Genomic DNA, 137,340 nt, shown 5'->3' on the forward strand with positions numbered 1-137,340 from the left:
AACTGTGTGAAATTAACGTTTATTTATTAATCAGCAATTACACAAGTCCGAGTCCAGAATATTGGCTAAGAAAGTTCATAGTTTCTCTTCTTCTTTGTGGTCGCTGAAATTAAACAATTCCATGTCCATGCCACAAATGGTGCACGCATCATGCAATAACACCAACAACAACAACAGCAACTATAACAACAACAACAACAACGATAGCATCGGCAGCAGCTCGAGTCCTTGTATGACAGAGGGGGTAGTAAATGTCGCTTCATTTTTGCAAAACCAAAAAAATCGATTTTCCATAATTCAATGTTAGAAATTTCAGATGCTAAAACTGCCAAGAATTTTTTATCCAATTTTTCACGGACCGACAAAAAAAAAGCAAAAAAAAAACTTGGGGGTGTCGTTTCAGTTTCGTTCGGTCAGGTCTTTCCAACATTTCCAATGTCCTACCACAGAACACTCGCTCACAGCCAGTGCCTGTCGTAGGGTATCCTTCAGCCCGGGCAGAGCAATTTGGCAAAAAAAAAAAGACACACACACACACACACAAGCATTGTGAGAGAGAGGGGGGAGAAAAAAAAAACGAAAAGAAAAAAAACCGAATGAAAAAAACTACCCCGACGAAATTATAATGAAGTTGGTGGTGGCGCAAAGGCAGAATGAATGTGCGTTTGAAAACGGGGAGCGGGCAATTTTTGCCACCTTTCTTCCTTCTGGCAGCGAGTCACCACCCTACACCATCAAAATTAAAAAAAAACGTGGGTTTATGTATACATAAAAAACCGAGATCATCCACGTTGATGAAAAATAGAAAAAAAGGACTTGGGGTGCAGCGTAGATGACTCGGCGATACCCTGTGAGTCGCAGGACTGAAACGAAAGGGCCCTTCAGCGTTGTATATCCTTTGTTGTCTAAGCAGTAGCTAAGCAGAGCTTCCAATAATACATCTAAGGACATTTTCCTGCATGAATTTTGTAAATATTCTAATATACTTTACGTCTGCAGTTTTACAGGGTATAATAACTTCCCCCACTCCTCCCCCATAGAGCCAGCACAAAGTTCGAGCTCAAGTAATATTTATGTCTGTATGTATACATATATACACATATATATGAATGTGTGTGTATGAAGGATGTATGGGTGCATATATGTATGTATGTATGTATGTAGATGCGGTGCGGAGGGGTTTGTTTTTGCCTGGTTTTTTGTTTTCCTTTTTTTTGAGTTTGTGTGTGTGTGTGTTATTTTTTTTTTGTTTTTAGGGTACAACATTAATTTTTATAGTAACTTTGAACTGAAGCGAGCCAAGGGCTCTAGGGCTCTAACATACTTACATACACACATGCATACAAACACACAAAGAGTGTTCGAATTCGCAAATTCTTTTTTAATTTCGTTTCAGTCTGTTCCTCCCCCTCCACCAATCCATAAAACGGTGACAAGACGGAAATATATAAATGAGATGATACATGTACCTATATACATACATACATTTGGTATATACATATGTACATCCATGTATATGTACATACACATGCCATATGTGTTTAAATGCCATCTTTGAGTTGTAAAGGTGTTCCGTCTGGCAAATTTTCGAATTTTAACGGGGTAGAGAAAAGTTTTCATCTTCAAGGCGGCTTCTAAATTATTGGTAAACCACAAAGAAAGCCAAAGTTTAATATAAAGAAAAATCTTGGGCAAAAGCACAATGTACAAACACGGAATCCTTGCTATACTTTACGATATTATTTTCATTCATTCTTTCGTTTTGGATTTGATCGCTGCTTGTCGTGGGAATAATGTTGAAATGTTAAAATATTTATTTGAACAAACACAGATAAACAGGTTGTCTGTCTGACGTTATTTTGAGACCTTCCAAGCTACCATAAGCCGAATTTACCAACGTAATGTCATACTTTAAAGTTCACCTAGAAATAGAAAACATATGTACATAAGTACTCAAATTTAACCTACATAGTTTTGTTTATATCTTTTGATAGTTCGATATAGATATGTATTGTATAGTAATTGTGATTAGTTGACAAGTAATCGCAGATGCTAAAATTTTTTTGCGTTTTTAATTAGTGGTTCATTGCCTTGAAAAAATTAGTTTACATCAAAGGCTTTGCAACATCCCTTTGGATTACTATATGTAGAACTAAAACACATTCAAATGTATCTAATTGTATGTATGTATGTACATATGTATGTAAGGAGGTTGTTGTGTTTGTATGTACGAGTGAATGTATGTTGATTTGAGGGGTGCTCGTTTTTTAGCACTATCAAGGGTGACGACTGCCCCTGCTGATACTGCTGCTGGATACATTTTTTTTATTGATTTCCATATTGATTCCGCCGACAGAGAGGTCTTCGACTCGCACCCTCAAAGAATTCAACTTGCAGACAATTTCAGCTCGCTGAGGCCAGGAATTTCAACGTTTTAACCCTTTTTCTATGAGATATTTCAAGCGTAAATCTATACGTGGTCAAACTTACGATTTTCCAACTTTCAATCGCGACACCCTCATTTCAAGAACGACTTTAAGGTGTATGTACAGTCTCGTTGTTTCTATTAATTCCGTTCATTTGAAATGTGTACATATATATTTTTTGATACGAAATCGAACAGTGAGCGAAATATCGTGGGCAATTTACTCCACCAAATAATGCATCAATTAATTGATGTGGTTAGCTTGATTCGATTAGCACTCAATATATAAGCATTGGTCTCAATGCGTTTAAGAGATATTGTAGTCAAAAAATCAGTCAGCTTACAAATGTCGTAAGATTGGATAACTGGCTCAAAAGCCTTGCAAAAAGGACTTATTTATCTCTGGTCAGATAAATTACATAGAATTAAGAAAAGTTTCCGGAAAACCGCAATGAAAATTAAAAACGTAAGTATAAGCGATAATTTAAGAAACATAAAAATACTTTGAAAATACATTCTTTCAAAATTCTTTCTTTCTTCTTTCTTTTCAAAAATTTATCCTTTTTTATATTTACCTAAGATCTAACATCAGACGTACTTGGACATTAATTGAAACCCCACTGCTGCAGCTTCAATTTGAGGGCTCATAGGAAAACTTGCCAGGGTCTTCATACTTCCGTTATTTATTATATTATTATTTCAGTTGCTTTTGTTATGTGCAACAAAAGGCATTGCGCCTATATTTGATCTAATAAATATCTTACTTAAAATGAAGGAAACATATCTTGATTTGTGCTCCGAGATAAAATTGGTCAACTTAAATTAATTTATTAATTATTAAACTTTATTTCTGTGCCAGAAAAACAATAAGATAAATATTACCAATCCAACCATAATCTGATTTATTAACATTAAAAAACCACAATGAATATTTTCAAATTTGGCGCGTTACTGGCGCTTCGAACCGATGTGTCGAACATTTGGTGCCAGCGTCGAACCACTGAGAGCCAACATCAAGCATTGTAGCGGTATAAGACTCGCCATATAATAGAGTATAAGAAAGGGCAGGCCGTATAAGAGCGTTAGTAAAAGTTACGGCGAGAGGCAGTGCTGCCAACATTTCGTTGCATCAAAACGCTAAATCAGCCTTTGAAAAAAGCTAGAAATAGCTAGAAATATTTCTTCGTAGCCCAAAAAAAAGCTGGCCGTAGCTTACTACCACCGGGCCCTGAAATCTTCTCGACGGCCCTGGTGGCAGCATTTTTCTTGTAATTAACAATTTTGTAAAATATTAGCTTTACAAAAGCTTTTCCTTATATGTAAAATGACGTTTAAAGTTGTATTAGCCGTACCTATTTCTTTGCTTCGTTTTGACAATATTCAATGTCAGTATTTGCAATAACATTTGCCCGCATCAGCTGCATTTAAAGTCAGCCAATCTTTAAATGCAGGGTCTTTACCACGCGGTTTTTGATTGTAAATTTTTCGCATTTTCAACTTTTGCTCGGTGTTTAAAAATTGGGAAACATTTAGAAAACTTCACAGAAAACGATAAGACTGAATACTCGTTTCGCTTATCGATGTTTTTTTTTTGCCATTCAAATGAAAAAAATACTATTCGTATGAAAATGTGGCATCATAGAGCATAAAAATACACGTAGTTACTAAATGTTTCAAAATATAAAGTTAAGTTTGTTTTTCTTGAAAAATAGCTATAATTCCCGCTAGCCGCTATTTCACAATTTATCCCGCATTTCCTTGTTGCAACCCACTAGATCTAGTGGGAAAATAGCTAAATTGGCAGCACTGGCGAAAGGGCCAATTTTTTATGGCGAATGGCCAATTTTTTATGGCGAATGGGCCAACTTTTTATGACTCGGCCGAATTTTGCACTGAGAGAAAACATATGTTTATATATTATTATTTATTAGAAATACCAATCAAACTAAATTTTTGGATTCTTAGCAATGCGACAAGGGCAAGGGCATACAAATGGTTAACCATGACATGAAAGTGGTCACATTCTCGCTATCTTTGGCTAAAGCTTGGAAAACTTGGAAATCTGCTGCTCCCACGGAGACCAATCTTTTTTGGGATCGTGTTTCCATTCGCCATCAACACAAAACTTATATTGATATAGAAGGTGAGGAATATATAGATCAAAGTTATTTCAAACATTTTCGCAAAGTTGTTGTAAATTTTATAAACTAAAGGTTCCATTCGGATCTTTGTTTATTTAAATTTGTAAATCCTAAATTTCCATAGTGTATTCCTAAATGTCCAAATCCACAAAACTAGAAGAAAGTTTGAACACTTTTTTCGGAATCGGAATTGATATCTGCTCTTTTAAAAGTGTTAAAAGAAATTTTTCCACTCAAATCGCTAAGAAATCGTTTGAAACATTTAGTACAACATTTTTTCCTCTTTGTTTTAGTTCGAATTCGAAGCAGGACTGGACGACGGCTCAAAATTAACTTCCTAACTGGTGAAGCTACTTAATTTAAACCTAAGCTAGATACTAAACCTTGACAATAAAACTTCGTTTGGGTCAGGGTGTTTTGTGATTCCCATATTTCTCATTAACGATTTCTCATCCAGCATTTTGAACTGTGGAACCAAAAGTCCTTGACTTTAAGTAAAGATCCTGGCGCTGCGATGTAGTAGTTCATAACTTTTGTATAAAATGTTTCTAAAAATGCTTGAGCTCAGCACCCCATTTTGTATTGAAGACGCACATCCCGAATTTCCTGAAAGAAACGCAAATCTGTGACCCCTGAGAGTAGAGGCAAAAGGGACACTTATTTAATGGCCCTTGGTGATCAATAGGCACAAAAATCTAAATAAAACCCATTTGACAGTCAGACAAACAACATTTATCGTATGATCGGACTTGTCACAAATTTCTCTGAGGTGTCGCAACGTTTCCTGTTTATATGGCCTCAAATCTTTTGCTCACCCATTAAAAAGGAGGTAACAATTAGAAAGTTTAGCATAAACTACTCGAAGTCGCTCTTTAACTTGACTAGACTACAAATTTTAATATTATTTCATCCACTCTAGGCAAAATTTCTTAATTGCAGTTTATGATTTTTAATTGATATCTACTTACATAGGCGTATCTTCAATTTAGATCGAGATTAACTATTTATCATAGTTTTTAACAAGATAACAGGGCGGATAATGCATGGATCCGTAATAGGTTTGGAAGCCGATCAAAAAACACTTAATGCAATTACAACATCTTTGAAAAATATAGAGTAAAAATATAACAAATATCCCAGTCTCAGAAGTGTTCTTATAATTTGTGTCTCGAATCCTGATAACACATACATATAATGAGTTAATTTTTAGTTGGTCACGATATGATACAAATGTAAGTTGAAACTAATTGTTTCATCGAATAAACTTTAGTTTCTTTATAATCAAGGACATTTAGCATAGGTGCAAAAAAAAAAAGGAATTGAATTTGAGTCAACCGCAGCCCTGTGCCTTTCCTAGCATCTATCAGCATTCCCACACAATCTTTTATGAAAATAAAGCTTCCTCCCACTCATAGGTAGCTTTTGCTTTTGTAGTTTCTTCGACACGATTCGAAACGAGCGTTCTAAAAGTTTTTCCGTGTATGAGAGCAATTTCCTCGGGCCGAGAGCAATTTTCCGACAATGTTGAAAGCGCTTCAGTATAGTACAGAGATTTCAGTGAAAAACCTCGCATGACGTGAAAGCTCCGCCCGGTCGATCGTACTATAGATTTAATCTACACCTTCCAAAAAGAAAATCGTCAGCGGCTGTCTTTTGTGTTTCAAATCCTAGATGTAGACATACATACATACATTCATACGTATTTTTATTATAATTAGAGCAGTTTACGTATCGCTCGTTCTTGCTCGTGTGTACACATGTGTGAAAAGGTCCCGATTCCGATCCCGATCGTGATTGCTAATGCTTTTTATTTTCATATCTGATCGATAAGGTATCAAAACAAATTTCGAACTTACATACAAACGAGCAAATGTCAAAATTGTGTCACGTGTCGGCTATCTCTCAAAGATGCTTGGTAAAAGTTTTCGGTGAACTCTTCTCTATAATTAAATCGACAAAAATATGTATATTTTAAAAATAGCTCACACACACAGAAGCTTTTCTAGTTAATACAAATAAAGGTGACGATGATGACTCCGGCTGATCGAAATCTAAATAAATAAATACATTACAAAACCCGTCCCACACTTACCTGAGAAAAAATAATAAAAGAAACAAACATATTTAAAATATATATATGCAATGGAATAACAATGAAATTCTTTGCAATGCTTCAACAATAATCTCAAAATCTTTAGTATATACAACAATGGCTATTATTAATTAGAGAAGGTGAAAGTGAAAGTCAACCAAACAAACCAAAAACATGCATTTACAGGATACCCACAAGTAAGTAACTTACATTATAACTGCCCCTGGGTAGCCAGGAAAAGAAGAAAATGATTTAAATTAACTGGTGATATACCAAAATAATGAGGACTATCGATAACTAGGGCGGCCATAGCGTTATCCTGTAAACACATAACACTGCCATTCCGATAACTCTGTAAAATTTGATAAATAAATGTAAGGCGAAAGGGGCAAAATTTTGAGGCAAATGCTAGAATATTTCATGGCGAAAGGCCAAAATTTTGAGGCGAAAGGTCAACATTTTAAATAAATAAATAAGAAAATAGTTCGACTAACTAATGTTAATACTCCTTTCAATTAGTTATATTTACAGTTTGGCACATTTTACACCGATAACAGATTACACCTGTGTAAATTAGCTTTGCGCAAGCGTCAGCTCGGGTTGGAAAGCTCAGGCTCAAAGAAGAGCTTTGCCTTTCCTTTCCTGGAAAGAAAAGCTTAGTAATCGATACGCCAAGATTTTTATATCCGTAGAAATTTGTAATAAAAAAAAAAGGGACAGCAACTCCCAGTTTTGTCAATAAAAATATAGTGTTAATAGTAAAATTGAGCCAACTGCTGAGTCGAGATAGTTAACACCTGTCCAAAGGACACACCGAAAGTGTTGAAGAAATCCGTTTTCGTTGGAATATTTTCCAAGTCTTGTTATACATAAGGTATTATTAGCGTTACGTGGACTCCAAATATTTCAATGGCCTTGTTTGTAGTAAAAGGGGAAACTATATGTAAAAATTGAACAAGAAGAATATTTCTAAAGAAAAGGAACCATTTCTGTATTGTATATAAATGTCTTTATACAAATGCATGAGATCATCAGGATATCTATACACACTTGTATCTATGTATATCTGTGTGTGCCAGTGTGAGAAAACCAAATTCGATCTCGTACCTAAAACCTACATACATAAAAAGAAAAATCAATGTTTTCATAGTTCTTTAAAGGAGTCTCACTTTAATTGTGATACAGCGAATGTGAAATATAAGTCACAACTCTATGATTGTCTCGGCGCTTACATACTCGTCCATAGTATGGACAACGTTGCAGTATAGAATACTCCTTTTGGAGCCATCGAGCGCCACTGCCATCATTGATAATATTTTGACAATATTGCCAACCCGCGCCTTTTTCGATGAGGTACCGGCTTCTTCCTCTCCGGGATTATTTTGAATCTGTAATTCGAAATAATGTTTATTTATAAATTTTTTGTTTTTTTGAAATGCCTCAAAACCTACCAATGGGGGCAAAAACAATTCATCAATACTTATAAAATAAGCCTTGTCCATAAATTTGGTCCATTGGTCACTTATCACAATGTCAAAATGCCATCACAGTGACTACTGCACTCGCGCTCATCTCTGACGAGATCGAGCAGCTGATCTTCGTTTTGTTTTGTTTTACTTTTATCTTTTTGAAACGATGTTCTACATATTGCGGTACTATTTCGTTTTAGAAATGATGAAAATGTGGCTGGTCCGCGGGATCGGAACACGAAACAGGAGCAGGAGCAGTATATAAACTCCAACGTTAATCTTCATCTTCTACGGCTGCATCCACCCCCTGCCGCCCCCGCACCTATATTGCAACAATTTCGTACTGGAACTGGTGCGGGTGAAGCTGAGACTTCGGAAGAGCATCGATATCCATTGAATGCACTACAGCGTTCAGCGACGTTGCCGGCGAAACACAATCGTTTAGGTGTGCGCAGTCGAGTGACATTTAAAGTGCCATCCACCGCAAGTCCAGGAGCAGGTGTTGTAGGATCTGTAGCAGGAGTCGGAACAGGAGTAGCAGCAGCAACATTAGGAACCAAAACGGCAGCCCCTGGACCGCTTATCACCATAGAAAAAAACAGCAACGTTGCTGCTGGGCAGAAGGACTCTGGCAAAATGACGTCAGAGGACCTGTTGCAGCCAGGACATGTGGTGAAGGAGCGCTGGAAGGTTCGTACACATCTCATCCACAGCTAGCATCCTAAAAATACCTGTGGACTTTACTCATTGGTTTCTCTTCTGGCTGTAGGTTGTCCGCAAAATTGGAGGCGGCGGCTTTGGCGAAATCTACGAGGGTCAGGATCTCATCACTCGCGAGCAAGTTGCACTCAAAGTGGAATCGGCTCGTCAACCGAAACAAGTCCTCAAAATGGAGGTAGCCGTCCTGAAAAAGCTTCAAGGCAAGGAGCATGTATGCCGATTCATTGGATGTGGCCGCAACGATCGATTTAACTATGTGGTGATGCAGCTCCAGGGAAAGAATTTGGCCGAACTCAGGAGAGCTCAGCCACGTGGTGCATTTTCTCTTAGTACAACACTTAGGTTAGGCTTACAGATACTCAAAGCAATCGAGTCAATACATTCGGTGGGTTTTCTCCATCGCGACATCAAGCCGGTAAGCCATCTATACTACATATACCATTTGCCATTGTTCTCTGTGTGTTATCCATTGCAATATTCTGTGCTTTGCAGAGCAACTTTTCCGTGGGACGCTTGCCCTATAACTGCCGGCGGGTTTATATGCTCGACTTCGGGCTGGCTCGTCAATATACGACGGGCACTGGCGAAGTGCGTTGTCCGAGGGCAGCGGCTGGATTCCGTGGCACTGTACGATATGCCTCGATCAATGCACATCGCAACCGGGAGATGGGTCGCCACGATGATCTCTGGTCGCTATTCTATATGCTAGTCGAATTTGTCAATGGCCAATTACCATGGCGTAAAATAAAAGACAAGGAGCAAGTGGGTCTGACCAAAGAGAAGTACGACCATAGAATACTGTTGAAACATTTGCCATCGGACCTCAAGCAATTTTTGGAGCACATACAGTCGCTCACGTATGCAGATCGACCGGACTATGCCGTAAATATAAACTAGGATTTTTTCGATTTCACAGAGTAAAGAGATTGTTACATTTTCTATGTTTGATGTAGATGCTAATCGGCCTGTTCGAACGTTGTATGAAGCGGCGCGGAGTTAAGGAATCTGATCCGTATGATTGGGAAAAGGTCGACACTTCAGCCATTAGCAACATCAATGCAGCTGTCAATGCCGCTGTTCCTGTTAAGAACGAGTATATGCATGGAAACATAACGCAAATGACAGTGGCAGCTTCTAATGCCAGCGGCACTGAATTCGTAAGTTTTTGCCATTTCGAATTCGTAAGATTGGGAGTAGCTATAAATTGCTACATATATTTAGGATTTCTTGTCGAATCAATATTTTTTCATGGTTCATGTTAATATCGTTGAAAATTGGTATAATACTTAGTAATATTACATTGTGTCAATAGATACGGAAACGCACGGACATGGATACCGCTCAGATGGCCTCAACTGAACCGCTTCATATTAAGGAAAAGGTAACAGTCCATTATTTGATTAATTAAAGAATAGATTTCACATTGGTTGTATTTTTGCCTTAGGTTGACAAAAACTGTAATGCAACCGCGCCATCCCCGCAAGGTCAGAGTCGAGGCCCTGTTGATAGTGTGCTACAGAACGTTAATTCGGGCATAAATCAAAATCCCCTACCAAAGACTTTGGCACAGCAGCAACTAGCCGCTGCCAACCCGAATCTGCCCAGTGCATTGATTAAATCAAATCACGAGAATCCTGCAGCCATTGTTGGCCAAATAAAATCCTTGCACGGACACACTGCGATCCATACCAAGAAATGCCAGCCTCACGTAGGCACTGGTTCACTGTCCATCTCTAATCAAAACAATTCGGCTCCAGTTTACGTAAGTCAGATTCACCGAAATCTCTGAATCCACACGGACTCATTTAAGTAATGATAACTTCCCAGCAGTATCCGCATGCGGAGGACAAGGTTATTTTGGCAACCCTTCCAACGAAATTACAAACAGACATCGACATTGCCCCACCAGTAAGTCTGGAAAATGATGCAAAGGCCAATGGGCCAGTGGACGGTAGCGGTGCTAGCAACGGGTCCCAGTTTGGCAATGATCAGCAGCAGCAGGCAAAACGGACGAATTCACCGGCAGCAGCTAATGTCGAGGGTAAGGCGCTACAGTCGGATGTAGAAAAGAGCGCTGACGGCAAGCGATCTGCAGATGAGCCAAAGTCAACATATGGCCGTCTTCGAGTTCTTACCGCTCCACCGATGAGTGTGCACGATCTGACCGTAGCTGGTGGCAGCATTGTAAACCAAGGCCAACATGCTCCCGAGTCGCAGGACCAGGAAACACGGACTCGAGTTTTTGAAGCGATTACAGGAGGAAATGCTGCAACTAGTGGTTCAACGCCAAAAGCAATTGGCATCGGTGGCCAGCGTAATCAGGGTGTTTACGGGATAGTTGGTGTGCCCCCCGCCAATCGTCGCTCGGCGACATCTACAAATTTGCGGCCCTCTTCTTCCGGTATGGGTTCAGGGTCGATTCAACGTATCAACACCACAGGAACTGGAACTGGAAGCAACACTGCGAGAAGCAGCGTTGCGGGAGACCACTCGGTCACCCAATTCGCGTTAATCGACGATGAGAACGTGTCGGCTCTTCAACAGGTAACAAAAGGCGGCGGGGCTCTCACACTAGCGTCTCAATGGAAAAGCCAGTTTGATGACTCTGAGGACACAACAGACAATGAATGGAACCGTGAGCCACAGGTAAATGGGGCTGGGTAAAATGATTTTCGGTTGAGCAGGGCTCAGGTAGTAGCTCTCAGAGCGAGCTTGAACTAACGATGTATGCTTAAAATGTCCACTTATAACAGTAATAACAGAAATAGTGCCCTAGTGCCTTAGCTAATCTCCACCATCTGCGTGCATCCCATTCCCGAGTGTAGAGATTGAACATTTTTACAATGAACACATGTAAAGTATACCCCACCTATATACCTCTCGCCACACAGTCGCAGCCCAATCTGGAGCATATGCATAAAACGGAAGGGGACGTGCAAGTAGCTGACTATAGCCACAGCCAGTCAAAAAAGTCACAGCCAGCCGCAGTTGAGAGGGATAGGGTAAAGAGGTAAGTGCTGCCGGGCCTGGTACTCGTGTCAAATCTTGAACATCTGATATCAGGGAATGCAAGCAATCACATTTTCGCACATTTTATAGCAATTAAAATAATGTTTAATTGTTGTCGAATACGGTTGTATTCCCTGTATCGGAATGTAATTTAGATTCGTTAGCCAAATAGTCATTACCGACGGTACAAGTACACTTTTGTATGTGAACCTAATGAATGAACTTTTATGTCTATTTAGTCTTAAGCCTACATAAGTCGGAGTCTGTATGCAATATGTGTATATATGTATATTATATATCCCTTACCATAGATACACCCTTAACATAGCCGGCATCGAAAACTACGACACCTTGCAAATCTCTATACCGCACTGTTGGTCTGAGCCTGCAATGGGTAATGTATTACGCAAAGATCTAGAGCCACCAGCTGTGCAACAAGCAGCATTCGACGAAACAGTAAGCATTTTGTAAATTATTCATAAAATTATCCAAACTAAGTTCTACATCTACATCCTATATGTATATCCTCTATTCCTATGTATTTTGAAAATACTTGCATGTGTACCAGCTAATTTACGTATTTGGGGACATTTTAAGCATTCAAATCATTAGTGCAACTGCTCTCAATACATCTGAGTGCATGTCCCTGTATCCACTAACGGCTCAGCTAGGTCAAAATGGATTCTTATGAATCGCAATAATTAATACACTTTTTGTAATTGACTCGTATCAGGAAAACTAAATTTAAACACATATTGTTAACTGTCTGGTTCATTTGCATTTGCATTTGCATTTCTTTTTTCAGGTTTATCGTATGGATATAGTCCGAAATGTTTGTGTTCGGGAATCTTACTCCGAAATCGCCCCACTGGCGGTAGCGAGTGCAAAGGTTGGTTCCGGCACTGCCGAGTCTGAAGTTGTTTTGACAACTGAGCCTCGAGTTCCATCATCGTTGTACAAGGAGGCCCCTAGTCATATGCAGGTGGAGTTCCCATCACATATGCCAAATGAAAGCCAGCAAATGTGCAAACATCGCAATAGCCTTCCAAACGTTTCCCTGACTGACCTCTTTGATGACCAACCTCAGCCACAGCCGCCGCGTCTGCAAGATACCGACGGAATAGCCAGGCCTTGGTGCGTTCAGACCACATCTTGTCAGCGAAGCCATTTGCCATCACAGGTCGGCGCTGGCGTAGAGAAAGAGAATGACGGCTGTGTTAGTGGGCGACTTGAAATTCGTGTCATTCCCAAAGGTAAGCAAACTACGCAAAGAGCATGCATCTCTTTTAATTAACACACTTATGGAATTATCTCATTTGACGCAGAAAACTCGCATCTTGAGGAATCAGACTACTATGATGCTGTTAAAACAACGCCCAGCGCTGTTCTCACTCTTACTAGCCAAGAAATAGCTGACAACGTTCATGGGCCGGAATTAGAGACAGGTCCTCTTAAAAGTGGTAAAGCGGTGCCAATTAACTGTGATGACAAAGCTTCCTCTCCAAACACAATTAAGAATTGTGCCACACCAACTAACAAGGACACTCCTACTCCAGACACGCCAAATGAGGCTAGCTGTTATGATGCCAACGTGAATGGCAGCAGGAATGGTGCCGATCCTGATCAGAGGACGGCACCCAGATCAGGTGATTCCAATGGAACTGTAGGTGGTAGTAACACATGTGGATGTGATTTATCGCTTGTGGCGCCTAGTAAGATCCCAGTACTTACTTCTAACACGCGGCAGTCCAAGTGTGCATCGTGGGCAGGTGTAGGTGTCGACCATACAAATGCAACAGCAGCATCAGCACCGCAACCTCAACCTCAACCTCTACCGCAACCTCAAACTAAAATCGATCAGCATGCCTCACACGATTCTCCCAGCTCTATAGTGGATCCTGTTACCAGCCCCATACGCAATGTCCTATGTTCTGGTGCTTTGCCGAATCCTCCAAATATGACGGACTTGACACCAGGTTTGTTTTAACTCATGCATCCAAGTTGAAATTTAACAATACAGTTCCATAAACTAAAACCGATCAGCTAATATAATAAAGATATTCATTTTGATCTCATGTCATCAAAGCTTTCGATGGTATGTTATAGAAATACATGTTGAATACCATCATGATATTTAATGATATTCCATCTTCAAAACGATCACATTTCTTTGTTATACATTTAAAAACAAAACTCCGTATAAGACTTTTGGATAATGCTGAAATGGTCAAAATACGCGTACTTTAATGAAGAGGTTTTTTTGAAAGACTTACAAAAACACTAAAAACTATTTTTAATTTTATATTATTATTTAATTTTTATTAAAAAGTTAATTATGATGAAAAACCATAATTAGAAACTAAAAACTCATGCTTTTGGTACAATCCATATACCTACATATCATTGTTAATTATTAACAAAAATTAATTTTTATTGTTTGAAAACATCTTTTCTTTTCTATAAACATATAAAATTGTAAATATTATTTATGTCTCCGTATATACTATAGAAATTATTGCATTCAAAGTTCAAAAACCTTAAAGGTTTTGACAATTATAATCTTTTGATTAACATTCAATTCGACGCCCTTATCCAAGTAAACGAGTTCTTTAGTGTCAACTGCCAAGCAATCGATGCATTTCCCAGAGAAAACACATTTAGACAGACAAACATAACATACGAGTAAATGTCGAAATATTCATATCATAATCATTAAGAATTTTTATGCTTTATGCCTTTTTGTCCAAATTAAATATATCCCTTTTGTACGGGACTTAAAACTGAAAATTTTAATATAATTCCTAACATAGGTTTACGCCGACGTCGGGAGTCTTCTGAAGGAAAGTACGTGACAGACCCAGCTCAATTGCAATTGAGATTTCAGCGCCCCCGATCACGCACTTCGAGTCGGTACGTTCGGATGATATTATTAAATTTGTAAAACTACTAATAAGATGTCTACTACACATTCTATATATAGGTCTCGCGGCATTCCTACAACAATGCTGGGACATTTCGAGGATCATTCGGTTGACATGAGCGAAGGTCATGGTGTCAAAGACTTGGGATTAGCGAAACAAGGCGAAGACACAAACTCTAACAATTTTCCATGGAATGAGAATGCAGCAGAGCCACAAGCTAGAAGCGATATCTCAATCTCACCTCCTCCTGGTGATCCGAAAATGGAAAATAGTGCACGCCTACGACGATATAGGCATAACATAGAATAATTAAATTTCAAGATTAACTTAAGCAAGTCATCATATAGTTATGATAGGTAAAAGCAATATTGGATGTGTAATATGAGAAGGGCGAGAGTAACTGATTAGTTTTCCATGTGAAGGAAGGAGGGAGGGATAATATCGCAATTTCGAGAATATCTCCGCATAAACTAGTTTATAAAAACAGTTTTCAAAGTTTCTAAAAGTTCGCAAAGCTAATGGAAACTTCAAGTGGTAACGCAAATTCCACCAAATCTAGAATTTTAGTGGACCGAAATTAAATAATAATTAGAGAGAACACTTACTTACATCCGATATGTCATTTACTTCGCTAATAGTCACATTCACACCTAATGACGGCGACTCCTGTCCTTATTACCCAAATAGTACTCTAATCTTAATCCCAATCAAGCACGTAACGGTGTCTTAACTAAAATAATATGGAGGCTTGCAAGGGCTTTAGGTAAATATGAATTATTAATTAATACAACTATAAAACAAAATCAAATACTAGCATATATGCAATTTTCAGTTAGCTAGTTGTATGTTTGTTCAAGGGTGCTATATTATCGGCAAACTTGTGGTTACATCAGGGAATGATGACGAAACGATTTTCGGTTCATCGAATGTCTTTGAACTCTATTCGGCACGATGGAATATAGCACAATCAGTTGAAAGATGGTTCGCAATTAGTTTGTGAAATCGAAAACCCTGGACACTGAATATGATACTCAACTTCCTGCCACGAGTTCCTGGTGGGCATTCTAGCATTAATCGACCTCATATACAGACTTTGAGTCGGCTTTCGAATTTTGAAACCTAAAATAAGGACGATTAAATGCCTAACACCGTTTTTCCTGAGCCAACAGAATCGACATGAGAACCAAAAATGGTTTCGGAAGCATTCCCTAGCTTAGGTTAAATTAAAACTGAATCTAAATTGATATATGAATTAATAAGTTGATTCTGTAATAGCCGTCAAGCGTGAAATGCTTACACATTATACAAAGTGCTTTCTAATGAAGTTAAGTTTCTGCAAATATTTTATTGCAACGAGATGTATATTCGCATATACACGGTGGCGGATTTTTGAGAGAACGTGTACGTTTGGAGCATAAGAAAGTGACCATCAAAAGACGTATATTACTGAGAATCTACGTAGATCGAAGTAACAAAACACGAAATAAATGCATCCGCCACTGCTCATATATAAGGATTATTTCATTTAATTTTCTGTATATATGTACGCTACTATCCCAATTGTAATAGAACAAATTAACCTCAATAAAGTGTAATAATAATTCTAACTTAATTGATTTGTCTAAGGGAAAAATAACGAAATAAGTCAGGCAAGTTATAAGCATGTGAATCGCAGTGGACAACCAATCCTCGGCAATAATTATAGCATTTATTAAAAACAAAGGCCGAGTAGCTCGACTAGGAATCGATGAATTCAACTTCCGGTTGACAAAACAAGCATAGCGCATGAGACTGTGTCATTTCCTGGAGTATCCTCTGCAATATACGGTTTTGGTTCAAATGGAAATTAAATACTTGTGTAACAGAAGCTTGCCTTCATTTTGCTGATTTCTGTGCGTAGCATTATGATTTTAGTCTCTCCATGCTCTATAATATGTCTTAAAGTATATACTTGCTCCTGAAGATTGGAAAGTATGTCAGGATCATCGCAGCTATTTCCATTTAATGGTGACTTTTCCGTCGCAACGGACAACTTTGAGCGCAAGCAAAGTGACGTTTTCCTAATCTGGGGAATGAAAAATTTTTTAAATTAGTCGACAGTAAATTTATTTCGATAACTAAAACTCACCTGTTCCCTAACCATTGGATCTGTGTGAATTCGGGATGTCTTTCTGATCAGGTCACTTGAATCTCTAAAGTTGGTTGGCCCTAGAATGCCACTCTGTGCAAAAAACTGTTGAGCTCTCTCAATCTTGTTATGTCCCTGGGATGACGATAGTTCGAAATCTGTTTTAAAAGTTTTCTTTTGCATATCGGATTGCGGCGAGAGTCGGTATATCAGTTCGCCATCCCAATCCTGGCTTGGCATTGCCTCGGGTCTTATAACAGACAGCTTTGTAAATACAAAATCAGTATCAGGATGCGAAAAGGAATTGTGTTCTCGTCGCGGTCGTGATCTAAACTGCAATTGATGCTTTGGGGACCGATTCGTGTTTGTGGACGTCCTTGTCAAAGCCATTGTTTCCGCATCACCAACGCTTACCCTTAATCTATTCCAATCGTAGCTGATTGTGTCCGAGGATTGATTTTGTTCAGAGTTGCAATTGCAATTGGCATACAGACTGCCGCAGGAGTTTGTACGCAGATCTTCAGACCTTTCAGAGATGCGACTATCACAGGGCTCCGAAGACATTATCTGGGTATCTGTAACACTATTTCGGAGACTTAGTTACTCCTTTCATAACATTTATCAAAAATCACTTACGTTTATTATTATTATTCCAAGCAGTCTTTAATGAGTTTATTAGACTTATAAAGTCAATGTGCTGATGCGATCGTTTGTATGGAAACTCTATGATTTACTCGTCCGATCTTGATTAAGTTTGGGTTAGATATTAATATCTTCATAAGACTAGCAAATTTGAAATTTTATGACAACTGTTAAATAAAATATCAAAACTATTGGTAAAAGTCTATATAATGATGAGCTATAGGACATAGTGGTCCAGACAGACAGACTGGCAGAGAGACGAACGGACAACGTGTGCAGAATAAGATTTGATGTGGCCTGACACTTCTGTCTTTTGGCTCCTCCAACGTCTTTATCTATTTGTGATTGACCACGAGAAATGTGTTCCACTTCTCATTCGTTGGAACCTACGAAAATTGTTGATTTGAAGCCGCTCATGGCGATTAATTTTGCGAAATGACAAAGGACGTTGGAATCAGCATAGTCTGAATATCTGAGGAAATAACTCCCAGCAACACAAGTAATAAAGACTACAATCTAGGGTTTTGACTGTTACTTACTTACTTCTTGATTTAGTAAAAGTTGCACAGCTGAAATAGATAAAAAAACAAAGTAGATTCAAATGTTTTATATAATTATAGTTTATTAAATATAATGTTCTTATACCAACTAGTTAAAAACTGGAAAAGTTGGCAAGCAATTAAGGAAGAAGTTCAGACGGTCTCATGACAATCACATAAATTCATTATAAAATTTATAAAGTTTGGAAAAAAATAAATCCGGAGACTACACTGGTATTCTGGCCACTGTCTCCGGAATAGATAAAATATTGCGTATAGTGTAAACACAAATAAATAAATAAACAGAAGGTAAAGCCAACATCTTTATGCAGAACTCTGTATACTCTAACAAGTTATTTATTTGACTGTGTAGGTGAAAAAAATTTACAGAAATTTAGATTCCTAAGGAATCTTGCAAGAATTTTCCAATTAACGCGAACTGAAAATGTGACCTTTTGAGAAAATTGTTTTTAATAAATTTGTATATTCATAAAGATATGAAAAATAAATCATAATGTTACTAGGGTATAGGGAAATACAAATATAGACGCATAACTACTGGTTGCTAAGTCTACTACGCCATTCTCAACTACATACTTGTGACTAAATTTAGTATACCTTTGTCGCAAGGGTATTATTAAATATATATTTATATATATAAATATATGTATGTATATATTTGTACCCATATTGAAGATAGCATGGAGATAAAATGAATTGTTGCCCTTGCATTAATTGAGTACATGTATTTATTTGAGCCAGAGACTCTCGAAAAGGGATCGACAAATAAAATAACAAATCGCTACGTAAGTTTGTTCGCGTTTATTTATTTTTCATTGAAAGGGTATGACATGGAAAGGTCTTCCATTTACCTTTACCACGTACGATAAAGCGTGGGCGCAATTTAACAAATTTTCAAATTAATTAGCAATACTTATCTAATAGTCATGTCTGTCTGTCTATATTTACAGACATGTGTATATTTGTATGACCAAAAGCTCGACAAAATTAGCAGCATTTTGTTTATGGAGGTTAAAACTGAAGTTTAGAATTAAATCTTTTTAAAACCTAAACTCAAGCTAGAAATATTTAATTCCAAATCGATCGAGAATGCGCATATGTACATACATATATTTAACAAATTACCGATAGAGTCACAAATTACAGGCAACAGACGAACAAAATTAATAATCACTTGTAGTTAACAACATAAGCACCGTTATTCTTATAAACATTTAGCTCACTGACCAAAACAAACGTTTTCTTCTTATTGGTCCAATTGCTCAACCTGTAGAACCCGAGTATGGGATATTTTTGTGAGTAAATCGCACCAACATGTTCGAGTTGTCATTGGTTTGACTCAGACCTTAGCACTGCACAAATTTAGGTAGGGTATCGCGGAGGAGTTTTGAGTTCTAAAGCCTTTTAGCACCTATTATTTTTATTCATTGTGCACGCCAAACGGAAAGGTATTTGGAAAAAAGTAAGTGAATAACTTGTTACATTTTGTTAATTTTGTATTTATTTTTATTTGCCATCTATCCTAAATGGACATTAATCAAATGTCAGAGGTAATCATGAAATGGGGGGCCACTTTATTGCATTTAAGACCTATGAACAACATTTGGATAAATTTGTAAATTATAAGGAATTTGATTATATCGAGTAGTAAAATAGTAAAATAAAATTAGGAGCAGCAATAATCTAGTATTATTTTGTTTTTGATTTTAGTTGACTATTTCTCTTATTTGTATAAATTTTCAATTTAAGTTTCATCTCTAACTTGTTGGTCGCTTCGTTTCTTTTGTTTCCGTTTTCTTTTGATTTGTCGGTCAGCCAGTCTTCTTTGTTCTCTTCTTCGCCAAAAAATTCATTCCAATTGAGATGGGAGTAAATTCGAAATCAATTTTTTGAAATTGATGAGAATTTTAAAAAGGAGAAAGCACAATCAAAACCAATCTACGATGGCAAACCTAAAATTTAATGTAGAGAGCACCAAAATTTCTACCTTAAGAAGATTTCATGCGACAACAATTACCGAAGGACTTTCACAGTTCCAGGACTACTGCGATTCGTTTAAAGATAAGGCCCAGCAAAGAATTCTTGGGAACTTGAATTCCCTGGAAGACTTTGCAAACCTGCATTTCTTCGTAAGCATCGAAGAACTGTTTTTTCCCCCAATGGTAGGTTTAAGGAAATAAAAATTTTTACAAAAATACATAAACAGTTTTTAAAATTACAGAGTCGAATAAATTCCGGAAAGGATACCGAGCGCTTGCTCGGCACCTCAAAAAAAATAGCAAGGACCGGGGATATTGTCAAAATGCTAACCATAATGGCTGTGGCGCTCGATAGCTCCAAGAGGATCAATTTATACTCCAACCTCCTATCAACGAAGGACGAGTTCAATAATACAAGTAAAAAGTAAATTACTTAAATTTGTTTCCAATACACACATATCCACTAATTTGGTTTGCTTTGTGATTAATGGCAATCCAATTAATGTGAGAGTGCGAAAACATTTCCTAGATCGTAAGGGAAAAGACCCATTTGTTTGGGATTACAATCATTTCCATGATGTAAGGCTCAAGCATGACGGGCACATAGATGACACATTGTGTCACATATATTTTAGGCCGCTGGACATCGAAAACCTCGCACCAATAGATGTTTGCGGTTTCGGTGTTCCAGCGGACCTAAAGCAGTATTATCGACAGGAGAATGAGTCATTAACAACTGTTGTCCAAAGGATCCATACTGCAAATAGGAAGTTTGGATCCTTGGGCAACATTTCAAATAATAAATTAGAAGGGTTTGGGAAATTAGTTTTAAGTGCTTTTAGGGAATATTTTAGTTTAGAAAAAATTATAAATGTAAGTGATTATAATTTAGTATTAGATGGGGTGTTAGAATTAGTATATATATTAGCATTTAAGAGCAATTGCCATTGTATGAAAAAATAAACAGAATGAAAATTGAACATTTGTGAAATTTTGAAATGAAACGAGCGAACGAGCAAAATAGTTTAATTTCAAACTTGCGGCGTATACTTGACTTCTGGGATTTGGACTTGCAATATTTTCAAATTGGCAAATTGGTGAAAGGTATGTACAAAAAAGTTTATATATTTATTTATTTATATTTTTTATATATTCTAGATCTTTATTAACAAAAACACAAACACAAAAAAAGGATGACTTCAAAAAAGGATGATACTCTCCAACTTTTCCGTGAGGCCAGCAAATCTGTAAATATCTGAAAAGTTTGTTTAACTTATCACTTTTTTTCTATATTTCAAACGGACAAATTGCTGATAATGAGGTGATTAAATAATATATTTAATTATGATTTCATATTTGTTGTTGTCATATTTCTTGTGGGCGCCACCCATTTTCCAAAAGGACATCCGCAGCAGTTATGCTTCGCGTCTATCAGAAATACTATATTACTTCTTCATCCCGGCATGACTTTCGGGTAAAAGATTCCTGGATTTAAATTTCCGGATATGATCCAGATCGATTGATTATTTAATAAAAAATTGCAAATAGTAATGTAGTCATAAATGTAATTTATAACCATAACATACATATATATAATACAGTAAATAGAATATATAAATATCATATATCATATAACATCTGTATTTGGATGAATGTTCACTGGGTTTAACGTCGTTCAACGCCAACGTGAAGTTAATATCGCTTGGATCAGCCGGTCACACTGCAAACAATATTTGATTTATCGAATCTGGTCACACACTTATGTTGTATATTTCTTCACTTTTGAGTTATTAAAAAAGAAGAAATTGCTGAAAATAAAAAACGGAGTTTTTTTTAATTGAAATTATGGCCCGAGCCTAAACGCGGACGCGGCGGCGCTCAACATGTGAGATAAAGCCTGGCGTTGAATAAACATTGAAGAAAAAGCAAATTTGTTCTAATGGCGAGTGGCAGTACGAAGGTGCTCCATAAATGCTGGCATATAGTTAAGAATATTTATAATGTGAATGCGGCGTATACGACATTTATGTGCAAGCGGAGTGCATTTTAAGGACTCGAACCAAGAGCAGGAGGAGAATATGTGATTGAAAAGAAAAGTAAAAGAAATGGTGTACATAAGAAACCCTGTTCTGTTCTTGAGTGTGTGTCAATCTCTGTGCGTGTGTATGTGCAAGTGTGTGTGTATTTTCATGTCTGTGACGAAAAATTACCATTGGCTGTGTGAAAATTAAAACTAGGCCTATCAAAATAGTTAATTCACGGATTACTATTTATGTAGTTATCCCCGATCCCCAATTCCTGTAAATTATTCATAAAGATTCAGCTAGGTTTGTCGTTCGTCAGTGATGGTTTTGTCGCTGTCACTGTGTATGTATACAGGAATCGTCTTCCATAAATAAATGAGAGCGAAAGAGAGACCAATAGTGGAGTGAGAGAGAATCGAATGGGGAAGGGAAGGAATAGAGTGAGCGCGAACAGGCTAGCTAGAACGAGAGACAGAGCCAGAGTAAAAACCCAAATCCAAATGCAAATTAAAAACAATCCTTAAACTTATAGTTGCCAGACAAATGCTGACGATGACCGAAATAAAGAGTAAGTGTGTTTTAACACGGGATTAAGACCCACAAGCCAACATTGGCCGAATCCCGTACACATTTCTATGATACTCGTTTTATGGGTCAAAGCAAACCAGCAAATATGCACATTTTTAAGAAATTTGGAAATTTGGTTTTGAGTTTGCATATTGGATGAAAGTTTTTGCTGCAGACTATTCGAACTGATCTAGAAGCAAGTTAATATATAATCTAATCCATTGATATATCATCAATGCACAAAAGCCGCATTCTAGAAATAATCTTCCTGTAAATATTTTTGAGGGCTTTATATATATAAGTATGTATGTAATAATTCTAATTAATGAATATTTCGAAATCGAAATGTGTTTAAAAAATTTTAATCAATTTCACGGTTTAGAATCCGCATTCCTGAAGCAATGTAATTATTTTAGTTAACGAGAAATGTTTAAAGCGCTTGCGCCGTTATGTCTGCATGATTTAGTCGGAGGGTGTAAAACGGAACATTCAGTGTGGATAGGGGGAGTAGGAGGTCTGACGGCGGCGAAGTGGAGTTGAGCAGTCGGCAGTCGGTCAATGCGCCCAAACCGATTCCAATCGAAATAATTGGTTATATCAAAAAATGCCTGCTCGGTCATCTAGGTGTTTGTCCTTGTGCCATCATTCCTTGGTGCACTTGCTGGTTTGGTTGTCAATAAACTTTATTGTATCCTCATCTCTGATTGCAGATAGCTAATAAAGTGACCGGAACAGAATATTCGGCATGTTGCCTGTAGCTACTGACGACGACTCGGCTTCAATTCTTTCTATGATATCAATTCAAGTACTGCAATCGGAATCAACGACAGCTTTAGTATTTGCAAACTAGACATAATACAAATACAATCCAAGTATTTGGCGGACTATACCAAGTGATGATCATAATGCATGCACTGCCAAAAAGCTTATCCGTTACTGCATCCTGGTCCCCAAAATCCGAATCCACCCTGAGTCCCTCTTCATCTGCAAATTTAACTCAAGCTGCCAACGAATCCAGCCAATCCGTGCCATGCTACAAATTCAAATCAAAGCTGGTACGCAACAAAAGATCGAGCTGCCCGCCGCGGACTGCTGTCAACAAACTTGACCCTAAGCCTGGAACGGGCTTGTGGATAATGATGGGCTCTGAAGCTGCTACATCAGTGGAAAGATCCCCGTCCAACAGCCCACCCGAAGAGCAGAGAGTCCAACAGCACTCTGCCTGTAAGGCCAGTGTCCGCTCGTCCACACCATCCACGACCATCGAAACTATGCCAAAAGCTCGAAATCGAAATCAAACAACGACGGCAATAATCGCCAAGCCAGCGATGCATCGCAAGTCCAAATGCAAAAGTAAGAACAAACCAGTTGGCGAGTTGAAAGCCGAAACAGTGACATTCTTGCCGTTCCCATCATCCGTTAAAGCGTCTCAGTCATCGACGGATTCAGTATTAAGCACAATAAACAACAACAACAACAACTCTGCAGACTTTGCAACGGGGAGGACTGTACCCGCTGTGTTGTCACTCGGTACTACGAGCACTAAACGACGACGTCGTGGTCGAACCACAAAGAGTCCTGTTTCGACGTCGTCAGGTCGGTGTAGGATGGTTATCCCGATACCCACGCTGGGCACTACGTCGTTCGTCACTCTGCTAACACTAATCTGTATAGAAACTGTGCTCCTATCGACGATGTCAAGCTGCGCAAAAACATTTTATATGCACTGGAACACATCGAATAGCATGTAAGTATTCTCAAATTTATAGTCAAATAGTAAATTTGCTTTTGCAAAAAGATCCATATTTGTTCGTATATGTTCCACATTATTATTTCTCTTGTTTGTGAATTTTCATCTGTAGACCGGAAAGTCCTGAGACTTTATGTAGACAGTTTTTTTTGGATTGCAGGATTGAGGTTTTTTTTGTTAAGTTGAGAAAACGGTGTGAAGTATATTCGATAGTCCTGAATTTTGCCAAAAGGATTAGTTTTACGGGCCACAGGCTAAGCAGAGAGCGCGAGGGGGGATGGGTCATGATGGCACAATGTCGTCAAAGGGGTGCGAGGGTTATGGTTATGCGACGCCGCATGTCGCAGAGGTGTTTCTACAGGAGACGTCGGCGGGTTTGGGTCGTTTGATAGCGAGGGTGGTGCTTGGGGACTTTGGCAAGACTACGTCAACTTTACTGTGGTGCATTGTCAAAGCGATGCAATGGATACGCAACGAAACGCTTGCTTTGCCTTTCCAAGACATGTGCATACATATATGTATGTATACCCCACATAGGGGGTACATTAATATCCACCCTCTCTCATGGTGAACGCAGGGCTGGAAGAATCCATCAGCGTCTTCAAACGCTCAAGGTGAGGTGAGTGCGTGCAACTTGTCGCTGGGGTCTGCAGCTGGTGTTGCTTCGCTTTTTGTTGTTGTTGTTGCTGGTGTGGTTATTGTTGGTGTTGTACTACCTTTTTGCTCTTTCTGGTGCTTTTGGGATTTCAGGAAGGAGGGGGGGTTGCGAATGCATATACTCCATGCGCCCAGCATGAACATGTAATGTAACCCTAGTCGCACATCCATATCCCTTGTCCCCTGTCCCGCACACCTTGCACTCCCTACATCGATGCGTGAGTGTGTGTAAAATATGCGTACTTCATCATTAGGGGTGATTTTTGATTTACAAAGCGCTTAAAAAATATAATAAAAAAAAATGAAGAAAAACAAAAGGAGAATAACCTGGAATGGCACAGGGAAACCAAGGAAACGACGTAAGTGCGTGCGTTGATGGGTTTTGGTGTGAGTTGGAGTTCGAGAACAACACTAACAGGCATTCAGACATAGAGCCAGTCGACAGTTAACATTTATATTTAACATGAACATATAACACAGTCGACTATATTGTAGTCTAGTTATCGCTTAAATTAATTAAATTAAATCATATACAAATGATGCATGCATGTGTCGATTCAATCGATAGTTTTGACAAGTTAATCATTGATGATCAATTGAATTATCAATTATTAAAAACCTAATATTACAGTGACGGTCACCTAAATAGGCTCACTTCATAGAAATCGTTTATCGAAAATATTTACATATAAATATGTATCCGTGTGTCCGTGTTAGCGGATCTGCTGTTTCCCTTCGAGAATAAAGTTTGAAAAGGATCAAGAAGTATACCCTTGTAAGGTTTTGTGCTTTTTGATCATTAGATAAAATATTTTATATCGGAATTGCTTATTTCTGTCTTTTGCAAATGTAATGTAAATGACATACTCAATATAAATGGCCTACTCCAAATGCATAATGAAAACTGCCGAATGTTTATTCTAGGATTTATCGGAATGTTTAATCTAATTCCGGTAGGAATCTGACGTATACAATTTTTGCAGAAAATCTACCTGCAAGCATTCACCTCGCAGCTTTATAGGTGCAATGCCCGTGCCTGAACCAACACGAAATACTGCCTGTCCTTGTCGTGGGGGTAGATTATAATTAATAAAAACCATGGGCGCCAAGTTAGAGCGTGTGTATTGATAAAAATTAAAAGGACAATAAAGCTTTAACAGATTACACAGGGTGACACAACTCACAATTAAATGCAAATTTAGATGCTTTTGGCTAGGATACCCTTTTTTTTTTGTAACAAAGTGAAATTGGGATAAGTTATGCTCATGGCTAGATGGCCTTGGGTTTTTGAAAATACACAAGCTAATCAAAGCAAAAAACATATTTGGATATTTTTCTTAAGCACCGTTTTAGAGAAGGTGTGAGAACTGTGTTACTTGAAAATTTCACATTTCGTTTTAATATTTTGCTTTTTAAACTGTGCTAAAAAACAGACGGATTCTATTACCGCATTCCTCGATTTCCAATTATTCATTTTGTGATTTTACTCGAGGACATTAATTTTTGTAAGCCAGTGTAATTGTTACATGGAAATTAATTTTATTTTATTTGCCATTCACAGATTTCGAATCGATAACACAGATCACATCATAGACGTAAATAAAGGCAATCTTGCCTTCGAGTTCGACCAAGTACACATAATATGTCCGGTTTATGAGCCAGGGACATTTGAAAATGAAACGGAGAAATACATAATATACAATGTGTCCAAAGTGGAGTACGAAACATGTCGCATAACAAACGCGGATCCGCGAGTAATAGCTATATGTGATAAACCTCAGAAATTAATGTTTTTTACAATAACTTTCCGGCCATTTACACCGCAGCCAGGTGGTTTGGAGTTCCTACCTGGAAACGACTACTACTTCATTTGTGAGTTGGTCTACATTAAGCGCGTGTCTTGAATGTTAGAATCTTTCAGAATAATGCAATCGCATCTTTTGTGCTCCTTACTTACTTCCAGCGACTTCATCGAAGGACGATTTGTATCGGCGCATAGGCGGTCGTTGTTCAACAAACAATATGAAAGTTGTGTTTAAGGTCTGTTGTGCAGCCGAGGAAAAAAACAAGACGATAGCTAGCACCACCACATCCGTGGCTGTGGCGGGTTCAGATGGAGGAGTTGGCGGAGGCGGTGGTGGTAACGTCATTAGCAATGCTGCGACCAATGATGATCATAATCCAAAGCACTCACATGGTCACCACAACATTGGCGGCAACACGATCGGTATAAGCGGTGTAAACACTGGCTTGATTTCTGGTGGCAGTGGAGGAAACGGAGCGGGAGGCGCCGGAATGCCAATAAATGCTAATAACGGCCTGGGCATGGGAATGGGCACGTCAATCAATACGAACATTGATCAGTTTAACCGCATTCCCATACAGCCCAACATAATGGGTAATAATATCGGTTCAAGCGGCGTTGGACCCGGGCCTGGACTCGGTGTTGGTGGTGGCATAATCCTGTCGCCAGGCCATGGACATGGCAGCATCAATATGTTGCCTCCTGGACGAGGTGGCGTGAATGTAGCCTATCCCGGACACCATCATACACAAACTGGCATCCGCATTAATAATGTGCCAACTCAACAGAATTATCCACCGCATAAGGGCAATGGCGGGAACAGCAATGCTAATGGAAATGGTAAGGACAATTCCGATAATCAATTCTACATTAAAGAAGTTGGTGGCATTCCCATTAACATTGGAAGTGATGTGCATTACTTGCCGCCGGTGGTTGACACGAATCACAGTAATATAGTACAGAGCACAATTAATTTGCCATCTTGGGGCAAGGGAACGGGTGCGGTATCGGGCACGGGCACAGCAGAATCGGCATCAACTGCAACAACTGCCTCTGATAACAAGAACAGACAAATGCTTCATCCCAAACACACCATTCTCAAAATTAACACTATCTCAGACACTCGTAAAATTGTTAGCAATCACACACGATCATTCCAAAGTCCGCCAGCACATAGTAATGAGACTATGAAACGTAAGTAGAACTAATAGACAACCTATGCAAATCCCACTCCCCAATGAGCACTCCACATTCGCTACATCCTTAACACCAGACATCGATTACACCATTTAAACAAGAAATATTGAGCATTGAATTTTAGCCCCCCAATCTGTTCGCGCTGTGCTTGCCTGTCCGAAATGATCCGTCCACCCGTTTAGAGTCGACCAATATCCTTCATAGAGCCTGGCACCAAAACAGTTACAATATTATTCAATTAATTGTATTCTATTCAAATAATTACAGATGATCAACATCATTATGACAAACATCCCAACGAGGTTGTGAAGAACGAGGAGTTGACATACAATAGTGGATCGTCACGAACATCAGGCCACTGTATTGGCCAGTCGGCAACCGCATTGCTTATCATTTTGGTGACACTTGCTATACAGCGCCTCATTATTATCCATCCAGCTAGCAATATTAGGCCAACGCATCGACCATATACCATAAGCCCACCACTGTTATTACCATCGCCGGCCGGGATTAACGCAAGTCGCTAGTACACTTGTTCCGCACCGTTTACATCACCATGAGTAAACATATATTTGCTTGGTGATTGGCAACAAATGAAGATAAAATTATATTTATTAATTTTCCAATATTCTAATTCGAATCATGTCGATTCGAAACTCGACATTAACGTTAGTAGAAAAGAAGGAGAAAGGTGAAATAGAATTTATAAGTAAACAAATGAACATTTTCAAACGCATTAAAACATAGTTTGTAGCGATTTCTAGATGTAACAACTCGAAAGTAATTTAAGTAAATAAGGAGGGGACAGGCATCATAATTATTTGTGCGCTTTTACAATATACATCAATATGTTATATTACGCGTGACAACATAAGGCACAGCATTGGCTAGTAAGCTACAATACCGTCATGTGCCTGGCCTTTTAATTTGCCTCTTTATTCTCCTTAACCCTGTGTCCTTTTGGCTCTGTAACAGCATAGAAATATGCCACCCAAAACGAATTCTATCTGTATAGGGATGCAGATATGTATATCGCATGATCCGCAACGAAGTCATAAATTATTCGACATCATACAAAATACTATACATATATAATTAAAATATTTTGATTTCCTACTAAAAATGCTTATGATTCGTCCAGAACTCAATCCTAATTATACAAATTATTTACAATTCGCTAATATTTCAAATTGGAAATATTCAACGATTTTGTTTTCGATGGTGACTTTCAAAATTTTCGCGATCTGCATCCCTTCTTATGAAACGAAATCTAGAACGATAGGTGGCACTGAATAAGTAAGCTAATAATATGATAAGTATGTAATTTTTTGAGGAGATGAAGGATTCAAAGTATAATGATTCCTTCCGATCTTCACATACATACACAGATGATTCACAGACACAAACACACACTCCTCGTGCAGCTGCCTTGCTCGACGACATTTTTGACTGAAATTAAAAATATGTATTAGCATACGTCTATATACGTGGGAAGTAGGAAACTAGACTATAAGTGATTTAAAGGCAGCTTGAGATAAAGATAATGATGACACGTACATAAATTACGAATATAAATCAGACCCATATGTATGTATGTTTCGTATGCATTTATGTGTATATTTATATTCGTATTAAGTATTTCGAATATGGGAAAGGTGAAAGAAATTCAAAGAACGTAACTATAAGTTTTAGGTTCTTTTTCGTTTTTGATTTATTGTTTTTTTTTATATATACTCTTTTCTTGTTTTATATTTTTGCATAAAATGAAGGCAGCAAGTTTTTGTAAATGAACCAAGCTGTAAACGTAAATTTATGTACACATACGACAAAACTATGTATGTATGTATATGTGTACCAACAAAATGTGCATGTGGATAAACACAAAAGAATGTTTAGGTGAAAACGTTATAACGATTGTATATTTAATAATATCATGTAAAAGAACTATAAATTATGAATTGATATTGATGAAGATACATTTACATATATGTATGTATGAATGCAAATGCATGTGGCAAGATATACGAGATGATTGATTGAAGATTTATATTTACATAATAATATATCACAGGCAAAAGCATCTCATAAATGCTTAAGTGCATTTATGGATTATTTATTTATATACATAGAAACACACACTCACATACTTACATGCAAGAAAACATGACCTTGACCCAAAAACGGTGAACAGCGAAAAAACACAATTTGACATAATCTAACTCGCTATTGTGCATTATGTGTAAACTAACTGTGTAGTTCTGTTTTATAATTTCTGCATTGCAATCGACCATCACCATTATACCACACACGCATTGCACACACACACAAACTCAAACCCACACTCCGACACACACATACGAGCGGGCCCAGATCCAAGCACACCCACCCGAAATTACGAATTCTACCTAGTTCTTCAACTCGAACTGCACCTGATTCAAAGTCCCCCCCCCCATTTCAAATAAACTGGCAACTAAACCGAATTTATATTATCCAACAAACGGCAGAGACCCACAAATCCATATACCCAGACCTAGCCCCAGAACGCATAGCCTACACTACGATTGCATCACTGCTTTCTCTCAATAGGCAAATATACATACAAATCCAACAACATACATACATATAGATACAGATACCATAGGATGCATCATTACCACATTAGGATAACTCATACAATACATAACATACAACCACATACACACACAAGACACGCAGATTTGCAATACAGCTTTGAATACCAAGGTAGAGAGGGAGGGTAGGGACAATCACGGGACAGACGACAGCTTAGAATCCATCCAGCAGAAGAAGCTCTTTGACCCAACCTAAAGACGTTTGGAGTTAGGGAATCGGAGGGTAGGAATGGGACAGATTTTATTTATGCAATCGGATAAATTGATTCAGTAATCGTTAGCTTCCTCACCCTCGGACGTCATGGTTTCATGGTTACGCAGACACTCCACTCAACTCCACTCACATTCCTAAATTGAGATTGAAACCACACCTGCCTCTTCATTTCATTTATTACAGGTTTTGTATGTATGCACTAATATTGCACACAATGATCCAAATCCAATCAAATCCGAACCGAACCAAAACACAACCTCATACACGCAACGCTGACCGATCTATATTTATAGATATATTTATATCTATAGTTAATATTGGAACGGGCAAGTGGAACGAGAATCTTTCGTTTACAATTGTAGGTAGGTGTAGGTTGGTGGAAAGAAGGAGCATAAAGTAGTTTGTAACAGTAGCACAGCATATTTATATATCTACAAAAACCAAACTATGTATGAAGAGAAGAAATCGAACCAGTGCAGAATGCAGAAATGAAATGAAATGTATCAATGCAAATAAAAAAAATTTAAATTTACAACTTGCATATCTGAAATCTTTTAAATTTTATATCGGAACAGTATTTTCCAATAATTTGACTTTATTTCAGTAAGATTATTAAAACGTAGCAAGGAAATTTCACTACAAACGTCGGAAATCAAACTTGGAACACGATTAAAACACGGCTAATTAGATGTCTGGATAACAAAAGCTATGATTTTGTTACTTTAAGCATTTCTAATAGAAATTTTCTAATTTATGCTAATTTAAAGATTTAAAAATCCAGATTATATTGTATTCGAAAAACTTTTAAACATTTAATTTTTTTTTAGCTCATCGTTTATGGCGTTGTGCAAAGTCAATTTCAGCTGCCGACGTAATCTTGATTTCTGGATTTAGAGAGTCGCTAAGAACTTGCAGAAATTTAGCCAGGTTGGATCCAAATGGGAGAAGTAGGCGGCGAGGAGGGTGCGGTTGAGGCGTTGAGTGTAGCTCGACAAGAAGAGCTAGATGATCTGAGTTGAGGTCATGTAGATCAAGGATTGAGAGGAGTTCGTCTGGAATACCACTATAAAGTGCAACATCAACATCGGACAGATTTCTGGTCGTGTCCCGGGCAAAGAACCCCCAGAAGCCAATACATTGAATCTTTTTGTGGACCAACCCAGAATGAGTGTCTGGCATTCCAATCATCTCCAACTAAGGTTTTAGGTGATTTGTCGTTAAGGATGCCCTCAAGATCCTGTTGGAAATTGATTGTGTTTGGTAGAAGGTAGATGGCGCCAATCTGAATTTAGCCCATGTTGGAGTTTACAGCAATGCTTGCAAGCTGCCCTTTTCGGCAAGAAAACGCCGTCGTTGAGGGTGTACGACGAAAGTCTGACCTAATCAGAATGGGAGCTGATTAGGCACATGGTAATTAGCTCCTCCATTATGAGCGTTGTAATACTCGTAGCCAAATATTTTGAGGTGAGTGCATTCAAAAGTCTCCGATATGAACATTATATGTACATATATCTCTTAGTTTGAGAAAAGCGGATAATTCTACGGCCTTGTGACGAACGTCGTTTGCTAAATTACGTCAAAGGCGCATTGAGAATGCAGCTGCTGCATTAGCAGCTCTCCATACCATTCACCGCCCTTCGATAAACAACCAAGGCAATCTACCTGACCACATCAAAGCACTCCTGGCATATAAGCGCTGGTTTCGCAAACGGTGGATAAGACTCAGGATTCCTATTTACAAGGAAATGCTCAATACTGTAGGCAGGCGGAACGAATCGCGTGGATAAATACACAAAAGAAAAAACAGACAAACAAATAGTACTATAGCTATCTATTAACAAAATGGGATAGGATAGATGTTTTAAGTATATTAATAGAAAACTCTGAGTCGATTACAGGGAATAGACGGTTGTAGTCAGAGCAGAGAACCCCGAAAGGTTCATGCATGGCATAGTTAGAAGAACACTAAGGGATAAAGGTATCAAAGGATGTCTACATGGTACCGACAGATTTACCTGAGCTAATAACTCAAACGAGTCGATATCACCAATTAGGAGCTTGTGCATAAAAATAACACCAAGCTTAATTCTACGGTTAGTTAGAGAAGGAAGGTTAATCAAGAGAAGTTGACATTGCGATCCCAGATTAAGCCACTAAGAGCATATAGCAAGAACTGCTTTTGAACGGATTCAAGTCTAATCTGGTGCGACTCATATTGAGGTGACCAAATGCAAGATCCATACTCTAAAATAGGACAGACAAGCGAAGTAAAAAGAACTTTAGTTGTATAGGGGTCGATCAGGGTACCTCTGGCGTTTCACCCGGAGATTACGCAGGCAGCCTCTGCGTCGCCAACCTATTCGAAACACTTCAGGTGCCTGACTTCTCGATGACACGGATCAGGTGGAAGCATTTGCAGGACACCTAAAACAAGAGTTTTCCCCAGCTCAGGCCTGGAAGCGTGCTGTAATTGTGATGATCCCTAAGCCTGGCAAACATGAGGGCGCAATTGGTTCTTTCCGGCCAAATAGCCGGCTGCCTGTGCTCTCCAAAGTACTCAAAATAATACTTCTTGGTAGAGCACTGGCACACTTAGGAATCCACGAAGTCATTCCTAATCACGAGTTTTAGGAAACAGCATGCGCGTTCAAAGAAAGGAAATATTGCACTGCCATCAGTTAAGCAAGCTTTTAACCGCGTCTGGCACTTTGGACTGCTTCAAAAAATACGAGAAGTCTTACCACCACGCATATACGATCTTTTTGGATGAAATCTCCGTGAAAGAAGGTTTAATGTGGTTATTAGGGATGCAGTCTCGTCTTGGGCTCGGTGATATGCAAACTCCCACTGAGTCCCCAACCAACGGCATGATGATTGCAGCGTTGCAGATGATACGGCATCCTCTCCAGTGCATATGATTCAGAAGATGCCGCAGATGCCATACTATCATACCTTCATAACTTCCAATCATGGACCAAGCGTTGGTGAATTTCCATAAACACTACAAAGTCTATTCAAACCACCTCTCATAAGCTTCTCTTCCTTGCCCTGTTCCGACATTCAATAGTGAATAATGAAATAATTACCACTGCCAGCAATGTTGCATATTTGGACGTTACGATAGACAGAATATTAAACTGGAAAAACACCTTTCAAAAATAGTAAACAAATGTTCCAGAAAACTCCAAGCAATGGACTGGATGCTCAGAGAATCAAGCACTCTGTCCCTCACAAGCAAAGTAAAAATTTACTCAGCGATCGTGGTGCCCACTTTTGTATTTGATTCAATCTATGGGGCTCAGCAGCTGCATCTACACATATGTATGTGTGTTAGAATCTACATATATCAAACTTACATGGGAACTTTCTTCGATATTTAAATCCACTGATGCGGCACTCCGCATTAGCCATCAGCAGGATTAGCAATTCCAAAATCACAAAAAGGTTAAGTCAATGTACATTTTTTCTCCAGAAATCTTATCAGGCCCCGAGCTGGCTTAATCCAGCACTAATCTAAATCCAACTTCCGTTTAAAGGGATTTCCACCGAATATGTTAAAATAATAGAGCATTTCGGTTTCATACTAGAAGTTCGAATTTTAAGGTATTTTAAAGTCCCTTAAATGTATGCTATAGCTAGAATTAATCTTTTACAACAAGAATTATAAATATTCTATATCACAAATATAGAGTTTAAAGGTGCAGCGAATCTTGTTCCTCTTTGGTTTGTTCGAGTTGAAAGTGCTGATAAGTGGTTTTCCAAACCGAATATGTATATGTTTTTGATCTTATTGCAAAATAAGTATGAGTTTAGTGGCTAAAGTATACATATTTCAATATTAATTAACATCAAATGAGTTTAATTATTGTTTGTGTTAAAAAGGCAATACATAAGTATTTTCCAATTGTTTTTCAAGTATCTTTCAGCGTTTCGATCTGCCAACTTGCAACATGCAGAATCAGTCTGAACACTCATTTGAAGAACTGCAGGGCAAACACTCAACCCAGAAACACCCCAGTTGGTTAACGACATATTAATAAGTATGCCGAGTAATAAAACACTCTTTGCACTACAATAACTAAAGGAACTTGCTAACTTAATTACAATATCGAATTTCTGCCAAAGAACGTCGTAGAAACTCAAGTACAGCTTTGGAATACTAAACTAATGAAGTAAGTGAGTCGTCTCGTCAACTTTGGTATACCATGCACCAACTGAAACAATTATTTTAAATTTATAGCTACAAATTACGTTTACATGTTGCTTAGCTAGCATATAACATTATAGATAGTGAGCGAATACTCACTCTTACAACCATATGAGCCGCCTAGGGCCGCCACCAGGATCGGGACTTATTTTGAGTTGTGGACTACAAAAAATGTTAATTTTTTGCTTCTTGAAAACCACTGCCTAGGACATTACAATAACCTGCAAAATTGAGATTAAAGATAAAAACACTTAAAATTCGAATTGGGCGCCCCTCCCGCTATTCACCATAGCCACTTTTCACCACAAATACGCAGCCCGCCAGTTTGAAAAGCTCTCACGCATCTATTCGAGGATTCTGTGCTGTTGAGAGAAAAATCAACCCCCAGTGCACTCTGAATCTTTGTCTTGGCCACAGCGTCGCGTTTTTTTCTTTTTGGCATTTCAGAAGCCATCCAACCACAGAAGTTTTAGGTAAAACTTTGTGTGTTCTTTTAAAGTTCCATATATCTAAGACTTTGTGTTTCAATGCAACTGTATTTCAATTGAATGACTAATTTTGAAGGAGTCTAGAACATCCGCATTTAATTAACTTTCATCCGCTAAATCATATGTTTTATGTTCATGAGGTTTGTGTGTGTGTGTGTGTGTACATGAAGGTCACGCAACACAGTGAAACAGGTCCTGGAGTAGATCAAGGTCCATGACCAAAATTGTGACGTGTATGCTGCGCCCATGCAAAGGAGTTGGTGTTGAAGGTGTTTACTTAATTTTTATCCGACTCTGTGTTTGATTTTCAGCGCATTGCGAAAACCCTGTTGAGCCATGTCATGGGAGAGCATTGCCTCAAAGGATCTGCTCAGGTATTGTGAGAGCCCACTACACAACACTCTACTCCTCAGACAATCCCATGCAATTTAATTCCTGTGCGTTCTAGTATTCCACCCAGTCACAACTTGTCGGCCACACATCTGTTAGCCTCGCCCGATGGCTCGCGTTATCTGTTGGAAAACTCAAATGGTATTTGATCCTACTGCTCTAATCTTTGCCGTAATTTCGAATCTCCGTGCATGTTTGCTTGCAGACTTGTGCCAGTTGGATGAAAGCTACTCGAGGATTGCGGGATATGGTTCCGATGGAGGAGCTCGTTCCCCTTGGGTGCGTCAAGGACTCTTGCGACCTGGGCATGGTAGCACGGTGATTAGCTGTTTCCTGGCTTGCCAACGAAGTCTGCGTCAGTACATAGCAAAGCGAAAGGTACATGCTCCTGGACCAAGCCACGGCAAAAAAGAGAAGTAACCACAGTTTCTGATTGACAGATCGAGCGCGGATTGCGACTGTATGAGCAGCATAATCAAACTGCGGCAGTCCGAACATGGCGAAGCGCGTTGAAGGGCGTGGCCATGTCTTGTCGGCGAGAGGACTGTTTCCAGCTGCTGGGCTACCTCTACCAAGCTCACATGGACTGGGGAAAATTTCGGGAAGCTATTGAATTTGGCCACCAGCAGCTAGGGTAAGAGCAAAGGCATGAGATAATGATAAATTCCTCCCAATCTTTTCGTTCCGTGCTAACACAGAATATCGGAGGAGGTTGATTCGCCAAATATGCGAGCGGAAACATACTTGAACTTAAGCCGCGCTCATGCCAGTCTTGGTGGTCTGGAGCGGGCTTTAAGCTACGCTCGACACTCGCTTTATAACGAGTGCGGCACCAAATGCCGTAGTGGGCTTGTTCATCTGACAGTAGCCCGTGTTTACCTCGAAATGGGCGGATTTTCTCGAGCATTGGAGGGACTACAAGGTGCTCATAAAATAGCAATAGCTATAGGGGACCCATCGCTTGAGTTGCAGGTCTATGTAGCTCTCTCTGAGCTTTTTGGTCGTCTCCAGGATAACGATAAGAGCGCCACCTATGCATCTAAGGCATATGATTTGTCAAGGTCCTTACAGCTGGGGGATTTAAATTCATGCCACCATCGTGCTGCCCTACTTCGGATGGCTGCATCCTTACGCAAGCAAGGTGAACTCGGAGATGCTCACGACTACTGCAAGGTGAGTTGACGGAACATTTGCCTTACTGTCAGAACTTGATAGACGGCACCTTACATAATAGGAGGCTACCCGACTCTCGCTCATATCCGGAGATCAAGCAACATATACGCGCAGCATTCGAATCATGGGTGATATATACCGCAAGAAGATGGACATAGATGTAAGTTAAGTATATATATTCCTTCACAGACAATCCTATTCATGTCTAAAATCTCCTTTTAAAGCGAGCGTTTCGGCAGTATGAGCAGGCTATGGGCACATCGGCTAGTCTGGGCGATCGCATGTCTCAGATGGAAGCTATGGATGGGGCCGCTCGCTGCCTGGAAACATTGCGTCTACAAAACAAGATTTGCAACTGTAGACCCTTGGAGTTCAACACTCGTCTCCTGGAAGTCGCCAGCTCCATTGGAGCCAAGCTTCTGGTTCGTAAAATACGTTGCCGATTGGCTTTGATCTACCGCGCACTGGGCGACGAGGATCAATACAACACGCACTCTCGCTTGGCCAAGCAAACAGATGCAGCATTGGGCCTCAACTGCGGGGGATGTGGTGAGTTGTTTGGCATGCAGCCTTCCAGCTTAGAAGCTCTGCCTTGTGCCCATATTTTACACGCCAGGTATGTCATCGGAATCGCTCGTTGCCCTCGATTCGCTTCTCAACATTAATTTTTCACCAGATGCGCTCACGAATTTCTCCGACGACGCGACAAAAACACACCTACCCGATCCTGCCCTGCCTGCAATAAGCTGCTAAACTCCCGGCTGCACCTGTGTGCAGGTGAAAACGAAAGTACTGATGGAGGCAGCGCCACTACAGTCACTCTCAATGCCTGTAATGGATTGTCTGTAGATGGACTCTTAGCACTAAATGGAGATACTCTGCTGCCGCTTCCAGTACAGGCGCGTGCCATCAAGGAGTCCATGGAACTGGGGTCTGTCTCGGGGGTGGGCGTGTTTTGTAACAAGTCCTTGCCCAATATTGAGAGCACAACACTCTTACTATCCGGCACTGCTCCTCCATCTCCAAAGGTGTACCACAGTAACTTGTCATTAGCATCGCTCAGCATGCGCGCTTCTAGTCTCCTGACAATCGACAGCGGCAGCGGACGGAATGCCACGTCTTCTGTATAAGTTGCCACATAATCATTCTTTTTAATTGTTTGCGCGTCAAATGCTTGGAACAATTGGACGCAGTAGCAGAGTTGTGATTTTTTGATCGAAGACATAGATAGCTGCATATTTATGGAGGTATTACAATTTGGAGCATTTAAAATGCTACCACCACATCCACACATGCAAAGTTAACAATAGCAGTAAAGGGGTAACGGCTGAGTGTAAGCCATTTTCGAGTAGTTACATACATATGTATGTATGTTACATACATATGTATGTATGTACATGCATATATAAATCTCTCGAAACTTTGAGCTCGTGGCTTGAATTTAAATCTGTAATCTATCTATTAATGACTAGAGTACCTTATCCGGCGAATAGTAGCGTATCTCAGATCCCAAAAATGTTTAGATATAAATTCGCAAAAAAAAATAGAAAAAGAAAGAAAACTATATATATGTATATGTTGCTATATGTATATTTACGTCTGAAATGGATATTTACAAAATGTTAGCAAAGCAAATATTCCCGTTATGCTGTTATCAAATTATAATAGTTAATACAATATACACTAAGTCTCATTATGTAAGATTAAAATCAAAAACAGTTTCCGAACAAAGCGAGGGTAAATTTCAAGTTTTACTTCAATATAGCACTCAAAATCTGTAATCGCAACCTATTTAAATGCTTTAATATTAGAACTAGAATATATGATATGGATCAATATATTAATGTTATAAAGTCCTGGTGCACTGGGAAATGCTGAGCACTTGTTGTCCACAGGATTGCTATGTGCATTGTGTCCCAAGGATCGCAAACATAAATAGTCGAAAACAGTATTCCAAAGCGTCATTTGTCATGCTGAAGTGAAAGTCAATCTGAGATTAAATCGAAAATATAACTGCTATAAATTTGTTGTTAATAAAATGCCGTTGAAAATTTTATTCTCAATCTAAGAAATGAACAAAATCATAAAATAAAAATACATATTTCAAAATTTATTTCAAAAAGCTTCAGTCTCTCAGTCCCAAAATCCGCTAGAACCTTGACGTTATTCCTCACGCGCGCATCCTTGCTAACTTGCTACTCTCCTAAAAGTATGCTACGCCAGCTGATAAATGAGAAGAGAACAGGAAACCCGGAAGCGCATGCGCTAAGGGAGAACCACAGCAACTTGAACCCAACAAGGGTGGGCTACCACTGCCTTTGGGGTTGGGTTAAGCACGAATAATGTTGACTGCTACAACTGACTAGCTCACTGTCTTGTTGGGTCGTTCGGCTCGGCCCGGTGTGTATATGTGGCTGTTCATTTCAGGTTCAGTTCGAATTGGATATATTCCGCGTGAGGCCGAAACTTCATGGAGCGCGGGCGGTCGTCGTCACATCACATAACAAAGTTTCAGATTCAGAAAGCACACATCTAGAACTACATATGTGTGTGTGTTTTCGTGTGTGTTTGTGTATGCCAACGTCCGTGTATGTGTGTGTACACTACATGCATAGAGAATTTTCCCAAATGAAGGTTTCGTTACTGGAAATGAATTAGGCATTTTCGTCGCTGATTCGGAAAAAACCTCGAAGCCACACTGGTTTTGAGTTTTGCTTTTGGTTTTCCGTATTCGGTTTTCGGTTCCATTGCGCAAAGTCAAACAAAAAAAAAAAAAACGGAAACGAATTAGCTAAAACTCGAATTGAAATTCATATATAGATAGATTGGTACCTCCAGTGTAGATATGGATACGCGATTGGGAAACGGGGCAAAGCTTGTCCTCGGCCTCACCATTGAGCTGTTTGCTGTAGTTGATGTATAATTTACAGTCCACATATATCTTCAGGTAATAATGACAAATGTTGTGAAAAAAACAAGAAAAACAAACACATTAAACAACTTTTAAACCCAAAAAAGATTGAAAAAAATACTAAAGTGCAAGATACAACCCCAACCCCACTCCCCTAACTATGTATGTACAATGTATTTTATACATACATATACACGGTTATATTTATGTGTGTGCGTGCAAGTGTGTGTATGTTTGTGTGCGTGCGTGAATGTTGGGTTGGTGTTGGTTTGTTTCAACCCTTAAGGGTCGGATCGGCTCGGCGACGATGGCAACGTCAAAGGCGACGAAAACAACAACGAACTCATGCGGCTGACAACAAATAAGAAAAAAACTGAAAATGAAAATACTGGCATAGGCATACCATATACACCCACACACTTGCACCAAAAGAACTAAATACATAATACTACATACACATGAATGTGGGTGTAAAACAAAAATATATCAAACAAAAATGCAAGTGAAATTTCGAATTCGAAAATGACTAAAGATATGAAAGGGCAGAAGCCTAAGCCCCTAGGCGAAACTTCCGGTTCCGAAATAGTCAATTCGCATCCGCTTAAACACACACAGTGTTAGGTAACTGGGAGCTCTGAAGGGGTTGAGCCAGGATCCCCGGTTACATACGAATAGGGGATACGATAAACCCCTAGGTGCTAGGTTAGTGCACATCACACATTACTGAAAGCTCTATCTTGTGCATTTTCATTGCAGCTCACCAGATTAGATGGTTGTCAGCTCTCGTTTTAGCTCCAAAGCTCACGCCATCGCCAAAGGAATGGAATCAATCAACGTCAACGAGATAATCGATGCCCAAACTTTTAGCCAGCAACTGGTGGACGAGACAAGTGAATTCATTACCGTTAGACATCAGAATCACGAAGTGGATTCTGAGTCCGAGTCACACGGAGCGGTGTCCATGCAAATGCGGACATTGATCGCGTCTAACAATGATAGTCGTTTGGCTGGAAACGGTGATATTGATGCAGACGTGGACGCGTCTGGAGTGGGAGTGTCGGAAGGGGAAGGAGTGGATGAGCCAAACTCATCGGTTGTTATGGTAATTGACGAGATGGGACATACAAATGCAGTGCAGACAACGTATCAAATTGTGCCTCAACAGCTTCATCTTCAGGGTAGAACGGTACCGTTGTCGTTGCTGCCCATACACCAGCAAACACATCAGCAACATCAGCAACAACAGCAGCAACAGCAACAACAACAACATCATCATCAACGGCACGAACGACTGGCAGCCAGCCCCGTAGATTTCGTAGGCTCTGATATTAGCCTGGATGGACTGACCGTAAGCTCCACCACTGCAGCCCAGAGTCAGCGCCTTGGCCATGTCGTTTCCGTTAAGCAAGAGCACAAGCTTCTTATTGTGCATCGCGATCAGGCACAGGGACACCATCCAGATTCTGATCAGGAGGCGATTAGGATCGGCAGGGCAACCATTCGAAATCGGCAGCAACTCGATATGGATATGGACATGGACGTATCTAACGTCACTGTCGGGGTAATAGACGAGCTGTCGTCAGACGGTGGTGGTTGCGTGGAAGAAGTTACGCTCAATCAGCATCACCAGCAGCTCCTTGAACAGCAATATGGCCATGGTAACGGGCAGAGACATGCGCCAACCTCGGAAATGCTCCATGAACATTCACACCACCATCATCACCACCATCATCACCATCATCAGCAGCATCAGCATCACACAAACCATCACCAGGGCCTTCAGCATCGACCAAGTCAAGCTCAACATCACGAAGAACTGTCCATTATTGTCCAATCGCAGCAGGATGATGATGATGTGGACACCGTGGATGCAGACGCCGATCCGGATGACGAAGAGGATGAAGGCGAGTCAGGTGGACGCAGCCACTTACTCAGCCCTGCGCTAGGCGTCGACAATCCATTGGAGCACAGTACTTATCAAACCCTAACATCAGCTTCGGTAAATGATCACGATAACGATCGCATATCTCCAACAGGCTTTAGTCCCACGTCATATGCTACACTGACGCCAATTCAACCGCTTCCGCCCATATCAACGATGTCCGATAAGTTTGCCTACGCTGGTCACATCTCTGGAGACACAGGCGGTGGAGGAAATGGTTCTGGGGAAGGTGGCCCATCAAATTCATCTGGAGGCGGTGGTAGCGCCATCTCTTCCGGTAATCTCAACAGTGGTGGTGGAGCTAGCAACGATTGCAGCTCGTTCACACATCATCAGAGCTCTTTGGGAAGCCTTGGACTAAGCGGTTTGGGCGGCGTGCAATCACCCTACTCGTCCTACGACAAGCTACCCTCCATGATATCTCCGCCTCCCCATAATTATGCCGGTTCGCCATCGCACTATGAATCCTCATATAGCGGACATCATCAAGATCACGAGCTGATCATGGCCACATCATCATCGACAAGCTCAACTGGCGGGCGTAACTCTCAGCTAGGACTACAGCACAGTCCGACGCTCAGCCCACACTCAGTTTCTGCCGGCTCCGTGGTGTCTATGTCCCTGCACTCACCCGCCTCGATTGTCACCTTGCCCCACATCAATGGATCCGGATCGGTGACAAGCCTCACGGTAGCGGGGGCTTCGGATCTCCCTGTCGTTGTCTCCCTTACCCCCACACCACCATCTGCGCAAATCATTAACAGTGAATGCAATTCCACTAATGGCCTTCATCCGTCTAATATAGCAAATAGCAATAGTTCCAACTTGTGCAATATAAGCCAGCAGCAACAACTACAATTGCAGCAGGTGCCACCACATCATCAGAGCCAGAATGGGTACTCTAGTGATCATCATCAACAGGATGCAAAAATAACATCGCCAAAGTCCACGACTGCGGTAACACCATCTGCCAACGCATCGCCAGGCACTGGCACTAGTTCAGGAGCGGGTGGGTCCAATCGGTCCAGCGATATGGAAGAGATTAATACCAAGGAACTAGCGCAACGCATATCGGCGGAGCTGAAGCGCTACAGCATACCACAGGCTATATTTGCCCAGCGTGTACTCTGTCGATCACAAGGGACGCTGTCCGATCTGTTACGCAACCCTAAGCCCTGGTCAAAGCTCAAGTCAGGACGAGAGACTTTCCGTCGGATGTTCAAGTGGCTACAGGAACCAGAGTTCCAGCGTATGTCCGCTCTACGCATGGCAGCGGCACAGATACCACAGCGTGCTCCAGTTACTCCTGGGCCAACAACCACATCATCATCGTCCACAATGCCAGTGGGAAGTGTGCCTTCGGAGGGTTCACCCCCAATGGTCGGTGGCGGCAGCAGTACAATATCAGCTAATAGTAAGTTTAGTACATTATAATGATAAGTTTTCAATTGCTTGCATACCTATTGTGGGACAAGAACTAAAATTTGACTTTCAATCTACATATTCTTTTATAATCTTCTTTCGTCATAAATTAGTACTCTGCAGTTTATTTTAATTCGATACCTCCTATCTATTATTTCTTCTTAGAAATATTGTAAAGACGTTCAGGATTTTTTTGACTAGAGCTTTAGTTTAGTTAGAAAGTTAAGATGACTGCTTTTTCTAATTGGAAGAACTTAAACTGAATTTCTTATTCTGTCCCTTGCAGCGCTGTTGAGTGGATGCGGAACTGCATCTGTCACTGGCGTAACGGCTACTTGTCGCAGGAAAGAAGAATCCCATATAGAGCAAATGCCGCATCCGAAGAAACCCCGGTTAGTCTTCACTGACTTACAAAGGCGGACGCTTCAAGCTATTTTCAAAGTAAGTATAGTCCGGTGGCATAATCGGCTTGTCGAATTAATATTCCAATGGCGTTCATTTGAATAGGAAACAAAGAGGCCTTCTAAGGAGATGCAGGTGACTATTGCGCGTCAACTAGGGCTGGAGCCAACCACAGTGGGCAATTTCTTTATGAACGCACGGCGACGCTCCATGGATAAATGGCGCGACGACGATTCCAAGAATTCGCTGCACTCACATAGCAGACAGCAGCATCAAGAACAGGATCAAAACCAGAGCAGTAGTATGGCGCATGGTAATTATGGGAATCTTCATACGACGGCCATGTCACCACTGGGAGCCTTTGACGATGATGGTGACATGGACTTGGAGCTGGATAACCATGACTTTGACTTAGTTGATGATCACGGCGACGATGGTGTGGAGCAGGATGACATGTTGTGACATGACAGCCATAGCCAGCGCGGACGACGATCACCAACTCCGGTTGAGACTCCGTCTCTTAGTCCTACTACAAATGCAAATCCAATTCAGGTCCAGACCTCTCGCACTTCTCGCACCCTCACCCGCACCGATCATCGGATCAATAAGTTTAAACACACGCACACGGGCCAAATTCCAGCTCCGGATGCCGGGGCGATCACGCGACAGCGTCTACGTCACAAGATGCCTGTAAAGCACGAAGACGCTTTAGAGCGAAACGATGGTAACAAAGATGAAATGGAAAGGCAAGGACGTTTAATTGAGATCGAGCCTAGTTCCGATTGGTCGCCCAGTTATACTGCAGATCAGTCAAACATCTGTGTTGATTATTTAGATGCAGAATATTTAGAAGATCTGAAGGTAATGATTGTGTGCTAGAAACCCAGAGTATCGAGTAGCCGAATCGGAACAAAAACCGCAACCGTTGCCTATGCCCAAATGTACTATATTTTCACTCAATTATAACAGATCAAGAGAGTGCACGACGCGTGGTAAATTTATTTAGATTAGGATATGGATTTGGATCTGGACCATTTCAATAATCAGAATTAGAGCAAACCAGAGTGAAGCAATCTAAAAATGAAAATCGCAATGAGAATATGAATATGTACTATGTCGAAAATGTACTATATCTAGTCAAATTTATATTAATAATAAACCTACAATTAGCGTTCCCCAATACCCTACCTTTGCCCGTAACCCTGCCCGAACTTAATTGCATTCAGATTAATAATTAATAACTTGAGTCACAGTCACTTGAAATTAAAGCAAAATGTAAATAATAATTCACGAATGCCCCACGCTTGCCTAAATTATTGATAGCATAGATCTACCTGTATCTGGAATGGAAACTTATATCCGAATCCGTTTGCTCACTGCAAGCAGAACACACAGATTATACATACATATATCTAAATATATTTGTTTACATTCCTAATATACATAAATATCAATACTCAGCAGTAGCAGCAAAAGCAGCGGATTAAACAGGTCCAGATGCAAAGAGGGCGCGGCTAGTCAATTTAGTTTAAATAAAAATAAAGATTAAATTAAAGCAAGCATGCAACTTATATTATACGCATATATAGATCATTCATAATATGTATGTATGTATGGTACGTATGTACAATAAAGTGAATGCAATAATGAATAAAGGCCCAAGTGCCGTACTAAAGAGTTTTTCAGTGATATCGCATGTAATCCCTCTCATTCGAATCCTGCCCAATGACCCTATCATATCGGATGTCTTAAGATAGGTGGTCCATACAATTGACTATCATCCTGCGTCGCAATTTCTTTCACAAAAACGTTGTTGATACTAAGGACTCATTTTGGCGCTTGTATAATTGATATTATTCGGATCAACTTTTGGGCAAGTACGAAGTAAAAAGCTTTTGTAGTCTACGACTAATCGCGTCGGTTGTTGATGCTGATCATGAATATACATACATAATGTAACATAATACTTCTATTTAATCAAACAAACAATGGCGACGAATCAAAAACTGCAAATTTTCTTCAGCAGAGTTCGCTACTCACTATAGAACACAATACAATTCTATACATGTACTCAAGACGCTTAAAGTACATGAGAATTACAACTAGGCAAAGCAAAAATAAAAAATTACTTTCCTTTCATGATTTCTAGTTTTGACAAGCTTGTATTAATATTAATATTAATATTATCAGTGTAGGTGCTTACATAAGCGCGTCTATTTGCATAACATCATACTTATAAGTATGATGATTCTTGCTTTATCTTAGTATATCTTTCTTTGGCCTCTAATTCTTACTTGCTCCCGTCAACTCAATTGCAAAAATACATATTCAAAAGCGTAACAACTGAATTAATGTCTGGTATTATGGTTTTTTATACCCTTGCAAAAAGGGTATATTAATTTTGTTCAAAATTGTGCAACGCATAGAAGGAAGCATCTCCGACCATATAAAGTATATATATTCTTGATCAGCATGACGAGACGAGTTCAAATTGCCATGTCCGTCCGTCCGTCCGTCTGGATCAACGCAAACTCCTCCTAGACCGAAAGAGCTACAGAGAAATTTTGCATGTAGGCTTGTATATACTGCAGGCGTTGTATATCTTGGATTCAGCCGGATCGGATCACTATATCATATAGCTCCCATACAAATGGCAAGGTAACGAACAGTGACTTTTCGTAATAACTTCGTTATTTTCTGAGCTATTATCATGAAATTTAATATTGTTAAGTTAATTACATATATAAACGACTATGCCAAATTCGATCAAGATCGGGTTACTATATCATATAGCTCCCATAGGAACGATCTTTCGAGAACAGTGACTTTTGTCAATAACTTCGTTACTTTTGACGCGATTGCTTTTAAATTAAACATTTGTTAGTTTAATATATCTGTTAATGACTGTGCCGAATTTGATAAAGATCGGTTAGCTATATCATATAGCTCCCATAGGAACGATCGGTGGAAAACAGTGACTTTGATCAATATCTTCGTTATTTCCTATGGTAAGATTGTAGGCCGTTCTTTCGGACGTTCTTTTAGCTTAAACGTTTTTCCACTTTGATGGCTATAGGTAAGGAAAAACTTACCAAAAAAGTTGCAAGGGTATACAAACTTTGACGCGGTCGAAGTTAGCCCCGGCCCTCTGGTTTTTAATTGCGTTTACGGAAGGAAATATGACACTAATTTCAAATAAAATGAACTCGCGCCTATTTACAAGGGTCAAAAACCTAAATATGTACAAATAAGATTTCGAGGACATAATTAAAATTAGAAGATGACTTCACAATGTTAAAGCTGGTACATACACAAATGAAAATAGGTAATGAACTTTTCGCAAACATTTTTATACTCATAATCAATAATTCATAACGGGTAATCTGCCATCTTGACGGGAAAATCGAAATTGACAGATTGTGAAACAAGATTATTGTTTTCAAACATATTCCTATGCACTTTCATAAAGTGAACTTATTTAAGTGTCAACATTGTCCCCAATAAAAATGTGGATGAATTTTAAGATAAACAAATAACGTGATCTCGATCGGTAAAATTAAATTCAGGAATTACTTAAGGTACAATACGTTTTGGGCCCAAACAGCTTATGTAAATATTTACCAAAGTTTCAAAAAAACCGCGTATTTGTGTATCCCAAATGTGGCATCTGGCAACAGTATTTCAAAATTTAATAGTTTCTTTGGTAAATATTTACTTAAGCTACTCGATATTTCAGTGTTGAAAAGTGAAAAAATCGGCTAAAGCTAGATTTCAGTGTTGGCAAATGCTATTTTGGTAAATATTTACTTAAGCTACTCGATATTTCAGTTTTGAAAAGTGAAAAAGCGCGATATTTGGCATCAGGCAGCGCTATCTCAAAATTTGACAGCTTCTTTTAGCCGGAAAAAGCCACTTTTAGCAATAATATAAAATAAATATTATCATATCTGGACGAATGTTCACTGGGTTCAACGTCTCCAGTTCGTGAGTAACGCGTGCGAACCACTCCCATCTCTATCTTTGTCTGTTCTGTACCATCACCATCATTTACGCATCAAGTGCATGAAAAATTTAATAAAAAAAAAATTTCCGCGTATATCCCACATCACATCACAAAATACATTCCAAGACTCGAATTTATTCGATTTATTTATACGTGGATGTATTATTCTATAAACTGATTTTCTAAATCTTTTTATCTGTAAGCTAGACATGGATCTTATGCGTATCATAATCGCTCAGATAGCACAGAATATTGGCTACAGTAGCACACAAAATGCCCCCCTGGAACTGTTGCAAGACATTTTGCAGAAATTTATGCAGGAATTCGCCCACGACCTTCATAGTCAAATGGAACATGGTGAGTGAACTTTTCTTCACCGTTTTTGTTGTTAAAGCATTACACACGTTTCCTTTCTTTTTCGTAAACAGCAAATCGAATAGAGCCTACATTAAAGGATGCACGTCTGACACTGAAAAGCCTCAATATTAATGTGCATGAGTTGTTAGACTACATTGGCAATGTTGAGCCTGTACCATTTGTACGCGACGTTCCAGCGTTCCCAGTGAAACGAGCTTCGAATTTGAACTTTTTAAAACCCGGAAGTGCAGAGACCCTTACCCGTCCCGTGTATATATTCGAGTACCTTCCACCGATGCAGCCAAATTCGGCAGCTGCTTCATCTTCCGCTTTGCAAGCACCCTATTCCGATCAAGAACAAGAAGGAGCGGATGGCGAGGCTACAAAGAAAGTTGGAAGCCAGGAGGGGTTGGGAAACTCCGGTAATCCTAATGAAACAGCTTCGTCCGCTAAGCTCCTAAATTTCCCTGCCAAAGACAATTGCTTGGACATGGAGGGTCACACAGTTCGGGAAATCAGAAGCGTGGTCATGACAAGTGGTGGCTTTATTTCGCCTGCAATTGAAGGCAAACTGCCCGAGTCTGTGATTCCTGATATTATTGGTAAGAAAAGAAAATTCTTTGTTGAAGATAAACGCTATATATGCTCCAAATTACAGTAAAACTAAAGGGCCTCGACGCACCACCTCCCCCTCCACCATCGCCGCCGCCATCACCACCCCCGCCGTTGCCACTAGTAGCAATGGAAACTAACACAAAGCCTTTGTTTGTTGGTGAAACCGATTTGGCACGGGAAAGAGATCAACAGCAACGTCAGAAAGTATTGCTCAGTAGCGAAAGGAAAGAGACTCACACGACACCATTTGCCCAAACTGAAACGGCTTCTACCTTGCCAGGGACTGCTGCCCTTACCCCCAAGGCCACCAAAAAAAATAAGAAACAAAAGCATTTGATTGGTGGTGCCGGCGGGACACCAGGTGATAAGGCCCATGACAAGGCGCAGCGAAAGGCTATGAAAATGTATCAAAAACTTTCGAAAAATCATAGTGACAGTGGCAACGCATTAATGCTGGTGAAGAAGTCGAAGAAGCATCTGAACCGTGGCGTCATACCAACCTTGCCGGATGGCTCTGCTGATCGTGCCCAATTAGAAAAACTGTTTAAAAAGCAGGCCAAGCAGAAGCAAAAGCGACAGCAGCAGCTTGGTGTAAAACCTTTTGGCTACGTAGATGGACTGGGTGGTAGCAATACTAGTCTGACTGAAGAATCGTCTGTATCCTTTGCTCCTCTCACAGTAGAAAAAGTTGTGCAACCTGTGCCTAATCCGGAAGGTGCTCCAATTGTAGGAGAGTGTGAAGCACCACATGGACTCAAGCTGGCTAGTGAACCCGACAAAAATAAACTGAATATTTTTAAAAAAATATCGAAGCAGAAGCTGTCAGCACCAACCGCTTCGGCGCCAGGACTAACACTTTTTGGACATACAGCGGCCGGCCCCCCATTAATTAGTTTGCCGTCTGGCACAACGATAACACCAGCGCCGCCTGCCTTAAATGTCACCATTGAGAGTCACATGAACAATGCCACACAACAACTACAACAATTCTCGCCTATGACGATATCAACATCAGGCCCCACTAACCAGGACTCTGCTCCCACGGCCCCTTCTTTCGGTGTTGAAATAGTTAACATTGATGCCAACAAACCCAAGAAGCGCGGCCGTAAACCCGGCGGAAAGAATCAAGCCAAACAACTGTTAAATCCGTTGGTTATGCAGCCATTGCCTAAAAAAATGAAGGCGAGCAAGACCATGCTGGGAGTTCTGGGACAACCATTGTCCCTTGGTCAGTCGTCAGATCCCTCTGCATTAGTAGATATGGAGCCGCTCAATCTGAGCCACGTTCCACAATTCCAAGACAATCTTATGCAGCCCAAGAACAAAGAGAAAAAAGAACGAAAGAAGTACAAGAGCACAAAGTATGATCCGCCATTGCCATTGCCATTGCAAGCGGGTGACAGCTTTACTCCGGACGACATGCACATGCGAATTTCGCCAACAAAACGAATTACTCAGGGTCCTGTTAATATATTGGGTGTAGGAATGGGTATGCCAGGCCTTCCTCCAGGTCCAGGTCTATATGCCAATAATCAACTACCCCTGTTGCCGCTTTTAAGCTTCCCCCCGCGCCCAGGCTTGATTCCTTCGGGCCCTGGCCTTTTTTCGGCAGCAACTGGAGGGCTTCCCAGCTTCGGCCAAAGTTCCGTACCTATTCCCCCCTTCATGCAATTTCCCGGGGGGACTGTATCTATCGATTCTATCCCTAATCGGCCTATGCCAATGAATCCCACAGGTGAGTACGATCTACGGTTGAATTCGAGCTTTAGTTTATAAAATTTCTTCCCTTGTAGACATAAAGCCCATTGGATATTGTCCTGTGGCTCCATTGGTTCCTGAGTCGATGAAATTGACATCACCCGAAGTCCAGAAAATAAGCCCGTTTAGTTCAAAGCTTAAGTCGTTGTCCGCAACTGGCAATTTAGGTGATCCAATTGAAGTATCTGATGACTCAGATGAGTCAGCCGCAGCCCCAGCAAGCATAAAAACATCTCAGCTCTCGCCAGCAGTAGGGGGCTTTGATGGACTCGTTGGCCGACCAAACATAATACAACCATCCCAACTTCCATATACTGTTGCCGGAACACCTAACTTAATATCCCCCGTACCAGCAGCTTCAACCAAATCTGATACCATCAACCAACTACCAATTACACCAATGCCTCGTAACACTCCTATTTTTGACCCTTCTCCTGCTGTTTCTAAAAAATTGAAGAAACAGACAAAGCCGTGTGATCTGCCCACTGCTCTGCCGAGTCCCAATCCAGCTGCTCCAACTGGTCCATCGATCTCCCCCTCTCCGTTCAATTTACACAGTCTGATGGGAAGCGATAAGTATAGTTTAGCGGGCGGCGCTGATCTCATTCCATTGTCGCGTGTGGAAAGCGGTTTGGCTTATTCTTCGCAGACAGTACCCGTCACCAGTTTGGCCGTTGGAGCCACGTCAGGCACATCTGCTGTCCCACCAGCTCAACTAAACCTAAATGTGTCTGAAGAGATACAAGCTCAAAGGCCGCATCAGCCATTCATGCCCAATTTCGGAAGCTTTGAGGACATTACTATTACCCCAGCAAACCCAGCCCTTAATATTGCTGGATCAGCAGATGAATTAAGATCGCGTAAATTACACAAGAAACTTAAGAAGCCTAAGGAAGGCAAGATAAAAAAGAAAAAGGATAAAAAAGATAAGTCGAAAAGCAAGGAACGATTGATAACCAGCGAATTTAGTTTAATTCCTAGCGAGAAACCAGCAAAGGGACAGGACAAAAAACCGAAAAAAGACAAGAAGAAAGATAAACTACAGCAACAGGTGAGTTGACGAGACTGATAGACATATAGCATGCCATAAGTCCAATCTATTAATATTTTTCTAGATTCCAAGTGTTACGGTCGCTGATTCTGATTCGATAGCAGTTCCGCCACAGAATTCTATAGAGTCGATTGCACCGACCAGTGCAGTGACATCGTCCTTAGCACCTGTGCAGACTGTGCATATCTCAAACTCACCACAGTTGGAGCTGTCGCCCAATCAGGTGCCAAAGTTAACCCTAAAACTCAGTGGAAAATCCACACCATTACCAATGGAGCCGGAACCAACACTTTTACCACAGATTGGCTCGGGTAAAAAGGAACGCGATCGCGGTCGGGAACCTTCGCCAGAACTAGCCAGATTCTCACCACTAGTCACAGGACCACCAAAGCCCAAACAATGTAAGAGCAAAAAAAAAGCTCCTTAAAGAATAAAAGAGGGAGACACATTGACGCAGAGAAATTTCAAAAATCGACCATTTAGAGTGACAATCACTCCAGGAAATGTTTTAAAAATTGGTTAAATTGCCACTTCCTCATTTACACGTAAAAAATATTTCATCGCAAAATTGTTCCAAATTATACCAAAAACCAGTAAGCACTTAAAAAAAAAAAAAGATATATGTATGTTTGCTGAATCCGAATCTCAGAATGACGCCTGCACGTCTAGTTTTCGAAATATTGTAACCTAAAAGTATTAGTTTTTTGATATGATCTATAGAATTTGTAGTTTTAAGAAAATTATTAAATAATTATAGACCAGGCGGCTGTGTCAAACATTCATTAGCCTTATAAATGCAACAAATTCGATTTTACTTTATAAATGTTCCGTAGAACAGATTTTATAAAAAAATCTTTCGAAAATACACGTGACTGATGATTATAAAATTTGGTTACAATATATTCGATAACAAAACTGATGGGTTAAAACTTAATACCATCTCATTTTCAAGTTTTTGGTCTCAAAAAATATAGACATAAAGGTGCGATGACGCGATCATTGAGCTTTGAACCTTATTTTTCCATCCCGAAGATTCGTATGCTCTTGTTAATTCTTTTTTTGCTTTACCAATTTATTCAAGAATTTATATTTGGGTTTTCCGATTTTAGCTGACTTGCAGTTATCATTACCTACATCTGCTTCCGCTTCTACTAGTGGACCCCCAATGGCGCTACCGCTTCAAATGAGTACAATTCCCAACACTCACACCCTTGTTCCATCTAGCACGGCTGTCAATTCAAGCGTCTGGATGACAACTGGCAGTGGAGCCCCTGCTGCTGCTACTTTATCGGCCAGCTCGGTTCTTCTACCGCAACAGCTGATGTTGGCGTCTACACCTACACCTATTCCTTCTTCAGGTGGCGCTGTCATAGCCCCAACGGCGACAGTTTCGCCTGCGAAATCGGAATGCCCTCCTCCTCAAACCGTGGAATCAAATCGTCCATCTTCATATGTGGATGCTGAGGGAAATCGGATCTGGATATGTCCAGCATGCGGTAAAGTGGACGATGGTTCCGCAATGATCGGGTGTGATGGATGCGATGCTTGGTATCATTGGTAAGAGCATTGGGGGTGAACCCCAGAGCCTAATCCTGAGACCCCAGCTAATATTCTTTGCTTTATGTATTCAACTTTAGGATATGTGTTGGCATCCAAGTTGCTCCAAAGGATAACGACGACTGGTTCTGCCGTGTTTGCATCACCAGGAAAAAAGTACACGGATCGGAAAAAAAGAAGAAGCGAAACAAGAAAAAATAAAGCAGATACATTAATATATTATTTATATTTAGGGTAGCTTATTGCATAAACTCCACTAACTTGAAATTTGGTAAACTCGTGGATTGTAACGGATTTTATGTTTTGTTTTATTATAACGTATATTTAGGTATGTATAATAAATTGTTTAGTACGGCAAAATCAAGCAATTGATAAACGTATCCTTAATTTATATACAAAGTAGATATATCAGTAGTCGAAAGACTGAAATTGATTATATTATGTACAAATTATAATTGAGCACCGAGCCCTGTGGCCACATGTGTTTTTCCTTTTTTTTTTTTGTGCGCTTAGGTATATATTTGAATTTAAATTTGCGAAAACCCAGTGAAGTGGATGCGTGAATTTTTGCATGGACTTCGGAGCTCTAAGAATGTAGAGAAATTTAAACAAATATGTAAATATTCTAGAAAACTTATTGTGGATTAGAATAGTCATAAGATATATGAAGAAATTTCCATATTTACTCTTAATGCAGATTCACCAGGATTTAGGATCGAATATCTATCTAAATGCTAAATTTGCTGGCCAAATTTTGTAATCAGTAATTGAATATAGTTTATTAGTAGGTGATTTTAATACATATATCTTCCATAAAGCAGCCATTCACAACTATTACTACCAGGGAAAAGTTCGAATTGCTTTCCTTAGTTTCGGTGAAAAAAAATATAATAGCGAATTAAGTATCTAATACATATACATATGTATACCGATATACAAAGCTACTTTCGAGAAAAAACGGCAACCAAAAAAGTTTTGATTACATACCATAGTTACCACATACGTAGTTGTAGAGATGGTAGAAACTTTGGTTGTGATTGATGCTGATTATGTGCTTTGTGTTGTAAGTACGAAAAATTATTGGATGCGAATGGACCATAACAGCTTCATTAATAAGCAAGAAGTACAGAAAGAGAGCGCAGTATAAGAAAATCTTTGATATGACATCAATTATTTCCTTTGATAGTTTTAATCTCGAAATATTTAGAGAGAACAAGAGATATGAAGATGACACAGCCGGTATATAATTTGATGGCACATTACTCTAATCTAAGCGGCATTCGTTTTGTTAGAAACGAATACCAGATTTAAGAAAGTGGCCAATTTCGAAAAGGGCAAAGCTTATTGTCGGCCGGGACATAGCTTTACGATGAAATGCGTCTGCCGTATGCAAGTGGTTCTGGATCTGTCGATCCGATAGCCAAGCTTCATGATAAAGTACTTTACATATATTTAACTAACTTATATGAATATTTTAGTTCGTTTGGCCACTGCCACTACAATTTGGCGAGATTCTTTGGTGGTTGTTGATATCGTGCGCTGGTTTCATATTTGCGGTCGTTGGACACAATGGTTGCTCCACAGTCGGCTCGCTCTGAAGTTGTGTGCTGAGGTGTGTTGATGGCTCGAAGGTTGATATAGGTGCACTTCCACCCGACATGGATGTGGCTCCGTCCATGGTTGTTGCCGCGTCAACACGTGTGCTGCCATTGCCGGCAGTTTCAGTTGAGGCTCCACTGTTGCTGCTAAGCGCCAAACGCTGCATTTGTCGAATCACAGTGGCTGCATAATATGCTTGCTATAAAAAAATGAAATCGGTTAAAAGGTGTATTCAGAGTAATTCAAATTATATATGTATGTATGAATGTTTACCTTCCAACGAGACTTTGCAAAGTTCTTCTTAAGCTGCTCTGACACAGTGCCGTGAATGTTCTTGCTGCTTGCCTCGTTTCCAGATATCCTGTAAAACAGCTATTTGAATGCATAAGTCGACAAAATATAATGCCAGTAGCTTACCAGGGATGCGCTAGTGCTTGTTTGCATGTAAAACGCTTCTCCACAGCCACACACATTAAATTCTTGATAAAATGTTTAGCCGAATCGCTAATCTCATCCCAATATGGAGAATCAAACTCGAATTCACCTATTATCATCAGCATAACAAAAGGGAAACAAAATGTACAAATGTAACTAGTAACATAAGAATATCAGGCTACAAGCCAACGTCGTAGTTATTTATTTTACTTAACACGTTTTAGTTACCTTTAAGAATCTGGGCAAACAGATTAGCATCATTCTCGTCGTAGAAAGGCGGATAACCGCAAAGCAGAATGTATGATATAACACCTATATATTCCATACAGTTATAAAACATAAACTTATAGCATTGTTCAAAGAAAAGAAGGTAACTTTGGCTGCGCCGAAGTTCATATATCCTTGTAGGGCGCACCATTTTAAAATCGTTCATTATACCCTTGTATTATAATTATACCCTGGTATTATAAATTTGGTCAGATGTTAGAACGCACAGAAGGAGTCGCTTCCGACCCCATTCTTGATCAGCATGAGAAGCTGAGTCGATATAGTCATGTCTGTCTGTCCGTCCGTCCGCCTGTGCAAATCAATTTGACGCCACGATCTTAAGAGCTTTCGGGATGAAAATTGATATTTGAACTACTTATAGCCCGGAGCAGATAAAGTATGAAAATTGTCAGGATCGTACCACTATATCATATAGCTCTAGAAGAAACATTTTCATAAAAATTGGAGTATCCCCATGAAATTTACTAATATGTATGATAGTTTTGGATATAATATATATCTCGAAATTTCAATCAGATCGGATAAATATAACACAAGTTACAGTCAATATAAATCTTATCTACTAGGTCATTGCTTGAAACTCACAGAGCAGCTGAACACACGCATACACACACAGACGCAACGCTACGTAAACTGTATGTGCATTGATGAATTGATGAGACAGAAAAAGAGTTTGGAACATGTAAAAATATTATGGCCAAGGACTGCAAGGGTATATAAACTTCGTTGATATTTTTTATGAATTTTGTATTTTTTGTTTTATAATTTTAAATCTTTATCTTATAGTGGTCCGATCCGACGAATTGTCAAACTTGATCTCAAATAGACAATATAAAGTTTAGGTACCAAATTTTATTCCAGTAGCCAAGTACAGGCAGACAAGGCTATACTAACTCGGCTGCTTCTACAATATTTATAGTTTACAAGGTCGGAAACGTCTACTTCTCTGGCTAATTTCATACTATACTCTAACAAGGCTATAATCAATTTAGATTTATTTTTGTTAAACAGTTTAAAAGTGTTGTAAATGAAAATTTATAATACCTATACTCCATACATCAACCGCCTTGCCGTATGGCTTTTGGGCTAAAACTTCGGGTGCCACATAGCCCGGAGTTCCGCAAGCAGTGGCCATTATGCCAGAGTCTTCCATTTTGGAGAGACCGAAATCGCTGATCATAATTTTGCTGTCATCGTCTGGACTGTAGTAGAGCAAGTTTTCTGGCTATGGAACAAAACAAATTGTAAATAAACATTATTAAAATGTGAATAAACAAAACAAATAATAGCTTTTAATTAATGGACGCTAATTAAGCGTTGGATTAGAACTATTCTCTATGTATGTGTAAGAAACATATTAAAGGATCTTATTTCTGTCCATCCACGCGTTCTGTTGGTATTATTTCCTAAACAAAATTTTACTACAAAGTAGTCAGAATAATTAAAATTGAAAAAATTTAGGTTTCCGGCTCTTTTATCTTATAATGTGATAATTTGAATAATTTGATTTACAGTTGCAGTTGATCCAGATTGACAACTGTCACATCATTTTATATTATGACAAGCTGCAACCTTTGGCGTCATCATATTGAGATGCTCAACGATCAAGAGTACTTTTATTTCGATTTACCTTTAAGTCTCTGTGAACAACGCCCTGTTCGTGCATGTAGTCAACGGCCTCAAGTATTTGTCGTATCAAATCGGTCGCATCCTTTTCAGTGTAATTTCCTTTTTCCACAATACGATCAAACAGCTCGCCACCAGTGACTCTATGGATACAACAAGTCGTTACGCAATGCGTTTAAATTGAATGCAAATATAAGAGACGTACAATTCCATTACTAGGTACACCTTCGATTTGTCCTCATAAGTTTCCAAAAGTTGCACAATATTTGGATGAGTGAGCCTGCAAATAAAGCAATAAACCATTACTGTATAACTATGGTCGTACTTTGGAAAAAAGTCGTCTGTGCGGAAGAGGAAGTTTGAAATATTAAAATTCCTTCCACACCGCTGATGAGTGAAGTGAGTGGGTCGAAGTCAATATGAATTGTTATACCCATCCCAGGAAATGCATTTTTACAATAAGATGGACCATACTCTAACTCAGTTATGCATCAGGAATGTTTTACTTCAAGTGTGATCGGGTTAAAAGTATCGGTATCAGGTTCGTGGGGTCATAACTCACCGCGCTCCGTTCGGGCAGTTGGCATCGAAATGATTTGCACTGAACCTACATAGAAAGAAAGCAAATTAAGCAAATAACAAGATTTTTAAATGAAATAAGGAAAACAACAAAACAGAAGCGTAAATAACCAAAAATAACTCGATAAATTTTAAAACATCTGTATTGTATTTTGCTAGAGCATGCTTAATACACTGGACAATGACGGAGATCAATCCTCAGGAGGAAAACAGAGAGCGTGAGTGCCAGGGCTGGGGTGAGGGATTTTCATATTTGTAACTGCAAGATTTCCATGTATTTATTACTGATTGTGAGAGAAATAGTGGCGCCATTGTCAAAGAAAATACGAAATTAAAAATGGAACACAAATTGGAACCGAAAATATAGTTCGAAAATAATTTAAATTCCAAAAGCATGTAAACCTTGATACCAACGACTCATAAAAAATATAATTTTCGATATGCTTTTTACTTTTCTTAAGCTATACTAAATATTAAATCTAACAAAAAAAAAGTTTATGGGGCAATTAGGATTGAAGTTCACTTCGCTATTTTGAGCATCCGGAAAATGTTCTAATACCGCGTGGGGAGGGATGACAGATGTGAATGGTTTTATTGTTACGCAAGTGCAATTATCTTTTATGTTTATTTAATTTTTTTATTTGTAAATTTGTGGATATTCCAACAGCTACTTGCCTTCGCAGCACTCGTATTTCATTTTCCAATGATTCCTCTTTACCCTTCAAGGCCTTCTTGTCGATAATTTTGACTGCAAAATGCTCACCGGGCGTATCCTTGCTCTCTGCCAAACGCACCTCCGAGAAGGCGCCGCTTTTGGTAAAAAAAAATGGTTCACGTTAAACGCGAACAGATCCGAATGCATTTTCCCAACTTACGTTCCAAGTAGGCCATGCAGATTATATTTTTCCTCGATTGACACTTGCTTGTTCAGCTCTTTCACATCCTTCGCCTTGGCCTTCTTTCCAGAGTCCTTCTTACCAAATAGTGGCATAGCCTGATCTCGATTTCGATTCTAGATTTGTGCGTGGAGAGATATTGAACGGCAAAACTGAGATTAACGCATCCGATGATTGCGCATAGCTTGTGCCGAAACGGAATCTGAAATCAAACTTAATGAGATACGCAGCTTATCAGCGGATTGTGTTTTTCAGTGCGCACGTATACATTTAAAAAAATATATTTTTATACGTAAATTTCCTAAGAATGTACGACGAACAGTTACCCTACTTTGAAACAAAAGGAAGTTGCAACGTTAATTAACTCACCCTGTGGCATCTACCACCGACAGTCGGCTAGACTTTTTATAAATCGGGTTCTATGTACATAAATTATTTAACGTACAGACATACATCTAGACAATAACCGATATATGTCAAAGGTTCGGTTAAATAAGGATTTACTTTTATACTATTTCACGATTCTATAATACATACGTATTGGATCATCTGATTATAGAGTATTGTATACTGGTCGTGTACTATAGAGTATAAATTTTGTTTTCGCTTTAATTTTCAAAGTCTTTCGGGTCACTTTTTAGCTGATAAGACTATTTCTCATCGGTGATGACCCTAATCCCTTACTCAGAAGTGCATTCATTGCATTGCGGACTTTTTAAAGTTTGCCATTCTCATAGACAGAAGCAATTTGTTACCATATTTTGTATATGGACTTACGCTGCATAATAATTGGTATCATATTACCAAGCGGATTAGAAATTTAAAAATCCTTCCTATAGAAAAGCTATCAAAATCAACTGGCAATAAGTTTCGACTTGGTGTACACGATGTTAAAAAGACCAGTTGAATATGATCGGTATTTACTTTAAATGAAATTAAATAGCTGAACATTCATAGAAAATGAAGGAATAGTTTTGAGCTACGTTGAAATCAGACTATCGACATATATGTACATATATGGCAGGCATAGATTTTTTCCACCTAAAGCATCCATAAACCGCCCCCCTCCTCCCACATTTACAAAATGTGTTTACGCAAATCGAGAAGTTTAGTAAAAAATAGCATTGTCTAAACTACACAAAGACAAAGTAAACAATCAAATATACTTATATACATACACGATCGATTAAATTGTCTTAAACTTTAAAACTAAACAGATTGCGGTCATTTTGATACATACACACTCACACACTCCCACGAATTTACAAACAATATGTGTGTCCGTGTGTGTGTGTGTGTGTATGTGTCTCTGTGTGAACGTACTTACACCACGAAAATAAATCGCGACTTAAACTTTTAATGCAAGCTTCCGTTAAATGATTGCATACAAATATTATCTACCTTAGTTCGTACCACTAAAACTTGATTTTTTAAACCAGAAATCACGAAACCAAAAACATTCACACCACTCAGACCAAGAATTTTCAAATTCTTTTTTTTCAACGTCGTCTCATTGATTTTGTTCTGGTGAAAATCCCACTGCAACGAAATAAAATCCCATTATGTGGTAAAATTCCCTACATGAAAAAAGGCGAGATTTCTCTAATTTTTTGGCAAAACTTAAATTTAGGCATACAAGAGTGTTCGTTTTAAATCAAATTAGATTTCGGTATCTTATTTAAGTAGCTAACAGTACCAATGAAAAAAAAATTGTAAAAATGCACCTACTTATGTATATAGATATTTCATCCAATTAATGTGAATACTTTTGGTCAAACTTTAAAAATATTTTTTTTGAATCACCGTACATGATAATTTTAAAGCTTAACAATTGTTTCGCATTTTTCGGTTCCCAACGGAAAATTTATGACATTAGTTTTAGAATATGTTAATATGTATTTATTTAATAAGGTTGTATATTATTATTATTATTATTATTATTATTATATCATAAAATAATTGTGCAAAATAGTTGTAAATGTTGTCCTATAACAATTTCATTTTAGATAGCGAAACAAGTATGTATTGTCAAAATGTTTTTAATTTCTCTTAAGTCACTCTTTAAGACAAAATATTATTCAATAACCGCAAGTATTATTAATGAACTAATAAACTAATAGAGTGAATGCATTTATTATTATTACAAAAGTAATAAAGCAGTTTGTCGACTTTAAATTTTGTTGAATTAATCTGGGCTGCATAGAGTTTCGGAAGAAAGCTCCTTTGAAGTCTTTAGAAGAATCAACAAAAGAAATTGTGATAGGAATTCCGGGGTAACTTATTGTTAGATTCTTATAAGCTATCTCACTCACTCTTACAAGCACACAAGCACTTTAGCTCCGCTTATATTTAATGGCCAACTCTGCCCTGTCAAAACATATTTACCAAATTTAGATATATAATAACAACTGGTATGCCAAATTTAATAGCAAATTATTTTCGCTGTTCTCGATCACTATAAAATCATTTCGCTTTCCTTCGTTTTGTTTTAAAAAATTTATCAATTTCAAAACTCCCTAATTTTTTCTTCCTTTCAGCCGACTTTCACACGACTAAGCCAGTGACCTATTAAAGTTTAACAATTTACCATTAAATAAAAACTAAGCTGTGCCGGCGAAATTTGAAACATAATTCTATTCTTGCATCTTTAGGGTTGTTCAGGGAATTTTTGTGTCATTTTACGGTAATTTCTATCTTTTTGGTATATTTTTCTACTTGTAGTTATCGATAATTTTCGATAGTGCTGCGGTATTTTTGCAGCACTGCATACACTATTTTAAACACTGAATAAAAAATATCTTCTCTTGCAACAAAATTGTTGTTATTTTAGTGCATTTCGTGAATTATAAATAAAAAAACACACAGTCGGTCAATGCGGTGTTTGTGAATGTGAATATGGTTAAGAAATGCAGGATCAGCTTACAAAGGAAAAACAAAATGCCTTAAGAAACGAGGGACGCCCGAAAATGTGTGTGTATTCGAAATGTGTATGCCTGCGACTGTATGCGTGTGTGTGTATGCGTTAAACGAAATGGGAATCGGATATCCTGAGACACAACAAAGTACTAAAATTCGGTTTTAAATTGAGGAGTTTGTGTTGCCTAAAATTAAGTGACGGTAAGTCCTTTTGTAGTTTTATTCATTACAACTAACGAAAAAGAGCCTGCCTTGACTAAGAGTATCCGTGTGTGTGACTGTCTACCTCAGAACTCATTCACATGGATCTACCTACATACATGCATGTACATTTATATATGCATGTGTATGTATATACATGGTATTACGAGTACATAAGTGCATCTGCAAGTGTCCTTGCAGGTAAAGGTAAACATCACTGTACTGAATGGACTTTGGACATCAGAGCAAGCTGAAAAAATAAATCCTTCAAGGATTCCTTTAAAATTTGTAAAGTAATAGTTCGTCAGGTCTCCGAAAAAGTTTGTGCATTTCCTTACTTAGTATATATGATATGGGATTAATACGTTTGTTAAACAAAGTAATTTCATTTGTCATAAATTGGGGAGAGGTGGAGGAGTTGTTTTGTGTTTAATCTAAGAAAACACGTTTTGAACACCGCTCGGAATTTTGGTAGACTCTACCAGCAATTAACAAACTGAAAGTAATTTTAGAATCCTTTCATTTTATCATTACATGGCGACTTATGCCACACATTTTTTCCGTGTTATTAAATAAACCCAAACAATTTGGAGTTTTCACTAAATCTTGACGCTTTTTAACATCGTAGTTTTTCGCTCTTCGAACAAATTTCTTTTATTATTTTTGTAATTAATATAATCTTTTAAACAAATGTCAGATTTACTATTCCCACTTAACAAGGCCGCTTTGTATGGTCTATATGGTATGTTCTATAAAGAAAGCAGCTGGACACTTCTTCATTTTATTAAAGGAATTTTTTTTAAAGGAATTAAATGTTTTAAAATGATTCGCAGCTAAAGCTAAAAAAAAATGGATAACGAAAGCTTTGTCTAATTTAGTCAAAATATAAATAGGAGGTGCATGTATTTGGTTTGTTCGGTATCATTGACTTGTAATGTCATGTCATCCAGTAATCGTTTTTTTTATCCATTGCAAAAATTTCAAAGAAAACAAAAAGAACATTTTTAAGTACATATATAGTGAGGCACAATATTTAAATAGAGAGCCGGAGCTAACTTCGACCGTCAAAGTTTGTAAACCCTGCAATTTTTTTGTTACTCTTTCCTTACCTATGTCCTTCAAAGTGGAAAACCGTTTTATCTAAAAAGTTTAATGTTTGCGAATGAACGAAAGGCTTGCAATCTTAGCATAGGAAATTACGAAGAAAGTGACAAAACTCACTGTTTTCCGCAGCTCCCATAGCTGTATGATATAGTCACTCTATCTCAATCAAATTTGGCACAGTCATTTATAGGTGTAACTCACCAATATTTAATTTCACGACAAAAGCTCAGAAAATAACCAAGTTATTAGAAAAAGTCACAGTTCGTGATTTTGCCGTTTGTATGGGAGCTATATGATATAGTGGTCCGATCCGTCTGAGCCCGAGATATACAAACTGTGCAGTACATGCAATACAAAATGCAAAATTTCAGCTCTGTAGTTCTTACGGTTTAGGAGTTCGCGTTGATCCAGACGGACGGACATACACGGCTATTTGAACTCGTCTCGTCGTAGTGGAGATGCTTTGCACACTTCTGTCGAAAATTAATATACCCTTTTTGCAAGGATATAAAAAAGGAAAGATCAAACTCAAAGTGTAGTGGTCGAGGCAAGCAGAAAGCTAATATTAAAAGTTGGATTTCAATTCTTACTGGACTGCGAATATAAACAACCAATTTTAATATTACTATCTTACATGCCTTTTCTGTCATCTGAGTTTAACACAACAAAAAGAGAGAGAAAATATCAAAGAAGCTAACATCGGCTAGCTTTATATACCCTTGCAGTCCTTGGTAATAATAATTTTACATGTTCAAAATTTGTTTTCTGCAACTCAATTCATCAATATACAAACAAAACAATTTTACTCTCTATTTTACAATTATTTTACAATCACATATGTAAATTTCATAGCATACTCCGATTTTTATGAAAATGTTTCTTCTAGTTCTTCGTGAGCTATATGATATAGTGGTCCAATCCTGATGGTTTTCATACTTTATTTTTTTTCCGGGTAATAAAAAACCCCGAAAAAAAATTTCAGCCCGATAGCTCTTAAGACGGCTGAGTAAAACGCATTCGCACAGACGGACGGACAGACGGACATGGCTATATCAACTCAGCTTCTCATGCTGATCAAGAGTATATATACTTTATGGGGTCGGAAACGTCTCCTTCTGTGCGTTACAGACATCTGACCAATTTTATAATACCCTCTGCAAGGGTATAAAAAAAAAAAACGGCAAAACAGCAACAACAAGGGAAGCGAATGACCACTGCCAAGCTGGCGAAGGTGTCCTCTATCAGGTGGAGTGTAGTGGACTCCAGCTCTTCAGGCTCCGTACCTGGTGAATTAAAGCGTAAGATGCCTTCACGCAAAAGAAGGGCAAAGGCCGGCTACGGCGAGACCAATCGGTTTTCGCTGCTTTCCGATGACAACGTTGAAGACATTGACGTCGATCCGGTTCCCGAGTTGGAGGTTGAGGTATCAACTGCGAGGGAGAGAAAAATTAAACCGCCACCAATCTTCATTCCTGGGATGCACAACATCAAGGCGTTTATATCACATGTCACCTCTGTCATTGGGAATGACAAATTTGTTTATAAATCTGGTCGTGACGGACGCGTAAGAGTCAATGTTGAGGAAAATGAAAGCTTACACAAGCTGAAATCTTACCTCATAAGCCATATGCTTAGATTTCAGACGTTCCAGCCGAAGGACAAGCGTGCCAACTTTATCGCATAGTTATGAAGGGTCCATCACACCACTGATCCGATGGATATAAAGGAAGCGCAGGTTGCTCAAGGTCACGGCTCCGGGGAGCCAATTGTTATATTCTTTGTGAACCTTGAGCAATCCAGCAACAACAAAGACGTGGTCCACGGAGGTTCTCCAATGCTACCGCTGTCAAGAATTCGGACACACCTAGTGAGGAGGCTGCTACCTTGACTATGCCTGCGTCAAGTGTGGTAGCAAAGAACACTCATCGGCCGAATGCACGAAGGCAAGGGACGAGCCAGCAAGATGTGCCAACTATAATGGCAACCATACAGCATCGTATAAAGGGTGCAAAGTGTATCAAAAGGCCAAGGAATTTCACCAGCCCAGGCAAAGGCTAGCTCTCCGACCCACTCCACGCCCGGTCTACAAAGGACCTACCATTGTGCCAGTCATGCCTTTCGCCAGTGTAGTTTGAGGCTACCAGCCGCAACCATCGCTGCTATCAGACCCATTTCCCGCCGTCGTAAACCAGACACATGCAAGAATGAATAAGCTTGAGGCAATGATGGAGAGCATTATTGCTCAAATGTCAGCTCTGACTCAGTTGATCACAAAGCTTATGGTCAACCAATGAAAATAAATCTTCATGTTGTCATTTGGAATGCGAACGGTCTGTGCAGGAACAGACCTGAGGTAGAGCTATACCTCAAATCTGATACTTTAATATTCAAACTTGTTCTATTTGGAAATTATGAAATGTTATGTGTATAACCTCGTAAATGTCCCATTTGCCACAGATTCTACTGATTATCCACCTTCGGATAGTTAGTAGAAAGAGGGCTCTTCATAATTGTTTCCCGATTTCTGAGGTAAATGCTGTTGTTGTTATCAAAAGCGGATGAAAATGCATACAGACTAAAGTGTAGAAGCTTAATTATCGCAAAAAGTAAAGCCAAAAAATAAACTTTAGTACAAATCGTATTGGCCGATGTAAATAATAAAATAAGATTTAATATAATCGAAAATACTAGAATCATTTCAACTGGTAAATACATATGGAGGTTTCTATTACTTTTTTGGCTTTAAATTCAATATGTTAGAATTAAACTATATGTATGTATAACAATTGCGGGTAAAGTTGGTTAATTTTTTTTATTATTGTTACAGACGCTAGCTCGGATGCCATTATTTTTAAATAAATCATAAAGGAAGTACAAACGCAGTTTCTTAAAATCTTGATGCAATAGATATACAAAAAGGGGAGTCTCGACAACAAGGACAAGGATGCAGAGAAAAAAATAAAAGCGAAGTCAACATTTTTTCTTCCACAAATCAAGTGGCTTCCATTCAAAGAAGGACACAGTCAGTCCGTAGATTTTATTCTACGAAATCATTCTAGGAGTAAATGAAAAAACAGTTTCACTGCAGAAGAACCCGATCTTGATTTATCTCCGAGATGTCATTGCTGACTCTTTTCAACATTGGCATTTGGCTCATTGCTAGTCAAATAAAGATTATAAACTGCGACCAAGGTAAAATATTTATCGACCACAAAAAAATTATTTATATTAATCGCTTTAACATACCAACCATTTTTCAGTTGTTTTACTGGACACAACAAGAGAAGCTACTTTAGAATGGACACGCTATCCATATGGCCCACAGGCTCAGACTCCAGGGGTATGTATAAATTTAAATTATTTAGACATAAAACCAAAACGTGAGTCGATTTCTCTATGGTAAAAAAATTAAATATTACTAAAATTAACACTGAGGAAGATAGTTCCTAGAAACTATGGTTTGAACCAAAACTCCTTTCGTTACGGGGATATACACGTGGAAGCCCAAATAAAATGTAATTTTTAAACATTTTAGAAATGAGAACTCTGAGATTGTCCTTTAAAAGATAATATAAGATTCTTGAAATAAGAAATTTAAGGATTATGTGAAAACTACTTGGTATTAAAAAATTAAATTTAACAAATTTTTAAGAAAATGGCGGACGCTTCAACGTTCAAAGTTTGGTAGTCTTATTAACAATACACACAAAAAATATATTTCTTCGATGATATTTATCGGATTTCATACATTCCAAAAATGCAAAAAAGAAAAAATTTATGTTTTCAAAATATCCAGTTGTATATAACCCGTTAGAAAAATTTGTGATTTAGGATGCCTTCAGGAATACATTATTGTGTGTAAATTAAGTATGGTACTAAATATTTACTAATATTTTATACTTTTTCAATTGTTATTTCCGAATCTTGCATCAGTGGGTGGAAGAATCATTTACAGATTTTGTGAAAGGAATTAACTGGCGAAGCTACGTGGTTTGCGATGTTGCTTACCATAATGTAAATAATTGGCTATGGTCACCATTCATTGATCGCGGACCTGCGAATCGGTTGTACATCGAAATCCAGTTCACAATACGAGACTGCTCTCTGTTTCCAGGTAAAGAAAAGTTAAACAACATGAAATGCAAATCTCATATTTTCTAACGTCTTCCACAGGCAACGCTCTGTCGTGCAAAGAGACATTTAGTTTGTTGTTTTACGAATTCGATGCGGCTACACGGGAGCCACCGCCATGGCAAACAGACAGTTACAAGCTGATAGCTCGCATTGCGGCAGGCGAGGGTCGCTTTAATCAAAACTCCGATGTGGACATTAACACTGAAGTAAAAAGTATCGCTGTAAACAAGAAAGGAGTGTATTTTGCCTTCCGCGACCAGGGGGCATGCATCAGTGTGCTAGCCGTAAAGGTCTACTATATTACGTGTCCGGCAGTGACCGAGAATTTCGCGCACTTCAACGAAACGCCCACAGGCAGAGAAATAACCATTATTGAGAAACAGAATGGGACGTGTGTAGAAAACGCAGAGGCCTACGAACCGCCGACTTATCTTTGCAAAGGTGATGGCAAGTGGACCATTCTTACAGGCGGCTGTCGCTGTCGCGTTGGGTATGAACCCAACGATATGAATAAAACCTGCACCGAGTGTCCAGTGGGTACATTTAGGTCGGCAGAGGTCATTAGATGTGTTTCCTGCCCACCCAATTCTAGTGCACCAAAAGCGGGCTCTCCGTTGTGCAACTGCCTACCTGGATTTTACCGACATCCGCGAGATGGCCGTCATATGCCCTGCTATAGGCCTCCTGGATCGCCCACAAATCTCACCCTCTTATTTGTCGACCAGACTAGTGCGATAATATCATGGAACCCACCGGCTAGAGACGATGCGAATCAGTTGTCGTTGGTGGAGAAATATCGGAGCGATGTAGTCTACAAGATTCGTTGCAGCTTGTGCAGTTCAAATGTTATGTTCAACCCATCAACAGATACCTTCAACGATACAAAGATAACTCTGACCAATCTGGATCCAGTTACCACATATACCGTGCAAATTCATGCCATTAACGGAATATCGTATCTGGTCGATACGGCTTATTATGCCAACGAGACTGTATCGCTTAGTGATGCAAATACGACGGCAAGTGTGGGAGCTAACAGCCAGCTGGACCTAAACGACATCAAGACGGAACATTCCGAAATCATATTCACTACTGAGTCAGCTATGCTCTCAACTGTGTTTAATTTACGTATAGTGGCTATATCTAACAAGGATGCAGATCTGACATGGGACAAGCCAGTTCAAAGCGATGCACCTCTTGAGTTTTACGAAGTACGCTGGTTCCCTAAACTTGAACTGGAGGCTATAAACAAGACCGCACTAAATACAAAAGAGACCAAAGCACACATTGAGGGTCTCATAGAAAATACAGAATATGGTTTCCAAGTGCGTTGTAAGACTATTAACGGATATGGTTCTTACAGCAACATGGTGTATGCCCATACACATCAGTCGGTAGGCTCAGGTAAGAGTGTAATCTAACAAGTTACCTTTATTACTGTTAGTAAATTTTATTGATAAACGAGGACAATATTTATGTTTCTATAGCCCTACAAGTTCTTCCTATAACCGATAGGTTAAGATGCAAATTCAAAAGTGCAATTTTCTTGAGTAATTGTAATGGCTAATGTTTCTGTAACTTCTTTTGTCTCTCAAACAGTTTACGATGATTCGGTGCAAATACGGTTTATTGCGGGTGCTATTGTGACAGGTGTGCTCTTTCTTGTTATTTTTATTGTGGCGACGGTATACTTCATGCGATCAAAACATCAGGATGAACTCGACAAGAAGTCTACAAACCATCTGCCTCTTCCCATGGATTATGCCAGTAATGAAGGTAAGCTCTATCCGTTAGTTGCTAAATCCATACATATACTAAGTATGGAATGCAAGAAAAAGGACTATACTTTTAATTGTTGATTACACAATGTATGAACCTTGTGCCTAATACATATCTATATCCCCTTCCGTTAATCCCAAAAAAAAAAAATAATAAAAAAAAACGATCTCCCTCCTAAGGACTTGTCGTGACATATAGTAAGTGATATGAATTATATATGAATAAAACGTTATTTAGTTACAAAAATATTAGTGCCTTAAATATATCATATCATTCTCTTATGTTTTAACATTGCGCAGTTTAATTACATTGAACTAAATTTTTTTGAGGATAGCACCAAAGAGGCATTACTTTTTTTCTCTTTTCTTATTCATTTTACATACAAGTATATGCCAAACATACAATTGAGTATGTGTAATACAATGAATCAAAACACAGACTGTTTTGGTTTCATCTCTGTTACAAACGACAGATGTATTGAACAAAAGACGTTGCCGTCCATCAAATTTAGATGTTTTGGCATCCTTTTTTTAAAGGGTTTTTATTTTACCGCTTAGAATTACATTTATCACACAATTTTTCTATAAACTGTCGAGTTACAACGGATAAGTGAAACTGTAAATTTAAGTTATTGCGATTTCCGTATTTTAAAATTATAACATTTTAACCGGGTCAATGAAATTAGCATTCCGTAATGATTATTTTGATTAATCCTTAAACCGTTTAAATGTCATGAAATGACGAAATATGAGTTAGAGTTAGGGTAATGTAGGATCGAGAAACACAAGAACACGATGTGAGAACAAAACCAACAAAATGTTGAACATTTTCCCGCTATAAATATTTACTCTAAAAGTTTGTAATTCGTAGTCAAGTTTAGACTTAAACGCATTTTATATTGTTGTAAAGTATACTTTAATATCCTTCGATTAAATCATTCACGGTTTAGTACATTTCACAAAGTTTTTTATAAATATCTAAAATCTAAAAATTTGCGAAAATTATGGATAGATTTGAAAAAAAAGTATGTAATTAGTGTTTCCTTATTTCAAATTACATTAATCACAATCAATTTTATTCCCCAGGGGAATAGACATTCTTTAATATTTAAATATTTTAATGCTATGTTTATTTTGTGTTACCTGTCTTTTCTTATTTTATTTTTAGTAAATTCCATGGACACAACTCCAATTGTCAAGACATTGCATTCGAATGGTACAATCAATTATTTTTATATAACCTATTTTGGTGTGGGTGTCTTATGTCTTTTTATTAGTCAGCTTGTATTTTTTACACATATTTTTCAATTTGATATTTTATGTCGAAAATTGCGATGTTAAATCGATATAGGTTCTGGTGTTGGGGTTGATGCATAATTTTCATTTTTTATACTTTACAGTGACCACGCCTCTGTTTGGAAACAGTCGGAGTTACGTTGATCCGCACACTTATGAGGACCCCAACCAGGCTATTAGAGAGTTTGCCCGCGAAATAGATGCTAACTACATAACAATCGAAGCTATAATTGGTATATTTGACTACATTAATTAGATTCAGGCTTTTTAATAAATTTTTTTCTCAATTAGGTGGTGGCGAGTTCGGAGATGTTTGTCGCGGCCGTCTGAAAATCCCGCCAAACTTTGTCCAAGATATTGACGTGGCCATTAAGACTTTGAAGCCGGGTATACAGATTGTTGTATAGTAAAAATTAGAATTTGTTTTAATCATAATATTTCACCATTGGTTAGGATCTTCCGAGAAGGCGCGCTGCGACTTCTTAACCGAAGCCTCTATAATGGGCCAGTTTGACCATCCGAACGTTATATACCTACAGGGAGTAGTTACGCGCTCAAACCCAGTGATGATAATCACCGAGTACATGGAAAATGGCAGTTTGGACACATTCCTCCGGGTTAACGATGGAAAATTTCAAACACTGCAGCTGATTGTGATGCTACGTGGCATTTCCAGTGGCATGTCATACCTGAGCGACATGAATTACGTTCACAGAGATCTAGCAGCACGTAATGTCTTGGTCAATGCGCAACTAATTTGCAAAATTGCCGACTTCGGCCTATCGCGGGAAATTGAAAATGCAAGCGATGCTTATACAACTCGGGTAAGAGAACGCTTTTAATGCTTGAATTGCTGATTGGATGCCAAATTGACTTGGTCATTAACTTTTATCAAAACGATATTGTAAACCGAAATTGAATTAACTTTCGTTTTTAAAAATGGCATTTGAGCTGTACCTCATACCGACTTAAGAATGCACTTTTTTTGTAATATGTATACTTGAATATGTATTCCGTTATATAGTAACGGAGCTGCAAATGTCACGTTTTCTTGGTAGACATTCAAAAGAAATTTATTTTTTACTTTTTTATAATTTAACAAAAAAACAAATTTTATTTTTTTGTTTGGCTAGGGTGGCAAGATTCCCGTACGCTGGACTGCTCCAGAAGCAATAGCTTTTAGGAAATTTACGTCCGCATCGGACGTATGGTCGTATGGGGTCGTTCTATGGGAGGTTATGTCTTACGGCGAACGTCCGTACTGGAACTGGTCGAATCAGGTATGAATGGTTTATGAATTCATTTAAAATATTACTAAACTGTGTGTGTGTTTTTTTTTTTTAAATTTAAAGGATGTGATAAAAAGTATTGAAAAGGGCTATCGATTGCCTGCACCAATGGACTGTCCTGAGGCGTTGTATCAGCTTATGTTGGACTGCTGGCAGAAACAACGAACGCACCGTCCAACCTTTGCCAGTATAGTCTCTACGCTAGACAACTTGGCCAGACAACCACAGTCGCTCCTGACCACTCGTAACTCACCAGAAACAGATGGTACCCACATATTAGATTCTCAACGTGGTCAGAACATATTCATAAGCACTGATTTGTGGCTGGAGAACATAAAAATGTCCAGATACTCTCAGCATTTTAAAGAGGCTAATCTGGTGAATGCCCAACAGGTGAGTTGATATTAATTAATTTTCACCAATCGATATTTTACTACTCATTTAACACACAGATCTCAAGATTAACAGCTCAACAGCTATCCGATATGGGCATCACCTTGGTGGGGCATCAGAAAAAAATCTTACACCAGGCCCGTCAACTGGACACAATAATATAATACAATGTACATAGCCATCAAGACACAGCAAATAAGTTAAGACATATTTCGTAGCTTAGTATCTGTAAGTGAGGTTAAAAGGCTACCTTTTGAACTTCTGCAAACCGGTCGAGCAAGCGTTGATATTTTAGAATTAAATCTGGCTTTAGAATTTTATATAAAATTTTATACGTTTAGTTTTCTCTAGAAACTGCTCTTGCCTGCTTCGTTGCAACTTTCTCAAAACATCTGAAATCAGATTTAAAGCACTAATATTGACAAATTGTAAGACTTAAATGGAAGCCTCATGAACGATATAAATGTATATATCGTATGACACCATATTGATCAAATCTTAACACGACTACCGAAAGGTTAAAAGAACTGGACAATTTGATAAAGAACCATGATTACACCGCATAAAGTACTTTTTTGGATTTGTGTTTTTGATTGGGTATTGCATTTATATGTGGTTGACGATAACCGCCATTTAGTCTGCGCTAAGCTTGACTCTGCATTTACATTGCTTCGCCAGAATGAATCGAAATACATCTGATAAACCGAAACCTAATCATTAACCCTGATCGAAAACATAAGTCCTTAACAAAGCTTAGGTGGAACGAAAAACGTGGCAGATCAACCATTACAGTGTGATAACGATGCTAAATCAATTGCTACAATAATGTGGAGTTCTTTGGATCCCGATGTCCGTGTTTGTTTGCCATCATTTTTTTCTTTCTCTACTTTGTTATCATAGTTTTGAAGTGGGATTCTGCATTCCGATCTCTACACATGCAAAACGATCAAACATACATACATATGTACATAGGACATATACAAATACATAAACAACATGCTTTTTTAAACTATTGATGAGGCTGAATTTTTAATTTCATTTATAACTACGTAGTAATATATATATATATATATATATATATATATATATTTATGAACATACATACATAGTGTTCGTGCAAACTTGCAATCATACATAAATATGTATTTTGGAATAATAAAGTAACGGAATCCACTTTCTATCTACATACAAACAATTATACTTACATATATTATTGTAGATTTATAAAGTATTAGTATTATTTACACAATGCAGCATGTATTTTATTTGTAGCGCGATTCATTTAATATCGTTAAAAAATCAAAAAAAAAAAAAATAATAAATAAATAAAAACAAAAATATTGTAAAAAGTCAATACAACAGTAAATTGTTCTATGTCATTACATAAATATATTATAAAGTTAAGCAGTCCTCGGTAGGTGGCCCAGTCATTTAGGCAACTGAACAACGAGGATCCGGGTTCGAATCCAGGCCTTGTCAGTGCTTATATAATATAGTTAGGTTTATAACCATATCCTCCTATATTTAAAATAATAATTATAATAGTTGTATAGGCTCTTTTGCGCGGCGGTAGGATTCAAAATATCGCTTACAGGATGCAAAATAATGGCTGTAGTGAGAGTCATTGGACACAGAACTCAAGGCATTGTATTACAACATTGTAATTTGCTGGTTATTGTATTAAATATTTCTACCAAGGTGTAAAAAAACTCATAATCAGACTGGACAAATATTTAAATCGTTTTTCTAAACTGTGTATTTATCTCTAATAATAATGAACTCTTAGATGGAGTTGTCGGTCTAATGAATTTTGGGTTTATTTGTAATTGAGATTTTTAGCTATTTTTTGTGGTCTTTCGGCTTAGCGTCGATTACTAACGTATAAAAATATGTAAGTTATTTACTAATAACTTAGTTAATAACTTTCCTACTGAAGGAACCTTTTTTTTAACTACAAAAGAAAGTGAATGCAAAATGTTTCAGCAAATTTCTTTGTGTTTCCAATTTTTTAACACACAATTTTATGAAAGAAACATTTTTTCAAAAATTTTTGAAAATAAAAATTTCTGCCTTAATAAATAAAATTATTGTATAAATAAATAAATTGAAATTTAAATAATATCTTAATATCTTAAAGTATTGTATACCAATATATCTCCAAATAAATTAAAATTTAAATAGCGAAGCAAAAGCTTTTAGTGAAATTAGATATTTTAATATTTGAATATGAAACAAAGTTTTTATTTTTAACGCAATTCGGGAAGTTGTTTTTAGCCAAATGAATAAGGATAACAATAATTGAGAAAACTATTTTATTTTAAAAACAATGTTTTTTGTCTAGCAACAGACGTATAAAAGAGGTTCTGAAGAGAAGAGAATTTGGACTCTGGCAATTGAGTCTCGAAGAATAGAGCCGTGGAATCAAGCTGTACTGGAAAGCAGTTTTTTATTAGATTACAAATATTAAAAATTATGGAGCGGAAAACAACTGGAACATGGATATTATATTCCAAAAGTATAAGTAGCGACAGTCGTAGGCAGTTCCAATTCCATCCTGGCTACATCAACCACGAACGCTACAAGGCTAGAAAGGACGAAATTTATTGTTCTGACAAAAAATGTAATTCAAAGCAAATTGTTCATAACTGAACTGAACTGAACTGGTTCCATCATTTAAATCAGCTTCGGCTTTGTTTTTGTTTTTGCTCAGAGGCCCTGTCCACGGAATATCACATGTGGATTGTGGCAACACTGATTTGATTGTATTAAATATCGATCAAAAACGGAAACCACGAGGGTAGGTAAAAATTTGATAGAAATTTATTGTTGGTTAAAGCAACCGATTGAAGTCAAATAAAAATCGATGTAAATGTGGAAAATTCAAGTAAACATGAACATGTAAAAATTCATTTTGTTTTGTCAGTATATGTATTAGAAAGTGACGGCGATATGTTGTGTATACGCGTGTGTATTCCTCACCAGAGTTGCCATGTTTTTAATATTTTATATAATGACGAATAAAAATTTTGCTAACATACTGAAAAATCACAATCCAAAATATTTTTTGATGGCCTATTAATTTGCTATGCAGTTGCTAACTTTTGCTTTTCCTATACTTGCCTCTTATCTCCCTGTTTTAATTTGTTTTTAATGACAAATTTAAGTTTCGGCAGGGTGACAACTCTGTTAGAGCAGTTATACTAGCCATAGCTCGATTCATTCGTTTCGTCTCCGTCTCTCTCTGTGTGTGCGTTCATATTTTCATTCGCAAGTAACTCGTACCGTCCTCGTTTGAACGTGCGCTCTGAATTTTAATTTGAATCCAAATTCGCATTTAAATTGTGGTTCACATCGAAAAAATGTAATTATTAAACGATTAAGAACCATTGCCAACCATAATTCAACATTTAGTTCAACGTTTTCTTAGTGTTTGCTCGTCGAAAAGGAAATTTTCACAGCGCCTTAAGTGTGTGAATGTGAATATGTATCTATGCATTATGCGACATATACATACGTACATACTTTGTGAAATCGTCAAAGTGGCTTGACATACATACATACATACATATCTGAATACCTAAATACATATGCAAAAAAAAAAAAAGTAACTTTAGCTTGATGCGAAATTAATTTATTCGCAACATTGCAATTATTATTGTTCAATCTAATAAAATTCCAAGAAAGAGACGAAAACAGGTCGAAATTAAAAGATGAGAACCCTAAAGTATGCCTTTAGTACGTTTTGTCTCTTAGTTCTCCATTTTGTAAATTTTTTCACATTTTTTTCTTTCGTATGTATATACATATAAATGTACTTGTGTGTGTGTGTATTGCACATACACACACAACGCTTAAATCAAGAGATTGTTGTGTTTTTACTGATCTATATATGTATGAGTGTGTGCATGTAGGCTCGTATGTACTTATAATATGCATATACAGATAGAAATTAACAAAATTATTTTTTGTTTTACTTTGGTTTATTTGTTAGAAAAAAGGGGAAGAGCAAGAGGAATCTCTGCTTTGCGAGTGCGAGTGAGTGCAAAGAAAAGTAAAATAGGGTGATTGCGTCAATGACGATTGCCAGAGTTGTCAAGTGTGTGTGTGTTTTTTTTTTTACTTACATACATACGAACGTACTTTTGTGTGCGTATGAATACGACTACAGTGCAATTATTTTATTCTATTCGAATTATAAGAAAAAGCAGGAAAAGGATAAATAATATTAAAAAGAAACGTGAGAATTCCAATTGTCGAATCTTCTGTTATTTTAGATCGTATACATACACGCAGTACACACATTAAGAGTGTGTCCGCATTTGTATGTATGTGTCTCGAACGGGTGGGGCGGTGGGTTTACTTGCCAAAAAATTGAAGTGCTAAAAAAAAGCTTCATTCCAAAAAGGCAGCGATGTGGATATGTGTTGTGAATGTATGTATGTATTTAATCCTTATTTTAATGTTGCAGAAACCAACAGCGTGGAAAGGTAACGAATCGCCGTGGGAATACCAAACAATAACAAATCGCAGAAAAGCAATAAACTAAAGCTGAACACCCGAACCAGACCGCCGCCATTTATCGTCATCGTCGTCGTCTATAAAGATAGCAATAATTGCCTTTGATAATGACGTTGGCCATCAGGTGGACGCTGGAATAGTTGGGAATGCAACAGTTACCGCAGCCAAGCATCAGTTGGAGCATTTGAATACAATGCGCGAAGCGCTTTTCTCTCAGGATGGCTGGGGATGCCAGCACGTTAATCAGGACACCAACTGGGAGGTGCCCAGTTCGCCCGAGCCGGCCAACAAGGATCCTAGTGGGCCGCCTATGTGGAAGCCCAGCATAAATAATGGAACAGACCTCTGGGAATCCAATTTAAGAAATGGAGGCCAGCCAACAGCCCAGCAGCAAGTCCCGAAACCATCTTGGGGCCACACGCCCTCATCCAATCTGGGTGGCACTTGGGGCGAGGACGATGACGGAGCCGATAGCAGCAATGTTTGGACCGGTGGCGGTGGAAGTGCTGGCGCCATGACCAGTGCTGCTGGTTCTGGTCCTGGAGCTGCTATTGTCGGCGTCAATCCTTCTGGTGTTAATGTTGGCATTGGCGGATCCGTTGGTGCATCCGGCGGTGGCCCTCAATGGGGATTGACATCAACTGGTAATAATAGTACTGGCACCAGTGGAGGAGGAGCCTTGCCTGTGGTAACACCAGGATGTAAGCTTTCCGAATTGACACTCGGTCGCCACCAAACCCACTCACAATTGAAACTTCAACATACTGTGCATACAAATTTTTGTATTGTTTTGATCAGATGTTTTTATTTTCTTGCACCTCTGTTTGATTTCTGTTTCAACAAGTATTTATATCTTTCGCTAGAGCATTAAAACTTCGACGAAAATCTGGAAGTTTTGTTAAAATTTTAATTCCGGACTATTTTTGAAACTACTAGAACAAAACACCAAACAGCACCATAAATTAACTACTCGACGTTTAATTAACTTTTTATTACAACTTATTCAAATTCGGCGAATATTAATGATAGTTTAATTTGTTTTCTTTACTTTGTTGCACAGTGGTTAAAGTGTTTCTGCAATGACGTAACATTTTGCGCTAAACCTTTATATGTATTTCATTTTTTAGGCGGAGCCGGATCAGGAAATATAAGCGGAGGTGGAGGTGGAGCTGTTGCTGGAGGTGGCACAAATGCTGGTAGCGCCGGTAATGGTTGGGGAGATCCACGCGAAATTCGTCCGTTGCCTGGAGGAGTAGGTGGTGGAGGGGGTCAAATGGACATTAGAAATGTTGATCATCGCGATGCAATGCGAGGCGCTGGTGGTAGCAGTGCTCCCTCCGGGGACCCACGTGACATGCGGATGATTGATCCGCGTGATCCGATTCGGGGAGATCCCCGTGGTATATCGGGACGACTTAATGGAACATCCGAAATGTGGGGACATCATCCGCAAATATCCCACAATCAAATGCAAAGCATTAATAAAATGGTGGGTCAAGTTGTTGGAGCTGCTGGATCAAGTGTGGGAGTTGGATCTGCACCAGGGCCTGGGGGGCCTGGCCCTGGTGGTCCAGCTGGCATTGGCTCTGCCGGGGTCCCTGGGACAGGAGTATCTAGCAATATTGGAACACAATGGGGTGCCAATCAATCAGTCGGAGGTCCTAAGGATATTTCCAAGCAAATTAGCAGCGGATGGGAGGAACCATCGCCTCCACCACAGCGACGCAATATTCCAAACTATGATGACGGTACTTCACTCTGGGGTCAACAGCCAGCTCGGGTTCCTGGGGGCGGTGGAGGTCACTGGAAGGACATGTCAGAGCCGATGAACCGCAACCATTTGATTCGTGGTCAAAATCAGTCGGTTGGCATTGGTATTGGTGGCAATGTACCAGTTGGCGGGGGTAACCCCAACAATCCTATGACCAGCGTCGTTGGTCCGCAAGCTCGGCTCACATCGGTGGGGGGTGTTGGTGTTGGTGGCGTGCCGCACAAACAGGACGGCGGCACCATGTGGGTCCATCCTAATAATAGCGGCGGTGGTAGAAATCCAGTTAACGTTGCCGGATGGGGGGACGATAGCCATAACGTGGGCGTGACTGGAAGTGTATCAGTTTCTGGTAGCAACTGGCAAGTAGATGACAAAGCTAGTGCCAATTCGTGGAGCGACGCACCCGCTGCAGGGGTTGGTGGCTGGGGTGCTAAACAGTCAAAATTGTCAACAACGAATGCCAACTCCTCTGGATGGAGCACCGGCGCGGTGTTGGGCGACGGTAGTGAACTGACCTCTGACTGGAGTTCCCATGCCGGCATTGTGGGAAAACCACAACAGCAGCAACAGAAGCTTGCTGGCCTTAATGTGGGCGTTGGAGTCGGTGTGGGAGGGATGGTTAACATGAATGTGCTTAACACGGACATGATTAAGCAGAGCAAGCAATATCGCATTCTGGTCGAAAATGGATTCAAGAAGGAAGACGTGGAACGCGCCTTGGTCAGTGCCAACATGAACATCGAGGAGGCAGCTGAAATGCTTCGGGCCAATGCCAACTCTACCTTAGCCATGGAAGGTTGGCGTCGTCACGAAGAGTCACTTGGGTCGTATGGCGATCACTCTAATCCGGGTGGCGCTGGGGGATTCGCTACTGGACGCTATCCAGTTGGCGGTGGAGCACAACCTTCGATGTCATTCCCTCCGGTAAGACTGGCAGTCTCCCGCCACTTTACTGTGCAACGAATATGATTAAATTTCCCTATTTCGCCCATTTTTTGTTCGCTTTGACAGAATAATCTTATGAATGCTGGAGGAGCCGGTTCCAGCGGAGTTGGAGGCGGTGGCAATAATCCCAACGTATCCGCCTTACAGGTTCAAAAGTATTTATCCAGTCAGCAGGGACCTCATGGAGTCGCTTCTTCGTCTGCGTCCGCTGTATCAGTTGGATTTGGTCAGGGTTCGGGAAATGCGGCGCAGACAGTCAATATTGCCGCAGCGAACACTAACAATCAACAGCCATCAGGTCAACAGATCCGCATGCTCGGCCAGCAAATTCAATTGGCAATTCACAGTGGCTTTATATCCAATCAAATTTTGAATCAGCCGTTGACTCAAACAACCCTGAACCTCCTTAATCAACTTCTTATAAATATAAAGGTAAGATTTCTTGCATTACACATTTCGTCAATTAAAATTTAAGACTCTAGCAAGTTTCTAGAGTAGTTTCTATGAAGGACACAAAGAACAGCGTAGGTTTTAGTGCACTGCATGAAGCAAAAAATATCAAAGAAGAACTTCGACTGTGTCAAAGTTTATATACCCTTGCAGTCCTTGGCCCAAATATTTTTACATGTTCCATACTCTTTTTCTGTATCATCAATTCATCAATGCACAGACAAACCAAATATCATGTCTATTTCTTTTTCTTCTTCCCCATACTGCATGCCGCGATTGGCACGCATACACATACAGTTTACGTAGCGTTGCGTCTGTGTGTGTATGCGTGTGTTCAGCTGCTCTGTGAGTTTCAAGCAATGACCTAGTAGATCCGATTTATATTGACTGTAACTTGTGTTATATTTATCCGATCTGATTGAAATTTCGGGATCTGATGATTTATATCCAAAACTATCATATTAGTACATTTCATGTGGATATTCCAATTTTTATGAAAATGTTTCTTCTAGAGCTATATGATACAGTGGTCCGATCCTGACAATTTTCATACTTTATCTGTTCTGAAATATATTTTCGTGATGCTTGCTTACTTCTGATTCAGTCAAATCAAATAGCTATAGATATTAGAGAGCTGCATGAATGGAAGCAAAGTCAAAGTCAAATGAATCCATTCGAATTGAATTCAAATAAATGAGTGACAACTACACAATGAAATGAATGAGTGTGAGTTTGTACTTGTCATATCTCGCAAAATACGTAACTCTGTTTAATGAAAGGCAATGAATTGAGTGTCAAAACATCGAATTGTACTAAGGCACTCGAATCATTAGAATTATTCGAATTGACTCATTTTTATTGGGATGTTTAAAAGCAAAAAAAACTAATTATTTTATCAAAAATGTATGGAAAATAATGGCGAAATGGGGGCTATTAAAATTAAAATATGCTATACACCAAAAACTTAAGGACACAGTTTTGGATTTGACAATTTGCGACAAATTTTGTAAAATCTATTTTTTCTAAATTAGATTCCTAGTTGCCACGAACCGTGAAAACATAAATAAGGTTTTCTAATATATTATAAAAAAAAAATTATATTCTTTAATCCATCATATACACAATGGATTTTTCTATCATTCATGCAGCTCTCTAATAGATATTCTTTTATTTGTTTCAATATATAGGTACTGTTTCTAAACACTTTGTCGGTAGAAGTATTTTATAATTATTGCATCTGGATTTAAAACATAGAAACAAATGCTTAACAAACATTGTATTGATTCTCATCTTGCAGAACCTCCAGGCAGCACAGTCATCTCTTTCGCGCGGCGGTAATGCGAATCCGATGGCCGTTAATGTGGCTATCGCCAAGTACAAGCAACAAATACAAACTCTTCAAAACCAAATTAATGCACAACAAGCTGTCTATATTAAGCAACAGCAGCAGCAACAGAACCTGCAGCCGAATTCGCAGCAGCAGCAACCACCACATCCATCCGCACACCTTAATAGCTCTGGCAACGACTATTTGAGGGGTCATGATGCGATTGCCAACTTGCCGGGCAACTTCTCTGAACTCAATCTGAATAAGGTAGGCATAACAAAGTCGGTCGCATGGTTTTAATTTCAGCCTCATTATACTGTTTCCTTTATTTATAGCCAACATATACCCAAGGGGCGTCCAATCAGCAATCCCGTTTGAATCAGTGGAAGCTTCCAGTATTAGAAAAGGATATAGCTGCTGACAGTACGGACTTTTCTCGCGCTCCAGGTGCAACTAAACAAAATTTATCAAGCAACTCAAACAATATGGGGCCGCTGGGCCTTCAAAATGATGGGTAAGTTGAAAAAGTTAATACAAGATTTTTTTATTTCTATATGTCCTATTTTTACAATTGTCTTTAATTTTTCAACCACATAGTACGTGGTCAACAGGGCGCAATATTGGAGACGGTTGGCCGGATCCATCAGATAACGAGAATAAAGACTGGTCAGTTGCTCAGCCATCAACAGCATCGGCATCATCTGCAGCGGCAACTGCTTACACGGACCTCGTCCAAGAATTTGAGCCAGGAAAACCGTGGAAGGTAACACTGTGAGATTGCATAATACCGAAACATATCCAAGCAGATGTTTATTTTTAAGGGTTCTCAGATTAAGAGCATAGAGGACGACCCTAGCATAACTCCTGGCAGTGTTGCCAGATCTCCATTGTCCATTAATTCGACGCCAAAAGATGCTGATATTTTTGCCAATACCGGCAAGAGCTCACCGACTGATCTGCCGCCACTAAGTCTTTCATCGTCAACGTGGAGTTTTAATCCAAATCAGAACTTTCCAAGGTATACAAGTCAATCATTAGATTATTTTATTTCCATGAAGGTCACAAAAAAATTACAAATTTTTCCAGTTGGTCGGACAACAGTCAACAGTGTGCCACCTCGGAACTGTGGACAAGCCCACTTAACAAAACTGCTTCACGGGGCCCGCCTCCTGGGTTGACTTCCAATGCCAACAAATCTATTACGGGAGGGCCCACAGGACCTGGTAGTGGCACAGCCACTTCATCATCCACAGGTCCCGGCAACGCCAACGGCTGGCTTTCGTCCCGAGGTGTTTCTGTCTCAACTACAAATACAACATGGACTGGAGGTAATACTTCTTGGAGCTCTAGTTGGTTGCTTCTGAAAAATCTTACAGCGCAGGTATGTTGTCACAAGTTGGATCGGCTGTATGTATCTATTAAGTGTACTTTTTAGGCTTTTAATACGTTAATGTGTTTTGATAGTTTTCCCTTAAAAGGTCTGTCTATAAATATTAACCAAATTTTGGATGAATTTATATATCATTATGAAATAAGAAAAGAATTAAAAGGATCGATAAAAGAGTTCTGAATATCGACTTTATAGATCCTAAATTGGGATGAAAGCATAAGCATGACACCAGCATTATTAATGTTGAATTAATATATCTTGGTTTAATAATTAGATCACTTTAAATTTAAAGAACATAACATGGCGCAAAGAGTAAATTAAGTAATTATACTGTTGCTTGAACAAATATGTATTTATGTTGGTTTTTCTTCTGGTCTCACAGATTGACGGTCCAACCCTACGTACCTTGTGTATGCAGCACGGCCCCCTTGTCAGTTTTCACCTATACCTAAACCAAGGAATTGCCTTATGTAAATATGCCACGCGAGAAGAGTCGAATAAAGCGCAGATGACCTTGAACAATTGTGTACTTGGTAATACAACAATATTTGCTGAATCGCCAAATGAAGCCGAGGTGCAAAACATTCTCCAACACTTGCCTCAAACTCCAACCTCTGGAAATTCGGGGCATACGCCGAGTGGAGGAGGAGGACCCAGTACCGGTAATGGCAGCAGCGTTGGTGGGGCAAGTAGTGCCAGCAGCTCTGGTGCTAGTGTATCTGGAAGTAGCAATGGAAACGGTGGCAATGCCAGCAACGGCAACAATGGAAACGGAGGAGGAAATGGTGGTGGCGGTGGCAACGGTAGCAACAATCCAAATACAAGTGTGGCCAATACGAATCTACTCAGCACAAGCACTGGCTCTGGGTCCGGCTCGTCCAATAATTCTGGTGGTAGCAACACCACAGCCGGAGTCGGGAGTGGTAGCAGTGCAGCAGGGAGCAGCAGTTCCCTAAATGGCGGCGCATCCGGAAACGGTACGGGTGGCAAAAACACCTCAGCGAATAATGCTGTTGGCGTCCCCAATAGCAACAACTCGACGTGGCGTCAGACAACGCAAAACCCAGCTCTGCAAGGGCAAAGTAGGCCAGCAGGCGGAAGGGAGGCAGCTGACTACGATTATATATCTCAATTTGTTTGTTCCATTGTTGATGATTAGTCTGATGGCGAATGGCGATAAAGATGAGGCAAGGGAGCATGGCATTATTTGCTGTGACTTAAGACAAACTCACTCACACACATACACACACACACCCCATAAGCTTCAAAATGATTCAATACAAAGTATGTATGGAAAGCAAGACCATGTTGTGAAGTATATAAAGTGGATCGACTGATAGACGAATGGACTTAGAATTTTGTATGCCCGTAGATTTATTTTTCTTCATCGTTCATAGAGTTAGGGTTGTATATGTAAGATAAAATTTAAAGAAAACAAAACTATAAAACTATATATAAATATATGTATTTATGGTTATATATATATTTATATATATATATATACACATATATATATATAAAAGCTTCGAAAATCGAAATCGAGAATACTTGAATCGTATACTATATACCATACATACGACGACGCAAACCTTCCTATTGAATGCAAGTGTTTAGACTCTGTGGCTCCCACATGTCCATATCCATTTGGAACTCGGGAAACAAGTTCTCAATTAGATGGTCCTCTTTTGCTTGCACTGCTATTCATGAGTTTTTTGTGTATTTCTATTTCCAAAAAGAGAAAAAAGTTGAACCTGTGTTATATACATTATAGGAAGTTATAATCTTTTTACGGTTTTGCTTTCACTAAAAGCATTCCCACCGAAATGATTCGGTTATACATACATAATTAGATCACAATAAAATATCAATGAAGTTAATTAGAAAATCGCCTTTAAATTTTGAGATCGCCGTACGCTTATAACAATGAAAATAAATTCAAGATTTCTTCGGATATATTCGTATGTGTACCCCTGTATCCTTATGCCCTAAAAGTTTCATTTAATGCTAAGTGAATTGGTGTTCGAAATGAGTAATGATAAATTGATGACTCGAAAATAAACAAAAAACAAAATATCAACGACACGCAACCGCATTTCGAAATTTGCATATATATAGATATAGACGAGAGATTGTTGTTAGCATCGACGCCGGGATCTGGTGCTGCATTCAACTTGTAGTTAAACCTAATAAAAACTGAACTGTTCCCTTTTTAAAGCTGTGATTTCAATCAAAAAATGTGTCAGCAAAGCCAATTCTAGCAAAAGGCCAATACGAGAATTAAGAAAACGAATACCGAATGGAACCAATGCCAATACCAATCATAATATTATTTATTTATGTACACATATATAAATACAAAATGTACACATCACGTATTGATAATCGACACTACTATATCTGTACAAGTGTTCCGGTTTCGGTTTGCTAGCACTGGTAAAGGGGTTTTGAAAAAGAAACTAAAGAATCTCTTCCAATACTGAATTATTAATGGACAACTTCGGAATTCGGGTTTGGTTCCAGAGCATGTGTCTCCGATCTGTATCTATGTATGTATGCATGTTTACAGCCGGTAGGTAATTGGTTCATTGTCACTAGCTTCAGATATTGATATTTGTAGTATTACTATTAAAACGTGTTATCTGTGTAATATGATTGAACGCCTGCAACTAATTACAATTAAAATTACAACAAAAACAAATAAGCAAATATGAATGTGAACGATATAATTATACTGTTAGAGAGTACAGGCAATAAGAAAAACATACATATGAAGAAATAACAAAACAAAACAAAAAGGAATAAAACGAAGAAAAGCATAGCAGAGCAAAAGAAAAGAAAAAACGAAAAAAAAAAAAGAAAAATCCACTGTCAAGAAAACAAATAACAACAAACAAGTTATGTATTTAAGATACGAAAGAGACAATTTATCACATACCTAATACACATATAAAACTTATTTGAAATAAGTATTTGAAAATAAATATTTTAAATTCAACCCATTCTTCGAATCATCCGTAATCTGTTTCCATGGAGTTGCTATTAGTAGGTATAAGTAATCATCACTTAGCCCACCCAAATATTGCAAATCCTGATCGTGGCGTGATTTGTGGATGAATATCCTTTCGGTTCTTCTTGAAGCAACCAGTTTTCTGCTGATACAAGTGTCTTCGTTGACACTGATTAAATTAAATGGGTAAGGAGTATTTGCTTTATTTAATTACCATGGATAATAATTAACTGCTAACTCGCTTCGGCCTGCCAAAGTCAGAATAATATATATATATATATATATATATATATATATATATGTACATATATACTTTTAATACATCTAATGGCGTGCATCTACATTATTCGAATTCGGTTTTAGATGATAACACACATATGTACGTTCTATGCTTATGCTACGACTAGGAAAAGTGTGACTACACTGAGGATTCTGTTTCCTTAAACAGCATGCGGCACAATTCACGACCTCCCGAATTTCCCATTTCACTTTCACATAGCAAAAGTTTCCGGGAGCGTTCTTCGCTCTTTTTTTCATTACTAATGATGCGGCGTGTCCGGATTTGGGTCTCACTCGGCAGCAGTTGATTGTCCAACATGGCAAAGGACGTTGCACGAATACCGGCTGGGTTTACAAATCCCCTGGAGCTACTTAAAACTTTTGTTTGTATCTCTAATTTCTTTTGCGGGGCATGGATCATGGGCTGTGTCTGTTTTTCTCCCACAACGCTACGATGGTGAATTTCGGAAATTGGGACAAGATCACGGTTTATCCCCAATTTGAATATTCGTTGACCCTTATTTGGATTCGCTTTAGAGAGTTGTGATAATTTTATGCTAATACGCTTAATAAAATCCTTCGTTTCTAGATCGTAGATTATGTTTCGGTCGTTTCCGCTTCCACTGGTCACTGCGTCATCATCATCATCATCGTCATTGTCATCTTCGAACTCGTTAAAATTGAATGTCTTACTAGCTGGAGACCCAGAGCCCTGATTGGAGTCTCCCTCTAGATCCGCATCAATGGGATGATAAGTGATCGGCACGAACTCGTCCTTGTGTAACTTAAGGTTTGCATTATAAACGTCGTCAATGTAAATGTGCTGTTGATCTGATTCTGTGTTCATCTCAATCCCTGTTCCTTCTAACGTCTTCAACTTTGATGTGTCAACTAAATCGTTTAAAGCGCTTGAGTCGAGGGAATTATCTCTATCGCCTGTTCTATGAACGACGACGGCAACAGCAGGCTTATCAAGCCGTGGTATAACCATAAATGGTATATCCGTTCTGCTGTTTGAGACACATAGGATCAGAAGGAGCCCTATAACTGCAATCGTCAGCAGAGTATAGATAGCCAAAAGTGCTATATTTCGCCGTAGATATCGTGAATATTGTAGATACATAGCGTTTCTGTCTCCTTAGATCTACAAGAGAAGTATGGTAAGAAAGGATTCTTATTCTTAGGTTCCAAAACAAAAAGATGGAAGGAATGAAGCAGGAGCATTTTATTGATTTATGATGAGGCGATAGTGTGCGAACTCTCTGGTACTTACATATGCCACAGCTCTATGGGAATCGTTCTGCTTTGCTGGTGCCAGTCAAAAAAGGTACAAATACTTTAATTTCTGCGGCCCTATTCGATTCAATCCCACTAACGTCTCACAAAGAGTTTGGTATGCATTTTATTTTTAATGCAATTTTTCTTTTAGAAACACGGATGTTTTATTTACATTTTTTTTTTCAATATATCTGCTCGAGCTGGAACTGGTTTGGTAGAATGAGTACGGACATGCGCATCATACCGGAAAGGGACATACCTTCGTCCAAGTACGTACATACGTCATGTATACATACATACACACCTACAATCATAGCTAAACTCAAATGTATAACAATTTTTTTATAGGATACACCTCTAAATATATTTCATTTAATGATGTCGGTTTTATAGACTCGACAAGAAAGTCTTTTTCTTGTTATGCCTTTAATCATATATTTTCAACACTAGATGATTTCAGTTTTTTAATTTATATATCAGCTTTATGGGCTCAGCTTATTTAGCATTGCCCGGTTGTTCTTTATCATATGGTTGTCATATAAAAAATGAAATACAATGTATAATATAGTGCGCAAAATTTTTGGGGTTTGAATTGCTAGTGCGCTACTTTTAAATCTCTAATGCCCAGTTTATGTTTGATTTATTGAACACATAGGCAGGGAAACTGTCCACTCAGGTGAGATTAAAGCCAAACTGAGTCCATATATGTGTGAATCTGCTTAATGCATATAATCCGATTCGGAAGTGGCATACATATTAGCAATAAGGCACTGATATGAGTTTCGAGAGCACTCGTTGACATTTTGTCATTTAGTAATTTAATTTATTCTATAATCGTTGATGCACGCAACCATGTCAGGGGAAGAATGCTAAGAGACTTATGATTTTCTTCACAAAGGAAATACAATTGTTTGCCCAGATTCGTGTATTTTCAGTTTTTCAAGAATTTTATACTAGCCTTTATGCAAATTTTTTTGAAAATATATATGTACCTCTTTGTAGGAATAAAGAGCAAAAACGTATTTTACAATATAGTTTTGAAATTGTATCTAGATACAATTTAAAGATTGTTTGTGAGGGTCGGATCCATATCCGACGTTTGTATTCATATATGCATCCCTAGGAAAAAAGAAACAAATTTAAAATTATACACCCACCATGGATGCAGACTCAGTTGTGTGTGCGAAAGAGGGATGAGCTTCAAATGCCTGAAATAGGTCACTCAATTGCTTCAGATTGCTCTGTGTGGGTGCTGGACACAGTGGCACCTAAATTTGGTGGATCAGCCAGAGCTCCGTTATGATTATCATATCGACTTGATGGTTGGGCATACATACGTACATAGGGACGACTGTGCCCGCATGGGAAACCGCTGGCACACAGCACACGGGCTTTCAAAGATCAAAATATAGTGGCGGTGATTGTCCGCAGTCAGAATCGGAATCAGAATCAGAACCCTCTTTAAATCATTATTGTATTAAATTGTATGTAAAATAAAAATACCAAGCTGCGTAACCCCTCGTTTAGTTAACTCGAGTTTGTGCTTTGATTGGGGCACAAACTAGCGCTTTTCGCTAAATTTCATCAGCACCGGACTTCAAGACTAGAGCGACATAATAATCAGTTGGAGGCAAGCAAGTGGTCCGATAGGGTGTCGTTGTGGGTGCGTGAAACGATTCAAAAGGATTCCGTGTCGTCGGCGAAACCATATATATTTCAGTTCGACTCTCATAGTCAGTGTCCCATTAAATCAGGACTACGGCTGGAGGTAGAGGAGCACACGGCTGATATACTTTAGCCTCAAAGTTGCCAATGTCTAATAATTGTGGAAAGGAGGGCGATGGCGAAGGTGGAGGGATTGATAGACATAAGCACGAGACCATTGAGCTGGACATTAAAGATCTGGCGACTGCACCAAAGATAGTCTCGCCCACAAGTCAGCAGGTGAGTGTAACCGAAGAATTCATATCATAGTAACTGGAAGTGAAAAACTCCTCAACGATCAATACGAAACGATGGTCGATAAGTCGGCTGCTACCCCGCATTAATTACCAATAATTAATTTAATAAATTTGATGCCACAATGAATATTTATTCTTCAAACTTCCGAAACAATAAAACGCAGATAATTCTTGTTATCAAATGTAGTGAGACTAACAAGTTTAAGAACAGCCAAGTCGAAAGCTTAATGGAAGTGTGGTTTGTAACATTTACTGGTAACGGGCTAATTTCGGCAAAGAGATAAAGGCGGTGGGCATCGATGAGGATTGTAATGATTGGGAACGCCAGAAAAGGGAGCTACCTCGCTTAAGTTCCCCGCGGCATTGCAAATCTTTCCAGCAATCCACCCAGTTCCTATAGATGGGCATAATCGGAGGCTGCCCAGCAGTCAGACGTGATCCGCTAACCACCGAGCAGGTTGAGGCCACTTGAAGGGAATACAGCCAACTGGAAAAGGCGAATTGAGTGATTCTTGCATTATATTGCCTGGCCAGATGATCCTTTATCAAATATTTATTGAGCATGTAAATAGTGGAGCTGCTCAAAACCACACAGACCACATCGCAAAGCAGTTTGGGTACGAGGCCAGCAAAGAATCCGAGCACTCCTTCCGTTTTCCAGATTTCGACAATGGAATCGATTATTGAGGTATACAACCTCTCCCGTCCTACGAACTGGGCCATCATGCGCACTGTGATCACATGAAAAGGATGCGAGACTACAATGCCGCTGACCGTCAATACTATATCCCGCTTTAGGGTTTCCTTGAACTGAGCATAAATCTCCTCTTTGGACAATTCCGAATTGTCTTTAACATCTTCTTGAGGGGAAAAGCCCAATTGATGGGTCAATCGCTCGCTAACCACCATGCTTATGAGTGAGCCAACCATCTTTGGAGCCAATCCTCTGTAGCAGCCGCAGAAGCCATCGATCTTTTTTATGTGAGCAGTGTACTGCAAGATGTTTGGCAGTAGCAGAATGGGCCTGCCAAGCAACGACGTTCCTTGCTGGGGTGGCACTGGCTCATAGCCCAACTGTATTAACGTCTTGGAGTAATCAAAGGGATGGAGAGCTGCACTAACACCGAGCCGCAGCCCAAACCTAATCCACCATCTGTTAGGTTCAGTTTTCTCGTTGTTTCTGCCTGGAAATAGGTAGCTTGACATTATTACAAGTTGAACGTCTTCCTTGTCAAATAATCTAGCTAAATAATCTCCGCATTAAATTTTGAAATCGGGATGTGCAAAAATATATTATCGCCAGTGAAATTTAATGCTGGCGCAGCTCAGTGGTGAATTCAAAGTAATTTCATTTGACTGATCCTATAAGGCCTACTGAGATTTTCCAGATTTTCCAATTGAATCAGCAAACGATTGTCTGACGTTCGATTCGATAAGGCTCCATCATACCTACTTTTCTCAACCCTATAACTAGAACCCCTTAACACTCTAATTAACTTTTTTAAAATCCTGCACTTTCATTGCTTTATTTAGCTAGTCAAACTCGAACATATACCCGAGCGTGGATCATGGTCGTCAAAGTTGGATTTTATTCTTTCTGTAGTGGGTCTCGCTATTGGATTAGGCAATGTATGGAGATTTCCGTATTTGTGGTAAGGGTCAAATTTTTTAAATTTTGAAGTATTGTGGAATTATTATAATTCTTTTGTAGCTATAAAAATGGTGGCGGAGCGTTTTTATTGCCTTACTTTTTGACCCTCTTTCTCGCCGGCATCCCTATGTTCTTCATGGAGTTGGCCCTGGGCCAAATGTTGACAATCGGTGGACTGGGCGTCTTTAAGATTGCCCCCATATTCAAGGGTAAGCCATAAAATGATGATAAAAGCGCGCACTTCTACCATTATTCACCATGATTCTGGAACTCCGACAGGTATTGGTTATGCTGCAGCTGTGATGTCATGCTGGATGAATATATATTACATTGTCATATTGTCCTGGGCAGTGTTTTACTTTTTCATGTCAATGCGAGCCGGTAAGTTCGCAAACTTGCATTAGTACTTATGACAAATTCATAATGTGTCCCGCATAGATGTGCCCTGGCGAACATGCAACAATTGGTGGAACACGGTCAACTGCGTCAATCAGTACGAGAGAAATTCCCTACACTGTTGGGACAAGCTAATCAATGGCACCACCGGCAAAGTATGCTCAGTGGCAACGGCAAATATTTCCGCATCAGAGCTCACGGATCCGGTTAAGGAATTTTGGCAGTATGTATTGAATACCCCATCGCCGGTCAGGTCTGCATCAATCCATTCCATTCGTATTCTAAATTCGCAGGCGTCGAGCGCTACAAATTTCATCTGGCATTGAAGAGATTGGAAACATTCGTTGGGAGTTGGCAGGCACTCTATTGCTTGTATGGATTCTTTGCTATTTCTGCATTTGGAAAGGAGTCAAGTGGACCGGAAAGGTTGTTTATTTTACAGCACTATTTCCTTATGTTCTGCTAACTGTGCTGCTAATCCGAGGCATCACTTTGCCTGGCGCCATAGAAGGTATCAAATTCTATGTGATTCCCAACTTTTCAAAGCTCTCGCAATCTGAGGTAAGTTTGCCAACTTCACTGATGGATGTTCAAACTGATGGATATGTTTTTTGTAGGTTTGGATTGATGCGGTTACTCAGATATTCTTCTCCTACGGCCTGGGCTTAGGCACTCTGGTCGCCTTGGGCAGCTATAATAAGTTTACGAACAATGTATACAAGTAGGTGAATCAAAATATCCAACTAAAAGTTCAATTACGAATTGCTCTCTGTCTAGGGATGCCCTTATTGTCTGCACAGTGAATTCCAGTACAAGTATGTTTGCCGGATTCGTAATCTTCTCTGTCATTGGTTTTATGGCTCACGAGCAGCATCGGCCCGTCGCCGAGGTCGCAGCCTCAGGTGGGACTTACCATCACCTTGGTCACGGCAGGCACCTTTTCTTATTTCTTATCATATGTCTTTAAGGTCCCGGATTGGCTTTCCTTGTGTATCCATCGGCGGTGCTGCAGTTACCTGGATCACCAATGTGGTCTTGTCTGTTCTTCTTCATGTTGCTGCTCATCGGTCTGGACTCCCAGTTCTGCACGATGGAAGGCTTCATCACAGCCATTATCGATGAGTGGCCACAATTGTTGCGTAAGCGCAAGGAGATTTTCATAGCCGTTGTCTGCATGCTTAGCTACCTGGTTGGTTTGACATGCATAACGCAGGTGAGTTCTGTCAGGACATTCTTCCAAAGAGGATGCTGAATTTTCGGCTGTTTCGGTTTCTCTTTCCCAGGGCGGCATGTATATTTTCCAAATTCTCGATTCGTATGCAGTCAGTGGCTTCTGCTTACTCTGGCTGATCTTCTTTGAGTGTGTCTCTATATCTTGGTGCTACGGTGTCGACAGATTTTATGATGGCATTAAGGATATGATTGGATACTATCCAATGGTGTGGTGGAAATTCTGCTGGTGTGTCACCACTCCAGCGATTTGTGTGGTAAGCTGTCTGCCGATAATAAGGGGCAAGGAACTGCTTTTTTACACACATGTCCTTACTTTCAGGGTGTCTTCTTCTTCAACATAGTCCAGTGGACACCTATAAAGTACTTGGATTACAGTTATCCGTGGTGGGCGCATGCCTTTGGCTGGTTTACTGCCCTATCGTCGATGCTCTATATACCAGCCTACATGGTTTGGCTGTGGAAACGTACACCTGGAGACCTGTGCGAAGTGAGTACCCGGTGCTGAATGCCCGAATGCCTGCTCTTTTTTATCAACCCTCTTTCTGTTTGTCCTTTCTTTAGAAAATACGTGCGATAGTTCGAATAGACGAGGACATCACGCAATTGCGTGAGAAAATGCAAAGAGAGGCGTATGCTAAGGAAGTTGAGTTTAATTCGTTATAGGTACCGTACAGGTAGAGATAAAAAGCGTGGTTCATTTACATTATTGTCAAGGGGCCAAGTTTTAAATTTCGTGAGTAGGCATCGCATTTCATTGTATCACAGCTTCGACCATCAAGTATCCGGATTTGAAATTCTCATTACCCCCCTGCTCTTGTCATTTTGTGTAGTACTTACTCGTGAGTAGAAAAGTAAAAGAAAAATGGAGTGAACAAGAAGACGAGGACGAGGATTTGCCACAATGCATAAAACGAAAGAAAACAAACAAAAAAAGAACAAAATACATACACTGAACCATTCACTTTCAACTAGAAGATCCATCTGGAGCTGTCGATCCATCATGATCATGAGATTAGATTGACTCCTAGACGCAAATCGTAAACTGCATTCCATTTAATTTCCTAATAATAATACTACTAATACTTTACTGATTAATTTAATTTAAAATTACTCATACAATTTAGAGTTTATTTAGCAATAGAGTCCCCTATGAAAATGCACATAAATATGTACATACAGACATATGTACAAATGAATGTATTTCTGTGAGTACATACATATGTATGTGTGTATGTATCTTTGTAAGTATGATAGCACGGAGATATGTGGATAGGATTGAATTGGATTGGACAAGTATAAGGTGCATTTACTGTAATTTATCTTAAAATACGTTATACATTGTTGTTGTTTCTTGTGTCGAATAACTGTACTTCTTAAATAAATCTTCATAAATATATGTATACTATCGTTATTAATATGAAAAAAGAAAAACATCACACTTTCGTCTCTGATATCAGGTCTGAGAGATCTCACTTACAATGTGTTTCCTTATACCTAATATGAGTTTTTTACCCGCAGATCGGACTTCCTTTAAGGGCAGAAAGCTTTGACCGAATCGGAGACACCCCAAACAATGGATTCCTACTAATTATCTTCAATGTTTTGATGAGTGTAGGTGTATTCATCAGAAAAGAAAGCAGAATACCAACACATGCACACTTAATTTATGTATGTATGTACATACATATGTATATATGCATTTGTGTGTGTGTGCGTGCGTGCATCTGTATGTGCGTGTCTGAACATACGCGCAAACATGTGTGGGCTGGTGTAAAAAATAACCGAATGAATCTTATAAAACCAGATGCGTAGGTAGAAATTTAGGGATCTTAGTCTCATGCAAAAACATATGTATGTACATATGTATGTTGGTATACACGGACTTCACCTAAGGGAGTCCTCCTCTGGCCAATGGCTATTACTCACCCTGTAAAACATCTTAAGTATAATGGAGTCTGTAACTCTTTTTCCACATGCATATCCAAACATTAATCCACACAATTTTTTCTTCACAAAAAGGGCCTGCGTCAACATTTGCCAGCATCTCGTGAATGGAACAAAAAACCTCAATTCGCAATGCAGATTACACTCACGAGGGCAGGTTCAAACGAATTGACATTTTGAAACGTTAAGCTAATGATGTCGTGGGATCGGAAGCATTAGTTTTCAAAAGTATTATGTTTTAAATTGCAAAACTATCTTATGAATAAGCTAAATACAGACATTCCGGATAAAGTCACCAAAAAAAGTGTTGTTCAGATATTTCTATGGGGTTAGACATCAATATTCTTAAGCAAAAATGCAGTGATTAGAAGTAATGGAATCACATGCTGTGAATTCCGACTGAGAGTGCGAGACGAATGTCCATGGGCGTAATGAGGGGCCTATCTCTTTATGGAAAGAAATCGTTAAATACTTTACCCATTCGTTGAGAAGAAAGTGGGGGGATTTCCAAGTTATTAGCCAACTGAGCAGTTTTTAAAAGAATCCATGCCCTTCAAAAGGAGGCCATCTGTCCCCGACTACGCCCCTGGATATGTCTTTGTGTGGGTGAGCTGTTTATTTTGCGGCTGTTGAGTAAGCATTGGCTTTTGGGTATTTTGTATTTTAGTCGAATCTGAAGTGTTGTCGGCCGAACAGGTTCCCGCTCCGCTCGTGGTCTAACATTTCTACGCTAGATAAATGTAAATGATTTTGATTTGAGTGTGCGAACGAGACAGCACTGCGCAATAATTTCTGTTTCTGTTTTCTATGATAAACTCTGATCATTAGAGATCCATCCATTTATTTACCTTTACGAAACAGAAAGGTATTTGCTCATATGCTCATGTACATGTATATGTGTGTGGCAACTCCAATCGCTGATAGAGATCGAATTAATGAACATATCTATATCATACGCAGTTCGTTGGCCATGTGGTATAAAAATGAAAAATGAACATAGATATTGAAATAAACTCTGCGGCATCATTCACAAATGAAGCATCAGCGTCAGCATCATTATCATCGGCGTCGAACAGGTTGAGCTGCGTGGGACTCCCCATTCCCGCCCCGAAGTTAAGTGCCGCGTCACGGTCACGTCGAAATCTCTTCAATTCACACTTGCCGCCCTTTGTCGATTGCCAATGGACTAGTCGTCATCGTCGTCGGTCGCCATATCCAAATCTAGTTATAGAACAATGCCAGCTAACATTCTCAACGAATTTATTATTAAAATTAACCCAGTTATGGCTTGTTATCGTTTTGCTAGTGCCATTCCTCTTTTGCCTCACCTCAATATCGCTGATTCGACCAGTCAGCGGTCACGATTTTTTAGGCCCAATGTCAAATTCAAGCAATAGTATTAACGGTGTCCGGCTCCAGCTTCAGCTCCGGCAGCCAGTGGAGCAGCAGTACCAGCAGAGAGTACAAGATATGAGTACACAAATTGGTGTCACAGTCAACAAAACTGAAACCAAATGTAGTCAACTAAAGATAAATAATATATTATTAAATCAGAGCTACGAGACAAGCAACAACACTGTAAAATGTGAGGAGTTTGAATCCCTGTCTTATAATCGCCGTTCAAATAACAATAGTCTGATTAATCTAAGCCACTCAGAGGCACAGTCCGGATCTGTTGGACTTGACGGAACAACTGCTCACGATGCCCGCAATCGTAGGCAAGTCAGAAAGAGACGTACAGAAACCCTAGCCAGGCAGAAGCATGGACGTGCTAAACGCTTTGACAAGGAGAAGCTCACGCGGCTCGTAATGCATGGACTTGGTCTTAAGCGATTACCGGACATGAAGAAGGTGAGTAGCAACAATAAAAACAAGATGATTCAATGACTTTCATGTTCTTTATGGATTGATAGGCAAACATCAGTCAATTAGAATACTCCAGTAAATATATTGAATACCTAAATCGGCTAAGGCAACATCATAACCGATGGGAGGATCGTAGCGATGACTATGACATGAACAAGGAGCTCAATAGCGAGTTGACCAATCTTCATCTCCTAAGTATTGTGACCAACAGTTTTAGCGATATATCCCGCAAGCGTTGGCGTCCGAGGCGCTCAACGAAACGCACTTCTGCCCGTTCCCAAGGTTATGAGGAGCGGCAAGTTGAAGCATCAAAGGATAGAACAAGTATTCTGCTACACTTTCCACTAAACTTGAACGATGCTCACATTCAATATGATAAAATTGATGAAGCTAATGTGCGGTTAATGCTGCTCTATAGCTCGTCCTTAGCCAATACTGATCCGCGTCCGGTGCCCAGCAGGAAAAAATCCAAACACAAACTGAATGGTGGGGGGAGCCATTGCCATCAGGATGAATCTATGCCGGAACAGGCTGAGTCGAAATCTAACTCCGGTATCGCCAAACATAAAGGCGATCTACACAGGAATCGCTTGCACAGGCATCCGCGTATTCTGAATCTCAAGGTGTATCAGTTACTATCTCCAAATAAACGGCAGATACTAGATAAACGTAGAATAGAATTTGAGAATATTGACTATGAGGACACACACAGTCAATGGCTGGAGTTCGATGTGACTAAAGCCGTCCGCGGGTGGTTGAATAGAAGCCAAGAGAACTTGGGCATCGAAATTCAGTGTGACAAATGCAAGCGCATCGGTGCTCGGATCCTCAGTGATGTGTCAACATCGACGACGACAACCACAACTACGGATGATGCAAAAGAAGGGGACTACGAACGCGAACGGTTTCATCTTATGCCAGTTCTAAACATTATTGGCCATCTGGGTCATACACAGGCTCATCGCGAGGGCCCACCAGCCGGTGTGGGGGTTGCTGCCGGCGCAGGTGTTGGTAACCAGTATTACCCTCATCGGGTCGAGCAGGATTTTAATCGACGTATTTGGCCAAATAGTTGCTATAAAGTGCATCAACGATGTTGCCGACATCAGTTGGATGTGGTGTTCAAGGACATCAAAGGATTCGAGTTCATCTTGCAGCCAAAATCCTTCGATGCTGGCTATTGCCAAGGCCGCTGCCCTCCACGCCACAATCCCGCCAATCATCATGCTCTTTTACAGAGTCTGATTTGGCAGCAGGATCACAACCGTGTGCCTCGCCCCTGCTGCGCCGCCTCCAAGCTAACAGAGCTTGAAATTTTGCATGTCGACGAGGAACACAGTGACAAATTGAAGATTTCTACATGGAGTGACATGCAGGTGGTGGAATGTGCCTGCTCATAGGACATCTTTGCAGTCTATTTGTTTGTGTTATATACCTTCATTTAACACGGATGTGGATGTACCTAATTATTAAGTAACTTAAAAGTATTTACACCGTTAGAAATATTTTTTTTAGGAAAATAAAGCGCAGTCTGCTAAGTAGTCAATAATTGAAAACAACAGATGACGTATAGAAATGCATAAAAATATTTTTTAATATATCATATGGTTATCGTAACGTCTAAAAGGAGATGCGAGTATCTGAAGGGCCCGAAAGGCCGCCCAAAAGTACAAAAATATGTATGTATGTGAGGTGAACTGTAATACTAAGGGGGTTGTAGTTTGGTCTACATTTTTTTTTTCATCCAATTTAGTCGCTTTTGGAATTTATTCTTATCAAAGACCGTTTTCAAATAGTAATTTGTTTATTTGATTCTTAATGAGCCTACCAGTTGCTCAAAAAGTCAAATCCCTTGGGTATTTCCACTTCCGCGGACAAAAGCTTAGTGTTCTCTGCTTGACTAAGATCTTTGGCATCATTCTCATCTTCATACAATTCGGTAGACGAACTGTTTGAAATGGCATTTGACTCGAAGTGATCTAATAGAAGGTTGGTCTTCTCATCCGGTACAAAATAACACCCGGAGCCAGTGTCGGTATCTTCGTATATACTCTTGTTTTTGTGGCTATCACGCCTCGATAGAATATTATTCTGAGATGAAATTTTTGCCACATCCTTTGAATTCTCCAGTTCATCATTGTCGGGCTTAGAATTAAGCTTTTCCAAAGTCGGGATTACTGAAAACAAACCACTCGGAAAGTTGGTGGCTTTAAATGGCTGGCACGAATCTGGTGGCTCAGAGGAATCGCTATTCTGGGTAACTATCATAGACAGATTCATTTGAGATTTGGTCCGGTAACTAAATGGGCTCGAATGCTCGTCTCGGTATTTAATGTTTTCATCGTGCAAGGTTTTTGACGCCACGTTTTGATACATAAAGGTGCATAAATCACGCCCGTTATAGGTGTAGGTAGTTGTCGTATTGCTGATATGATTATACTTTGCATACTTTAGAATTATTTCTGGTTTTATAAAAAAGTTATTCAGCTCATTTTCCTGTTCTTGTTGTCTCGTAGCACTCAACGCTCGACAGTCCTTGGCACTTCCAGAGTCTCGACTTATTCTTTCGGCCAACGGATTAAGGGTGGCAAAATATGACTGGATCTCTTGCTGAAATATGGCCATGTCCGTGGCACAGACTGCTGACTAAGATGATTTTCTGGTCTCCTCGTGGCGACGGTGGCTGCGATACAGATTTTTTTATGGCAGACTTTTCGTTTTGATTGTTAAAATTTTAAATGAATTGAAAATTTGCAAACATTTTCTGTGAAAAACAGAACACATAGAGATGATAGTTTGGTTTGCACGCGTTACTCACGAACTGGAGACGTTGAACCCAGTGAACATTCATCTAGATATCATATGATTTTTATACATTTTTATTAGGATAAGCAGTATGCAAAACAGTGTTGCCAAATCCCTTTTTTCCCGTTAAATCTGGCTTTTTGATAATCCATTTGCGGGAAAAATTTCGAAACAGCGGGCAGCGGGAATTCTGGATTTTTTTTTTTTAATAAAAGGCCTTTTTCCCGCTTTTTAATTTTCTAAGAAATTTATAATATTTTAGCGATAAATCGTGCTAACAATAATAGTTATTCAATGTAGTTGAATTAAACCGATATATTTCAGTAGTTCAATTTTTCATAAGCGAACTTATCGATAAGTCTGCAAAATGCCAAAGGAATATAAGCAAAAGTGCCGTAAAGTGTGGCTTTATAGCGACGAATTTAAAACGAAACTACAAAGTTTTGAGTTGAAGTACGAAACAATAAATTTGGGGACTTGGCCACTTTTGCAATGGCATTGGTTTCAGAACTTTTAGCCAAGTCAATCTCGTAAAAAACAAATTGCGAAATAAAATAAACATTGAAATGTTTAACTCAATTTTATGCGTCAGGTAAATGTATATTTAAAACTAATATTAAAAAGTTAATAATGAAATGTACCTATATATTTATAGATACGGTTTATGTCGGTCAAACCAATGCTGTCCCAATTATGAAATGCTGAAAAAGTATTTAGATATGATTGGCACTATGGGATCGTATGACAGGGAAATTGATTGTGATGACTTAGATCAAATACTAAACATTTTGTAAAAATAACACACAGTATATATATTCTTGATCAGGATCAACAACCGAGTCGATCTAGCCATGTCCGTCCGTCTGTATGAACACGCAGATCTCGGAGACTATAAGAGCTAGAGCCACCAAATTTGGTATGCAGACTCGTGTGGTATGTAAATATATAGAGTTCATTGGAATTTTGGCCACGCCCCCTTACGCCCCCAGAATTTACATAAAACTGTTTTTCTTTAAAAGTATAACAGATAGAAACATCAAATTTGGCGTATATACTCGTTTAGTTAGCGCGCAGCAAATTATTGTTCCAACTTTTTACCACGCCCCCGGAATTTACAAAAAACAGATTTTCTTAAAAACTATGACAGCCACCGACATTAAATTTGGTATGTAAGCTAGCTTAATAGACGCGCAGATATTGGCTGTTTAAAAATTTTGCCACGCCTATTTCCGCCCCCGCAAATTAAACAAAACTGATTTTCTCGAAAACTAACAAAGCTAAAGTCACCAAATTTAGTATGTATACTGGCTTAGTATGCGCGCAGAATATATATATTTTAATATGTTGCCACGCCCACTTCCGCCTCCATAATTTAGAAAAAACCGATTGGCTCTTGCAATTTTTTGACCATCGCGATCAAATTTGGCAGACTAATAAATCTTATCTATTTCTACCAAGCTACTAAATATACGTATGAACGTATTTAGCTACGCGATCCATAAGGGCAGAATTGGCCGTTGGGTAGTGGCGGCGCTAGAGTGCTCGTGTCTTTATAGAGTGAGCGAGATAGCATATGGCATGTTAAAACAATTTAATAGACATATGTAGATTTGGTTTTTGGTGTATGGTATATCCAAGTCGGCGAGACGACTTACTTACTTCATTTTTTTAAATTTCAGCTTTTTTTCAGTTTCCTTCTGTCAAAAACAGTTTTTTTGATCGACAAAAGTTGGCAACACTGATGCAAACTAAATGTTTAAATAAAAAGACAGATTTACAATTTTATATTTGTTATAAAAGCGTATAAGCGTAAGCGTCATTAGTATGAAAATAATCGTTCTGTTGCTGCTACTTTAATAGCATTGCGGCCATTTTACGGTCCATTTAACAAGCCATCCCGTTCGACACTCGACCGTCTAGTGAAAAAATTTGAATCTACATTTTCGCTACATAATGTTCCGGTGCCGGTGAGAGCAAGAAGGAACTAAAATTCTCTAAAATCCGTTCCTTGGCATTGTCCTTGAACGAGTTGCAGTACTCCTCGAACTCAGAAACTCCTTCCGTTATTGTTGCGGCATGAAATCTCCTTATGGCAGAAATTTTGGCGCTCTCCACATTAAATTTTAAGTTTGCCATCTTCGAAATTGTTTTGATTGTGGCTTTTCATTTTTCTAATCTTCATCAAGAAAATGGTAATTTTGTTTCCGTTTCAAGAAACACAACATCGGAACATTGAAATTTGAAACGTGAAGCGCACCCAAAAGCCAAGATAAGTAACGGTTACTAATAAAATTAAAAATGTTTAATTTAAATGAACTTCTAGGACTTACGGACCTTGGCCCAGAAGAGCAGATTTTCGCTTGTCTATACTGCCAGTCGATGTAATATGCGCAAAAGCGGAAATATGTATGTCAGTAAGTATCATTTAAAATACCTATACATATATGAAATTAGTTATTTTTGTATTTGTCCTTGCAGATTAGCAATGCCGACGACATTAAGGGCGCTTTCCTGATGGTGCTGGATCAAGTGCCGGGCCACTTGTTTAGAAACGTCGTAGCGATTGTGAGCGATCGCGCTCCTGTTAATATGCAGTCGCTTAAATCGTTGCGGCGCATCATCAGGACGCCTGATGCAGACATTCATTAAAAAGGAGCGCCCGGATCCATTCGCTGCACAGGTGCTGGAGGAATTGTTGTCGAATCTGTACAATGAAGACACATTCCGACTCCAGTCACAAATTATCCACGACAGTTGTTGGTCGCGAAATTATGCAAACTTGGCGCTCATTTGGGACTTCTGCTGCGTCCAATAGAGGCTATCGAGTGGAATCTGTTCCCTGAGATGGCGCTCGAGGAGTCAAGTTCTGTCTCTGGAATTGCGGCGTTCCTCGTATACGAAGCCACAAAATAAATGCAAATAATTCTAAATATATGTATAGATAATAGATTTAAGATTTCATTTTCGCATAGGTGTGTCTATATGTATATATAGTTATATTTAGATTTAAGATTATATTTTATTTAATATTTGAGAGTAAATCTAGTCGCTGCCGTCACCCTCAGTGAAAAGAAATAAAGAAAATTCAGCTTTACAATTTTTTTACATATAATTTTTATTTTGTTTGTTTGCTTTAGGTGTATTCATTGAAGCTTATGTATTATACGGTTGGACCCTGATTATCCGGGACGGTCGGGACCAGAGACATCACGGGAAATCGAAAGACCCGGTAAATCGAGTACATAAAATTTAATAAGCGCATACATATGTACACTAGTCGGCATTAATCTTTTGACGAAATTGTATTGAAGCTGTCCATGCGTATTACCGTTAAATAACGGTGCGAAAATGAATGTCAAGACAAATAATCTATTAACAGCTATGTGCATGCCAAATTTTAAGTTCTTTAGCTTTTGCATTCTTTTTATACCATACACCCATAGGGTGAAATGGTATATTAAAGTCGCCAAAATGTATGTAACAGGCAGAAGGAAGCATCTCCGACCCCACAAAGTATATATATTCTTGATCAGGATCAACAACCGAGTGGATCTAGCCATGTCCGTCCGTCTGTCCGTATGAACACCTAGATATCGGAGACTGTAAGAGCTAGAGCCACCAAATTTGGTATGTAGACTCGTGTTGTATGTAGAGTGATCAAGTTTATTTCAAATTTTTGCCACGCCCCTTTCCGCCCCCGCAATTTAAAAAACTTGATTATCTCCCGTATTTTTTTACCTTATGCAATCAAATTTGGCACACTTAAATTTAATACTAATATCTAGCAAAATACCAAATTTGATCAAAATCGGACAAAAAACAGTCGAGTTATGCATATAAACGTTTTTCCATAAGGCCGGAGTTGGCCGTTGGCTGGTGGGGGCGCTAGGGTGCTCGTATGATTGAGTGAGCGAGATACTAAGATATGCTTGTAAAAAGCATGTGAAAATGCATTTGTTTAATAAAGTTGAAATATTTGCTTTACTGGTGTATGGTATACCTAAGTCGGCGAGACGACTTACTTACTTCATTCTGATTAAAAGAATGCAAGCAAATATCAAATTTCTGCGTGGCATAAGTATTTTGACGAAACTTTCGTGGTTATTATCTCGCAAGTTCAAGCAAGAGATACCAAAATTTTTTTCACAGTTACACTTCGGTTATCATTAAACATTTTGTTTTTTTTAATTAATAATAATTTAAAAACATGGGGAAAACGAGTTAAGTGTTGTCGTTAGTGCTTCAATCGTAGCTAAGTTAAACGCTGGGGTTGCCGTAAAAGCTATTGCAAGTGAATTTAAACTGTCGCGTCAAACAGTACATTATCAAATTAACAAATTCAAAAAGTATAATACTATTAACAACGCAAAACAACGGTGAATTAAGACAAAATCCTTTTGCGGAAAATCAAGAAAAAACATTAATTTAAAGCCTCAATCGGCTGCAAATGAATGGAATGGGATGGCCAATAACCGAATCAGTGAACGTACTGTTCGAAGACGTTTGAAAGAAGCAGGTATCAAGACTTACCGAGCGAAGGAAATACCTTACATCTCTAAGGTAAACAAGGTGAAAAGATTGCCTTTCGCAAAGGAGCATCAGCATAAGCCAAAAGAGTTTTGGAGGAGCGTTCTTTGGACAGACGAAAGTTCCTTTGAATATAATTCGTCAAGGCAAAAGGTTTTTGTAAGGCTGCCGCTGGTACAACGAAAAAAAAATAGGCCCGTTTGCCAGACAGTGAGTCATGGTGATGGGTTCTGTGATGTTCTGGGGATGCATTTTGTCGCTCTCTCTCAGCCGATAGTTTGCCTTTAACAACCGCTGTCTTAAATTCAAACGCATCTCGTTCAAAAGTAATTCGTTGGATGTTTTATTCTATAAAGATTAATATTAAGAGTATATGTGTGAGTATAATTAGGACCTATTCTTACCGCAGTGTGTCCTTCTCGGCTTACACAACAATAGAGAAAGAATACTCGGAAGCTAAACTTGAACTCCATATTTTCACAGTATGGCCATATTCATTAAGCGCCAAATAACTTAAATATAAAATACTAGATACTAACGGCTATAGCTAGACGGTGACTGTCACTCTTGCTGCTAATTATTCGGTGATCAATTCCCGTCCCGCGACATCCCCGCACCCGTGAAGCGACTGCATCACATCTAAGACCGCCAGTCTGGAGACGGGACGTACTACCCTGTGAACCCTATTTCCATCGGCGACTCTTACAGCTGCTCGCCGAGGTATCCCATCGGCTCCGGTGTACACCTCCTCGAGTATACCCTTGCTCCATTCTCGTCGTAGCGTTGCAGGGTCACAGATGTAGACGACATCATCTTTGCTGATCGGCTGGGTGCGCGCGCACGATTTCTCGCGACGCACGAGGGTCGGTAGGTATTCATGATCCCACCGCTTCCAGAACCGGTCCCTCAGTAGTCGTGCCATGCGCCATTGTTTCCTGGTTTCACACGGTTTAGGCAACTCTTGACACTCCGTGGGCGTATCAGGAAGATGGGTCAGTGGCCTTGAGTTCACAATGTTCTCGGCCTCAATGAGCAAGCTTTGCAGGACGTGTTCCTTCGGGGCCACCTCCTTTACTGTATGAGCCAAGACCCTTTTTACGCATTGGACCATCCTCTCCCAGACTCCTCCCTCCGTGGGGTTGAGAGGGCAGTTAAAAATCCACTCCACACAACGGGTAGCAAGCTCATCCTGGATCTTGTCTGCTTCAAAAATGTCGGTAAACCGTTTGGCTTCTCTATCTGCGCCGAAGAAGTTCTTCCCATTGTCACTACGTAGTTTAGTTACTGGAGCTCGGCGGCACATAAAATTCCTCATCGCAAGTATGCAGGAGTCTGTTGACAGGTCGTGGGCTAGCTCCAGATGAATTGCTCTAGTTCTTAAACAAGTGAATAGAGCCACCCACCTCTTCTCTTGGCGTCGACCCGTCACAAGTAATGGTCCGAAATAGTCTAAACCAGTGTATTCAAATAGCCATCCACCTGGCATTAGGCAATCTTCAGGCAACGGACCCATTAGAGGTGGGGTAGGGGTGGCACGCTGGAGTTTGCACACACCACAGATCCAGATAACCCGCTGCAATACCCGGCGTGCTTTCGTTATCCAGAACTTCATGCGGATCTCGGTGATAGTTGCGTTTACATTCTGATGTTTCATCCTTACATGGTAGTGACGAACGATCAAATCCATCAGTGGGTGCCTATGCGAGAGAAAGATGGGCCTTCTCGCGCCATACGGTAAACACAGGGCGGCATCGATTCTCCCAGATGCACGTAGAATCGCTAAGTCATCAAGGTAGGGTAGCAGTCCCTTTAGCTCACTCGTCGGCTGGACTGGTCTGTTTGCTTATAGGCGATGCAACTCGTCTGGGAACGCTTCCCTTTGAGCAACACGAACCAAGACGAATTTGGCTTCCGCACATTCGGCTGCAGTCAATCCATATTTTCCAAGTTCACGCTGCTGACGACGGCATCGACACACGAATCTGAGGACCCAAGCCATAGTCCTCAACAGTCGGTTGTACTCGGAGAATCTCTGAAATTGTGGCCTCGTCGCCTCATCCGCCACGTTGTCCGCGGTAGAGACCCATCTCCACTGGGAAGCATCTGTGGATTCTAAGATTTCTGTGACTCTGTTACCGACGAACTGCTTATAACGTCTATGAGTGCTGCATATCCAACGTAGCACCGTCTTGGCATCTGTCCATAAAATGGCATCTTCCGCCTCCATGCAGTGTCCACTCTTCACGGCGTTCATTAAGCGTGTACCCAGCACCGCTGCCTGCAGCTCCAGTCGTGGAACTGACATGGTTCTCATTGGAGCGCATTTCGTTTTACCACTAACGAAGCTCACTCGTACATCCCCATTTTGGTAGGGTGCCCTCCAGTAGGCCACAGCTGCGTACGCCGACTCACTGGCGTCAGTGAAGACATGTAATTGTATTCATTCACCATTTCTAATCCAAAGTAGTGACGCGGGCATCGGAACAGACCCACTCCTTCTAACTGATGGCGCCATTTCTGGAAGGCGCTGTTGAGTTCCTTTGGTAATGGTTCATCCCATAAAACAGTCCTTAGCCAAATCTCGCGTAATAATAACTTGGCGGTAATGGTGAAACAACTCAGGAACCCCATTGGGTCGAATGTTAACATGATTAAACTGAGGAATTGCATCTTGGTAGGCACATCCTCCTTGATCCTCTGGTACCTCACATTAAACCTAAATTCATCGGTCGCTGGCTGCCAATACAATCCAAGAATTTTCTCCTCTGCTTCACCCCACCCAACTGTGTTGGTGGTTCCTTCATGACCTAAGGACTCCACAACCTTAGGTGAGTTGGATTGGAATCGGCGTAGCTCAAAGTCTTGTGTATGTCTCTGACCCTGGTAGAGATTGATATAGCTTCGCCCTCAGTGGCGAAACTGTCCACATAATCGTCCACATAGTGACAATCTGTAATAGCTTTGACCGCACGTGGTCCCTTTAATAGCTCTGAATTCAGTGACACGTTGCCCACTTTGGCAGCCGCTTCAAAGACTAGCCGAATTTTCCCTGGCTTATTCGGGTTCGTCACCGCGAAATGCGGCAAATACCATAGTTTGCTGCTGCCGACTGCAGTGTCTTCTTCTCGCTCTACACGTCGAGCGTATCCTTTACTTATGTAATCGTTTATCATTCCTTTATACTCTTGGGCAAACTGTTTGTCTCTTTCCATTTTTCTTTCAACAGTTTCCAACCTATTTAACGCCATTTTATAACTGGAAGGTAGATTCACGTTGTCGCGTTTAATCACGTCTGGTACCGCCCGCGTAATTCTACCGTCGTCTCGTTCAAAATCCTTTGTGCCCGTATGTCGTCATCTGAAGGGGCTGGTGGAGTTGGCTTCACCCCCAGGTTCTCCAGTTCAAAGTATTCGCTGACCATCTTATGAACTTCATCGGTGTCCGTTGTGGCAAATAGACATGGCTTTGGTGCAGATCTATGTTGATGTTTGTGGAACGTCCCAGAAACATCCCATCCTAACCTAGTAACGGCCACGTACGGTCCTCGATTGGAGGTTTCCCAGGTGCTGGATGGCACGACAAAGTACTTGTGATCCAGGCCTATTAGGATCCTAGGCACGGCGTTAGTATATGCCTCAACTGGGAAACGTGCTTGTGGATTGATTACTTGGAGGTACTCCTGATTCAAGGACTGCATTAGCAGATCTAGCCCATCCACTGCATGCACATTCTTCAATTCGTACTTCTTGTTCTTATCATGTCCACTGATCTGTAAATTTACCCTCTTTGTTGGCTCCTGGGTTGTCATATTTTTGAACCATTTAACTGCAAGTTGACTACGTTCTCCACTGAGGCCCAAATCCTTGAGTAGCACTTCATCGATCATGGTTACCGATGATGCTTCGTCAAGCAGTGCATACGTCTCTACTCGACGGTTCGGCCCATAAAGCGTCACTGGTAGGATCCGAAACAATAGTTGCGTTGTGCTGGTGTCAACACAACTTAAGTTCATCTGTTGGGTTGGCCGTTGGCTTCTTGGTTCCGGTGAGAGCTGCTTACCATTGTTGACCACTGGTTGAGGCCTCGTGGGGCTTCCATGACCAGCCTATGACCGCGATGTCTGCCTGTAATTAGACTCAAAATCATGTAGCAGGTTATGGTGGGCTCGCCCGCATTCACCTATATGGCATCTGGACTTTGGTGGTACACTTTCGGACTACGTGCCCAGGACTCAAGCACAAAAAACATAGACGGTACTTCTTGACAAGTCTCCATCTCGCAGTCGGGGAAGCAAGACGAAATTCCGCACATTTGGTTATATCGTGTGACCCGTAACAGTTTGGGCAGGGTTGGCCAAGTTGCTCGACGCACATCTCCTCTTTAAATTTCGTGTACAGTACTCGTCGGTTGCCTTCCCTGTAATCGGAGTCCACAATTGTGCATATCACGTTAGCTAGATCATCTAACCAGACGCTGAAGTCGACGACAGTCGGATAAGGCTTTATAGATGCGGCGCGTCTAGCCAAGTCCATTCTCTTGTCCAGCGGCAATTTCGAGGTTAGTTCATATAACAGGGTTGGATTAGCCAGGTGTTGGCTCTCGTTGATGGATTGTAAAAACGCAGCCAGGTTACTCACACGCGTAGCAAATGGAATGATCTTTGCTAAATTGTGCTCTTGTATCGGCTGAACTTCACGTACGCTTTATAGCTGACTACGTACCAGCTGCTCCGGGCGTCCATAACGGAATCTTAGTTGGTTTATGACGGCGTTCACATTTTTGGGGTGGATAAGCAGTGATTTAACAGTTTCACGGGCATCGCCCTTAAGAGCTTTAACCAAACGCTGATTATTCTCCAAGTCCGTACATCCATATACACTCTTCGTTTTAGTGAACGCGCAGTAAAATAATGGCCAATCTTCTGGTAGTCCCGAAAACTCTGGTAGTTCCGCGATTTTTCTAGCCATCCATCCACCAACCGTGTTTGTTGAGATCAAGGGCATTGTTCCAATACTCGATGGCAGCTCAGGGCGACTATTTATTAGTGGTGGTGATTCCAGTAGTTACTTCAGCAATGTATGTATGTCACCGCGTTCGACGTTGACTCGTTCCTTCACTAGGACTGTGGCTTTATCACCCACTGTGGTGATTCTTAATTCCGTCGCCAGTTGCGACGTTCAATAGTCCATCCAATAGGACTGCACATATAGCCCACTGTGGTTATTCTTGGTTCTTTAGCTTTGACACCCACTGTGGTGACACGCAGCTCCGTCGCCAGTTGCGACGTTCAATAGTCCATCCAATAGGACTGTACATATATCACCCACTGTGGTGATTCTTAGATTCGTGGCCAGTTGCGACGCTCAATAGTCCATCCAATAGGACTGCACATATAACCCACTGTGGTTATTCTTAGTGCCTTCGCTTTGACACCCACGGTGGTGACACGCAGCTCCGTCGCCAGTTGCATCGTTCTAAAGACCATCTAATAGGACTGCGAATAAAAGATGTCACTCTCTCTCAGCCGATAGTTTGCCTTTAACAACCGCTGTCGTAAATTTAAACGCATCTCGTTCAAAAGTAATTCATTGGATGTTTTATTCTATAAAGATTAATATTAAGAGTATATGTGTGAGTATAATTAGGACCTATTCTTACCGCAGTGTGTCCTTCTCGGCTTACACAACAATAGAGAAAGAATACTCGGAAGCTAAACTTGAACTCCATATTTTCACAGTATGGCCATATTCATTAAGCGCCAAATAACTTAAATATAAAATACTAGATACTAACGGCTATAGCTAGACGGTGACTGTCACTCTTGCTGCTAATTATTCGGTGATCAATTCCCGTCCCGCGACACAATTCACACAATGGGTTGGGTGACTTGGTTCCCATTGAAGGATCGATGAACCAAGGCCAATATTTGAGAATCCTGAATGGTCACGCTTTCCCTTCCGAAGACAGGCTAATCAGTGAGTCATTCATTCTGCAACAGGATAATGCCCCATGCCACAAAAGCAGATTGATCACGAAGTTTTTGAAGGATGTTGGTATCAATACTCTCGACTGGCCACCACAGAGTTCAGACTTAAATGTTATTGAAAACGTGTGGTCCCTCATTAAGCGGATGCGAATTGCATCTTTGCATAGAAGCAAAGAGGAAACAATTTCTGAGATTACTTCCATTTGGAACGAAGTGTCCACGGACATCCTTGAATCTTTAGGGGACTTCCAAGACGGCTGCAAAAAGTTATTGAAGCTAAAGGTACTACACATTCTATTAAGCGAAACTATATTTCAAAGCCCTTTTATGTTTCAATTGCTATTTTATTAATAGAAATCACTCGTCAAAATACTTATACCATCGGCTGAAAATCAATTTAATTCATATCTTTTTAAATTTCATAGAAATTATTTTTCTTCAATTATTCTTAAGTTTGTATTACCGAGATGCAAGAAACAAAAAAAAAATGAAGTAAGTAGTCGTCTCGCCGACTTAGGTATACCATACACCAGTAAAGCAAATATTTCAACTTTATTAAACAAATGCATTTTCACATGCTTTTTACAAGCATATCTTAGTATCTCGCTCACTTAATCATACGAGCACCCTAGCGCCCCCACCAGCCAACGGCCAACTCCGGCCTTATGGAAAAACGTTTATATGCATAACTCGACTGTTTTTTGTCCGATTTTGATCAAATTTGGTATTATTTTGCTAGATATTAGTATTAAATTTAAGTGTGCCAAATTTGATTGCATAAGGTAAAAAAATACGGGAGATAATCAAGTTTTCCAAATTACGTGGGCGGAAAAGGACGTGGCCAAATTTTTATACATACAAAATGTGTGCATTTACTAAGCGAATATACATACCAAATATGGTGTCTCTAGCTGGAATAGTTTTTGAGATAAACGCTTTTTTTAAATTGCGGTGGCGGAAAGGGGCGTGGCAAAAATTTGAAATAAACTTGATCACTCTACATACAACACGAGTCTACATACCAAATTTGGTGGCTCTAGCTCTTACAGTCTCCGAGATCTAGGTGTTCATACGGACAGACGGACATGGCTAGATCGACTCGGTTGTTGATCCTGATCAAGAATATATATACTTTGTGGGGTCGGAGATGCTTCCTTCTGCCTGTTACATACATTTTGGCGACTTTAATATACCATTTCACCCTATGGGTGTATGGTATAAAAATTATTTAGTTCTACAAAGCCAATAAAACGTTATAAGCAAAAACACATCACTTTAATTTCGTCAAAATATTTATGCCGACTAGTGTATGTATGTACATACATACATATGTATCTTTAAACCACGCAAACTGACCATAAAAATATGTAATTGCTAACTAAATCGGGGAAGCCCGAATTCGTTTTATTATTTTAGAAAAAAATGTTCGTTTGAAATCACGGATAATAGGGGTGTCCGGGTAATGGGAGCCCGGAAAATCGGGTATTGTGGTATGTTTGACAATATTTGGGGGATCAAATCCTTGATTAGACTTGAAACTAATTTATAGGAGTATTAACACTAGTTTAGTCGAACTATTTTAAAATTTATTTATTTAAAATTTTACCCATTCGCCTTAACTTTTTGCCCTCTCGCCGTAACCATCCAAAGTCACATCGAACCACCGAACAGTGTTGACGAATCAGCTACTTTGTAGCTAGATTTGGCCCATTTTTAGAACCGAGTGCTACAAAAATTTAGCTATTTTCCAAATTACAATTAGCTGAAATAAAAGTGAACAAATATCGGATTTGGTTCCCTTTTTTGGTTAGTTTCGATACTTTTTTTGAGAGAATTTTTTCAACATAATTGGGCAAAGTGTATTGCATCGATATCTTTATCAATAGCGATCACTCAAAAAGTTAATATCTTTTTGCAAGCGTCGGCAAAGCGACAAGTATTTGCGCGCCGAAATTGGCGATGCCAAGTTTAATCAACTGACATCGCAGTTGGTGAGTAAATTTTCATTTCTTTAACTTTACATTTTTTTTTAAACCCCAGATAATTTTGAAAAGTTAAATAATTCATATTTTCAATTCGGAAATTTATTGCGAGCCGGAAAAGAAAGTATTATTGGACTTTTAACTTTTTTAAAGTGGAAGACGTATAAAATTGGTCAGATGTTTGTAACGCACAGAAGGAGACGTTTCCGACCTCATAAAGTATATACATATGTAAATTCTTGATCAGCATGAGAAACTGAGTCGATGAAGCCATGTCCGTCTGTCCGTTGGTGCTTATGAGTTTTACTCAGCCATCTTAAGAGCTATTGGAATGAAACTTGGTATTTTAGCTACTTATAACCCGGGTAAAATAAAGTATGAAATCATCGGGATCGGACCTCTACATCATATAGTTCTAGAAGAAACACGGGTGAAAAAATTAGAGTATCCCCATGAAATTAACCAATATAATAAATTGAGTGTCTTGCTTGTGCATTGATGAATTGAGTTGCAGGGAAAGAAATTTTAACATGTATAAATATTATTGGCAAGGACAGGGGTATATAAACTTAGGAATAGCCGAAGTTAGCTTCTTTGATATTTCTTTATCAGGTGCAAATCCTACATTTTAGCTGGTGCCGTGATCCGAATCCCAATGGACTCCCAGATCTTCTAAACTGTCGGTATTTAGACCCGGTTTTGTTGAATTCTTTTAACTCACTCAGTGTTGGCCAGCCCACAAGTGTGGTCTACGCACTATTTGGTATATCTGCAGGTAATAATAACAGCAATGTGTGTTTTGAATTATGGGAGATAATCGAAGTTTTTAAATTAATAAACTTTAACAGCGTGCATACTGCACTTTACAAATACATGCAAAGAAAGAGATGGATGATGTACCGGAAATTTCACCCATAGGGTGAAATGGTATATTAAAGTCGCCAAAATGTATGTAACAGGCAGAAGAAAGCTTTTCCGACCCCATAAAGTATATATATTCTTGATCAGCATCAACAGCCGAGTCGATCTAGCCATGTCAGTCTCTCCGTCCTTCCGTCCGTATGCCTCGATCTCGGAGAATATAGGAGATATAGTGACCAAGTTTATTTAAAATTTTTGCCACGCCTCTTTCCGCCCCCGCAATTAAAAAAATGCGTTTATCTCAAAATCTATTATATATACATATGTACATACCATATTTGGTATGTATATTTGCTTAGTAAATGTGCACATTTTGTATGTATAAATATTTTGACACGCCCCTATTTTGACATGCAATCAAATTTGGCGCACTTAAATTTGAAACTAATTTTCAGTAAAATGCCAAATTTGATCAAAGTCGGACAAAAAATAGCCAAGATATGCATATAAACGTTTTTTCAAGTCGGCGAGACGACCTACATACTTCGTTAATAATGGGGACAAGCCAAACAAATCTCAAGTATTACATACAAAAACTAAAAATATCGATTTCCCACAAAACAAATGCGAATCTTAGACTACCTTAGATCTACAACTTTTCAAAGAATACACATATCGAACTATTAAAGACTTTGGAAAAACTGCGCTAAACTATTGACCAGCTGGAAATGGTGGTGGAAAAATAAGAAGAGATGAAAGAACAACGTTCGGGGAACTAGAAAATCCTGACTGCAAAAATAGACAAATTTATTAGTCAAAAAAAGTATAAGCCTGGTAGCCATTTTGTTTACAATTGTATTTAATTATTTGGTCCTTGGGATTTTATAAAAAAAAAGTAAAGAGCTTGTTAAGAAACAAATAAGACTAGTATAAGTAATTATGTATTAAAATCCTTTTTTCTCTGGGTTACCTTTGATAAAGTCCAATATTATAATGCGACTTTCGCGAGATGTTGAGATCTAAGAAACAATGTAGAGATAACGTTTTGCCAAAATACTGCAACCACCTTACAAATGAATAAAACAATTATGATCATATTTCCGAAAATTTTTATTATATAACCATTTAGTAATACATCGCTATGTATCGCATATATATATTGATTTAATTATATGTATTTGTCATATAAAGTTTATTTGTTCAGCATTTATACATGCTGATTATTGTTTAAAAAAGTACGCCGAATTAAGTTGATTTATGAAATGTACTTTTAAGATATTACATACTTTTGTCACGAACACAATGCGGATATTTCACTATTGGTAATATTGTTATCGTGATTGCTTCGATTTTTTATTTGTGATTTCGAAAATGGTAAAAAGTTTATAGTTTAGAATTTAATAAGATTCGTTAATGATTTGAAATGTGAATGAAAATTTGCAGGGAATACAAATTTGAAATCGAAACAATCCCGATTTACTTCATTAATGAGCTTCTTAATGTTTACTCATGCCCATCATGAACATGAGCATCTTTTTGTATTTTTGTGTGTATATATATATATATATATTTATATATGTAATTTATATATTTGGGTTATTCGCTAGGGCCGATCGCCCGAACAATCCGATTTCGAACAGTCATTTTTTTCGAAAACGTTTTCTTCAGAAAATAGCTCTGGCTTTAGATCCTCGGTTGGTTTATATTATATAATTTTTTTTTTTTTTATTAAGAAACATTTATAAAATATTCGTTGTAAATATTTTAACCGCCACGCCATCTACTACAAATTTAATGTAAAATCTTACATACTGTGTAAAAAAATATTTCTCGCTTTTTGGTATGCACGGTAATACACGATTTAATCTCATAAAACTTTCTAGATCGTAGAATAATATAGTTAAGAATAGAAGTTGAAGTTCGAGTTGGAGTATAATATGAGCGAGTGTGTGTCTCGGTCGAGATAGTAGCTACAATCATGAGTGCACATACACGTGTACATTTAAGACTAACATAATTTTGGGACATCCAGGCCATACCACCAAGATATACCAATAACGAATCATTGATTTAAAATCGCCTGATGCCTTCGGTATGTTTCTGCATTGTTGCTGCAATCTTAGTAAAACTAAAAAAGCTTATGTTATAGTGACTAGTTGAAACATTACTAAACTCGAAACAAAGAAATAACTAATAGGAAGGATGTAAGTTTGTCGATTGCGATTGTGGGATTTGGTTTTATATTCATTTTGCATTGACCTTTGGCAATACTAAACTGGGAATGGGTATTGCATTAATAGTTTTTTATACCCTTGCAGAAGGAGACGTTTCCGACCTCATAAAGTATATATATACTTGATCAGCATGAGCAGCTGAGTCGATATAGCCATGCCCGACTGTCCGTCCGTCGGTGCGTATGCGTTTTACTGAGCCATCTTAAGAGCTATCGGGATGAAATTTTTTTGAGGCTTTTTATTACACGGGTAAGATGAAGTTTAAAAATCATCAGGATCGGACTGCTTTATCATATAGTTCTAGAAGCAACATTTTTGCAGAAATTGGATAATCCCCATGAAATGTACCAATATGATCGGATAAATAGAACACAATACAGTCAACATAAATCAGCTCAAGCGCTGCCAACTACGTCATCATCAAATTAACATAGCACATGCATACACACACAGACATAACGCTACATGAACTGTTTGTGTATGCGTGGCGTACTTTGCTTAGGGAATGATGGAAGAAGAAGAAAAACTTGTATTAAAAAGAGAAATAATGTTTTGTTTGTGTATTGATGAATTGAGTTGCAGGGAAACAAATTTCAAAATGTAAAACTATTATTGCCAAGGACTGCAAGGGTATATAAACTTCGGGCATAGCCGAAGTTAGCTTCTTTGGTATTTTTTTTTTTTTTTGGCTATATTAGCTACGCTTGTAAGATGTTTAGATACCCTTAATTTAATACTCAATGTATGTATGTTTGCGAACTTTGGTACCTTTTATTCCGGGATCCTGTTGAATTTGATCTTTTTTTCTTGTTAATTAATGTATATATATGTATATATATATATATATATATGTTTATGGTTTTATGTATGTATGTATGTATGTATATATATATCTATATGTTTATGATTTATGTTTACGTTTCAAATTAAATTGTACTAGTCGAATGATTTACCGAAACATTTAAATATATATTATTTTATATGTAAATATGTTTTGCGCGTTCATTAAACTTTTTAGTCTCACTCATTTTATCTTTGATTTCTACATTATTAAAATAAATAAAAACAAAACTCAAAAAAGAGAAAACTGGTAGAAAATAATATTGATCTCAAACTCTGATAAAGCCAATTGAAAATTTATAAAGTAGAAATCATAAGAAATATATATATATATATATATATATATAATAGAATTAAGTTGAAAAATTTTTCTAAGCAAAGAAATCTATAAATATTTGAAAACTTAAGGCAATGGGTCATGGGGAGACTATAAATAGATCTTGAATCTACAAGTCTAACATACAACATTAATAAATAATTAACTTAACTTAAAAATTTAAAAAACAAAAACAACAGAGACAGAACTAACTTGATGTATAGGCTTCCGCGCAATATATATATAGATTTATATTTATATTTGTATATATATTGTTACTCTCAATATTAAATATGATTGACTATCAATATATAAGTCTTTTTTCACATTAATCGTAAGCTGTATATAGACAGTGATGGGCTCTTGGGCGCAGGATATTTACCCAAGGAGACCTTTGCACTCAGCCCAGTTCAATTTGTTTATATATGTTTTGACGGAAAAATAATCTATTCATGGGTTGTATCATCTGACCATCGATATCTATGTCTCGTAAAGTATGCAGATACATGCAAACATACTTATGTATGTGCCTCGGGTGAAATACCCTGCGTCCAAGTGTCTTGATCCTCAACACTGTATATAGGTATATAAGTAGTTGTCACATGTTGGCTCATGTTTTATATTGAGATAAATAATATAGTTATGATATCTGTATTTGACATATAGTACTTGTAATATATGTGTGTTTTGCAATTGCATAAGTGCCTGTGTTTGGCTCTGGCTTAATATTACTGCTTATTTATCAGTCAACTTATTTTATTTCTGAGAGTGGTCTAAAAATATACATTTGTTAGAACCACCGCAAAACTTTGGAATTATTTTGTTGTAATGTTTTTTTTTTTTTTGTTCAATTTGTATTTTAATGTATTGATCTCAATCTCTTTGCAGAGCTACCTGTCTGTCTCCTACATACAAATACATCATTTTGTAATTTTACTAGAATATCGTCAACATCCAAAAGTACAGCTAATTGTTAAAATTCGTTACATAGAAGACTTCGACTCTGATTTTTCCTATGTGTGCGTTAGCCATAATTATTATGGAAATAATTTCTGAGTTTTATTTTATTTGTGTGTGTGTGTGTGTTTGTGTACATATATGTATATATCCCTATATAACAAAGGAATATTCGAATTCACATTATATGGCTGCGTAGACGTGATATCGTTTATCAAATTTGCCCCGATTCTATGGCTTAGGTTAAATTTGAATCTGACTGTCTGTAAGTATTGCCAGAAATGAAAGAAGGGAAACCATTGCGTATTTAAGAAATACCCGAGTTTTACACTACTTGTATTCAAATTTGACTCTCTATATCATATCTGTTAGTATCCTAAAATTACCACACATACCCGAAAAATGGATAAATTAAAAGAGCTATATAAACTCGATCAATCGAAGTTATGCTCGCCCAATCCTAGCAATGGGAGTATGGAAACTATCCGTGATTTTCGGATTTCGATTGTCAAAATAGCTATGCCTGACCTCTGAATCCATTCGCAACTAGGGCCAGTAAATAGAGGGAGGAGGCAGGTGGCGATTGCGATACAATAATTCTAGATAGGCTTAACCCAAAATACGCATCGCATGGTAGACGATGGAATGACAAACTGGACACATGGCTTCCACGGATACACAGATCTGGTTGGCACATTCCATGCAGAACATATTGTGGCCACAGGGAACGAGCGCTGTAGTGACTTCGCGCTCGTTGCACACGAAGCATTCACGGTGCATCCCTATCAATTTATCAGCTGCACTGTTGGGCTGTAACTGGTTTGCTGTGATTATATTAGACACGGAACGCTGTGCTCCGGACTCCATTGCTTGTTGAGCGATGCGTTGACTCTGGCTAGTGCTGGCTGCATGTTCGCCCAGTCCTAGCAGTGAGTCCGTCGGACTTACTGAAGCCGTCGGTGAGCAATGCGAGTGAGCGGTGGCTGCCGTAGTAGGTGGCAAGTTCCAAATGCTGGGGGAGTCGCCAATTCCTTCGTCGATGTCAATCGAGTCACTTAAATTCTTCCATAAATTCAACAGCTCTGGGGGAGTATTGACGCTATTAGTACTATTGGCGCTATTGTTCGTGCTCTTCGTCGATGCTGTTGAGGAGGCTGATGAGCATGAGCGCGTCAAGATGTTCGCTCCAGATGCGGATGCTGATGCGGATGCCGATGCAGATGCACATGCAGATGTGGGTGGGCAAAACGACAAAGATTTGTTTGCGGAAATGGTGGTTGTGTTGCGATATAAATGATTAGGTTTGGCCGACTGCATATGAATTTCACTGCCAGCGACCGATCCCGGTTTTGCTGTCAGCATCGGAACCATATTCATGTCGGACAAATCAGAATTTGGAAAGCAATTGGTTATAAGGTGTCCTGGTATAGACTTCATCGTCACATTTGCGCAGGTCGTACTGTTAATGCTGCCTAAATCGTCGGTATCTATGCAGTTGACCATACCATTACCGCCCATGCTATTACCGTAAACCTTAAGTGTATTATCTGAATAGTCCACAGACGGTGATATACCATTTTTATAGATGGATGATAGTATGTCTGGATTTAGATCATCGTTCAGGATCTGAGTTAACGAATTGATTGTGTGGAGTGAGGAGAACTCATTCGATTCAAGCGAGTCGTTGCCGTTCTCGCTACCATGGCCTTTATCTCCTCCCGATGATCCGCTACCACTGCCATTTCCAGTTCGTAATGCAATATGTGCCTCGATCTGTTTGCGTGCCTTTTCAACGTTCTCCGGCAAGCCGGTTACCTCGAAAATCGGCTCCTTTTCGCGTGACGGTGTGACTATGTATGTTTGAGTTTCTTGTTGGATGTGTTTGATTGTCGCCCCCTTTGGACCAACAACTAAACCTACAACCCGATAAGGTACACGTACCTGTATGGTGATCTGGCCAGGTAAGCAGGGGGGTCCGGATTGCAAACGAGATACCATCCCACCGCCGCCGCTGCCGCCGGCCCCGCTATTCGGTGTACCCATACCGTTTCCGCTTCCTGTTAGTCCTGAGTTATGACCATCAATCGATGGCTTACGCGAGGCTCGTATCAAACTGAAGTGATCCGCTGCTGAAAGTATTTCTCGTTTAGCTTTGTTCACATCTTCCTTTCGTCCTGTCACAACAAAAACCGGCTCTTCGCCGCGAACTGGCGTCTTGATGTAGGTATTTGTTTTGGCTCTGAGCGCTTTAATCTTACATCCTAAGTGGAAAAATAAAACAAATACACCAGATTATTATTATTGGTTAGGGGTAAAATCATGTTTTGAGTGCATCATCCGAATATAAAAGACGTTTAAACTATAATATGAGTGCGATAGCGTACCTTGTCTGCCCACTATTTCGGCCACATGCTCAGAACTCGGCACTGGAACACATTCGGTCATATTTTGAGACTTCTTTGACCTGTCCTCCAATCCAGCGGTGGGTATTAAAAGTCCAGATCCAGACCCCGAAGGCAATGGTAGGTTGTTGGTTTCTCCTCTCGCATAAGGGAGTTGATTAACATTCATCGAGCCAAGCTCAAAATCAGTTGACGCTGCCGCCATGGTCATGGGCAAAGATGGCTGAATATAGCAATTGCGATTCTCATTAAGACCAACCAATGATAGTTCCAGGGCCAACTGTAAAGTCCTGGGATCTTCAGACAGTGGTAACGATGTAATCACTTTAGTGGGCTCAAGCATTTGATGATGATGATTCAAATTATGAATAGACTCCGCCATATTCATTTCGTTCAGCAACTTTGGAGTAATTTGTGTGGACAACATGGAGTTCGAGGTATCGCTTTTTATTGCAGGACTACTATCACCAACAATATCAATATGATTCGAGACTTTTGACTTGCCAACTAGCTCTGCATGAGAAAGCGAGAGACCAAAGCTATCCCCAATTACAATACCACTTTCACACGAGGAGGAACTTGTACTCGATGACGATGATGATGCCAGCGAAGATGATATAGCAATTGCAGCTGATCCAGAGCTTGAACCAGAAGCTGAACTCACCCCACTGACTCCTTTGGACTCCGTGCTTATTATGTGTGATCCAGACATGTCATTATATTTTTAATGCAAAACTAAAACTTTTGATATCACTCTTTGGGTGCCACTCCTCCATTTACGAATATGTATTACCATGCAATAATCGTGTGGCCACGATTACCAAAAAACATATTCTCGATGAAATGTTTCCAGGATTTCTATGCTCTCTTCGTGTGGTAATGTCTCTTCTCACCACATTGTTGGCGTTCCTGATATTGCTCCTTCGTGTGTGAATGACTTCTGCAATATACAATACCAAAAGAAAAAAAAGAAAAAGAACCGAAACCAAGAGGAATGCATTTGGATTTGGTATACACACACGCATGTGAATGGGAGTGAATTATATGTATGTATGTATATATATATATATATATATATATGCCTGCATGTGTACATATTTATTTTTGTATAGGTATGCAGCATATACATATGTACATACATACGGCTCTGGGTGCAATGAAGTGATGAGGTGCTGGTGCTCAAATACTTACATTAAGGGGCTACAAAAATATAAAAAACCCAATGCCAATGCCATTAATTGTTGCCTTTTTGTTAACACAATTTCTTGGAAATCAAATGAATATTTGTTTCTAATATATTATTTTCCGTCTTCCTGGTCGGACCTAGCCGCGTCTCGCCTGCGCCTGGATTTCTCTCCTCGTAGCAACCCCTAACTTACTACTAACTTGTGTCACTCACCCCTTGTAACTTCCACTTCTGTCTCACTCTCTCTCTCTCTCTCTCTCTCCGTCTATCGCTCTCTCACTCTTTACTTCTCTCCCAAAACCCAACGAACAACCCCCACCCACGGTCCACCCCCGCACAACATCATAATATAGAGGCTGGGTTGAGATACATTTGTATCTATGTGAAACGAGTTACACCCATACAAATTTTTTGTTAGCTGTTCAATCACTTATAAAACAGATAGTTGGATTTAAATGCCATTAATATCTATATTTGTCGTTAATGCAGAGAATCACATCACGCTTGCTCGAGCCGCAAACTAATATGATGCATCTGATGAAAAATTATGTATGTATGTACATATATATGTACACCATAGGTACACATTCCGGCAGTAGCGGCACGCCTACACATTGCCAGGACGAAAAAAACTAAATAACGGAAATTGTGTAGGGGTGTGTATACAAACTGCACTTTGGAGTCAGGACGCACAGGTCTTGATGCGAATATCCGTTCTAATTAAACATCACCGTACAGTAAATAAACTTTAAAAACCAATTTACTTTTACCGGCTTCCGAATTCGCCAAGCCGTTAAAAATTGCCTTCAAATTTTGCCCTTCGCCTTAAAAAATTGGCCATTCGCCTTCAAAAATTGAGCATTCGCCTTAAAAAATTATCGATAATATCGATATTTTCATCGATAATTTATTGCTTCATGGCGCCAAGAAAAGTGTAAATTATTGTAAACTATCGATAATAGACGAGCTGCTCTAAAAGCAAAAAAACCTAAATATTTGAATATTTATTAACAAAATCCAGTGGCTGCTGGACAATTAATTATTATTTGCATTTGTTTTTTACCAAAACCATGAAACCATGTTCCTTTTCTTTTAACTAAGTCATTTAATTTGGTTTATAAGCCCAAAATTAAAAAAAAAACGGTTGAAAAACGGTAACATTTTCAAATTTGTAACGGCCTCTAGGTACTTTTCTTTCCTTTTTTTGTTGTCTCATGATGAGGATAGTAACTAAAAATTACAGAAAGTAACAAGAAATGTATCATAAAACCCAAAATTGCAATTTATCAGTAGGTATAGGAATTGGGGGCGGGCGATGAGTGATTCTTGTTTACTTATTTTGTTTGTATATTTGTTTGTATTTATTATGGCGTGATTAATAGTAACAAAATAAAGAAGCAAAGTTCAAATGTGTCGAAACACAGTTAAATTTTATTTTAATTAACTATATATAATGAGCTTAATTAATAAAACTAATTCAACTAATTCTCTCCCTCTCACTCCCTCTCTCTCTCATTATTCGTTTCCTCTTTGTTCTGTATTCGTATTCCTCTTTGTTCTGTATTCGTATTCCTCTTTGTTCTGTATTCGTATTCTTTTTTGTTACTCAGTTTCTCCAGGCCTCGAATGCAGTTCTGGAAAACGCAACAATATTAATGTTGGAAAATTTGTAATAATAACAATAATAATCTTTGACAAGGACTTTTGCATTTTTGTAGGTGTACGTAAGTAATTTCCAATTTACATGGAGTTACAAGAACATGAGGGAGAGAGTAGTTGTGAGTAGAAGGACAACTAATGTTTAAGGATTACAATTCATTACGATTTCTATATTTTTTCACAGACATATGGCGATTGTGAGCATTGAAGGGTAGTGCCTTTTGGCGGTTCCACATGCAAGTCAACACCCCAACTCAAGGGTGGCAAACATGGATCAAAACTGAAAGATTCCGGCAAGGATACTATTGATCCGCCACCCAAAAACTATCCCCCTGCCGAGGTGAATTAGGTTGGTGGGCAGCAACGATGATGCTAAAGATGGCAAGGACAGCAATAACAAGGACGGCAAGGACACCAACGTTAATTCCTTTTTAGGTGTCTATACGGATGTTACCAAATTTCCATATACTGGGTGCCCAACATCCACCTAATCTCTTTGGGCAGTTTAAGTGGAGGTACTCGGCGTTTATGATTATTCAGATAAATCCATAGGATTGCGAGCCGTTGAACCAATTACAGATGGTGATCGTAACTATAAAAAACGATTCCAGGCCATTCTCCAGCCACTCTCGCGTTGTACCACGAATGTTCCAAAATACATTATCCTTGCTGTCACGTCAGATGATCCAACAGTTTCTCGACGAACTGGTGTGGTGAGAATCTTTTGGCACATACGCATTACAGGCATTTAAAAACATTATAATACATATAGCCGAGCAGACCAGATTGACCAGCAATGAGACCATTACCCAAAGGTTCTATCAGGTCAGTGAAGATACTTATTTTGCTTCATTTTGGACTTATTAATCTTTGTATGTATATTTTTCTAGGTGGCCACCAATCCCTTCAAGGATTGAAGTATTTTAAGGGCCATGTACAAGGAGACACCGGCCAATGCTGCACCCAAACGGCTTAAGAAACGTTAGTAATTAGTCAGCCGAGAATCCTCTAACCTCTTATCCCTGTTTATACTTTTAAGATTGTAATGAGAATGACTTATTTTTTTAACTAGTTAATTTGCCAGCATTATTTAACTCCAAAAAGAAAAACCAAAAACAAACAAACGATTCAAAAAAAAAAATTTTTTCACTTAGATTAGTTTTGTGTACATATAAAATATCAGCTTAAAATAATTTATCCTAATTAGCTATCTAATTTTGTGAGTAAACTTGTTTTAAATAGTACCAACAAACAGAAACCCACACTAAAAATAATTTTACAAAAAAAAAAGAGAAATTTAGAAAAAATATATATATATTTACATTATCAAAGAAAAGTTTTGATTTTTTATTTGTTTCTTGAAGTGATCAAACGCACATGGCATGATATTACATATCCATACATAGATGTATAAATATATATTATTTCGGTTTTGTTAGCCAAAATTAAACGTTAAGGAATTTATTTAAAGGTTCCTCTACAGTTTTTTTTCTTTCACCGAATTTATTTTTTTGTGTCTAATATTGTTCTTAAAAACATTAAAGTATTCTTTTTTTTCACTCGAATATTCAACTCACTAATATACCAACAAATTGAGTCTCAGTAATTTGGCTTGTAAACCAGACCAGACAGGGTTTTATCTTATCTTATTGATATAATTAAATTTATTTATCCTAATAGGATAATCAAAGGCCAAACATGATTTTTACTAATTTTTGAAAACATGGTTTTCTTTTTTGCTTCTTTCTAGTGGCTGGCTGCATTGCGTCAAATGCAATTATCAGACCGTTTTGCCATCAGTAACGGCAATAAAATGGCACAACATTTGGCTGGTTGTGGTCTAAGCACTTGCTATTCTGCGGGCGAGGAACAACAAGTAGATCAAGAGTATCCCCGTGTAGGACAAAGCCTTTCCGAGGATGGACAACCGCTTGAAGGTGCAGTTATTGGTGGAGTGGGTCTAGTAGAGCCGCCAAATGATTCTGTGCCAGATCTATCGCCGCAATTTATTTTACTTTTTATTACATTTGCATTTATAATTAAGTGGCAATAAATAAAGCCAGTGAAGATATTGGTATATATGTATATGTGTATATATGTATGTATATAATGCGCGCGAGTTTCATTTTATATTATATACATATGTATACTATAACTTAGTCAGGTTATTTAATTTATTGTGTATCATTTCGATCGATGGTCACTCAAACGGCCAAAGCACTCGATGAGGTGGCACTTGATACGCCACTTTTGAATAGTTGGACAAAGAATTTGAGCCCAGTAGTGCCCACGGGCACCATGTCACGGGCACCTATGTACACACACGTATCTCAGATTAACAGCAATCGTACCAATTTGGGACAGCAAGAGTCCTGTGTATTCTTTAGCCAACTGTTTGCTTCGGGCTCTGAATTCCGGGAACATATATTACTCAAACTGGACACCTTTATTGAAATTCTTTTTCTGATCGCTTTGTAGTAGCAAATATTCATCTAAATCCTGCTTAAGATTGGACATGGTCAATTTTTATGATTTAGCGAGGCCAGGTGCACTTCAACTTACGCCCTCATGTTGCGGAATGAGTACAATCCATTGTACTTTGTGTTATAAAAACTTGGCGACTTCTCTAGCATCCTTATAAAAATTGTTTGTTTTCAGCGGTGCATTTGCAAAGCGTCCTAATTTTTTTTTTCCTACAACGATATAAAGATGCATTTATGCAATTACATTTTTATTTTCATTTCACTGTGTTTGTCGTCACTTACCAGTGCTTTATTAATAGCATTCCAAATAATAACTACGTTATATGAATTCCATTTTCTTTTCAAATAAATAATTTTATTCACTTCATTTCTCCAATTTTGCAACATTTTGTACTTTTCTCGCAATTGTTTTATGCTTTTTCAAATAATTTGACCCATGTCTTTTGTAAGTTATTCATCATTTTAACAATTTCATGTTTTCACTCTGTATCCATTTCTAACTAATGATTAAAGAAGAATTCATCAGCTGCTATATAAACATACGATGATGTCTATATTTTTATGCCAAACCATTTTATAATTTCGATCACAAAGACAATTTAAGGGTATGCAAGCTTTGACGATCGAAATCTACTTATTTTTTGGTTTCTCTTTTCGGCAAACACTTGTTGCTTCCTTTCAACTTTTACTTTCGTTCGCTTACTCAAAGTGCGTTTGCGAATTAACACAGTGTTTTAAACAAATTTTTGAAAAATAAATTTAAACTTTATTTCGGTAAACATGTCGGTTGAATTAATGTACAACGTGGATTGTAACGAGATCGCTAACGGTGCTTTTCAAAAATTTGAAGCATTTCAAAGACATTCCTTTTGTGGAATGCATAGATGAACTGTTCTTCCCATATGTAAGTAAATGAACAAAAATTATTATTATAAAAAATTGTAGAAATTATTTAATTTTTGTGAAATGTAATGTGTTAAGGTTGGTGGGGGTGGGGTTTCATTTTATTCGTGCAAAAATCAGGGACTTTCAATATCGAAAAGTATGTGGTTTGCGGTGATGAAAGTATGTCACAGAATCATTGGAAATGAAAAAATGAAATTGCATTAGTTAAAGGGCAAAATTCCCCAAGTAACGCTGTTGAGTTTTTATTTGTTAATTTTGTTTCCGAATTTTAAATTCAGTTGAAAGTCGAAAACCCCGATTTTCTCCCAAAAAACCTAGTTATTTGTTTTTGTAAAAGTAATAAATTAAATAAAAAGACAGTGTTACTTGGGGAGTTTAGTGAAAAAGTAGGTACTGTGATTTTCGGATTCGTCCTGTATATTTTGCATGATCGTGTTCAGTGACTTTGAAACCCACAATCTAAAAAGGTGCGCGAATTAAGTAATTGGGACACTACATCTCAATATGAAATTAATTACTGTTTTGCCCTTTGATAAATTTCTTTTGCCAAAAAAAAGGGGTTTTAAGGTTAATTTTATATTACAAATAATAAAAGAAAATTTATAGAACCCAACATACTCCTTGGAGACGCCGGGGTTTGAACCCGGGACTTCTCACATGCGAAGCGAGCGCTCTACCACTGAGCTACGTCCCCCTGCCAGAAGGTTGGCCAAAATCCATTCAACTCATATTGGTACTAAATGTGTGTGTGTTTTTTTTTAATTTTAATTTTTATAGCAAATTCGTTTAGTTTCAATATTAATATTTGTAGTTTACTTATTGAGAAATAGAAATAAAAAAAAAATGTAATATTTAACAATAAGTTGTCTCACGTAGGATTTGAACCAGGACCACTGACGAGCCAGATTTGAGTGTGTAAGTACAACAAAAAAATTGTTTACTCTCAATAAACCATTTGAGTTTATCCAGATTTGTGATTAGTTAATTTAGATTATACAATTTAAAATTTATAAAATGATTAAACAATTCAAATTGGGTGGGCAAACAATTAAAAAAAAGTTTGCTAAAACGTTGTTTTTGTTTTTGGAACAAGACAAGTTTAATATTGTTGTTAAATAAATAAAAAGTTTATTCAACTTCTCCAACTCCAAACATTATATTCCGAAAATGCGGCTTTGGATCATTTTTGTCTTTCATACTATAGCTGTGATTAAGGAATTCTTTCGATTTCTCTAATGAGAAGCAAATATTTGGGCTACCTTTAGCCCGGGTAAGATAAAGTATGAAAATTGTCAGGATCAGACCACTATATTGTAAAGTTATAGAAGAAAAATACGTGAAGAAATTTGAGTTTCCCTATTAAGCAGCGTCAGTAAAGACACAGCTTAACCATTTTATGTATTAATTCTTTTTATTTTAATTACTCAAGTTGCGTGCTTCAATTAAAAATATTCTTATAGTTATCAAACGCGCACATATTAAGTTTTTAACAATTTAAAAAGACATTGAACCATTTTTTCCACTAACCTTTTAAATACGTAGTCCTTTATGAAGTATCCCAATTCCGATAAGCAAAACAGCAGCTGGATTTAAAAAATTCTTAATAATATAATAATCGAAATTGGCCAGAATTAGTAAATTTTGTAATGCCCTATGAATTTATTTTTAAAGAAATATTTATTATGTACATCATAGAAGATTTGATTTTTTGTGGTTCTTATCGATAAAAATGTGTGTTTGTGCTCCGAAATGTATGTATGTAGCTGCCATCCTCAGTCCGCAAAGAGAAACATGCAAACTGCTGGTATACGTATATCTTATATTTTTAAGATAATATTGCGCATTAGGTTAATAGATGAATATATCTTACAACAACCACAAATTGTGAGGCCACGTCATCATTTTGGAACTCATGAAGGTGATGCATACAATATATTTTGATTATTGGTAAAAATGCTAAATGTGACTTTTGAAAAGTCAACACTTATGTGAATTACACATATTTGGCCTTTTGTGTTGGGAGACGTGCACCCAAAGACTAACAAGCATAGATCAGCTTGTTTATTATCAAGTATTATCTAGTCGCTTCTGAAACCCGGAATTTTAAATATTCATCTAACACAAAATTAAATATATACTATAGGTTTGGGACAATTTAAAGCTAAATAGTTTTTGTATTGCTAAATTGTTATTGTAACTGCAGCTACATTTACTGCTGTTGCTGCTGTTGTTGATGATGCCGCCGTTCTCGTGCCCGTTCTATGTGTCGCTTGCGCTCCTCTTTAGTCCAATATCGTCCGATTTTAACCTCTGACACTGTGTCATCCTCAGTTGTCGTGACTTCATTGTTGCGATTATTTTTGCGTAGACCGAAAGGAACACGATTTCGCACGGGGCGCTTCACAATATATCGGGTCCCGTCTGGTCGTCGTTTTACTTTCCACACCATTGGAATTTCTTCGTTAACCCTCTCTCCCCCTATCATTATGGAACTTGGTTTTGGCTCCCCCATTGTGTTTTGGTTCTTAATTGCAACCTGTGAAGTATACAATTAACGAGATCATGATATACCTGGTGTCCAAATTGTAAAACAAATTGTATTTATGATCCGCCCTACCTCTTGGCTACTAACAAAGTGATATCGGCTTAAGTTGGGCGCGTTGAATTGGGGGCATTGGCTCTGTGCTTCATCAGATTGCTTCAGCCGCATTAATTTGAAGTCCGTTCGAAGCAGAGTACTGCCGAAAACCTGCAGGTCGTCCTGAATTGACGATGATGCCTTGGGTTGAGCAGAACACTCTATAAAAATAATACAACATTAATTTATAGATTCCTAAGAGTCGAGCACTTAAGTTTGTCAACTTTTGAACTTTGTTTGCCAATTGTTTCAGTATTTACGTACCGCTGGACGAACAGAGACCAATCCGACCAGACCTTCCAAAGGGTAACATAAGCATGCTACTAACGGGAGTCGATGCAATAGGTTCCTTTGGCGACAGCATGAGAGACTGAGGCTGCATTTGTGGTTTACCGACCAATTTTGAATCATCTGTTGCGTCAGCAGCATTTAATAAGTTTTGGCGAGGTGAGGCGCTATTGTTTGAGCCTCCAGTGTTATAGGCACTTGACGAATTGTCTATTTCTTCGCCCAGAATAATATTTCCATTATCAATGTAGCCCGCTCCACTGCTGCTAGAGCCACTTGTATTTGTTAGAGTGCTGCGTAGTGTGAAAACACGGTTTGAGATGCGTTGTTGCTGGTGTTGTTTTATTTGGCTTGGACGGCCAGCTAGTGTGTGTGTCTGCAAATGCTGGACTCTTGAGTTGAGATGCGGGCTTCCCTGTGACTGCGATTTTAGTCCCAGCCATTGAGCCACTCGTTGCGATTGCTGCTCCATTTCTACACTTTCGGGTTCGGCATCAGCTCCTGTCGCTGCAGACGAGCAAGAACCTAAGGCGGTCATATAGTTGGAACTTTGGTAGGGTGAGCAATACAATGGTTCCGATTCGGAATCCTCGGGTATCGTTTCGTAAATATGCTCGCTTTCATCATATTCGTACCTCTGATTCTTGGGCACTGTTGATTTAATACTTTGTTTGTGATTTTGGTTCTGTGTCTTTACCGTAGATGGAGTTTGGCCTACACTTTGGTTAAGACTCAGGTTTCCATCGATTTGTGTTTTTGAATGGCAGCACGATGTCGACATTGATTTCTGAACTGGAAGGTTAGAATTCTGTTGTCCCTTTGAGACGTTTTGGCTATCTGTCTTGTGTTGAGAGACCACAGGCGTTGAGATTGTAGCAAGGGTATTGCATGTTCCGGCACTTATTTCATTTGTTGTCTGTGCTTTCGATGGTTGCACCACTTGACTCAACAGTAGCTTATCCAATTTGTCAACAACATTCGTGTAATCATCGGGAAGGAAGCTGTTTGCGTATTCAAAGTTACTCTCAATATCCTCATCTTCGTCGTCTTCCTAATAGAACCAAAATAATGTCGAAAGGTCGTATTAATTGTCTATTAGCACATCAAATATTAATTAGGTATGGTGACGATAAAGTCTAACACCAAATGGCGAGGGAGACAGCTTGAAATAATACGTAGTTCTTAAGTTAGATAAGAATAGATAAGTCTATTAATAAGTTTTAAACGCTTAAATAAATAAATTTTTGTAGAAAATGTAACAATTCTATATGCTAAGCTTTTGTAAAAACTTCGAAACCATTTAATACTTTATAGTTCATATCTACATACGGGATAGAGCAGTCGACTGACTAGTAGCGTTACGGCCGTGCTACCATTTTCGCTTTCCGCTATTTGTGCCTCAGCTTCCTCCTTGCTTTTAATGTCCACGCCGTTAATTCGAAGGATTTGATCGCCACGCCTCAAACGGCCGTCGCGCTCTGCAATACTTTCCGGTTGAATATCACTAATGAATACATCTTCACAGGCTTCCGCTTCATCGTCAGCGGCATCCTCAGCTACAGCATCCTCACCAGCCGCTGCTGCTGTGGCTAAATGTGAGAGCGGCGGTGTGGTCTTAACAATGTCACTGCTGTCATCACTGTGGCTGCTGAAGAAACCATTGCAGCAAACACTTAGTCCAATCTTCTGAGCGCTGCCAGAATCGGTGTCCCCACAGGTGTCCGTGGCAACTCTCCTGACGAGTGTTATTTCCTAAAAAGAAAAATAATTGTACTACTATCGACAAAGGGGCTAAAAACCATTTCTGCTTACCTCAATATCAATTTCCGGCTCCAGACATTGTTCGAACAGGTGATGCTCCTGCTCAATAAAGTGATCCGCTATAGTGCGAGCTATATCCTGATCCACAGTTTGCGTCTCTTTGTCTATTGATGGCGCCGGAGTCACAGTTTGTGGATCTCCTGTGCGAAGTGTAAGAATTAACTTGTTTTGAGGCGAATCGCCGGCACTATCATCACTACCATCATTGTTTTTATTTTCTTTTCGCTGCTGACGACATAATTCCACTACTAGAGTCTCTTTAGCTTGAAGGAACATTTGAACCGCTTCATAATTCGACAAATTACAAATGTCATATCCATTCACCTGCAACAGGAACAGGACATTAAATATGATTTGGAGCTGGCCGAGGAATATAATAATAATAGATTTATGTTTTGCCGGCTCGAGGTCAAATTTTTTTGGGTGAATAAAACAAAATAATAATAGTTTGTTATTTCTTTCCGATATATTTCGACCACTCATCGGTGGTCGTCTTCAGGGCAACTATAAAAACATTTAATTGTGATTAACATAACATAATTTAACAACAAGAAACACCTACTTATTTTTACACGTCCGCACACTGTGACGTAGAGCTACACACTGACTTGTCCCTAATAAATGCCTGTATAAATGCGCGCAGTTGTCTGTATCTACCTTATAATTAAGTCTTTTATTGGTCGATGTATTTATTATGTATTATGTCCAGAGTGTAACGTTTGTTGTAATGTTGTTCTTGGTCTATTATGTTTACTTCGTCAAAATTTGGGGAATGTCCACTGGCGGCACAGTGGGCCATAAGTACACCTCCTCCAAATCCACCGCCACTTAAACGTAATATGGCTGCTAATGATGCCCCTTTCAGGTAATTCATGATCACTTTCAATCATTTGGACACCATCTCCTTGCCAACTATGCAAGCCCGAAACGATTGCCTACTATGATGCCTACTCTCTGCAGGACGATGTCAAAGATGAGCTACGCGTTATGCTGCAGCAGCGCAAACGACGCAAGGACCTCGAAATTTTGAAGACACCCGAAATATTCATCACTCAGAATTTCAAACCCCGTGAGGTGGAGGAATGGCTGCGAGGCAAGGGATTCTCGGATAACATCATCAAGCGACTCCATACGCTAAATGGCAAGGAAATCTTCGCCCTTAGTCCTCTTCTGGCAACACTCAAACATTCCCATGGACACCTACACCCCCACCACTGCCATTACAACACCTTTCAACACACACAACATTTCTTATCCCATTTTCGCTTTTCACGATTTCATTTTCGCGTTGCACAAATTATACAAACCTTTATCGCAACATATTCAATAATTTCCATGTTGCTTTTGGGACCAAATATAAATTTATAAATCACATATTAAATTAAATACTTGTGCTTAACTTTATCTGTATGTGGGGGTGGGGGACTGTCGCAAACAGTGTTGCCGAATCAGCTACTTTGTAGCTAGATTTGGCCGCTATTTAAGGCCGATTGCTACAAAAATTTTAAAACAGCTATTAGCTACAAATTTAACTATTTTCAAAAATTACAATTAGCTGAAATAAAAGTGCCGCCGGATGATAACATCAATGTGAGATCTTTATCTTGGCTACGCATTCGAAAATGAGTTTAAAACGTTAGATCTGGACAGAACTGAGGAATCTCAAGTTCGAATCAAGTGTACCGATTTTTGTATAGAATTAATAAACCAACTGAAGAAAAGGAAAGGTTGCTTAAATTTTATGCAAAATTCATTTTTAGTGTTAAATAAAATTGACCTATTTTCGGTTTTTATTTAAAGTGGAAGACGTAGACAATTTAAAAAGGCATATTGCCTAAAAACAGTAGCTAAGATGAAACAAATTTTTTTAATAAAAATTCAACTTATTTAATTTAATGAACTTATTTAACTTTTATAATTACCCTTTCTAAAGCACTTTGCCGGTACGTCATAGTCGAAACAACATTTTCTTTGTCGACGTAATCCATATCTATAAGTCAAATCTCATATTAATATGTATTAAGTTAAATAAGTTCATTAAATTAAATAAGTTGAATTTTTATTAAAAAAATTTGTTTCATCTTAGCTACTGTTTTTAAGCTATTTTTTAAGAAATTTAAAGTTAGCCACTTTTTCTGAAAAAGTTTCGCCAACACTGGTTGAAACTTGAAGGAAGCATCGAACATGCAACATTGGAGTCGAACATCAAACAAAAGAGTACGTCCATCGTACAAAAGAGAACGAAACTCTTGTCCCTTCCTCTCTTTTATTTTCACTGATTACACTAGTGCTGGGAAATCCATCGATGGCTCCATCGATAGTATCGATTTTTGGCTGTTCATAAAAAAAACCGGAGAGACAAATTATTATCGGTATCATCGGTTAAGCCTGCATGACACTACAATGACTACAGAGACCCACTGCACACTGTTCCAATGTGCTATTATTCTGTCCATATTTCGGTAGCTAGTTACTATAATTTGAGTTGTTCAATATTTCGAAACTGGTCTGGATGGAATTTTTAAAAAGATTCATCTTTTAAGTAAGAACTAAGTCTAGATTTCAGTATTACTACAAGTACAAAAAAATTTTTTGATAAGATGGGGGAGGCATCTTAACACATTACAGAAGATGAAGAACTATTGGTAACCCCCAATTAAACGAAATTGAACTTTTTTTATATGCATATAGAAATGAAACGAAGAGACTGCGAAAAACGACTATCGTTTTTTTTTTTAATTTAGCGGAGTGGCCAACCAATTAGACTAGGGCTTAGCTCTGTTCTTTTATCTACACATTAGTTTAAAACTTCGCATTTTTCGGCTTCTCAACCTTATGAATTGGTTTGCTCTAAAAATACGCGGAACAAATATAGGATAGTTTAAATCTCAAATTTTCAAAAGCGGGCACAGCGAAGCGTGGCAGGGTTTGTATTAATTCTATAATTCTATTACTTTTAATAGCATATTGTATTCTTTGGTATATTTTAACTATGAAGCCATACACATAGAAAAGAAGAAATATGAAGACGCTGTCTCTTACAAAAATTTCGAAACTAACTTTGTATATTTTAACGCAGTTGTAAATAAATAATAATATTTTGTTATAACGTTATTTTCCATGCGATTACTTTATTGATTGGACCTGGAAAATTCTGAAAGTCCGCGTGTTATACAGGGCGTTAATTTAATAATCAAAATAAGTGCATATATCCAGTGCATTTTTCTTCCTATAATTTAATAAAAAGTTAAATAGACAATGGTACCAGTTGCTGCCTCTTCGCTAAAGTAGTTTTCAATAGCCACATTTTTAAAAATGAAGTTCTGGAAGTCCAGCAGAATCACATCACTCTTTACCAAATTATTCCGTTTGTGCCATAATACACATAGTAAATCCGTGAACTTGTACATTGATCTTTGATTTAATTTATGAGATGGGTATTCTTTTTTGTGTATACATACATATTTACATAAACATTTTTATTTATTTCTAAGCTATTCGTATAAAAAACCTTGAATTACATTACATTTACCGGCTAGGAACAGCTGCATTCTTCGACGGACATATTTGGTATCACACTTAACACCTGAAAAAAAGACAGGAAAGAAGTTAGTTTTAAACAATGATGCAATTAAAATATAACAATAATACCAGATTGTGGTTGTCGTCAAAATACAACAAGCTTAAGGAACTCATTTTGGTTGGCGAACAGCACGGAGACGCGGATGTCGTTAGAGCGGCCAAGTGTGTGTGAGGATATTGCTCGAGGTAGCCTACTCTGCAATCGCCACTGCAGAAGTACGCATCGAAGGATGTGGGAGCCACAACGAAGTTCCACCCAAAGCTTGTAAAGTTCACACGGAGAGGGTAACGACAGCACCGGACATCTTGGTCACTCTCTGTGCAGTCCATTAAACTCCGTTTGCGTCGATGTTTCTTCTTGGATCCGATCTCAATGTGAACCGTCTGCAAAACAACATTGGGTAACATTATATGGAATTAGTATTTGGCTGCCAAGGAGAGTTTAGGGTGGGATACCAATGAATTTTTTGACGTGTTGTCTGTGGTCACGACCAATTGTTTCATCCAGGACTCTACGCCTTTGATTAGGATTTCTTGCGACCCATTTGAACCACGACCAGTTACGCCAGCCAATGTAAGTCCAAAGAGAGGTTTCAGGTCCACATTGATCCATTGTCCCTGACCTGATGGAATCGGCTGACTGAACTCAAACATTTTGGCCTTATGTGTGAAGCTGGTGCCATTTGTACGACGCACAGCACGATGGATGGCCACAACAATGTCCTTATTCTGCTGACTGCTGATCTCGTCAATCAGCTCCGGTTGGTGTGCATTGATCCAGTCCCAGCCACGAAGATATAGGTGAAGAGTTGCATGCGATACGTCCGTATAGCTGCTGTCAAACTTAAACCGAAGAACGTCCGTCTTTCGGTGTCGCATATGGGATTGCGGCTCTATTGAAAAGATAGGAACACAGATAAAACGTGTCTGTCTCCGACTATGCGGAGGTGATTATGTGGATTTAGGTCTTGCTGCACGATAACTTACGTTCGGGAAATAGATAAATGCTGCTTACATGTGAAAGAATACTTTCGCTCCCCACATCATCCTCATCGTCCATTCCAAACTCGGTTCCTGCATCGCCATTTCGGTCATTGTTAATTTTGAATTGGTTTAGAGAGTTCGCGTTGGCGTCGTCTCCTTGCATTTGGGTGGACAAATTCTCACTTTCACCCGAAACGGAAACGTCCGACGCCAGTGTCTCTGAATGAAGATTTTTGTTGAAACTGGGCAAACTCGCTGATGCTGATGATTCACTGTTGCGACGCCGTCCCGAACTTGATAGTGATGCATTGTAACCCTTGTAAAAGTCTTCGATTATGTTCTGGGGCACCGATATTGGTTTGGTTATATTCGGAAGTTTCTTTAGATTTAGACGCATTAAAATGTGCATCTTAATGGACTCTAAGCTATCTTGTTTCGCTTTTTCTCGTAGCTGTCGCTGTAACATGTTGTCGCCATTTATTAAGGTGTTACGGTTCATGTTCAAGGAAACTCCGCGGCCGCTTGGATTCGCAAACGTCCTCATTCGAGGGGATGCATTCGGAACGGATGCCTTATCAGTTGATGATAGCTTTTCGGCTTTGCCCTTTTCAACGATTTCCCCCGTTGCTATTCTGTCGGCTAAACTGATTGTTCCAGTTGTTGTCGAAGCGAAGGATGGTGACGTTGACAAAGACTGCGGGGGCTGGAAAGAACTCTTTTCACTACTATTTAATACAGGCACTTCGGATTCTACTCCAAGGCTTGAGCTCTCCTGCATTTCCTGCTGACAATTCACACCGGAAGCCGTGCTGAAAAGCAAGAGTATCAAGAATGCAGCTAATACGGCTAACCGAGTTCGATTCCATGGCGATTTTGTGATTTGGTAGAGTTTTCGTGTCATATTTCCATATCCATTACGACTCAACTTGCACTTGCAGTTACAGTCCGAACTAAGTCCGGACCCATAATTAGTGCTGATACAGAAATGACTAAAATTAATGTCGATATCAGCACTCGTTGTTAGTCGTGGTTGGTGGTAGTCCAAGAAGAGAGAGGAGTATTTGTTGTTGCAGAACAATTGTCTATGCCACAGGTGTTTGGTGTGATCTGAGGTTACACTATTCCCATAATGGCCCTGCATATTTTTTTTAGCGGCCTGAGCTCAAATGCTGAAAGTTGTGATAAAAAGAAAAAATAATTGTAATAATAATGGTGATATTTAGAATACACAATCTAATAATCGAAATTTTAATTTTTAATAGGTTTTAGTGTGGAGGTTTTAGTATTTAGTATTTGCCATCCTGTCCACTATTTTTAATTAATTTCTCCGTCACCGACTTGGAGCTTCACTCACCAAAGTTTATGTCCAAGTCGAAAACTGTTATTATTCCAGCATATTCAGATATTCTTATTGTGTGTGTGTTTTTTTGTATTTTCTTTTATCTCTTTTCACTTTCACGTTTGCCTTTCAAATCAATTGCATTCTTCAAGTTGAATTGCTTTAAGGCGAGATTTCGATTCACACTCACAGATTCCGACTTCTTTATTATTCGTATGACCGAAATGTTTTTGTTCCTCTCCGAAGATAAAGGTACCATTCAATGGTATGAGTGTTGCTCTCGGTGTGGGTGTGTGGGGATATTTGTATAATGTTTATTCTTGTTGTTGTAGTTGTTTTCGTTGCTAGTTTCTGAAATTGCAATTGATATTTATACAAACATATCACATACATTGTGTATGTACACACAAACATTGCATACAAAAAGATTCTTTTTTAATTCGAGCATCGGGGACAGCTTTTGGACAGATTTCATCCAAGAATTCATCTCAATGTCAAGCAAAGGATCTTTGGTCGAAAAAATGACCACCCCAACGTCACAAATGTGCACATACACGCATACGCATACACACAATCTGTATTGTGTGTTAATAGTATGCATGTATGTGTGCTCTGTGCGATTCCGATTCACATGAATCTCAATCGCAGAATCTCAATCTTCGTCTCCCAGTTGCCCGCCTTTGCCACCAGAGTCCCAGCCGCCGTCTCCATCCCCACTATCCCCCTTGACGATCACTCTATTGTATTCAATTAAAATCATTTATAAACATAATAATTTTTGTGCTCTTGAACTTCAGTTCACTGCTGAAAGTGCAGTATTCCCTTTTTTTCAGACTCAGCGACGTCGATCCGATCAGATTGTATGTTTGTATGTATGTACATATGTACATATGTGTGGATGTGTGGGTGTGTATGAACGGCAGATCATACATACAATTTAATATGTATACATACGTATGTATGTGGGTGTATTAATGTACTCTTGAGATAACAAACATTTCAACACAAGCGCACGTTCTCCTCCTTCTCCTTCTACACACATACATATATATGCACGCGAAAACGATGGAGCACCCGATGGAGCGAATTCTATTTTGAACACTGAGCAAAAGCAAACCAAAGGAAGGCGTACGAATGTATCTATAATATCTATGTAACTTTTGTATCTATCTCCGATGTATCTAGGCAAAGTTTCGCACATGTTTCACTTATTTCACTTCGTGGCCGTGGCGAATGCAATTGCAGTGCCTTTCAAATATCAAGATACGCATACGCATAGTTAGATGCCAAAGACACGACAGAATCTCGATGCGGCAGAATTTTAAAATTTCAAAATTTCTTCGCCAAGTTCGATCATACCACCCGAAACGATCTCCAACCACCCCGAAACTCATTGCAACCACACGAAACTGAAATACAGGGAGCCTATACATTTTGTACAAGACCCGATCAGTTGATTTATATGTCTGCGCATACATACAGTAGAATCCGGTTATAATGACTCCGCTTATAACGTCCGTCCGGTTATAGCGACCAAAATTCGATGAGTGATTGGTTGGTCCCAATACAAACTTAAGTAAAAGGGCCTACGGTTAGTGCGTCTTCCGGATATAAAGACGAAAATCGTCGGCCCCTTGAGCGTCGTTATAACCGGATTCTACTGTATTTGCAAAGTGAGGCAAGTCGTACAATATTGGTATGTTGCCTCCGTAGGTGGACCGAACAGCTTTACTGGATCCACAATTGTCACCATAAGTCATGGACATTCGCCCTCTTGGCACATCTTTCA

At 38.9% G+C, this 137,340-nt stretch overlaps 19 protein-coding genes, 2 long non-coding RNA genes, 1 other non-coding gene and 1 pseudogene across 43 annotated transcripts; 12 read left to right on the plus strand and 11 right to left on the minus strand.

The window, feature by feature from the left end:
* Positions 1–6,795: 6,795 nt before the first annotated feature.
* Positions 6,796–16,384, plus strand: LOC6651301 (tau-tubulin kinase homolog Asator). 4 transcript variants are annotated; one of them, XR_002724344.2, is made up of 15 exons: positions 6,796–6,855; positions 8,328–8,817; positions 8,897–9,262; positions 9,340–9,729; positions 9,801–10,004; positions 10,160–10,228; positions 10,292–10,609; positions 10,678–11,493; positions 11,739–11,857; positions 12,168–12,312; positions 12,662–13,109; positions 13,182–13,832; positions 14,667–14,766; positions 14,837–15,540; positions 15,610–16,384. XR_002724344.2 is itself a non-coding variant. In XM_023179897.2 (14 exons), the coding sequence occupies exons 1-14, from the start codon at positions 6,833–6,835 to the stop codon at positions 15,084–15,086; spliced, it is 4,389 nt and encodes a 1,462-aa protein (XP_023035665.1). In that variant the 5' UTR covers positions 6,796–6,832; the 3' UTR covers positions 15,087–16,384. The 4 variants fall into 4 exon arrangements, 3 of the variants coding, with proteins under 3 accessions (XP_023035665.1, XP_023035666.1, XP_002072601.2); XM_023179897.2 differs by having other exon boundaries at positions 14,837–16,384; XM_002072565.4 differs by lacking the exon at positions 6,796–6,855 and adding an exon at positions 7,462–7,532 and having other exon boundaries at positions 14,837–16,384.
* Positions 16,361–19,339, minus strand: LOC6651302. Its single transcript, XM_015176862.3, has 6 exons — positions 19,233–19,339; positions 18,087–18,116; positions 17,542–17,648; positions 16,906–17,488; positions 16,651–16,842; positions 16,361–16,592 (listed from the first exon to the last, which is right to left on the minus strand). Exons 4-6 carry the CDS (start codon positions 17,467–17,469, stop codon positions 16,515–16,517), a joined length of 834 nt encoding a protein of 277 aa, XP_015032348.2. The 5' UTR covers positions 17,470–17,488; positions 17,542–17,648; positions 18,087–18,116; positions 19,233–19,339; the 3' UTR covers positions 16,361–16,514.
* Positions 19,340–19,811: 472 nt separating this feature from the next.
* LOC111519487 lies at positions 19,812–20,553 on the plus strand. Its single transcript, XM_023180638.2, has 2 exons — positions 19,812–20,269; positions 20,329–20,553. Exons 1-2 carry the CDS (start codon positions 20,006–20,008, stop codon positions 20,512–20,514), a joined length of 450 nt encoding a protein of 149 aa, XP_023036406.2. The 5' UTR covers positions 19,812–20,005; the 3' UTR covers positions 20,515–20,553.
* A 1,269-nt stretch (positions 20,554–21,822) lies between these two features.
* On the plus strand, positions 21,823–30,579 carry LOC6651303. Of its 3 annotated transcripts, none has more exons than XM_002072567.4 (5): positions 21,823–22,182; positions 23,388–24,424; positions 26,646–26,956; positions 27,048–27,728; positions 28,353–30,579. In XM_002072567.4, exons 2-5 carry the CDS (start codon positions 23,574–23,576, stop codon positions 28,610–28,612), a joined length of 2,103 nt encoding a protein of 700 aa, XP_002072603.2. In that variant the 5' UTR covers positions 21,823–22,182; positions 23,388–23,573; the 3' UTR covers positions 28,613–30,579. The 3 variants fall into 3 exon arrangements, with proteins under 3 accessions (XP_002072603.2, XP_023035862.1, XP_023035863.1); XM_023180094.2 differs by having other exon boundaries at positions 21,823–22,046; XM_023180095.2 differs by having other exon boundaries at positions 21,823–21,971.
* Positions 30,580–35,554: 4,975 nt separating this feature from the next.
* Positions 35,555–38,727, plus strand: LOC6651304 (43 kDa receptor-associated protein of the synapse). Of its 2 annotated transcripts, XM_023180306.2 has the most exons (9): positions 35,555–35,609; positions 35,936–35,998; positions 36,073–36,155; positions 36,220–36,392; positions 36,455–36,648; positions 36,713–37,187; positions 37,249–37,347; positions 37,412–37,803; positions 37,864–38,727. In XM_023180306.2, exons 2-9 carry the CDS (start codon positions 35,961–35,963, stop codon positions 38,315–38,317), a joined length of 1,908 nt encoding a protein of 635 aa, XP_023036074.1. In that variant the 5' UTR covers positions 35,555–35,609; positions 35,936–35,960; the 3' UTR covers positions 38,318–38,727. The 2 variants fall into 2 exon arrangements, with proteins under 2 accessions (XP_023036074.1, XP_002072604.2); XM_002072568.4 differs by lacking the exon at positions 35,555–35,609 and having other exon boundaries at positions 35,779–35,998.
* Positions 38,728–39,551: 824 nt separating this feature from the next.
* LOC6651586 (homeobox protein onecut) lies at positions 39,552–45,549 on the plus strand. Of its 2 annotated transcripts, XM_023180461.2 has the most exons (5): positions 39,552–40,134; positions 40,855–42,068; positions 42,135–43,454; positions 43,749–43,903; positions 43,970–45,549. In XM_023180461.2, exons 2-5 carry the CDS (start codon positions 40,868–40,870, stop codon positions 44,324–44,326), a joined length of 3,033 nt encoding a protein of 1,010 aa, XP_023036229.1. In that variant the 5' UTR covers positions 39,552–40,134; positions 40,855–40,867; the 3' UTR covers positions 44,327–45,549. The 2 variants fall into 2 exon arrangements, with proteins under 2 accessions (XP_023036229.1, XP_023036228.1); XM_023180460.2 differs by having other exon boundaries at positions 39,553–40,134; positions 40,855–43,454.
* A 2,343-nt stretch (positions 45,550–47,892) lies between these two features.
* LOC6651587 (transcription initiation factor TFIID subunit 3) lies at positions 47,893–53,569 on the plus strand. Its single transcript, XM_023180001.2, has 7 exons — positions 47,893–48,224; positions 48,296–48,826; positions 48,883–50,574; positions 50,633–51,648; positions 51,713–52,049; positions 52,758–53,205; positions 53,286–53,569. The coding sequence occupies exons 1-7, from the start codon at positions 48,077–48,079 to the stop codon at positions 53,404–53,406; spliced, it is 4,293 nt and encodes a 1,430-aa protein (XP_023035769.1). The 5' UTR covers positions 47,893–48,076; the 3' UTR covers positions 53,407–53,569.
* A 1,062-nt stretch (positions 53,570–54,631) lies between these two features.
* LOC6651588 (calcium/calmodulin-dependent protein kinase type 1) lies at positions 54,632–60,166 on the minus strand. 5 transcript variants are annotated; one of them, XM_047013645.1, is made up of 11 exons: positions 60,042–60,164; positions 58,608–58,841; positions 58,408–58,542; positions 57,716–57,760; positions 57,359–57,433; positions 57,158–57,296; positions 56,572–56,752; positions 55,468–55,551; positions 55,222–55,348; positions 55,078–55,165; positions 54,632–55,003 (listed from the first exon to the last, which is right to left on the minus strand). In XM_047013645.1, exons 2-11 carry the CDS (start codon positions 58,721–58,723, stop codon positions 54,680–54,682), a joined length of 1,314 nt encoding a protein of 437 aa, XP_046869601.1. In that variant the 5' UTR covers positions 58,724–58,841; positions 60,042–60,164; the 3' UTR covers positions 54,632–54,679. The 5 variants fall into 5 exon arrangements, with proteins under 5 accessions (XP_046869601.1, XP_023035773.1, XP_046869586.1 ...); XM_023180005.2 differs by having other exon boundaries at positions 58,608–58,830; positions 60,030–60,164; XM_047013630.1 differs by having other exon boundaries at positions 59,956–60,164.
* A 1,222-nt stretch (positions 60,167–61,388) lies between these two features.
* Positions 61,389–72,297, plus strand: LOC6651590 (ephrin type-B receptor 1-B). Of its 4 annotated transcripts, XM_023180002.2 has the most exons (14): positions 61,389–61,745; positions 65,677–66,041; positions 66,110–66,189; positions 66,783–66,963; positions 67,023–68,387; positions 68,583–68,759; positions 68,942–68,959; positions 69,930–69,977; positions 70,162–70,290; positions 70,349–70,444; positions 70,511–70,881; positions 71,191–71,337; positions 71,410–71,739; positions 71,799–72,297. In XM_023180002.2, the coding sequence occupies exons 2-14, from the start codon at positions 65,966–65,968 to the stop codon at positions 71,901–71,903; spliced, it is 3,123 nt and encodes a 1,040-aa protein (XP_023035770.1). In that variant the 5' UTR covers positions 61,389–61,745; positions 65,677–65,965; the 3' UTR covers positions 71,904–72,297. The 4 variants fall into 4 exon arrangements, with proteins under 4 accessions (XP_023035770.1, XP_023035771.1, XP_023035772.1 ...); XM_023180003.2 differs by lacking the exon at positions 69,930–69,977; XM_002072573.4 differs by lacking the exon at positions 68,942–68,959 and having other exon boundaries at positions 61,390–61,745.
* Positions 72,298–74,517: 2,220 nt separating this feature from the next.
* Positions 74,518–84,222, plus strand: LOC6651591 (protein Gawky). Of its 4 annotated transcripts, none has more exons than XM_023180429.2 (10): positions 74,518–74,536; positions 76,208–76,958; positions 77,385–78,952; positions 79,040–79,405; positions 80,721–81,017; positions 81,086–81,264; positions 81,348–81,513; positions 81,572–81,768; positions 81,837–82,131; positions 82,523–84,222. In XM_023180429.2, the coding sequence occupies exons 2-10, from the start codon at positions 76,451–76,453 to the stop codon at positions 83,297–83,299; spliced, it is 4,353 nt and encodes a 1,450-aa protein (XP_023036197.1). In that variant the 5' UTR covers positions 74,518–74,536; positions 76,208–76,450; the 3' UTR covers positions 83,300–84,222. The 4 variants fall into 4 exon arrangements, with proteins under 4 accessions (XP_023036197.1, XP_015032367.1, XP_002072610.2 ...); XM_015176881.3 differs by lacking the exon at positions 74,518–74,536 and adding an exon at positions 74,964–75,100 and having other exon boundaries at positions 81,581–81,768; XM_002072574.4 differs by lacking the exon at positions 74,518–74,536 and adding an exon at positions 74,965–75,100.
* A 1,222-nt stretch (positions 84,223–85,444) lies between these two features.
* LOC111519434 lies at positions 85,445–86,961 on the minus strand. Its single transcript, XM_023180383.2, has 2 exons — positions 86,700–86,961; positions 85,445–86,570 (listed from the first exon to the last, which is right to left on the minus strand). Exon 2 carries the CDS (start codon positions 86,547–86,549, stop codon positions 85,566–85,568), a length of 984 nt encoding a protein of 327 aa, XP_023036151.1. The 5' UTR covers positions 86,550–86,570; positions 86,700–86,961; the 3' UTR covers positions 85,445–85,565.
* A 1,305-nt stretch (positions 86,962–88,266) lies between these two features.
* Positions 88,267–93,341, plus strand: LOC6651364 (sodium- and chloride-dependent GABA transporter 1). Its single transcript, XM_002072576.4, has 12 exons — positions 88,267–88,648; positions 90,199–90,317; positions 90,377–90,525; positions 90,596–90,697; positions 90,755–90,935; positions 91,006–91,273; positions 91,330–91,433; positions 91,490–91,614; positions 91,681–91,925; positions 91,996–92,199; positions 92,265–92,432; positions 92,507–93,341. Exons 1-12 carry the CDS (start codon positions 88,517–88,519, stop codon positions 92,606–92,608), a joined length of 1,899 nt encoding a protein of 632 aa, XP_002072612.1. The 5' UTR covers positions 88,267–88,516; the 3' UTR covers positions 92,609–93,341.
* Positions 88,776–90,049, minus strand: LOC6651365 (mitochondrial carrier homolog 2-like). The gene has a single exon (XM_047013661.1). The coding sequence runs from the start codon at positions 89,869–89,871 to the stop codon at positions 88,915–88,917; it is 957 nt and encodes a 318-aa protein (XP_046869617.1). The 5' UTR covers positions 89,872–90,049; the 3' UTR covers positions 88,776–88,914.
* A 1,228-nt stretch (positions 93,342–94,569) lies between the features above and the next one.
* Positions 94,570–97,316, plus strand: LOC6651366. The gene is made up of 2 exons (XM_023180842.2): positions 94,570–95,740; positions 95,803–97,316. Exons 1-2 carry the CDS (start codon positions 94,880–94,882, stop codon positions 97,153–97,155), a joined length of 2,214 nt encoding a protein of 737 aa, XP_023036610.1. The 5' UTR covers positions 94,570–94,879; the 3' UTR covers positions 97,156–97,316.
* Positions 97,317–97,323: 7 nt separating this feature from the next.
* Positions 97,324–98,593, minus strand: LOC124462130 (uncharacterized protein C1orf198 homolog). Its single transcript, XM_047013663.1, has one exon. It carries the CDS (start codon positions 98,378–98,380, stop codon positions 97,580–97,582), a length of 801 nt encoding a protein of 266 aa, XP_046869619.1. The 5' UTR covers positions 98,381–98,593; the 3' UTR covers positions 97,324–97,579.
* Positions 98,594–98,964: 371 nt separating this feature from the next.
* LOC124459738 lies at positions 98,965–99,360 on the plus strand. The gene is made up of 2 exons (XR_006953770.1): positions 98,965–99,152; positions 99,216–99,360. It is a non-coding gene; the product is annotated as an uncharacterized LOC124459738 (long non-coding RNA).
* Positions 99,361–103,664: 4,304 nt separating this feature from the next.
* Positions 103,665–104,741, minus strand: LOC124459722. Its single transcript, XM_047009329.1, has one exon. It carries the CDS (start codon positions 104,739–104,741, stop codon positions 103,665–103,667), a length of 1,077 nt encoding a protein of 358 aa, XP_046865285.1.
* A 178-nt stretch (positions 104,742–104,919) lies between these two features.
* LOC124459723 lies at positions 104,920–108,090 on the minus strand (annotated as a pseudogene).
* Positions 108,091–115,488: 7,398 nt separating this feature from the next.
* LOC6651369 (RNA-binding protein MEX3B) lies at positions 115,489–120,656 on the minus strand. 4 transcript variants are annotated; one of them, XM_023180285.2, is made up of 4 exons: positions 119,857–120,656; positions 119,330–119,605; positions 118,648–118,945; positions 115,489–118,524 (listed from the first exon to the last, which is right to left on the minus strand). In XM_023180285.2, exons 2-4 carry the CDS (start codon positions 119,375–119,377, stop codon positions 116,873–116,875), a joined length of 1,998 nt encoding a protein of 665 aa, XP_023036053.1. In that variant the 5' UTR covers positions 119,378–119,605; positions 119,857–120,656; the 3' UTR covers positions 115,489–116,872. The 4 variants fall into 4 exon arrangements, with proteins under 4 accessions (XP_023036053.1, XP_046869625.1, XP_023036052.1 ...); XM_023180286.2 differs by having other exon boundaries at positions 117,297–117,345; positions 118,205–118,524; positions 118,648–119,605; XM_047013669.1 differs by having other exon boundaries at positions 118,648–119,605; positions 120,545–120,656.
* An 858-nt stretch (positions 120,657–121,514) lies between these two features.
* Positions 121,515–122,737, plus strand: LOC111519464. 2 transcript variants are annotated; one of them, XR_002724380.2, is made up of 4 exons: positions 121,516–121,629; positions 121,695–122,223; positions 122,283–122,335; positions 122,401–122,737. It is a non-coding gene; the product is annotated as an uncharacterized LOC111519464 (long non-coding RNA). The 2 variants fall into 2 exon arrangements; XR_006953761.1 differs by having other exon boundaries at positions 121,515–121,629; positions 121,695–122,335.
* Positions 122,738–125,521: 2,784 nt separating this feature from the next.
* Trnaa-cgc lies at positions 125,522–125,593 on the minus strand. Its single transcript has one exon. It is a non-coding gene; the product is annotated as a tRNA-Ala (tRNA).
* Positions 125,594–126,557: 964 nt separating this feature from the next.
* LOC6651372 (slo-interacting protein 1) lies at positions 126,558–131,089 on the minus strand. Its single transcript, XM_002072583.4, has 6 exons — positions 130,954–131,089; positions 129,638–129,970; positions 129,155–129,577; positions 127,802–128,876; positions 127,517–127,698; positions 126,558–127,435 (listed from the first exon to the last, which is right to left on the minus strand). Exons 1-6 carry the CDS (start codon positions 130,981–130,983, stop codon positions 127,109–127,111), a joined length of 2,370 nt encoding a protein of 789 aa, XP_002072619.3. The 5' UTR covers positions 130,984–131,089; the 3' UTR covers positions 126,558–127,108.
* A 1,997-nt stretch (positions 131,090–133,086) lies between these two features.
* Positions 133,087–135,876, minus strand: LOC6651373. The gene is made up of 5 exons (XM_002072584.4): positions 135,567–135,876; positions 134,216–135,381; positions 133,685–134,121; positions 133,298–133,612; positions 133,087–133,232 (listed from the first exon to the last, which is right to left on the minus strand). The coding sequence occupies exons 2-5, from the start codon at positions 135,351–135,353 to the stop codon at positions 133,182–133,184; spliced, it is 1,941 nt and encodes a 646-aa protein (XP_002072620.3). The 5' UTR covers positions 135,354–135,381; positions 135,567–135,876; the 3' UTR covers positions 133,087–133,181.
* Between the last annotated feature and the right edge of the window lie 1,464 nt (positions 135,877–137,340).

Source organism: Drosophila willistoni, chromosome 3R (genome assembly GCF_018902025.1).
Source record: "Drosophila willistoni isolate 14030-0811.24 chromosome 3R, UCI_dwil_1.1, whole genome shotgun sequence".
Taxonomy (NCBI): domain Eukaryota; kingdom Metazoa; phylum Arthropoda; class Insecta; order Diptera; family Drosophilidae; genus Drosophila; species Drosophila willistoni.

What these genes read in the sequence shown, in the direction of transcription:
- LOC6651301 (XM_023179897.2), top strand. Translation starts at nt 6,833, where the DNA reads ATGCATTTACAGGATACCCACAA. An exon ending in TCCATCGCGACATCAAGCCG is followed by an intron (nt 9,263 to 9,339) that starts GTAAGCCATCTA and finishes TGTGCTTTGCAG; the next exon opens with AGCAACTTTTCCGTGGGACG. An exon ending in AAGCAGCATTCGACGAAACA is followed by an intron (nt 12,313 to 12,661) that starts GTAAGCATTTTG and finishes TTCTTTTTTCAG; the next exon opens with GTTTATCGTATGGATATAGT.
- LOC6651302 (XM_015176862.3), bottom strand. Translation starts at nt 17,469, where the DNA reads ATGTCTTCGGAGCCCTGTGATAGTCGCATCTCTGAAAGGTCTGAAGAT. An exon ending in ATCCAATGGTTAGGGAACAG is followed by an intron (nt 16,843 to 16,905) that starts GTGAGTTTTAGT and finishes TTCATTCCCCAG; the next exon opens with ATTAGGAAAACGTCACTTTG. An exon ending in CAGAAATCAGCAAAATGAAG is followed by an intron (nt 16,593 to 16,650) that starts GCAAGCTTCTGT and finishes CGTATATTGCAG; the next exon opens with AGGATACTCCAGGAAATGAC.
- LOC111519487 (XM_023180638.2), top strand. Translation starts at nt 20,006, where the DNA reads ATGAGAATTTTAAAAAGGAGAAAGCACAATCAAAACCAATCTACGATG. An exon ending in AACTGTTTTTTCCCCCAATG is followed by an intron (nt 20,270 to 20,328) that starts GTAGGTTTAAGG and finishes TTAAAATTACAG; the next exon opens with AGTCGAATAAATTCCGGAAA.
- LOC6651303 (XM_002072567.4), top strand. Translation starts at nt 23,574, where the DNA reads ATGATCATAATGCATGCACTGCCAAAAAGCTTATCCGTTACTGCATCC. An exon ending in TGGAACACATCGAATAGCAT is followed by an intron (nt 24,425 to 26,645) that starts GTAAGTATTCTC and finishes TGCCATTCACAG; the next exon opens with ATTTCGAATCGATAACACAG. An exon ending in CAGCAATGCTAATGGAAATG is followed by an intron (nt 27,729 to 28,352) that starts GTAAGGACAATT and finishes AAATAATTACAG; the next exon opens with ATGATCAACATCATTATGAC.
- LOC6651304 (XM_023180306.2), top strand. Translation starts at nt 35,961, where the DNA reads ATGTCATGGGAGAGCATTGCCTCAAAGGATCTGCTCAG. An exon ending in AGTACATAGCAAAGCGAAAG is followed by an intron (nt 36,393 to 36,454) that starts GTACATGCTCCT and finishes TCTGATTGACAG; the next exon opens with ATCGAGCGCGGATTGCGACT. An exon ending in ATGCTCACGACTACTGCAAG is followed by an intron (nt 37,188 to 37,248) that starts GTGAGTTGACGG and finishes CTTACATAATAG; the next exon opens with GAGGCTACCCGACTCTCGCT.
- LOC6651586 (XM_023180460.2), top strand. Translation starts at nt 40,868, where the DNA reads ATGGTTGTCAGCTCTCGTTTTAGCTCCAAAGCTCACGCCATCGCCAAA. An exon ending in CAGTACAATATCAGCTAATA is followed by an intron (nt 43,455 to 43,748) that starts GTAAGTTTAGTA and finishes TGTCCCTTGCAG; the next exon opens with CGCTGTTGAGTGGATGCGGA. An exon ending in CGCTTCAAGCTATTTTCAAA is followed by an intron (nt 43,904 to 43,969) that starts GTAAGTATAGTC and finishes TCATTTGAATAG; the next exon opens with GAAACAAAGAGGCCTTCTAA.
- LOC6651587 (XM_023180001.2), top strand. Translation starts at nt 48,077, where the DNA reads ATGGATCTTATGCGTATCATAATCGCTCAGATAGCACAGAATATTGGC. An exon ending in TGTGATTCCTGATATTATTG is followed by an intron (nt 48,827 to 48,882) that starts GTAAGAAAAGAA and finishes TCCAAATTACAG; the next exon opens with TAAAACTAAAGGGCCTCGAC. An exon ending in ACCACCAAAGCCCAAACAAT is followed by an intron (nt 52,050 to 52,757) that starts GTAAGAGCAAAA and finishes TTCCGATTTTAG; the next exon opens with CTGACTTGCAGTTATCATTA.
- LOC6651588 (XM_047013645.1), bottom strand. Translation starts at nt 58,723, where the DNA reads ATGCCACTATTTGGTAAGAAGGACTCTGGAAAGAAGGCCAAGGCGAAG. An exon ending in TTGTTCACAGAGACTTAAAG is followed by an intron (nt 56,753 to 57,157) that starts GTAAATCGAAAT and finishes TTTGTTCCATAG; the next exon opens with CCAGAAAACTTGCTCTACTA. An exon ending in CAAGCACTAGCGCATCCCTG is followed by an intron (nt 55,166 to 55,221) that starts GTAAGCTACTGG and finishes GCTGTTTTACAG; the next exon opens with GATATCTGGAAACGAGGCAA.
- LOC6651590 (XM_023180002.2), top strand. Translation starts at nt 65,966, where the DNA reads ATGTCATTGCTGACTCTTTTCAACATTGGCATTTGGCTCATTGCTAGT. An exon ending in GATTATAAACTGCGACCAAG is followed by an intron (nt 66,042 to 66,109) that starts GTAAAATATTTA and finishes ACCATTTTTCAG; the next exon opens with TTGTTTTACTGGACACAACA. An exon ending in AGACTGCTCTCTGTTTCCAG is followed by an intron (nt 66,964 to 67,022) that starts GTAAAGAAAAGT and finishes CGTCTTCCACAG; the next exon opens with GCAACGCTCTGTCGTGCAAA.
- LOC6651591 (XM_023180429.2), top strand. Translation starts at nt 76,451, where the DNA reads ATGCGCGAAGCGCTTTTCTCTCAGGATGGCTGGGGATGCCAGCACGTT. An exon ending in AGCCAGGAAAACCGTGGAAG is followed by an intron (nt 81,514 to 81,571) that starts GTAACACTGTGA and finishes TTTATTTTTAAG; the next exon opens with GGTTCTCAGATTAAGAGCAT. An exon ending in TGAAAAATCTTACAGCGCAG is followed by an intron (nt 82,132 to 82,522) that starts GTATGTTGTCAC and finishes CTGGTCTCACAG; the next exon opens with ATTGACGGTCCAACCCTACG.
- LOC111519434 (XM_023180383.2), bottom strand. Translation starts at nt 86,549, where the DNA reads ATGTATCTACAATATTCACGATATCTACGGCGAAATATAGCACTTTTG.
- LOC6651364 (XM_002072576.4), top strand. Translation starts at nt 88,517, where the DNA reads ATGTCTAATAATTGTGGAAAGGAGGGCGATGGCGAAGGTGGAGGGATT. An exon ending in CCGGTTAAGGAATTTTGGCA is followed by an intron (nt 90,936 to 91,005) that starts GTATGTATTGAA and finishes CTAAATTCGCAG; the next exon opens with GCGTCGAGCGCTACAAATTT. An exon ending in GTTTGACATGCATAACGCAG is followed by an intron (nt 91,926 to 91,995) that starts GTGAGTTCTGTC and finishes TCTCTTTCCCAG; the next exon opens with GGCGGCATGTATATTTTCCA.
- LOC6651365 (XM_047013661.1), bottom strand. Translation starts at nt 89,871, where the DNA reads ATGTCAAGCTACCTATTTCCAGGCAGAAACAACGAGAAAACTGAACCT.
- LOC6651366 (XM_023180842.2), top strand. Translation starts at nt 94,880, where the DNA reads ATGAACATAGATATTGAAATAAACTCTGCGGCATCATTCACAAATGAA. An exon ending in GATTACCGGACATGAAGAAG is followed by an intron (nt 95,741 to 95,802) that starts GTGAGTAGCAAC and finishes ATGGATTGATAG; the next exon opens with GCAAACATCAGTCAATTAGA.
- LOC124462130 (XM_047013663.1), bottom strand. Translation starts at nt 98,380, where the DNA reads ATGGCCATATTTCAGCAAGAGATCCAGTCATATTTTGCCACCCTTAAT.
- LOC124459722 (XM_047009329.1), bottom strand. Translation starts at nt 104,741, where the DNA reads ATGAAACATCAGAATGTAAACGCAACTATCACCGAGATCCGCATGAAG.
- LOC6651369 (XM_047013669.1), bottom strand. Translation starts at nt 119,377, where the DNA reads ATGTCTGGATCACACATAATAAGCACGGAGTCCAAAGGAGTCAGTGGG. An exon ending in CGAAATAGTGGGCAGACAAG is followed by an intron (nt 118,525 to 118,647) that starts GTACGCTATCGC and finishes TTTTCCACTTAG; the next exon opens with GATGTAAGATTAAAGCGCTC.
- LOC6651372 (XM_002072583.4), bottom strand. Translation starts at nt 130,983, where the DNA reads ATGGAAATTATTGAATATGTTGCGATAAAG. An exon ending in AGCCGGAAATTGATATTGAG is followed by an intron (nt 129,578 to 129,637) that starts GTAAGCAGAAAT and finishes TTTTCTTTTTAG; the next exon opens with GAAATAACACTCGTCAGGAG. An exon ending in ACTTTGTTAGTAGCCAAGAG is followed by an intron (nt 127,436 to 127,516) that starts GTAGGGCGGATC and finishes TATACTTCACAG; the next exon opens with GTTGCAATTAAGAACCAAAA.
- LOC6651373 (XM_002072584.4), bottom strand. Translation starts at nt 135,353, where the DNA reads ATGCAGGGCCATTATGGGAATAGTGTAACCTCAGATCACACCAAACAC. An exon ending in CATTTATCTATTTCCCGAAC is followed by an intron (nt 134,122 to 134,215) that starts GTAAGTTATCGT and finishes TCTTTTCAATAG; the next exon opens with AGCCGCAATCCCATATGCGA. An exon ending in ACACGTCAAAAAATTCATTG is followed by an intron (nt 133,613 to 133,684) that starts GTATCCCACCCT and finishes GTTGTTTTGCAG; the next exon opens with ACGGTTCACATTGAGATCGG.